Source organism: Choloepus didactylus, chromosome 1 (genome assembly GCF_015220235.1).
Source record: "Choloepus didactylus isolate mChoDid1 chromosome 1, mChoDid1.pri, whole genome shotgun sequence".
In the NCBI taxonomy this organism is placed as follows: domain Eukaryota; kingdom Metazoa; phylum Chordata; class Mammalia; order Pilosa; family Megalonychidae; genus Choloepus; species Choloepus didactylus.
The window spans coordinates 110,167,329-110,295,731 of record NC_051307.1 but is presented as its reverse complement, the minus strand read 5'-3'; the positions used below and the strand labels follow the sequence as shown (position 1 = coordinate 110,295,731).

At 38.6% G+C, this 128,403-nt stretch overlaps 2 pseudogenes; both read left to right on the top strand.

Annotated features, from left to right (window-relative positions):
* The first annotated feature begins 60,140 nt into the window (after positions 1–60,140).
* Positions 60,141–63,470, top strand: LOC119520765 (annotated as a pseudogene).
* A 3,167-nt stretch (positions 63,471–66,637) lies between these two features.
* On the top strand, positions 66,638–125,586 carry LOC119520658 (annotated as a pseudogene).
* The last annotated feature ends 2,817 nt before the right edge of the window (positions 125,587–128,403 follow it).

Here is a 128,403-nt window from a genome sequence, read left to right as displayed (position 1 = left end):
CTCCACAGTGATTGTGAGCATTCACTAAAATGAGGGATAAAAAAGCGAGTGGAAAATTATAAAATACTAGACAATAAAATGGCATTTCTTTTAGTTTAAAAAATGTACAACATTATTGAACAATTCTGTAATTGGGAGTTTTTCTAAAAGTTGACTGGTATGTGCAACTGCTCACTTACCTACCAATTTCAATGTCTCCCCAAACACACTTGTGAGGAGACAGGAGACAAAGATAGTTGTTCAGCTCCAACATTGCTCCCCATCACAACCTGACCTGGGTATCCAAGGAGAAAGCTCACTTCTTGTGAGGTTTTTAATCCAAGGGTGTAGTTTGAAGGAGTGGGAGTGGAGACGTACTCTCCCACATCTTCTCTGGTTCATCCATCAACAACAACAATGCCATCTGGTTACCGGAGACCAGTGAAGCATAAAATGCCTAGAAAAGCAGCTGTCTTCCCCTTTACCTGTGTCAGAATTACTAATTAAGTGATAAATTTGCCTTTAGCTATACATGAAATTTCATGCTGCTGAAACTCATACAGCTCTTATTCTTTTATAACTATACCTTTTTTGTAAGCAGAATTTTTTCCCTTTAAAGAATCTTATACTTTCATGGCAGAAATATAAAATTCCCATTTGACTATCTATTGTTTTTAAGCCCAATGTATGCAGTAATTTGTATAAACCTTTAAATGTAGTCTCACTTCTCTCATTCTACTAGAAGGTGAAACCAAGTTGCCTGTTCAGTTTCCTTTCCCCAGTATGGGGAAATTGTGGTAATTATTATTTCCACTTTTTCAGCTAACAACTCAAATTGCCAACATATTACCAAACCTGAATGTGAGCGTGATGTAACTGAGACCCGAGTCATGTTACCCCTAACAAACTTTGTAAAATTTTTGATAAATATAAATAGGCTATTCATCCTCCCAGAATGTCAGCACTTCATCTGTACTATCTATTATCTATTACCTGTTGGGGAAACTAGGAATCATAAAATCTGATTTGGATTAGATTTTTGAAGTTTTGTACAACCAACAATTCTACTGAAAGATCTACATCAGTTTTGGGAACTGACATGCAAAGAAGAGCAATACATTCTTTAATGCCCAGCACATATTAAATGCTTTCCCAAATGTCAATCTTCTCCATGTATAGTAAACCCTTTCCTCTCATACTCCTACATTTCAACTCTGGTTTTTAACCCTTTAACAGAAGGATGAACAGATTTCATGAAACCATTAGGATAATATATCCTCCTCTTTTAGCAGTTCTTCCTTCTTAAGGACCATTTTGAGTGAGCATCTGGCCCTTGGATGGCAACAAGCTGTTATCAAAATCAAAGGATGCTCCAAGATTATAATACCTTTCAAAATTGCCTGAAGACCTAGTCTATTTGGTAGCTTCACTCCAGGCAGGATTAATTTGGACCAGACTGTGTAACATTACAGTATATATCAAATGCCTAGAGTTGCTAAGTCACATTTTGTCCTCAGAGTTTTGTGTTAGGTCTTTACCAAGTTCCTTCTCACCTTCTCTAGAAAGAGCAATTCCATGACCTTTTTAAACATACTGCATCTATTAGCTTGTGCTACTAATTCAATTCAACCAGCATTTATTGAGCTCCTACTTTGATTAAAAAAAATAAAAACACTGTGCTAGACAATTAAAAAATTGGCAAAGGAATCAGATAGACATTTATTTAAAGAAGATATACAAATAGCCAATAAAATGAAAAGATACTCAACATCATTGGTCATCGAGGAAATGCAAGCCAAGCATCAATGATATAACACTTCAGACCCACTACAATGGCTATGATTTAAAAAACAGAAAATTATAGTATGAAGAAGGATGTGCAGCATCCACTTGTCCATCAATGGATGAATGGATAAACAAAATGTGGTTTATCCGTACAATGGAATATTATTTGGGCATAAAAAGAAATGAAATGCTGATACATGTTGCAAGGTGGATGAAACTTGAAGACCTTATGTTGAGTGAAATAAGCCATACACAAAAAAGACAAATATTGTATGTTAGCTAGGTATTTCTATGAAATACCTAGACAAAGTAAAATTCACAGAGACAGATTGTGTTGTATAGATTACCAGGGTCAGGAAGGCAGGGTCAGAAGAGGGAGTTATAGATTAGTGGGTAAACAGTTTCTAATTGAGGTGATGCAAAAGGAGGGGTAATGGATGTCAGTGACGGTAGCACAATATTAAGCATATAATTAATACTACTAAATTATACACTTCAATGTGGTTAAAATGGGACATTTTGTGCTATATATCATTTACCACAATAAAAAGTTTTTTAAAAAAACAAAACATGGGCTAGGGATACAGAAAGAATAAATATGAGTACTTTGCCTGCTTCAAGAAGTTCCTTATCTAACATATGAAACATAAAGCATTTAACAGATAAAAATATCTATAATATAAGACAAAATATAGAATTTTCTCCAAGATGGGTATCCAGAATAGAGAAAATCGTGCAATAGTCTACTGGATCACGTGGAACCACTGGCCTGCCCTGTCTATGAACACCAGTTAATGCTTGGAAAGTCTCTCCCTTTTTCTCAAGTTGCTTTGCTGCTCCCATGACTTAGCCTCTACGTTCACCTCAGTACTGTTGGGAGTGAGGGACGCGTCCTGGTATTACACAGGAAGCATCAATAGGGAGATCCATTTTCAGCAAGCATTGACAACAAGAAGAGAATCATTAAACCAAAAAGATTTACAGTGCTCCTCAAACTTCAATGTATATACGAAACATCCAGAGCTTGCTAAATTGCAGATTCTAATTCAGTAGGTCAGGGATGGATCCTAAGTGTTTATATTTATAGCAAGTTCTCAGGTGATGTCGGTGCTGCTGTTCCTCAGAGCCCACTTTGAGTAGCAAGGATTTAGAGCATTGCTTTCACATCTGCAGCAGATGCTAACCCTGTCATGGTAGAGAGAAAGTTGTCAAAGAGAGTCAGCCTAAAGAGAAACAGAAGAAGGCAGCACCACTCAGCCACTTTAATTAACAAATAGACAGCCAGCATTTCATAGAGCATAATGGAGGAAGCAAAGCCTTTCACAGGAATCTACTGAGAAGGACTCAGTGTTGAAAGACTACACTTGGAACAAGTACATGGGCAAATGTTCAGAACAATTCCATCATCAGCAATACAGGATATGAAACCAAAAGTTGGCATCCCAGCCACCAAGCAAACAGGACACACAGAAAAGAATCCAAACTGGATCACAACACTTTTCCTTACCACAAGTTACTGATTGTCACCAGTTCATTAGTGAACAAGACCTGAAGCCAGACATGAAAACACATTCTATATTCTCAATGCATATATTGTACATATGTATAACAAACTTTATAAAATTCTTATTGCAGAGAAAGGAATTGGTCACACTCATCAAATCCCTTTGCTGTCTTCATGAAGTACTGAGCTAAAGCACTTCCTTTATAATCAACATAGAAATATAAACTCGATAGTCCCTATCTGAGTATTAAAAATCAAGATCCTGGTTCCTGGATTGTTAGCTTGATATACTCGAGCCTCCACATGTGGCTATTTACTACAGAAAAAAATCGAAATAAGTTGTGTTTGGATTCTATCTTTTAGTTCTAAAGTACATGGCAAAGCAAAAGGATCTTGCTGTAAAATTCGTACTCCTCTAAGGAAAGAGACCCATAGCAAGGACCTTCAGGTGGATATTATTACCAATTTCCAGACTAGCATGTTTTCTTAATAGTAATGAGTATTATGCCTGGCTGCTAATTCTGAGTAGAAATCAAAGCCAGACAAAGCAGATCTTCTCCTCTTGTGAAGGAGGATTTTTACCAATAGTATTTTCAGGGAAGATGGACTTCGGGTTTCTTATACTACTCAAAGGTCCTCACCACACTTTATCTAATGTGGACAGATAAAAGGATAGTTATATCAATCTCAGATTGCTTTGTTTAAAACAACTGCTTTAAAAATTTAATTTAAATAATTTCAATGAGAACTGACCCATCATCAAATTTGGTTGAATCCTTCTGACCTATTCACAATGGACGTTATGGTTTATTCTGACATTATGGTTTATTCTTTAACGTACATTAATTTGGTTCAAGCAGGATCCAGACTGCACATCTCAGCATCCTACTTGAATATAGAAGAAGGCATTCAATTCCCCTCCATAGCAAATCCAGCCTTCCACAAGTCAGTTCTGCCGGTCAGTGATGGCTGCATTGCAAAAAAACTGCTTTGCGAATGTTTTGCTGGGTTTTGTTGCTAGGTGATGACTGGGAAAACTTTGCAATTCCTGCTGAGAGATTTAAAAAAAATGTGCCTGTAACCAGTTTGATATTAAAGAGGAGAAGAAAAATAGAACAGGGCAGCCTGCTTCTTAATTTCTCAAGGTTTACTCCTTGCCCTATACTCTCCCTTAGCTATTGCATACAGAAATTGTGATCATTAAGAAATATGTATATGTACATAACACTTGAAGAAAAAAAAGCAAACATAAAGCACAATAGTCAATGTTTCATCAACCAAACCAGTGTAGTGTTAAAACAGCAGATCTAGTCAAATGTCTTCCTTTTAGTTTGAACTAGAACTTAAACACCTTTGGGATGGGGGAGGGAAGGGGGCAATGGAAGGGGGTAAATGGGACAACACCAACCCTTTCTGTTCCTCATATTAGCAAAGACCCTTGCTTAAGAAATTGGCCTGAAGCTAGAGTCAGCTTGTACCTGAGCTATGTTGCAGAAACCCTTGGTCTGGACCCGACTCTCCAGCCAAACAGCAGGGATTCCTGGGAAAGCCCGGAGGCCTGTCTGAGGCCTGGCCCCGTGTCAGTGATTGATGAGGACGAGTGCAAGAGGTGATGCACTGTGAAATCAGACTGAGGCACAAAGAGTTAATCCTTGGGCTTTTTCCAGACTGGGTCCTTTGAGGGAAAAATAATATTTATTCCTTCCTTTGTCGATTTTGCAACTAAAAAAGCACTCTTGATATCTTATTCACTAGGCGAGGTGCCAGCTCTGCGACCTTCCATAAAACTTCAGGAGACAAATACCACATGAGTGGTAGTAATTATTTGTCCTTCCTACCTTATCAGCATCAAATGAAATTGCTGATTTAACAAGTACTGCATTATAACCAATAGGGAGAGAAGAGGCGTTGCTCTACATACAAATTTCTTTTTACGAATTAAAGGACCCACCTATAAATCACAGGGGAGAAGACAACTTAGAAATTACAACTCTAGCACCTTGGGCTTCTCTGCTCTCAGGATGCAACAAGAAACATCTTGGTGTAATGGTCCCCCTTCTCTCGTTCACTCACTCATTCGCTCTTGCTCGCTCCCCGCTGGGACCTCTCCTGGGAGGACTGGGAAGGCCATGTGTGTTTGTGACTCGGTTACACAGGCGAGCTTCTTGTACTCTCGCACCCTCCACAGCAGATGCTCAAACTTTAGCAGAGTCTTTTTAACACTTCATTAATTATTGAGCTGTGCCAAGAGTAATTATTGGGCTATGCCAGGAGTCCTTTTCTCCCACATCAGTAAACAGTAATTTAGAGAAGGGGGGTCATAACCCTAGGGTGAGCCACGCTCTCCCCCCACAGCTGTGTGGTGAACGCAACAATACTGCATATGCTGCAACAAATGTGGAGCTCCATGGCCTGGTCCTCTGTTGTATGCAAGAAATATTACGGGCCAGCAAAAAGAAACCCACCACACTAATTGTGTGACACAAAATTTGGCAATCACATTTGCTAACAAATCCAAGATATCTGTTCTGACTTTGTATTATTGCTCTAATTTAATAAGAATAATAACAAAATAACAATAATAATAAATCCAATAATGGCAAGGGACTTCCAGGATATTCCTCATATGTTGTAAGGGAAACATTCTAATATTGACAAAACATTTCCTAGTAGATTTCCTTTCTTTTGCCATTATTCAGTAAACTGTTTATTCTCTCCCTTTCCTTCAATTAATAGATGTTGTTTCATAGTTCCTTGACACTCATAACCTGGGGACTCATCAAAACAGAAATGTCTTTCCCTACGTTTTCAAAGTCAAATCAGACACAAGAAAGGGTAGTTGGAGCTAGTGTTTCTCTGGCTATTTGGAGCAGTGGTGAGTATTTGTTGCTTGCATTTCAATGGAGTTATCAGGGTTAGAAGGTTACTTAGTGCAATGCTCTTCCCATCCCGTACAATGTCTAAATTCCCTCCAAATCATCCCCCAAAAAGTAGTTACACAGAATAGTTTCTGCTTCAATGGAAGAGAATTCGTTGCTGTCAGAAACAACTCATTCTACTTTCAGATGGCCGCTACTTAAGTATTTAATCTTGTACATAGTCAGAATCAACCCATTTTTAGCCTTTTAAATATTTCAAGTCAGCTAGCAATCCCCAGATTAGCAGTGAATAAGAATGCAGTTTCCAGGGCTCCATGTCTCTAAAGAGTCCATTTCAGGAGGTCTTCAGGTGGTCCACAATTTGAGAAACACGGCTCTAAGACTTCTGCCTGAGGCTGTCTTTAGCCTGTTTCAGTCAATTCTGATGAGGGATTACAGGGCCACCAATGACATCCACATTACCAAATCCAGTGGCCAGTGCTCTGTTCTCCTCTTCCTCATCTTGCCCACTCTACTATTCTGAAAATTACTTGGCCTCTGGGGCAACCCAGAATCCTGCTTTCCCTCCTGCCTCATTGTCTGCTTACAGATCACACTGGCTTCCTTGGGGTTCCCAAAACATACGAAGTGAACTCCTACCTCAGAGTTTTGCACTTACTTTTTCTTCTACCTGGAATTTTCTTCTATGTATCTGCATGATTCCCTCCCTTATTTAGCTCAGGTCTTTGATCAAATGACCACTCTTCAGAGAGGTCTTCCTTGACCTACTTATCTGAAATAGCCCCCAGCCCATTCTCTACCCCCTTACTCTACTTTGTGTTCTAGTATTTATTACTCCCAGGCATTATAATATGCAATTTGTCTATTTGTCTGTTTTTTGCCTCTGCATTAAGAGTGTAATCTACAAGAGGGTTGTTTTGGAAACTGCCATTTCCTCAGTGCCTAACACAATGCCTGGCACACAGTAAGTACTCAAAAGAATGTGGGAAAAATGAAAGAAACATGTATTGGATCCTTTCATGAATCCAGTTGAGCCTATGTCCTTCCAAAGGTGTGCTTCCCAGAATTTCTCACAGACTCTAGATATGGCCTGGCCAGAATAAAACAGAATAATCTACCCCCTTGTTCAGAAGATTCAATTTCTACAAATGTGGCATCCGTTTTCATTCACTTTTAGGGCAGCTGTGTCACATGATTGAATCACACTGAGCTTATGCAGCTGCTAAGCCACATTGCCCTACGCAGCTGGCTGTGGGCAACCAATCTCAGGATCTCATGTGCATCCCTTTTAAATGTGCTCTGATTAAATTTGCTCCAGCCTATTCAAATTCTTTTGGATACTAATTCTGTCATTAAGCACATTCCATGTTCAGTAGCTCTTCCACATTCATTTTATATGCCTATTGATCATTTTCCTTGTCTAATCATTAAAAAAAATGCAAGTGAAGAGGAGTCAGCAGACCAAGGTTTGTAACTGGGCATTGCTACTTAGTAGCCATCTGACCAACCTTAGTCAAGCAAATTAAGTAAATTCTCTGACTTTCTGTTATGTCATCTATAACATGGAGGTAATGATACCTATCTGATAAGTTTATTGTGAGAATTACATAAGATTATACATGCAAAAATGCTTAGTACAGTGCCTGGCATTTGTAAACCAATATTATTCTAGCTCTCAGTACAGTGCCTGACACGTGGCGGGCATTAACTGAATCTTTGTTGCTTATTTATTAGGACAAGGGCACAGATACTCTATGTGATAAGACTCTAGAATTACATACCAGGCTTATCAATAATCTATTAATTGGCCCTCTTTGGAGTGCAGTTAATTCTTTGGCCAGTTATGAATACATCTCTTGGTACTGACATCCTAGTCGCCGTTCTCATTTTGTCAAAAACAAGCTTAAGAGAGACAGCCAAATGCAATACTGAAATACGAATTATGCTATGTTTAGTGCAGCCTCTCTAGCTATGAAGCTAGTATCCTGGTCAAAAAATCCCACCACTTTGTTTTCTATGTGTTCAAAAATCATACTTTCATTTGGGATTGATGCCTGGGTTGCCAGTTTGTCTCTATGTCATATGTGAAGCCTCTTCTAGGGCTTCTTCTGTTTCCCAGTTCCATAGTGATTAAGCTCATCCACAATTTTTCTCAGGACACTAGGAGAGTAGCCCAAAATTGGAAGCCAGTACTCATCAGTTGCTACTAACATGCTCACTTACAAATTCCTCATATATCTGAGGTTTCAAGAATCTCTCACCAACACTGTTCCTGCATTTTACAGATTTTATTTCTACCCATTTCCAAGGCTGACCTAGGCAGCTAATGTTTAACCTATCATCTTTGTAAACCAGTAAAGAGAAAAAGGGTAAATTGTAGCTTTAAACAGGTAGTAAGCAGGAGGTGAGAAACTCTTGGTTTCACCAAAGAGCAAGAATGTCAATCTAGTCTACCTGCTTCCTGGCCCCCAAGTGTTATCACTCTTGTGGTTATTTACAAAGCCCCATCCTATAATTCTTTCCTTCCTGCACCACCCCATGTCACAGGATGCCCTCCCACCCTTAGGAATGTCTTTGTCTTAAACTCTTACAACTGCCGTCCTTTTCAATTGCGTAGCCAACTTCCCTATGAAAGCGGTTCCCGCCTGGCGAGAAAAAAGCCATTTGATTTCAGCTGATTTCTGCCTCCCTGCAAGTAAGCCCCAAATAAAGTTCATATTTCAGAAAATGCTCAGCGTCTTATTTGGTCTTTTGACTGGCAAATCCCCCTAGAGCTGTGACACTTTATTAATGGGTTTTAACTTAGAAAATAGTCTGAACATTTACTTGTGTAGCCCACCAGAGCAATTCAAAGCTAGATTACAAGAAATGTTCCTATTATTAGCTATCAACAGCCATGTTACTGCTCAGAACACCAGAAAGGACTGCATTTCAGGGCAAGACAAACTGCACAAGTGTGAGCAGCCAGGTTTACCTCCAAGAGCAGATGCCTGGGTCCACTGCTCTTCAGCAAGGGCCTCTCTCTTCCTGTGGTCTGGGGTGCAGCAGCCCAGATGCTATTAGTGTGTTAGGACAGGAGATATGAGTGCTTGCCCCACAGGAAGCCTTGCTCTCCTCTGTATTTTAATCAATCACTATATATAATAATACATATGTCTTTCTGAGACCTCACAGATTATATAAGGGGTAGTACCCATTTTAATAACTACAATTTATTGAGCACGTACTGTGTGTAGCACTAGTTAGGTGCTACTATTTTCTCTTTTCTGAGGAGGATACTGAAGTTCAATGGTTTATATAGCCTACTCATGCTCACAGGATTTTTTTAATGTCACTTTTAAACAGATTTATCGAGATATAATTTATGTACAATTCACCCGCTTAAAGGATACAATTCAATGGTTTCTAGTATATTTGTACAGCTGTACGACTATCACCACAGTAAGTTTTAGAACAGTTTTTATCACCTTACAAAGAAACACTGTACCCCTTGACAGTCCATTCCCAGTTTTCCCTGACCCCACCAAGCCCTGGCAACCACTAACCTACTTTCTGTCCCTACAGATGTGCCCCTTGTGGACATTTAATATACATGGAACCATACAATATGTGATGTTTTATCTCACAGGGATTTAAATCCTGCTCTGATTGAAGCCAAAGCCTATACTCTTCCACCATCATCACATTTAGTCCTCACAAAACCTCTTTACTCCTAAGGTTAAGTTAACCCACCACAAGTACTGTATTGAATAGGATCTGTGAAATAATGACATTTTAGGGCCTGGGTCCACCAAAAAAAAATTCCACTTCACAATGAGACTAGCTCTTTGGTCACCAAACTGTTCCTTAGATTAGTTGAAGACTCTGGTCCTTAAATATGAGCCAGCTAATACAAATCAATTACAAAGCAGGAGTTAGAATTTAGGTACACAGGCTTGTTTAATAAATAAAGGTGTGATTGGCTTTTAATGATATTTTTTCAGAGCTGATCAGCCCAAGACCTGAGCAACCAGCCACACTCAAACTATTTCAATGCAACTGTTGTACCACATACAGGAAATCTAATGGCCATCAGCCCAGGGCACCCTGAGGCACAGAGTACATTTCTAGTCTGCTGCACTTGCTTGGGGCTTGGCAGAATTACTCTTCTCTCCCAGCCAGACCAAGCAAGACTGAGTTTCCTGAGGGATCTAGTACTGCCAGAACAGCACCAACTCTTTCTCTGCTGTTTCATGCTCTGCATCCTGCTTGGACATGTGAAAGAGGTTGACACTTCTATCTCTCCTTTTGGGCAGAGACTCTCCCCTCTCTTGCCCCTTGGGTCTAGGGAGGTCAGGAGGATGCATACCTTGTAAGTCTCTGTCTCTCTTCATTAGAAGAGCAACACAGTAATGGTTGTTCTACTTTTAAAAGTGAAAAACGTAGTCATTGATCAAGCTAATGCAACTCCTGAATGGTAATTTCTGTGAATGTTTATTGGTTTGAACCTTGGTTAATTTGACTCCCAACCCAGGGACCTTCCACGACACTACACTAGCACTCTCAAAGCATATAACATCTAAATAATAGCATCCATCTAAAATAATATCAAGGAAATCTGTTGAAACGTGCCTTGTTTCTAATGACACTTACTTGATTTTGTGAGAAAAAACAAACCAACAATTTGATCAATTAAACCCAAACTTCAATATCTGTAAGAGTGGTGGTTGTCATTTTAGATCTTTACAGTAGTGAAAAGAAATGTGTCTTCACCTGCTTTTCTTACAGTCTTAAATATGATTTAAATTTTGCATGATTTGACATGGATAAAAAAACTTTATGAAACTCTTACTGGATATAACTTTGGAATAATGGCCAAATGAATCAAGATAATGAAATTTCCTTCTCTCAATACGTAATAGCCTGAATGAAAAAAAAAAATGTTTAAAAGAAAGTTAAAAGAAAAATCACCAATGGCTACCAATCATACAAAGGGTTTCATCCTTATGAACTAAACATAGAAATATGGTGACCAGGGAAAGAAAGAAGAGATTCTAGTTTAGCAGAGCCCAACTTCTTACCTTGTACCCACCTTTTTTTAAAAATCAGAGCTGAGGGAACAAAGTATGCCAACAAAATCATGAGAATTTTCAACTGCATTCTTGGAACAAAGGAGACTTGAGGTGAGTAGACAACTTTAGGAAATTCCAAGGAAGAACTCCTGAGAGTAAAAACTTCTTTATAAGCCCCAGAACCTGTACTAAGCTTAAGGAACTGTCTGAGCTTGCCATCTTATAGGGTTCTGTGCTAAATGGGGGGAAAAAGCTGAAACTCATGGGATTAAGGATACACTCTTTGAAAGATGGAGTAGATCCTGGTACAGAATATCCCATGGGCTCTCAGAAAACAGAGAAGATCCCAGGGTCCCTCAGGGAGTACCTATGCTGGGCACCAAGAGAGCTTAACTCTCTGCCCACACTGTTTCAGGGCTCAGGAAATTGCATAGAAAGCAACACTCAGTCCCCAGGCTGAACAGAGAGCTCAAAAAGTGAAGGGAAATAGTATCAAGGAAAGATCATAGTAAATGCAAGATTATAATGAGCTTCCCACACAAGCTTGAGTAATTTAAAAAGAAACAGTATGGCAACTATGACACTGTGGGGGAAAAAAAATTTTAATGCATCAAATATCCTAGGAGACAAAAGCCTGGTGAATAACTCAGAAAACATTATCCAAAGAACATTAGCAGATGTCCAAGTGTGGTATAAAAGAACTTAAAATAATATCTATTCAAAGATAGAATGGTAAAACAACATAATTAAATACAAAGAAGGTAGATATCAACAAGCAGAGAACAAAACAACAGTATTGCAAGTCTAATAAATAAATAAGAAACAGCAAAAAATCAAATCAATGACAAGAGGAAGGGGCTGAGATGATTACATTTAAAGGAAATATATATATTTTAATATATAAAAGGAGGAAAAATGCAAACTATTAAAACAATTAGAAACAGGCTGTTTGACATAAAGGAGTAACAAACAAATGAAATTACCTTGTATCAGAGAATCCAACAAACAGAATGAAAAAAAAACGTTCTGAGAGATAATTAAGGAACATTACATGAAGAACTAAACCCTGAATATCAAAAGGGCATATACCAGGGAAAACTGATGCAAAATAATATACATAAAAATATAATGATTAAAGATAAAGAATGAATTCTTACAGCATCCAGTCAGAAAAAAAATCAGCTTGGCCTCTAACATTTATGCAAAAAAAAAAAAAAAAAAATCCTTTCTTTAAAAGACATATGACTGTTTTAAAGCAAAATTGTTGTTGTGGGTTTTATTTCACTTACAGATGTAATATAAATGACAGCAAGAGAAACAGAGAAACAAATGGTTTGAATAGAAAACAAAGCACAAAATGGTAAACACAAATACAGTCATCAATAATTACACTAAATGTAAATAGATTAAATATCACATTGAAAGGAGAGATTATCAAATTGAAAAAACAAAGCAAGGATGAGGCAAGATGGCAAAGTGGTGAGGTGGGGATTTTAGTTACTCCTCTGGGGCAGCTGGCAGATAGCCAGAAACTTTTTGGAATGGACACACATCATACAACACTCACAAGTGCATGAAGCAGCTGAGATCAGCAAAATCCATAAGTTCTCATGGCCAGGGGGCCCACATCCCTCCCTGCCAGGCACAATCCCAAGAGAGGAGGGGCTGTCAGCACCAGGAACCAGGAGGGAGAGCTGCAGTTGCAGAACTGATTAATTAATTCAGACCACTGAACAAAAACTCCAACCATAGATAAACTGACACCAGACACTGGAAAATCTGGGAGCAGTCAGCCCTTGGAGGGGAGACAGGGCTAGCAAAAACAGCAAAAAAAAAACAAACAAACAAAAAATAAAAACAGAGACTTTTGGAGTTGGGGGTGAACATAACATGGAGAAGGACTGGGCTCAAATAGAATCAGGCACAAATGTAAACCCACAGAGCCAGGGCCCTTGTCCGAAAAGCCAGTTTTTCTATTTTCTTGATTGTTCCTCAATTGCTCTCCAAAAACTTGTCTTTTTGCAATTCAGTAGCCAATAGAACTGCAAGGACTGAATTAAAGGGCTTTTCTTTAAATAGTCTATACTGGGAACTTCTCTTTCTTTTTTTTTTTTTCTTTTTTTAATCTGTTTCTTTTTTTAAAAAAAATAACTATTCTAAGTAGCCCATTACAGAAAGCCTCGAAGACCTGCAATTTGGGTCCAGGCAAGAGCAGAGATAAGATAGCTCTGAAAGACAAAGCAGTAAGTCTAATGGGAGAGAAAATTCACTAAAGAACATAACTTACCCAAGAAAAGGGGGGCAAGGTCCAGCTCCAGTGGCAGCCCTCCTTTGGGGAACTCAGATACCAGGGGCTGGAATTCAGAAATCAGCTTCAGTCAGCCATGCCCCCGACAGGGTCAGGGTCACTGGGAGAACTCCATACCTCCTCACACTGGTGGAGGAGCTGTGGGCTGGAAAGTGCCACCTGCTGGACAGCATAGGAAAAGCACAGGGTCTAAAGGCCTTACAGGAGGGTTTCATTCTCAAGGAAACTCCATAACCTCCTCCTGAGACCTGGGTCTCTATGGACTGGGAAAACCTGACTGGGGTTGACATGTCTGAGGAGATCCTCACACAAAAAGGCAATACAGAGGTAGGGCAAGAAACAGAAAAACAAGAGGTGAAAAATTCCAATCAACTAAATAGAACCTAAGTTAAAGGCCTAGAATAAGGTTAGAGAACAAGCCAACCAATAAGAAAGCCCTAGGTAAAAGAGTGAAAACAAGCTCCAGAATAAACTAATCAAGATAGTCAGATGCCTAGACAGCTCAAGATAATGAGCCATACTAGGAAACATGAAAATACAGACTAGCCAAAGGAACAAACTAATAGTTCAACCTAGATACAGGAGTTGAGGCAACTAATGCTAAATCAATTCAATGAACTGAAGGAAGAACTAATTAAAGATGTTCAAACAAAACTCCTAAATCAATTCAAAATCAAGTTAATGAACTGAAGGAAGACATATCAAAAAAGATGAAGGATATAAGGAAACACTGGATAACCATAAAGAAAAATTCATAAACTTGAAAAAGCAAATGGCAGACTTATGGGAAAGGAGGGCATAATGGAAGAGATGAAAAAGGCAATTGTGCTGGTTTGAATGTATTATGTCCCCCAAAATGCCATTATCTTTGATGTAATCTTGTGTGGGCAGATGTTTGAGTGTTGATTAGACTGTAATTCTTTGAGTGTTTCCATGGAGATGTGACCCACCCAACTGTGGATGATGACTCTGATTGGATAGTTTCCATGGAAGTGTGGCCCTGCCCATTCAGCACGGGCCTTGATTAGTTTACTAGAGCACTATACAAGCTAGACAGAAGGAGCAAGCTTGCTACAGCCAAGAGGGACACTTTAAATAAAGCACAGGAGCTGCAGAAGAGAGACAGTTTGAAGACAGCTGTTGAAAGCAGACTTTTGCTCCAGAGAAGCTAAGAGAGGACAAACACCCCAAGAGCAACTAACAGTGACATTTTTGAGGAACTGCAGCCTAGAGAGGAATGTCCTGGGAGAAAGTGATTTTGAAACCAGAACTTTTGAGCAGATGCCAGCCACATGCCTTTCCAGCTAACAAAGGTTTTCCAGACACCATTGGCCATCCTCCAGTGAAGGTACCCAGTTGTTGATGATTTACCTTGGACACTTTATGGCCTTAAGACTGTAACTTTGTAACCAAATAAACCCCCTTTATAAAAGCCAATCCATTTCTAGTGTTTTGTATTCCAGCAGCATTAGCAACTAGAACAGGAATGGAAGGTTACAACATTAGATTTGAACAGTCAGAAGAAAGGATCAGTGAATTGGAAGACCATACATTTGAATTCATACACACAAAAGAACGGATGGTGAAAAGAATGGAAAAATATGAGCAGGGTCTTAGGGACTTGAGTGACAACATGAAGTGCATGAATATACGTGTTATGGGTGTCCCAGAGGGAGAAGAGAGGGGAAAGGGGGCAGAAAGAAAATACAAGAAATATTCACTGAAAATTTCCAAACTCTTATGAAAGACAGAAAATTACAGATTCAAGAAGTACAGCATACCCCAAACAAAATAGATTCTAATAGACCAACTCCAAGACACTTACTGATCAGATTGCTCAATGTCAAAGACAAAGAGAGAATTCTGAAAGCAGCAAGAGAAAAGCAATCCATCACATACAAGGGAAGCTCAATAAGATTATGTACAGATTTCTCTGCAGAAACCATGGAGGCGAGAAGACAGTCGTATGATATATTTAAGATACTGAAAGAGAATTGCCAACCAATGAATTCTACATCCAGCAAAACTGTCCTTCAAAAATGAGGGAGAGGTTAAAATATTTTCAGACAAACAGACACTGAGAGAGTTTGTGAATAAGAGACCAGTGCTACAAGAAATAATAAATGAAGAGCTACAGGCTGATAGTAAAAGACAGGAGAGAGAGGTTTGGAGAAGAGTGTAGAAATGAAGATTATCAGGAAGGGTAAAATGAGAAAGAGGAAAAAAATAAGACATGACATATAAAATCTGAAAGACAAAATGGTAGAAGAAAGTACTGCCCTTACAGTAATAACACTAAATGTTAATGGATTAAACTCCTCAATAAAAAGACACAGACTGGCAGAATGGATTAAAAAACAGGACCCATCTATTTACTGTCTACAAGAAACTCACTTTAGACACAAGAACAAAAATAGCTGAAAGTGCAAGGATGGAAAAAGATATTTCATGCAAATAACAACCAGAAAAAAAGCAGGAGTAGCTATATTAATATCAGACAAATTAGCCTGCAAAAGTAAAACAATTAAAAAGACAAAGGACACTGTATATTAATAAAAGGGTCACTTCATCAAGAAAACATAACAATCATAAATATTTATGCACCAAGCCAGAGTGCCCCAAAATTTATGATGTAACACTGAGAACACTGAAAGGAGAAGTAGATCCTTCTACAATAATAGTTGGAGACTTCAATACACTGCTCACATCAATGGATAGAACATCTAGACAGAGGATCAATAAGGGAATGGAGATGTTGAATTGTATGATAAATGAACTAGACTTGACAGACAGTTATAGAACACTACACCACACAACAGCAGAATATACATTTTTCTCAAGTACTCATAGAACATTCTCTAGGATAGACCTTATGTTGGGTCACAAAGCAAGTCTCAACAAATTTTAAAATATTGGTATTATAAAAACACTTTCTCAGATCATAGAATAAAGTTGAAAATAAATAACAGGCAGAAGATTGTAAAATTTACAAATACATGGAGAATAAACAACACACACTTGGAAAACCAGTGGGTAAAGGAAGAAATTACAAGAGAAATTAGTAAATACCTCAAGGCAAATGACAATGAAAACACAACATATCAACACTTATGGGATGCAGCAAAGTTGGTGCTGAAAGGGAAATTTATTGCCCTGAACACCTATATTGAAAGAGAGGAGAGAGCAAAAATTGAAGAATTAACTGTTCATCTGGAGGAACTAGAGAAAGAACAGCAAACTAACCCCAAAGCAAGCAGAAGGAAAGGAATAAAGATTAGAGCAGAAATAAGTGAAACTGAGAATAGGAAAACAACAGAGAGAATCAACAAACCAGAAGTTGGTTCTTTGAGAAAATCAACAGAATTGATGGGCCCCTAGCTAGGCTAACAAAAAATAAAAAAAGAGTGGATGCAAATAAATGCAATCAGAAACAGGAAAGGAAACATAACTACTGACCCTGCAGAAATAAAGGAGATAATGAGAAGATACGATGAGCAAACACATGCTAATAAACTAGACAACTTACACAAAGCGAACAACTTCCTAGAAAAGCATAAATGACCGTCATTGACCGGAGAAGAAATAGACGACTTCAACAAACCGATCACAAGTAAAGAGTCATCAAAAAGCTCCCAAAAAAGAAAAGCCCAGGACAAGATGGCTTCACATGTGAATTCTACCAAGCATTCAAGAAAGAATTAATACCAATTCTGCTCAAACTCTTCAAAAAAATTGAACAGAAGGGAATGCTATCCAACTCGTTCTATGAAGCCATCATCAACCTAATACCAAAATCAGACAAAGATACCACAAAAAAAGAAAATTATAAACCAATCTCTTTAATGAATATAGATGCAAAAATCCTTGACTAAATACTCGCAAATCAAAACCAGCAACACATTAAAAGAATTATACACCACGACCAGGTGTGGATTATTCCAGGTATGCAAGGCTGGTTCAACTAAAGAAAATCAATTAATGTAATGCACAACATCAATAAATCAAACAGAAGAACCACATGGCCATCTCCATTGATGCAGAAAAGCATTTGACAAAATTCAACATACTTTCTTGATGAAAACACTTAAAGGGTAGGAATAGAAGGGAATTTTCTCAATATGATAGAGGCAATATATGAAAAATCCACAGCTAACATTGTACTCAATAGGGAGAGACTGAAAGCTTCCCCTCTAAGATCAGGAACAAGACAGGGATGCCCACTGTCACCATTGTTATTCAACATTGTGCTGGAAGTTCTAGCTAGAGCAATTAGGCAAAAAAAAGAAATAAAAGGCATCCAAATTGGAAAAGAAGAAGTAAAACTTTCACTCTTTGCAGATGACATGATTCTATATGTAGAAAATCCAGAAAAATGTAAAGCAAAGCTATTAGAACTAAACAATGAATACAGCAAAGTGGCAGGATACAAGATCAACACATAAAAATCTGTAGTGTTCTTATACACAAGTAATGTGCAACAAGAGGAAGAAATTAAAAAAAAAATTCCATTGATAACAGCAATCAAAAGAATCAAGTATGTAGGAATAAACTTAACCAAGGCCACAAAAGACCTATACACAGAAAACTACAAGAAACTGCTAAAAGAAATCGAACAGGACCTTAAAAAATGGAAGAACAGACTGTGATCATGGATTGGAAAACTAAATATAATTAAGATGTCAATTCTACCTAAACTGATTTATAGATTCAATGCAATACCAATTAAAATCCCAACAACTTACTTTGCAGAAATAGAAAAACCAATAACCAAATTTATTTGGAAGGGCAAGGTGCCCTGAATAGCCAAGAATATCTTGAGAAAGAGGAACCAAGTGGGAGGTCTCACACTACCTGATTTTGAAACATATTACAAAGCTACAGTGGTCAAAACAGCATGATACTGGTATAAGGATAGATATACTGACCAATGGAATCTAATTGAGTGTTCAGAAATAGACCACTGCATCTATGGACCACTGATCTTTGATAATGCAGTCAAGCCAAAGCAACTGGGACAGAGCAGCCTCTTTAATAAATGGTGTTTGGAGAACTGGATATCCATTTCCAAAAGAATGAAAGAGGACTCCTATTTCATACCTTATACAAAAAATAAATCGAAATGGATCAAAGACCTAAACATTAGCGCTAAGAGCATAAGACTCTTAGTAGAAAACGTAGGACAATATCTTCAAGAACTCGTGAAAGGAGGTGGTTTCCTAGACCTTACACCCAAAGCACAAGCAACCAAAGAACAAATACACAAATGGGAGCTCCTCAAATTGAACACTTTTGTATATCAAAGGACTTTGTCAGAAAAGCAAAAAGGCAGCCTACACAGTGGGAGACAATTTTGGAAACCACATATCAGATAAGGGTTTAATATCCTGAATATATAAAGCAATCCTACAACTCAACAACAGAAAGACAAACAACCCAATCAAAACATGGGCAGAAGACATGGACAGACACTTTTCTGAAGTGGAAATGCAAATGGCTCAAAAACATATGAAAAAAATTTCAACTCCGCTGGCTATTAGGGAAATGCAAATGAAAACCACAATATCATCTCACACCTACCAGAATGGCCATTATCCACAAAACAGAAAATTAGAAGTGCTGGAGAGGATGTGGAGAAAGAGGCACACTTATTCACTGTTGGTGGGAATGTAGAATGTTGCAACCACTCTGAAAGACAGTGTGGCAGTTCCTCAGGAAGCTAAGTATAGATTTGCCATAGGACCCAGCTATTCCATTACTGGGTATATACTCAGAGGAACTGAAAGTTAAGATATGAACAGACATTTGTAATCCAATATTTATCATGGCATTATTCACAATAGTGAAGAGATGGAAACAGTCCAAATGTCCATCAACAGATGAGTGGATAAACAAACTGTGGTACATACACATAATGGAAATTACGCAGCTGTAAGACAGAACAAAGACATGGAACATATAATAACATTGATGAACCTTGAGGTCATTACGTTGAACGAAGTTAGCCTGAAACAAAAGGACAAGTACTGTATGGTCTCACTAATATGAACTAAAATTAATGAGCAAATTTTGAGAGTTAAAAGCTTATAACACAGGCTACCAAGAGATAGAAAGAGAGTAGAGATAAGGCATTTGATCCTGAAGGACTACAGAATGTGTAGCCGGCTTGATTGTACAGACCCAGAAACTGATAGCATAATACTTTGTGAAGGTAGCACAATATTGTAACTACACTGAACACAAATGTCCATGAGTAAAGCTGAAAAAGGTGGGCTAGAAGTATGTATGACACCTGAGGTAAAGACAGAAGATAAAGACTGAGGCTATTTAAGCAAAAACTGGAGTGGTCAATGATTGTGACTAAAGGTACAAATATAAAACTGTTCTTGCATGTGGGAGAACAAATGAATGTCAACCATGCAGAGTGTTGGAAAGCGGATGGTAGTGGGGAAAAAATATAATCAAAGCAAACTGGAGTCTACGGTCAACAGTAACATTGTAATATGCTTCCATTAAATGTAACAAAAGCAATATACCAAAGCTAAATGAGTATGAGAGTGGGATATAAGGGAGGAGCATGGGATTCTTGGTAGTTTTGTTGTTCTCTGACCCTATTATATTGTATTGTATGGTTTTTTCTTTTTACTATCTTTTTTATTATTCATTTAAGTAAAAGAAAACAAAAAACCTTTCTTTTCTGTAGTAATAAATATGTTCAAGTGCTGATTGTGATGATAAATGTATAACTGTATGATGGTACCATGAACAACTGATTGTACACTGTGGATAATTATATAGTATGTGAATATAGCTCTATAAAATTGTATGGAAAAATATAAGCAGGGATAAAAGTGCTGGAGAAAACATGGAGAGAGGGATGTACATATTTACTGTTGGTTAGGAGGCAGAATCGTATAGCCTTTCTGGAGGACAGTGGGGTGGTTCCACATGAAGCTAGGTATGTGGGAGCCATAAGGTCCTTCAACCTCATTAGGGGGCATTTACTTGGAAGATCTGAGAGCGGAGACATGAATGGACATTTGCACACTGGTGTTAATGGAGAGAGTATATATGATTTGCAATGGGTGGAGGTGGCCTAAGGGTATATCGACTGAGGAACAGAACAGTGAACTGTTGTGTGTGCATTCAAGGAAATATCGAGCTACTGCGAGAGAAGGAGTGAAGCTGTGAGACACCCAACGAGATGAATGGAACCTGTAGACAGTATTTTGAGTGAACTACACCAGGAACAAAGGCAAACACTATAATGCCTCACCAATATGGAATAACTAGAATGTATAAACTCAGAATCAAACCTTAGAGCACAGCTTAACAGAATGCTTATTGTAACGGTCCCTAGATTGTAAGCTCTTACAGCAGTCACATCTGTCCCTGAATTGTAATGGCTATCTCCAGATTCCAAGATGCAGATCCCTTTATGTATAACCTGATCGATCCCTGGAACTTTGAGTATCTTTGTGACACCTGAAACTTAGAGCTAGAACTCGGCACATACGAATGTCAGTATTAGCACATACAGCAACTGTTTAAAAAGCTGGAAAATAATCCAGACTTCAAATAGAGATATGAATGAAGCAGATGTGGTTAGGACCAGGGCAAATCAGGCCAAATGGTAAAGGACAATACTGACTGCATTTTAAAACTTCCAAATTCCATGTGAGACCAAAGGAAGAGATGCTTACTTGGTGCAAGTTCTGTATTTCCTAAAAATTTAACGTGCACAGTTCATTCAAATACCATAATTACATGAAACTTTTAATAGGAAGTGAGACCTGGTAGGTTTGCATAGGTTAGTGTGAAATAGCAACACATTCCAAAGTAATTTGGACAGAGAATAAAAATATTTATGCAGGGACTCCCTGAGGAGCTGGTGGAAAATGCAGAGGTGTTGGGCTTCCTCACCTGGATTGTTGCTAATGTTCTCACAAACATTGAAGACTGGCGGTTTGATGTGCTGAGCCCTCTATCACAGGACTTGCCCTTATGAAGCTCATCACTGCAAAGGAGAGGTTAAACTTGCTCATAATTGTGCCTAAGATTCTCCCCCTGAGTACCTCTTTTTTGCTTAGATGTGGCCCTCTCTCTCTAGCTAAACCAACTCAGTGGGTGAACACACTGCCCTCCCCTATGTGGGATCTGTCTACCAAGGGTGTAAATCTCACTGGCAACATGGGATGAATCTTGACTAGACATCATGGGATTGAGAACATCTTCTTGACCAAAAGGGGGGATGTGAAATGAAACAAAATTAAGTTTCAGTGGCTGAGAGATTCCAAATGGAGTCCAGAGGTCACTCTGGTGGGCATTCTTATGCACAATATAGATAACCCTTTTTAGGTTTTAATGCACTGGAATAGCTAGAAGTAAATACCTGAAACTATCAAACTGCAACCCAGTAGCCTTGACTCTTGAAGATGATTGTATAGCAATTCAGCTTACAAGAGGTGATAATGTTATTGTGAAAGCCTTATGGATCACAATCCCTTTATCCAGTGTACGGATGGATGAGTAGAGAAATGGGGACAAAAAATAAATGAAAAATAGGGTGGGGAGGTGTTTGGGAAGTTCTTCTTTACTTTTATTTTTTATTCCTATTTTCACTTTTTCTGGTATAAGGAAAATGTTCAAAAAATAGATTGCAGTGATGAATGCATAACTATATGATGGCACTGTGAACAATTGATTGTACACTTTGGATGATTGTATGGTATGTGAATATATCTCGATAAAATTGAATAAAAAAAGCAAGACCAAATTATTTGCTGCCTGTAAGAGATGACCTTTAAAGATAGGTTAAAAGTAAATGGATAAAGAGACATATAATTCAAACAGTAAACATTAGAAAAAATAGACAAAATTGACAAAAAAAAAAAAAAGAAAGAAAGAAAGAAACAGGACCATTCCCAGAGGTAAGGATGATATTTCATAATGCTAAAAAAGCTATTCATCAGGAAGATATAACAATCATATATGTGTGTGCTCCTAATTAACAGATATGCAAAATACATGAAGTGAACACAGAGACAATTAAAGTAAGAAATGTGCAAATTTACAATCATAGGTGGAGATTTTAACATCCCACCCTCAGTTATTGTTAGAAAAACTGCTTAAAAAAAAAGTCAGTAAGAATATAAAATATCTGAACAACACTATCAATCACTATTCCAGTTTGCTAAAGCTGCCGGAATGCAGTATACCAGGAATGTGTTGGCTTTTAACAATGGGGTTTATTAAGTTACAAGTTACAATTCTAAGGCTATGAAAATGTCCAAATTAAGGCATCAACAAGAGGATACCTTCTCTGAGGAAAGGCTGCTGGCACATGGGAAGGCACATGGTAATGTCTGCTGGTCCTTCTCTCCTAGTTCTGGTTTCAATGGCTGTCTCCAAATGTCTCTGGGTGTTTCTCTTTTAACTTCTCTGAGCTCTTTGTGTTTTGTCTACCTTTTATCCTTTCATAAAGGACTCCAGCAAGGGGACTAAGACCCACCTTGAATGGGAACAACCTAATCAAAAGGTCTTCCCCCACAAGAATGGATTAAAAGAACATGGCTTTTTGGGGGTACAAAATAGCTCCAAACCAGCACAATCACCTTGACCTAAGTGGCATTTATTGAACACCCAACAATTGAAGAATATGCATTCTTTCCAAGTGCATATAGAATATATATGCAGAGCCATAAGATGTCTCAATTAATTTCAAAAGACTAGAATCTGACAGGTTATATTCTCTAACCATCAATGAATGAAATTAGAAATCAACTGCAATAAGATAAGAAGAAAAGCCCCAAATGCTTTGAAACTTAGAAACACACTTCCAAATTACCCATGGATTAAAAAAACACAAGGAAATTTTAAAATAGTTTAATAGAATAACAATTAAATTATGACACACCAAATTTGTGGGATGCAGTTAAAACTGCTTAAATAGAAATTTATAGTGTTAATATATTTATAATAAATAAGAAAAGTTTTAAATTGACGATCAAGTTTCAATCTTAAGCTGGTTTAAAAAAAGGCAAATCATTCCCCAATTAAGAACAAGGAAGGAAAAAACTAAAGAGCAGAGATCAATGAAATGGAAAACAAATAAATGAGAAATTTAACAAAGGCAAAATTGATTCTTCAACATCAATGAAATTGACAAACTCTTAGCTAGAAAGTGGAAGAAAAACAAAAATGACTAATATCAGAAATGAGAGATTATAATTACAAATATATACAGACACTAAAATAATTTTGTGTCAATTTTACAACATAGATGAAATGAATACATTTCTTCTAAAATATGCAATTTCAAAAAATTAGACAAGATAATATAGAAATCTGAATCCAGAAATGGAATTAATTATCAAAAATTTCCCACAAAGAGAACTCTAGCTTTAGATGATTATACCAATGAATCCTGCCATAGGTTTAAGGAAGAAATAACAGCAACCTTACACAAACTCTTTCAAGATATCAAGACAAAGGGAAGAGCTCTCATCTCATTTTATCAGAACAAGATAACCGTGATACCAAAACCTGACAAAAATATTTTAAAATGAAATCTAATGAACATAGATATAAAAATGGTGAAAAAATTGTTCAATCAAATCCAGCAACATGTAAAAAAGATAATGCAGCATGACAAAATGAACTTTTTATCCTAGGAATGCAAGGTCAGTTCAACATATGATAATCAAGTATGTAATAGGCCGTAACAGCAAAATAAAGAAAAATCATTTAACAATTTCAAAGAATATGGAAAAACATTTCACAAAACTTAACACCAATTCATGGTAAAAGATCTCAGCAAACTATGAATAGAAAGTCACTTCATAAATCTGATAAAGGGCACCTACAAAACCATACAGATAACATCATACCTGATGAAATAGTAAATGCTTCATCCCTAAGATCAGAAACAAGATGAGGATTTTACCACTTTTAAAGAATATTATAGTAAGGTGTGCAACTAGGTGAATGAAATTTGAGGACAATTTTCAAAGTATGTTGAGTGAAATAAGCCAGAAATGAAAAAAACAAACATTATACTGCCTCACTAATATGGACTAACTATAATGCACAAACACTGAGACTTGAATCTGAGTGCACAGGTTATCAGGGGATGGCTTATTGTAAAGGTTCCTAGATTGTAAGCTCTTACAGCAGTTACATCTATTCCTGAGTTGTAATGGTTATTTATAAATTCTGAGATGCTGAGCTCTTTGAGTGTAACCTTGTCAGTCCCCATAACTTTGGGTATCTGTATGACACCTGAGACTCGGAGCCAGAGTTCTGCAGTTATGATTGTCAGCATTACCCCAAACAGCAACCAATAAAGAATCTGAAAAAGAGATCAGCCTTCAATCAGAGATATGAATGAAATGGACTTGGTTGGGACTAAGGTAAATCAGACTAAAGGGTAAAGTTGTGTTTTAAAACTTCAACTTCTGTGTAAGACTGAAAGAAGAGATGTTTATTTGGTGCAAAATCTATATTTTCTGTATCACACTACATAATTTAACTTGTATGATCAGTTTATTCAAACACCATAATTACGTGGAACCTTGAACAGGGAGTGAGATCTGGTTGGTTTGTACAGGTTAATGTGAAGCCCCAGTACATCCCAGAGTAATCTGGGCAGAGAATAAAAATGTATTTGCAAAGCCCCCTTGAAGGACTGGGGGAAAATGTGGAAACATTAAACCTCCCTACCTGGGGAATTTCTGAAATTCTCACAAGCATTGGGGACTACCAGTTCAGTAGGCCAAGCCCTCAATCTTGGGGCTTGCCCTTATGAAGTTTGTTACTGCAGAGGAGAGGCTAAGCCTACATATGATTGTGCCTAAGAGTCACCCCCAAAGAACCTCTTTTGTTGCTCAGATGTGGCTTCTCTCTCTAAGCCGACTTGGCAGATGGACCCATTGCCCTCCCCCCTACATGGGACATGACTCCCAGGGGTGTAAATCTCCCTGGCAATGTGGGACATGACTCCCAGGAATAAGCCTGGACCCAGCATCATGGAGTTGAGAAAGCCTTCTAGACCAAAAGGGGGAAGAGAAATGAAGCAAAGTAAAGTTTTAGGGGCTGAGAGATTTCAAATGGAATTGAGAGGTCATTTTAGAGGTTATTCTTATGCATTAAACAGATATCCATTTTTAATTTTTAGTGTATTAGGATAGCTAGAAGGAAATACCTGAAACTGTTGAACTGCAACCCATTAGCCTTGATTCTTGAAGATGATCATATAACTATAAAGCTTATATGGTGTTACCGTGCGACTGTGAAAATCTTGTGGCTCATGCTCCCTTTATCCAGTGTACGGACAGATGAGTAGAAAAATGGAGACAAAAAGTAAATGAATAGAGGATCTATGATGGTAGCACAGAGAGGAGTGGAAGCTAGTTCGTCCCCCTGGAACAACTAATAAAAAACCAGGAACAACTAGTAAATAATCCAGAATAACTGCAGGGGGACAAACATGACCATCCACTCATCATACACCAACCTGAATTAGGAGGAATGCCCAAGATCACAGCATAAAATCTGTTAAGTAAAAACTGCAGATCCAAACCAGGAGACCCCTACCCCCACAGCCCGAGCTGCAAAGCCTTGTGGTGCTAGGGAGAAGCTCTCTCCCAGCAAGCAAGTATAGCTCAGCTGAGCTCCAACTGGGGTTTTAATTAGTGAGTGTCTACTGCTCACTGTGAGCTATGAATCCCCAACAAACAGACAGAGCCTTTGGGTGATGACTAACCTTGGAAAGCCGGAGGGTTGCTGCAGACTAGCCCTGAAGGGGACTTTCAGTCCCTGTTTCAGCTAAGTGGAGAAAGCCTCAGATATTTTCAGTTCCCAGTGCTCTAATCCAGACAATGGTGGAGATAGCACAGGCAGAGAGAGACCACTGAAATGCTAATGACCTCTCCCTAGGGGGTCTATCTTCTCTAAGAGGAGAGGGGTGGGGCCCAGCTCTACTACCCACCTTCCATTCAGAACCAGACCCCAGAGCCTGGGGGAAAAAAGCCATGGGCCACACCTCCTTACACCAGTCTGGAGTTACAGGCTGATAGGTACCACCTGCTGGGAAGAAAAGCACAGTGAACTGAGGCATCACAGGGTGTACCAATTTTCTAAGACACTCCCTGATCCTGAATATTTCTTCCTTCTGGGACCTGAGCCCATTCTGGTCTGGGAAAACCTGATTGGGGTAACCTAGGAAACCATGCCTAGACAACAGAAAACTACAACCTACACTAAGAAAAATGAAGTTATGGCCCAGTCAAAGGAACAAACTTTGACTTAGATACAGGAATTGAAACAACTAATAATAATTCAATTCAAAAAGTTTAGGGAAGATATGGTAAAAGAGCTGAACCATACAATGGAAACACTGGACATACATAAGGTAGAAATTGAAAGTTCAAAAAACCAACTAGAATCTATGGAAATGAAAGGCACAACACAAGAGATGAAAGACACAATGGAAACATACAACAGCAGATCTCAAGAGGCAGAAGAAAACACTCAGGAGCTGGAGAACAAGGGACCTGAAAGCCTACACACAGAAGAACATATAGAGAAAAGAATGGAAAAATAGGAGCAACGTCTCCAGGAACTTAAGGACAAAACAAAAAGCAAGAATTTGCATATCATTGGTGTACGAGAAGGAGAAGAGAAGGGAAAAGGAGCAGAAGCAATAATAGAGGAAATAATCAATGAAAATTTCCCATCTTTTATGAAAGACATAAAACTACAGATCCAAGAAGCACAGCGTACCCCAAACAGAATAGATCTGAATAGGCCTACACCAAGACACTTAATAATCAGATTATCAAACGTCAAAGATAAAGATAGAATCCTAAAAGCAGCAAGAGAAAAGCGACCCATCACATACAAAGAAAGCTTGATAAAACCATGTGCAGATTCCTCAATAGAAACCATGGAGGCAAGAAAGAAGTGGGGTGATATATTTAAGATACTGAAAGAGAAAAACCACCAATCAAGAATCCTATATCTGGCAAAACTATCCTTCAAATATGTGGGAGAGCTTAAAATATTCTCTGACAAACAGACAATGACAGAGTTTGTGAACAAGATATCTGCTCTACAGGAAATGCTAAAGGAAGCACTGCAGACAGAAAGGAAAAGACAGGAGTGAAAGGTTTGGAAAACAACTTTGGGAGATAGCAGCACAGCAATGTAAGTACACTGAACAAAGATGGTGGTGAATATGGTTGAAAGAGGAAGGCTGGGACCATGTGGGACACCAGAACAAAAGACGAACGATAAAGACGGACTGTGTAACTCAGGGAAACCTAGGATACTCAACGATTATAATAAAAGGTACAAATATGTTTCTACATGAGGTAGAACAAATGAATGTCAACATTGCAAGGTGCTAAAAATAGAGTGGGATTGGGGGAAAAATACAATCAATGCAAATTAGAGACTATAATTTACAGAAACATTGTATTATGCTTCCTTTAATATAACAAAGGCAATATACCAAAGCTAAATGCATATCAGTGGGTGGGGAATAGGGGAAGGATATGGCACTCCTGGCATTGGTAATGTTGTTTGACTCTTTATTCTACTTTAGGTTAACGCTATCTTTCCTTTTGTTGCCTTCTAGCTATCAGGGTTTTTTGTTTGTTTGTTTTTTCTTTCTCCTTTCTTTTTCTTTTGCCTCTCTGCCTTCTTTGACTCTTCCTCCATCATTGTGGAAGAAATGGAGATATCCTTATATAGATAGTGGTGATAGTGCTGAATACGTAAATACATGACTATACAGGGAACCAATGATTGTTTACTTAAGACAGAGTGTATAGTGTGTGAACAAAACCATCTTTAAAAAAAATGGGTTGATGAAGAAAGCTTGAGGGCACTATATTGAGTGAAATCAGACAGACACATAAAGGCAAATATAGCAGGGTCTCACTGATATGAACTAGTTATATATAAACTTATAGACATGAAATATAAGTTACCAGGATATAGAATGAGGCTAAAGAATAGGGAGCAGTTGCTTATTATGAGCAGAATGTTCAACTAGGGTGAATGTAAATTTTTGGAAACGGACAGGGGTGATGGTAGCATGTTGTGAGAATGACTAACAGTGCTGAAAGATGTGTGAAGGTGGTGGAAAGGGTAAGCTCAGAGTCACTCATGTCACCAAAAGGAAAGTTGGAGGTTAAAAGATTGTAATGTATAAAACAGTGAATCTTGTGGTGGACAATGCCCCTGATTAACTATACAAATATTAGAAATCCCTCTTACGAACTAGAACAAACGTATGACACTGTAACTAGAAGTAATAATAGGCATATAGGAAAAATATATATACCTATTGCAAACTATATACTACAGTTAGTAGTATTTTAACTTTCTTTCATCAACAGTAACAAATGTACTATACCAAAACCATGAATCAATAATGGAGGGGGGCGTGGTTAGGGGTATGGGAGGATCTGAGTTTCCTTTTTTTGTCTTTATTTCTTTTCTGGAGTAAAGAAACTGTTCTAAAAATTGAAAAAAAAATTGTGTTGATGGATGCACAGCTGTACGATAGTACCATGGGCAACTGATTGTACACTTTGGATACATGTAACAACATGCATGCATTTCTCAGACGGTATTCACATGATGTAAAAGAAGCCATTTCAAAAAATTTTATGTGATGTATGATCCCATTTATATTCTAGAATAGGCTAGAAGATACACTTATGAAAAAACACTGGAAAAATATAGCCTTGGAGGAGGGAATCAATTTGTAATGGGCATGAGGAAATTTCCTGGTATGATGGAAATGTTTTGTCTTGATAGAGGTGTGAAATATATAGGTGTATGCATTTGTAAAAATTTATTGAATTGTATACTTAAGATTTGTGCATTTTACCATCTTTTAATTTTATCTAAAAAAAGAAAAGAACTGCAATTAAATATGGAACTGTTAGATTTGCTTTTCTCAGTTGTACGGATTAGCAATTCTAAAATTAATTTTTGTGTGCTTAGGCAAATGAGTAAATGCAAATGAGTGAATATATCGATAATAATGGGAACCAGATTTCTCCCTGTAATTAAAGGGAGTTACAAATATGAAAATGAGGAAGACTAGAATGTACCCCAAGGTGTTGGGTTGGAACTGAGAGTATCAGTATGACCTCATGGAGACAGATAGATAAATGATAGATATATCACTTATGATGACACATGATAGATAGATAGATAGATAGGTAGATAGATAGATAGATAGATACAGATAGATAGATGAGAGAGGAGAGAGAGATATGATAGACACAGAGCGACAGAGCTCTTCTAGCTGTAAAACTGGGGTCTGGGAGACCGAAAGTAAAAGTTGAACTGGAACATGTGTGAGAAATTAAGTCCTCAAGGAATGATGGGGTCATATCAAGAGGACACAGGAACCAGCTTGAAAGGGCTCCCACTGGCCAAATTTGGGACAGTTAGTATATCAAAATAAATAGTGACAGTAATTTATTATTACTTTGAATAAAATAAAATCCATGAATGCATATGTTACAAATAAATAAATGAAAAAAGAAGTAAATGAGAGATAAGATAAAGTGATTCTCTGTAGTAGAAAGCCAACTAATAAATGCAGAAGGAATAACAGAAATAGAAAATTATCAATGGATGCTAAAACTAGCAGGCGAAATTTCAGTGGGGAAGAGGATATTAAGTTGTCTCAGAATATCTCTGCTCAATAGAGAGGAGACAATGTTACCTTTACCTTCCTCTTCTGGTAAAATGTTGCCAGAAAAGAAATCTGGTAGACACCACCTGAATTAAACGATCAAAATTAATATCATGAATGTTGGGACAAACAGTTGTCTTGTACCTCCTAATATGATGCACTTCTCCTCAACAGTATTCTTGCCCAAAATGCATAATCTGAATCCAATCATGAGGTTAGCATTAGACAAAACTAAATTGTAGGACATTTCACAAAATAATTGGCCTATACTCCTCAAAATATGTCAAAATCAAGAAAAACGAAAGGCTGAGGAATTGTTTCAGATTGAAGGAAACTAGAGACACAATAACTAAGCAACAAATGATCTTAGATTGGATCCTGTATTAGGAAAAAGGTATCCATAAAGAGTACTATTGGGACAACTGAAAAAATTTGAATATGAACTACAAGCTAGATAATACTATTTTATCAATGCTTTCTGTTTTTGAAAATTACACTGAGATTATTTAAGAGAATGTCCTTGTTCTTCAGAAATACATATTAAGTGTATATTAAGCATAGTTCTGAAAAAATAATATGCATTTATATAAGATTTATGGAGAGAGAATAATAAAAAATAGATCAAAATGTAAAAAGTTTGTGAATCTGAGTGAAGGATATACAGGAATGCCTTGTACTATTCCTCAGTGCAAGTTTGAAAGTATATTAAAAGCAAATAAAGTCAGAACCAAAAACAGGAGAGATGGAAAGAGGGGTAGAAGGAAGTGCCAGAGAATTAAAGGCTTCATCTTTCATAGCAGGAAGTCAGTCAACACTGTCAAAAATGGAAACATTTCTGTTTTAAAATGTAATGCTGTTAGTGTCCTACTGGTTTTCAAAATCTTTCTTTAAAGAAGTAATATCTCTTGAAGAGAAAAATATCTATCAAAAATTCAAAGATCCTGCATTTTGAAATTGAGTAAATTAGAATCAAATTAAATATATATTTTAGTAGCTGGCAAAGTATGGCCCTATTCTTATAAAATTATTTCTGTTGTATGTATATCTATTTTTCTGTCTCTCAATTCATCTGTCAATCATAAAATGTATATATATAGAAAGAGAGAGAGACAGAGAGAGAGATGCATATAGGGTTGACTGATGTCATGTTTACCAAATGGTATACTAAGATGTACATAAATAATTCTTTTTTTCTTTTACTCTTTGCACTGCTTGAATTTTTGATAAGCCAGTATTATTTTTATAAAAAATAAGGTGTGTGCTCTAACATATGTAATGGCACTAACATTCATTTACATTTGATTTTCAAGACATAATGGTATTAATTTTAATATGATAAAATGTTAACATGTTAAAGTCATTTCCAGTACTATAAACAAACTAAAAAAACAAAACAAAGTATCTGCTCCACATTTCAAGAGTAATGAGTTCAGTCATCCTAAGGTTATAATTTTGTTAGTCTGTTAATTTTTTTTCCTCTCACTGCAACTAGAAATTGATTCTTTGTCAGTCTTAACAATTAGCGTTCTTATCTTTTTTCTGAAATAAAGATGACATTAGATCAAAATCTTTTCATTTTTCTTCTTTTATAAAATTCACAGTAATAGCCTAGTCGTGACAAGCATATGATAATATTATCTGCAAAGAAAAATAAAATTTAGTGATTTCACAACCATTCCTACCAACTACCCATTGGTAGATGGCTAAATTAAAAATCCCCCCTAACATTTTTCCTGAACCTTCCTTTATTTGAATGCTCCCCCCCCACTGTCCCAGCTTCTCTCAGAATATCCTCTTTATTCCTATACCCTATTCCTTGTTTTCCAGAAACATCTTAAGTCCCAAGGCTCTCCTCTGAGACATGGATTGAGAAAATAAACTGCAGGGGAGTGAGGTGGTAGACTACATTGCTGTTCATCGATATTCACAGCCTCTCCTTGTGGGATGATTACACTAGCCTGTTGAACCCGGGCATGCAATGTGACCTGCTTTGGCTAGTGATATTCATGAAGTGATGGATGTCATTTCCAGGCAAAAATTTAAGAGCCAGTGCATACCTCTGCCACAATGACCAGCAATGTTCCAGGTAGAAAAGATAATCTGTCACCCTGGGTCATCAGTGAAAACAACATGGAGCAGAGTTGTAGCCAGCCCACAACAGACACATGGCATGAGCAAAAAACTGCCTTTGGGAACCACTGAGATGTGGGGGATGCTTGCTGCCACAGCACAACTAGTCCAGCCTGAATAATACAAATGGGTAGCCTGGTAGCAAAACGTCTCACCCTTTTTAAGTTGTTGCTTCTTTCTTCATCCATCTAGTGCATCAGACGAACACTCACTGGACTCTAAACTCTCTATGAGGATGCACCTTTTCATTATCATGTGTATATCCCAGCAAATTAACTCTTTTTCTGGTTGTCCAAGAGTAGTCTGCTTACAAAACCAACAGCCAGAGTGGATCTATGTAACTCCAATTTGGGACTGAATTTATGTATTTGCCTTCTGTAAAATGAATATCACATGTATTCAGGGACTCAGTCCCACTAGACAAATCAAAGATGTTTGAGTGCCAGTTATTGTTTGTGTTCTCTCTTTCTAGTGACCAGCTATTGCTTTTAAGTTCAATTCAAGAAACAACAGCTGAGTTTTTACTGCATAAAACACTAGGAATGTAGAGATAACTAAGAATCCTTTCCCACAAGGAGCTTATAGGTGGGCGAGTGAGATGAATATGGAAAATATCAGTCGAATGGCCATCTTACTGCTTATGTCTGAGGTTGCAGCCACCCTTTAATAAATAGCTGTATCTGCCCTCTGTAGTTTGAGAAATCCTAGGAACTAGGTAAAGCCTGATAAAGCCACTCCTGCAAACAAGTCACCTGTCGCCATTAGTGACTCCAATAGATTCCTGGCAGTTTTCTTACTGTCATTACATTCAATCAACAATGGCCAGGTCCCTTCCATTATCTCTCTTCACCATTTGACACTCAGTCCCTCCTTCTTTCCTACTGACACTATTTTGCTTTCCATAACCTTTCATCTTCATCACATCAGTTCTTTCATGGCAATTTAAGGTCCATGTTTTCATTCTCCTCCCAGATCAAGTTTTTGAGAGAAGGCTCCATGCCTGCTCTTTCTCTGTATCTCTAACAGAAACTATTCTAGAAACGTTGTGTGCTGGAGGCATTGAATGAACTCTTAACAAATGAAATCTAAATCACCACATGATCCATTCATCTTTGGCAATCAATCTTAATTATGATGGTGACCGAAAGGAATGGTTTTGTCCTTTTCATCACTTTACAATGACCCCAAATATGAGAATTGCCACATGTACTTCTGGGCCATAAAATCCAGCAAGCAAAAATCACCCAAGCTGCCTCAAGCCTTATCCCCATCTTATAGGAAGATTGTATCTTTTTCTTCTCTATTTTCTGACTCAGTTTCATCCCTGGATATCAAATGACTGGTTCCCTTCTGAAATAAGTTCTAGTGTTATCTCACTTGAGGACTCATTAATGACCCCCTGAGCTGCTCACTATGACATTACCTTCTGAATCTTGTCCAAAGCCTGATGTTGAAGACAGTACTCCTGCTCCTAATTCACCAAGCCCCTGGTTTTATTTCTGCCATATTCCAAGCCCGGTTTTTTTAATTGTTTAAATACTGATTTAAGTGTCTTTTAAAAATCTTCTGGGAAAATATAATGCTTGATAACATAGGACAAAGAGTCATCAAATCAAATTTAAACATCCTTGATCAAAATCGAGACAATAATGATGTTCTTTACTGCCATATTTTTATTCATAAAATAAGACATAAATATATACACATACAATTTTCAGAAATATGTGGAGTAATAATAAATGGCTATTTTCACTTCCCCTCTATCAATCCTGTTCCTTTCTCAGAGCTAACCACTGATAAAGGTTCAGTATATATTCTCCCATACATTGTTCAGTGCGTTTAAATCCATACCTAGATATACCTAGATATGCATAACTATACATGCAACCTTCTCCACATAAATTGTACCTATATATTTATTTTATATATATTTATATGTATTTATTTTATATATATTTATATTTATATTTATTTTATATATAATATAATATATATATATAGATTATTAATCCATTCATTCGACAAGTTATATTGACCTCCGACTGTATGCTATGCATTATTCTAGGCTCTGACTTACAATAATGAACAACAACAAAATGCTCCTAACATCAAGGAGCTTACATTCTAGTGGAGGAAATTACATTTTGTTCAGTATACCTACATACACAGACTATACATAAATAGTTTTCTACCAAAAAGATATCATACTACAGTGGATTGAATTCTGTATCCCAGTTTGGACACATAGAGAAAAAATGAAGGTTGAAAAGAATTAACAGAGCATAAATGAGCTATGTTTCAGTGGCCTAATGTACATGTACCTGGACTTCCCACCAGAGAAAAAGGACAGGGGTGGACAGAAAAAATATTTGAAGAAATAGTGGTGGAAAGCTTTCAAATTTGATGAAAACCGTAAGTCCATTGATAAAAGAATTTCAACAACAAAAAAAAGAAATATGAAGAAAACTACAGAAGTCACATCATAACTAAATTACTTAAAATATGCAAGGAAAAGGAAATATTAAAAGTGCCAGAGGAAAGAAGACACACTGTTTAAAGAGGGACAAAGATAAGAATGCAAGCAAATTTCTTTTCAGAGTCATTACAAGCCAGAAGAGAGTGGAACAAGTACTGAGAGGAAAAAATCAACAAATCTAGACTTCTACACCCAATGAAAACATTCTTCAAAAGAAAATATTTTAAAGAAAATGTTCCTCAAACATAAAAATGAAATAAAGACTTTCTTAGTTGTACAGAAACTGAAAGAATTTAGGACTAGTAAACCAGTATTATAAGAAGTGTTAAAGGGAAGTCCTTCAGGGAGAAGAAAAATTATGCAGATGCTAATCTGAATCTATGTAAAGGGATGAAGAGCACAGGAAATAGTAAATATGTGGGAAAATATAAAATATTTTTTCCTATTTTTAAATCTCTTTAAAAGACAATTGACTGAAGCAAAAAGTAAAAGCAATGCATTATGAAAGTTATAACATATGTAGAAGTAAAATGTATTAAAACAATAGCACAGATTGGAAGGGGAGAAATGGAACTATATTTTTGGAAGGTTCTTATGCTATTCATGGAACAATTTAATACTATTTGAAAGAAAACTTTGGTAAGCTTAAGGTGTATACTATAAATGCTAAAGTAAACACTAAAAGAACAAAACAGAATTATAGCTAATAAACCAACACAGGAGATAAAATACAGTATTTTTTAATATTCAATTAGTCCAAAAGAAGACAGAAAAAGAGAACAAACAAAAGATGGGACAAATGGAAAATGAATAGTGAGATGGTAGACTTAAAACCACCCAAATCAATAATTATGTTAAGTGTAAATGATCTAAACACTCCAATTAAAAGTGGTAGATTATCAGATTGGATAAAAAGCAAAATCCAACTATATGCTGCACACAGTAAGCCCACCTTAAATAAAAAAGCACAGATAGATTAAAAGTAAAGCAATAGAAAAAATGACATGCCATGCTAACACTAATTGAAATAAATCTGGAGTTACTATATTAATATAGAGGGGTCTATACACTAAAAGACAACAATCCTAAATGTTTATGCACTTAAGAGAGCTTAAAAATACATGAAGCAAACAATAGATAGATCCAAAAAATAAATTTATTTTTAACAATAAGTAAAATATAAGCAAATCCACAATTATAGTTGAAGTTTAAACATCTCACTCTATAATTGATTTTAAAAAGTAGACAGAAGATCTGTAAGAACATAGAAGATTGAGCAACATCATCAACTAACTTGACCTAAATAACATTTATAGAGCCCGCCAATTGATGAAGCAGAATACATATTCTTTTCAAGTGCATGAATAGACCATTTTCTGAGATATAAAACAAGTCACAATAAATTCAAAAAGATTCAAATCATATGAATTACATTCTCTGACTAAAATATAATTAAATTAAAAATCAACAATAGAAAGATAACTCATGGGTCAAAGATGAAATTAAAGGAGAAATCAGAATATATTTAAACAGAATGAAAGAAAAAACACACCATATTAAAATTTGTGGTACACAACTAAAGCTGTACTTAGATGGAATTCACAGCACTAAACATCGTCTCAGAAAAGAAGAAAGGTTCAAAGCACTGACCTCAGCTTCCATGTTAAAAAAAAAAAAAAAAACTAAAGAAAGAAGAAAAAGTTAAATCTAAAGCAGACAGAATAAAGGAATAAACAGTAGAAACAGTAAAACAGTAGGAAAAAAAATCAATGAAACCAAAAGCTGGTTATTTTAAAAGACTGATAAAATTGATAACCCTGTATACAGTCTGATCATTAAACAAAGAAAGAAGACAAAAATTGCCAACAACTAGAGCCATGAAATATTACAAATTCTTCAGATACTGAAAGTATAAAAATGGTTTGTTATAAACAACTTTTTGCCAATAAATTTGATACCTGAGATGAAATGGGCAAATTCCTTGAAAAACACAAATTACCAAAGCTTACTCAAGAAGAAGTAGATAACCAGAATAGCTCTGTATCTATTAAATAAATTCAATTTGTAGTTTAAAACTTTCTCAGAAAAAAACAAAAGAAAATTCCAGGCCCTGATGGCTTTTCTGCTGAATTCTACTGTATTTGTTTTCTATTTGTCCTGTAATAAATTACCACAAACTCAGTGGCTTAAAACAGCACAGATTTATTATCTTACAGTTCTGTGTTAGAGGTCTGACATGGGATTCAATAGAATAAAATCAATGTGTAAGAAGGGCTGCAATACCTTCTGGAGGTGCTAGGGGTGAATCCATTTCCTTTCCTTTTCTAGCATCTAAAGGCTGTCTACATTCCTTGGTCTATAGCCTCTTTCTTCACCTTCAAAGTCAAGTGACCTTGAATTTGGCAACAATTTCTTAAATACAACATGGTAGCACAAACCATAAAAGAAAAAAATCAATAAAGTACATTTCATCAAAATTAAAAACTTTTCTATTCAATATGCACTATTAAAAAATAAAAAAGACAAGCCTGAAACAAAAAGAAATTACTGCAAAACATATATTTTACACAAGATTTGTAACTAGGCTATATAAAGAAATCCTGTGATTCAAGAAGACAAACAACTGAATAAAAAAAATGACAGGTGTTGGGTTGATGGTGGGAAGATGGTAGAATAGAAAGCTCCAGGAATCAGTCCCTCCTCATGACAACTATTGAACAGACATAAACTGTCTGAATCCAATATTTCCAAACCCCAGAGTCCACCAAAACACTGTGCACCATCCACTGAAGAGTGGGAGGAGGAGGCTGGTAAATTACAGTAAATTGCTCTCTCTCCTGTGCCATGTTTACCATTGCCCATCCCTCACTTTCAAGGCAGGCAGCAATGGGGACTGGATCCTGGCATTGCTTGCTGGTGACAGAGAGGGGCATAAAAAACCTAATTCCCCAAGATCGGGGGTGGAGCACAGCCAGATCACTAATCACTGCATTTAATTAGCTACTTTGGATCACCTGGGGCCCAGTATGAGGGCAGCCATTGCTCCAACCCACCCTGGACAAAAGCAGCAGATAGTACGTTTCCTCAGAGCTGTGAAGGACAGTTGAAGGGCTGCATTTGCTGTGCAGATGCCAAGTTAAGAAAGCACAGCTTTGGGGAGCCATGGAAGAAGCTCTTGGTGCCCTTCCTGGCCAATCCCTCATTCTCTTTCCAGGACAGTTCAGAGTTGGTCAGCACTCCTTTGGTGAGTCCCTAGCCTTGTTTCAGCTGAGAAAGACTTACTTGGGAAATTCCTCTCCAGCATACCCCTTCCCAGAATTTGCCTTCCAGGCAAAATCAGCTTGAGACAAGGAGATCAGTTAGAGAAACTATTGGAGAATATGAAGTGGGGCAAAAAGTCCTGCAGGTCTGTTTCCTGGGAGGTCCAGGAGACACTAAAATTCCTGTAAACAGGAGAACTCCTAAAGCTCCTAGCAAGCAGGAGCCCAGGACAAGAGACACAGGCACAAAAAAGAGAGGACCCTGCACTTTGCATTCACCTTGGACTGACCTTCCTGATAGAAGGGCTGAACTCTGACAGAGAGCACCAACAAATGCAAAACAAATTTCCAAAGACAGTGGAAGGTGTTTTCTGCTTAGGTTTGCTTGGTTTTGTTAGTTCATGACACTCAAGAAAATCTGTCATATCACAAACTGGATGCAAATTCAAGACACATGTCTGATGGAATAAATCCAAGAGTTATCACTTTAAAATATCAAACCATACAGTGTTTAGCAAAAGTTCAGAAGACAAAGAAGAAAGAAATGATGGCCCATTCAAATGAATGAGATACAAATCCAGAAAACATTGAAAAAGAAAATCACACTGTACACATACTGGGCAAAAAAACTAAAAACAAACAAGCAAACAAAAAATGATCTTTAATATGCTCAAGGAGATGAAGGGAAATACAGAGAAAGAACTAAAGGATATCAGGAAAACAATGAGTTTACAATAGGAGCATCTTGATAAAGAGATAGAAATTTTTTAAAGGAACCCAAAAAGAACTACTGTAGTTGAAGACGAGAATAACTGTACTGAGAAACTCCTAGGGGTGGGGGTGGGGGTGGGTGGTTGAACAGCAGATTGGAGCTGGCAGAAGAATCAGTGAACTCAACAAAGACAAGACAATTGAAATGAGTCAGGCTGGGGAACTGAAAGAAAAAAGAATTATAAAAAGCAAAAATAGCCTAAGAGATGTTTGGGACACTAAAGAGTGTACAATACATAGGAATTACGGGAGACCCAGGAGAAGAAAGAAAGAAAAGGGCAGAAGGAATATTCAAAACATAATGACAGAAAACTTCCCAAACTTAGGAAAATACATGAATATGCACATCTAAGAAGCCCAGAGAACATCAGACAGGATAGATGTGAAGAAAAATACACTCCATCATATACTGATTGACTTTCAAATGCAAAGGACAAGGAGAGAGATTTGAAAGCTGCAAGAGAAAAGTAATGTGTTATGTACAAGGGAGTCTCAATTAGGTTGAGTGCCAATTTCTCATCAGAAACCATGAAGGCAAGAAGACAGTGGTTTGAAATACTTAAGGTGCTGAAAGAAAACAACTACCAGCCGGGAATTTTATATGCAGCAAGATTTCCTTTCAAAAATGAGACAGATTAAGACTTCCAAATAAAAGCATCAACACTAAACCTGCCCTTCAAGCAATGCTAAAGGGAATTCCTCAGACTGAAAGGAAAGACACAAAATAATGGTTCAAAGCAGTATAAAGAAACAAAGACGTGGTAAAGGTAACCATTTGAGTTGTTATAAATGTTAGTATTACTGTAGTGCATTGTTCACTATGTAAATCAACTTATTTCCTACAGGTGCTAAAATGCAAATGGATAAAAAGTAATGATAAGCTACATTTTTGGACATATAATGTTCAAAGTTATAGGTATAACAAGTAAAAACAAATGTGGGGACAGAGGAGATAGGAAAAGGCTATGTGTATGCTATTGAAGTCAAGTTGGTATCAAACCAAATATTATTGTTATATATTTAGGTTGTTAAATTTTAATCCCATAGTAACCACAAAGAAAATAGTAGGAAAATATATCCAGATAAAAATGAGAAGGCACTAGAAATGGTACAACACAAAAAATCAAATAAATATAAAAGTAGGCAATAACAGAACTGAGGACAAAAAAAAGTATAAAATTTAGAAAGACTAAATAGAAAAATGGCAGAATAAAGTCCTGTATTATGAGTAGTGACTTTAAATGTAAATGGATTAAACTCTCCTGTCAAAAGGCAGAGATTGGCAAAACGTATTTAAACTGGATAAAAAAGCATGACCCAACCATATGCTATCTGCAAGAGACTCATTTTAAATTCAAAAATACAAGTAGGTTGAGGGTGAAAGGATGGAAAAATATACAATGAAAGTGAAACCAAAAGAGACCTGGGGTCGCTACACTGATAGGGGACAAAATAGACCTTAAGTCAAAAACTGTCACAAGGGACAAAGACAGTCACTATATACTGATAAAGACATAACAATTATAAATATAAATGCACCTAACAGCAGAGAATCAAAATATACAATGCAGGCTAGCCCCTCTTCAGGAGCTGGAGGAGAAAGCCCAGGCTTTGTGGGAGGCTGGAGAATTTGGAGCATGCGTTCAAGGCTCAGACCCTCCCCGGTGGAAGAGGCACTTCAAGGCCTTCAGAAAATTCCAGATGTGAATGTGGATGAAAACTATACAAGCACGCCATCATGGAATCAGAATGGTGTTCAAGAGGGGGACTGTCCATGTGATATGGTGGCCACACCCCACTGATTACCCCTGGAACTTTGGAAAGGCAGTGTTGAATTCATAGATATAACGGACAGTTGATGGAAGGTAGGAAGCATTAGGAACATTAATGATGGTTTCAGAAGACAACTGATGATCGAGGCGGGGCAAGATGGTGGACTGGTGAGCTGTATGTTTTAGTTACTCCTCCAGGAAAGTAGGTAGAAAGCCAGGAACTGCGTGGACTGGACACCACAGAGCAATCTGACTTTGGGCATACTTCATACAACACTCATGAAAACGCGGAACTGCTGAGATCAGCAAAATCTGTAAGTTTTTGCGGCCAGGGGACCCGCGCCCCTCCCTGCCAGGCTCAGTCCCGTGAGAGGAGGGGCTGTCAGCTCCGGGAAGGAGAAGGGAGAACTGCAGTGGCAGCCCTTATCGGAAACTCATTCTACTGATCCAAACTCCAACCATAGATAGACTGAGACCAGACACCAGAGAATCTGAGAGCAGCCAGCCCAGCAGAGAGGAGACAGGCATAGAAAACAACAACACGAAAAACTCCAAAATAAAGGTGGAGGATTTTTGGAGTTCTGGTGAACAAAGAAAGCGGAAGGGCAGAGCTCAGGCCCTGAGGTGCATATGCAAATCCCGAAGAAAAGCTGATCTCTCTGCCCTGTGGACCTTTCCTTAATGGCCCTGGTTGCTTTGTCTCTTAGCATTTCAATAACCCATTAGATCTCTGAGGAGGGCCCTTTTTTTTTTTAATCCTTTTTTCTTTTTCTAAAACAATTACTCCAAGAAGCCCAATACAGAAAGCTTCAAAGACTTGCAGTTTGGGCAGGTCAAGTCAAGAGCAGAACTAAGAGAGCTCAGAGACAAAAGGCAATAATCCAGTGGCTGAGAAAATTCACTAAACACCACAACTTCCCAAGAAAAGGGGGGTGTCCACTCACAGCCATCATCCTGGTGGACAGGAAACACTCCTGCCCATCGCCAGCCCCATAGCCCAGAGCTGCCCCAGACAACCCAGTGTGACGGAAGTGCTTCAAATAACAGGCACACACCACAAAACTGGGCGTGGACATTAGCCTTCCCTGCAACCTCAGCTGATTGTCCCAGAGTTGGGAAGGTGGAGCAGTGTGAATTAACAAAGCCCCATTCAGCCATCATTTCAGCAGACTGGGAGCCTCCCTACACAGCCCAGCAGCCCAGAACTGCCCTGGGGAACGGCACTCACCTGTGACATAGCACAGTCATCCCTCAACAGAGGACCTGGGGTGCACAGCCTGGAAGAGGGGCCCACTTGCAAGTCTCAGGAGCCATACGCCAATACCAAGGACTTGTGGGTCATTGGCAGAGACAAACTGTGGCAGGACTGAACTGAAGGATTAGACTATTGCAGCAGCCTTAAAACTCTAGGATCACCAGGGAGATTTGATTGTTAGAGCCACCCACCCCCCTCCCTGATTGTTAGAGCCACCCCCCCCTCCCTGACTGCCCAGAAACATGCCCCATATACAGGGCAGGCAACACCAACTACACACGCAAGCTTGGTACACCAATTGGACCCCACAAGATTCACTCCCCCACTCACCAAAAAGGCTAAGCAGAGGAGAACTGGCTTGTGGAGAACAGGTGGCTCATGGACGCCACCTGCTGGTTAGTTAGAGAAAGTGTACTCCACGAAGCTGTAGATCTGATAAATTAGAGATAAGGACTTCAATTGGTCTACAAATCCTAAAAGAACCCTATCAAGTTCAGCAAATGCCACGAGGCCAAAAACAACAGAAAATTATAAAGCATATGAAAAAACCAGACGATATGGATAACCCAATCCCAAGCACCCAAATCAAAAGACCAGAAGAGACACAGCACCTAGAGCAGCTACTCAAAGAACTAAAGATGAACAATGAGACCATAGTATGGGATAACAAGGAAATCAAGAAGACCCTAGAAGAGCATAAAGAAGACATTGCAAGACTAAATAAAAAAATGGATGATCTTATGGAAATTAAAGAAACTGTTGACCAAATTAAAAAGATTCTGGACACTCATAGTACAAGACTAGAGGAAGTTGAACAACGAATCAGTGACCTGGAAGATGACAGAATGGAAAATGAAAGCATAAAAGAAAGAATGGGGAAAAAAATTGAAAAAATCGAAATGGACCTCAGGGATATGATACATAATATGAAACGTCCGAATATAAGACTCATTGGTGTCCCAGAAGGGGAAGAAAAGGGTAAAGGTCTAGGAAGAGTATTCAGAGAAATTGTTGGGGAAAACTTCCCAAATCTTCTAAACAACATAAATACACAAATCATAAATGCTCAGCAAACTCCAAATAGAATAAATACAAATAAACCCACTCTGAGACATATACTGATCACACTGTCAAACACAGAAGAGAAGGAGCAAGTTCTGAAAGCAGCAAGAGAAAAGCAATTCACCACATACAAAGGAAACAGCATAAGACTAAGTAGTGACTACTCAGCAGCCACCATGGAGGCAAGAAGGCAGTGGCACGATCTATTTAAAATTCTGAGTGAGAAAAATTTCCAGCCAAGAATACTTTATCCAGCAAAGCTCTCCTTCAAATTTGAGGGAGAGCTTAAATTTTTCACAGACAAAGAAATGCTGAGAGAATTTGCTAACAAGAGACCTGCCCTACTGGAGATACTAAAGGGAGCCCTACAGACAGAGAAACAAAGAAAGGACAGAGAGACTTGGAGAAAGGTTCAGTACTAAAGACATCCGATATGGGTACAATAAAGGATATTAATAGACATAGGGGAAAAATATGACAAACATAAACCAAAGGATAAGATGGCTGATTCAAGAAATGCCTTCACGGCTATAACATTGAATGTAAATGGATTAAACTCCCCAATTAAAAGATATAGATTCGCAGAATGGATCAAAAAAAATGAACCATCAATATGTTGCATACAAGAGACTCATCTTAGACACAGGGACACAAAAAAACTCAAAGTGAAAGGATGGAAAAAAATATTTCATGCCAGCTACAGCCAAAAGAAAGCAGGTGTAGCAATATTAATCTCAGATAAAATAGACTTCAAATGCAGGGATGTTTTGAGAGACAAAGAAGGCCACTACATACTAATAAAAGGGGAAATTCAGCAAGAAGAAATAACAATCGTAAATGTCTATGCACCCAGTCAAGGTGCCACAAAATACATGAGAGAAACACTGGCAAAGCTAAAGGAAGCAATTGATGTTTCCACAATAATTGTGGGAGACTTCAGCACATCACTCTCTCCTATAGATAGATTAACCAGACAGAAGACCAATAAGGAAATGGAAAACCTAAACAATCTGATAAATGAATTAGATTTAACAGACATATACAGGACATTACATCCCAAATCACCAGGATACACATACTTTTCTAGTGCTCACAGTACTTTCTCCAGAATAGATCATATGCTGGGACATAAAACAAGCCTCAATAAATTTAAAAAGATTGAAATTATTCAAAGCACATTCTCTGACCACAATGGAATACAATTAGAAGTCAATAACCATCAGAGACTTAGAAAATTCACAAATACCTGGAAGTTAAACAACACACTCCTAAACAATCAGTGGGTTAAAGAAGAAATAGCAAGAGAAATTGCTAAATATATAGAGACGAATGAAAATGAGAACACAACATACCAAAACCTATGGGATGCAGCAAAAGCAGTGCTAAGGGGGAAATTTATAGCACTAAACTCATATATTAAAAAGGAAGAAAGAGCCAAAATCAAAGAACTAATGGATCAACTGAAGAAGCTAGAAAATGAACAGCAAACCAATCCTAAACCAAGTAGAAGAAAAGAAATAACAAGGATTAAAGCAGAAATAAATGACATAGAGAACAAAAAAACAATACAGGATAAGTATCACCAAAAGTTGGTTCTTTGAGAAGATCAACAAGATTGACAAGCCACTAGCTAGACTGACAAAATCAAAACGAGAGAAGACCCATATAAACAAAATAATGAATGAAAAAGGTGACATAACTGCAGATCCTGAAGAAATTAAAAAAATTATAAGAGGATATTATGAACAACTGTATGGCAACAAACTGGATAATGTAGAAGAAATGGACAATTTCCTGGAAACATATGAACAACCTAGACTGACCAGAGAAGAAATAGAAGACCTCAACCAACCCATCACAAGCAAAGAGATCCAATCAGTCACCAAAAATCTTCCCACAAATAAATGCCCAGGGCCAGATGGCTTCACAGGGGAATTCTACCAAACTTTCCAGAAAGAACTGACACCAATCTTACTCAAACTCTTTCAAAACATTGAAGAAAATGGAACACTACCTAACTCATTTTATGAAGCTAACATCAATCTAATACCAAAACCAGGCAAAGATGTTACAAAAAAGGAAAACTACCGGCCAATCTCCCTAATGAATATAGATGCAAAAATCCTCAACAAAATACTTGCAAATCGAATCCAAAGACACATTAAAAAAATCATACACCATGACCAAGTGGGGTTCATTCCAGGCATGCAAGGATGGTTCAACATAAGAAAAACAATCAATGTATTACAACACATTAAAAACTCGAAAGGGAAAAATCAATTGATCATCTCAATAGATGCTGAAAAAGCATTTGACAAAATCCAACATCCCTTTTTGATAAAAACACTTCAAAAGGTAGGAATTGAAGGAAACTTCCTCAACATGATAAAGAGCATATATGAAAAACCCACAGCCAGCATAGTACTCAATGGAGAGAGACTGAAAGCCTTCCCTCTAAGATCAGGAACAAGACAAGGATGCCCGCTGTCACCACTGTTATTCAACATTGTGCTGGAAGTGCTAGCCAGGGCAATCCGGCAAGACAAAGAAATAAAAGGCATCCAAATTGGAAAAGAAGAAGTAAAACTGTCATTGTTTGCAGATGATATGATCTTATATCTAGAAAACCCGGAGAAATCAACGATACACCTACTAGAGCTAATAAACAAATTTAGCAAAGTAGCGGGATACAAGATTAATGCACATAAGTCAGTAATGTTTCTATATGCTAGAAATGAACAAACTGAAGAGACACTCAAGAAAAAGATACCATTTTCAATAGCAACTAAAAAAATAAAGTACCTAGGAATCAACTTAACCAAAGATGTAAAAGACCTATACAAAGAAAACTACATAACTCTACTAAAAGAAATAGAAGGGGGCCTAAAAGATGGAAAAATATTTCATGTTCATGGATAGGAAGACTAAATGTCATTAAGATGTCAATTCTACCCAAACTCATCTACAGATTCAATGCAATCCCAATCAAAATTCCAACAACCTACTTTGCAGACTTGGAAAAGCTAGTTATCAAATTTATTTGGAAAGGGAAGATGCCTCGAATTGCTAAAGACACTCTAAAAAAGAAAAACGAAGTGGGAGGACTTACACTTCCTGACTTTGAAGCTTATTATAAAGCCACAGTGGCCAAAACAGCATGGTACTGGCACAAAGATAGACATATAGATCAATGGAATCGAATTGAGAATTCAGAGATAGACCCTCAGATCTATGGCCGACTGATCTTTGATAAGGCCCCCAAAGTCACTGAACTGAGTCATAATGGTCTTTTCAACAAATGGGGCTGGGAGAGTTGGATATCCATATCCAAAAGAATGAAAGAGGACCCCTACCTCACCCCCTACACAAAAATTAACTCAAAATGGACCAAAGATCTCAATATAAAAGAAAGTACCATAAAACTCCTAGAGGATAATGTAGGAAAACATCTTCAAGACCTTGTCTTAGGCGGCCACTTCCTAGACTTTACACCCAAAGCACAAGCAACAAAAGAGAAAATAGATAAATGGGAACTCCTCAAGCTTAGAAGTTTCTGCACCTCAAAGGAATTTCTCAAAAAGGTAAAGAGGCAGCCAACTCAATGGGAAAAAATTTTTGGAAACCATGTATCTGACAAAAGACTGATATCTTGCATATATAAAGAAATCCTACAACTCAATGACAATAGTACAGACAGCCCAATTATAAAATGGGCAAAAGATATGAAAAGACAGTTCTCTGAAGAGGAAATACAAATGGCCAAGAAACACATGAAAAAATGTTCAGCTTCACTAGCTATTAGAGAGATGCAAATTAAGACCACAATGAGATACCATCTAACACCCGTTAGAATGGCTGCCATTAAACAAACAGGAAACTACAAATGCTGGAGGGGATGTGGAGAAATTGGAACTCTTATTCATTGTTGGTGGGACTGTATAATGGTTCAGCCACTCTGGAAGTCAGTCTGGCAGTTCCTTAGAAAACTAGATATAGAGTTACCATTCGATCCAGCGATTGCACTTCTCAGTATATACCCGGAAGGTCGGAAAGCTGTGACACGAACAGATATCTGCACGCCAATGTTCATAGCAGCATTATTCACAATTGCCAAGAGATGGAAACAACCCAAATGTCCTTCAACAGATGAGTGGATAAATAAAATGTGGTATATACACACGATGGAATACTACGCGGCAGTAAGAAGGAACGATCTCGTGAAACATATGACAACATGGATGAACCTTGAAGACATAATGCTGAGCGAAATAAGCCAGGCACAAAAAGAGAAATATTATATGCTACCACTAATGTGAACTTTGAAAAATGTAAAACAAATGGTTTATAATGTAGAATGTAGGGGAACTAGCTATAGAGAGCAATTAAGGTAGGGGGAACAATAATCCAAGAAGAACAGATAAGCTATTTAACGTTCTGGGGACGCCCAGGAATGACTATTGTCTGTTAATTTCTGATGGATATAGTAGGAACAAGTTCACAGAAATGTTGCTATATTATATAACTTTCTTGGGGTAAAGTAGGAACATGTTGGAAGTTAAGCAGTTATCTTAGGTTAGTTGTCTTTTTCTTACTCCCTTGTTATGGTCTCTTTGAAATGTTCTTTTATTGTATGTTTGTTTTCTTTTTAACTTTTTTTTTCATACAGTTGATTTAAAAAAGAAGGGAAAGTTAAAAAAAAAAAAAAAGAAAAAAGACAAACAAGGGAAAAAAAAAAAAAGATGTAGTGCCCCCTTGAGGAGCCTGTGGAGAATGCAGGGGTATTCGCCTACCCCACCTCCATGGTTGCTAACATGACCACAGACATAGGGGACTGGTGGTTTGATGGGTTGGGCCCTCTACCACAGGTTTTACCCTTGGGAAGACGGTTGCTGCAAAGGAGAGGCTAGGCCTCCCTATGGTTGTGCCTAAGAGCCTCCTCCCGAATGCCTCTTTGTTGCTCAGATGTGGCCCTCTCTCTCTAGCTAAGCTAACTTGAAAGGTGAAATCACTGCCCTCCCCTCTATGTGGGATCAGACACCCAGGGGAGTGAATCTACCTGGCAACGTGGAATATGACTCCCGGGGAGGTATGTAGACCTGCATCGTGGGACGGAGAACATCTTCTTGACCAAAAGGGGGATGTGAAAGGAAATGAAATAAGCTTGAGTGGCAGAGAGATTCCAAAAGGAGCCGAGAGGTCACTCTGGTGGGCACTCTTACACACACTTTAGACAACCCTTTTTAGGTTCTAAAGAATTGGGGTAGCTGGTGGTGGATACCTGAAACTATCAAACTACAACCCAGAACCCATGAATCTCAAAGACAATTGTATAAAAATGTAGCTTATGAGGGGTGACAATGGGATTGGGAAAGCCATAAGGACCACACTCCACTTTGTCTAGTTTATGGATGGATGAGTAGAAAAATAGGGGAAGGAAACAAACAGACAAAGGTACCCAGTGTTCTTTTTTACTTCAATTGCTCTTTTTCACTCTAATTATTATTCTTGTTATTTTTGTGTGTGTGCTAATGAAGGTGTCAGGGATTGATTTAGGTGATGAATGTACAACTATGTAATGGTACTGTAAACAATCGAAAGTACGATTTGTTTTGTATGACTGCGTGGTATGTGAATATATCTCAATAAAATGAAGATTAAAAAAAAAAAAAAAAAAAGAAGACAACTGATAATCCCTCAAGTTTGCTTTAAGGTGCTCTTTCCAGATCTGTAGGTTGCATTTATCCTATCAAGAGCTTTATAAAGCAGATCAACATGTCTCTCTTACTTAAGTGACCCATGTTAAAGAGAATATATGGTGAAAATTATATCCAGTTTGGCTTTCTATTTATTGGGAGTAAATACCATCTAATTTTGTAACATGTTGTTTGTAGAGAAATGCTTGTAAATGGCAGCCTAAAACTTTCTGTCTAATCTTTTTATTTTAGAAATAAATCATGAAGGTTAAAATATATATATATATATATACAATGCAAACACTGAGACATTTGAAGGGAGAAACTGATGATTCTACATTAATAGTAGGAGACTTTAGTAGACTACTCTCAAGAATGGATAGAACATCTAGTCAGAAGATGAATAAGGAAGTACAGACTTGAATGATATTCTAAACTAACTAGACCAAGCAGAAGCAAAATTAGGAAATATCTTAAAGCAAATGAAAATAAAAATACAACATTCCAAAACTTATGGGATGGAGCAAAGGCAGTGCAGAGAGGAAAATTCATTGCTCTAAATGCTTACATTTAAAAAAAAGAGAAAGACTTCAAATCAAAGACCTAACCTCACTACTGAAAGAACTAGGAAAAGAAGAGCAAACTAAATGCAAAGTGAGCAGAAGGAAGGAAATAACAAAGATTACATCAAAGATAAATGAAACAGAAAACAAACAAACAAAACAAAACGAAAAAACAATAGACAGAAGCACAAAACCAAAAGTTGGCACTTTGAAAAGATTGATAAAATTGCCAAACACCACATTAATTGAATGGGAAAAAAAAAAAAAAAAAAAAAAACATGATCATCGCCATTGATATGGAAAAGGCATTTGACAAAACCTGTACCCTTCATCATAAAAACACTTAAAACAGTAGGAATAGAAGGAAAAATCCTCAACAAGATAAAGGACATATATGAAAAGCCCAAGTTTAATACCCTGCTTAGTGGAGAAAGATGAAAAGCCTTCCTTCCATGATAAGAAAAAAGACAAGGAAGCCCACTGTCACCACTGTTATTCAACATTGTATTGGAAGCTCTTGCCAGAGAAATTAGGCAAGAAAAATAAATAAAAGCCATCTAAGTTGGAAAGGAAGAAGTAAAACATTCCCTATTTGCAGATGATATGATTCTATATAAAGAAAATCCTGGAAAATACACAAGAAAGCTCCTAGAGCTGATAAATGAATTCAGCAAAGTGGCAGGGTACAAGGTCAACACCCCAAAATCAATAGTGTTTCTATCCACAAGCAATGAACAATTGGAAGAAGAAATCAAGAAAAACACTCCATTCGCAATAGCCACTAAAAGAGTCAAATATCTAGGAATAAATCTAATCAAGGGTGTGAAGGACTTGTACACAAAAAACTAAAAAACATTGCTAAAAGAAAACAAAGAATACCTAAATCAATAGAAGGACAATCCATATTCATGGGTTGGGAGACTAAATAGTGTTAAGATGTCAATACTACCCAAAGCAATATATAAATTCAATGCAGTCCCAATCAAACTTCTTTGCAGAACTGGAAAAGTCAATCACCAAATTTATATGGAAGAGTAAGGGGCCCTGAAAAGCAAAGCTGTCTTGAAAAAAAATAAGTTGGAATATTCATACTTCCCGAACTTAAAACTTATAACAAACCACGGTAATCAAAACCGCATGGTACTGGCACAAGGACAGACATATAGACCAACGGAAAAAAATGAAAGCTCAGAAATTAACCCTCACATTTATGGCCAATTGATTTTGGCAATGGGGCAGAGAATAGTCGAAATTTTCAACTAATGATTCTGGGAGATCTGGATATGCATATGGAAAAGAATGAAGGTGTACCCCTACCTCACTCCATAAACAAAAATTAACTCAAAATGGATTAAAGACCTAAATATAAGAGCCCGAACAGTAAAACTCCTAGAAGAAAATGTAGGTAAGAATTTTCAGGGCCTTGCATTAGGCAATGGTTTCTTAGACTTTATACCCAAAGCACAAGCAATAAAAGAAAACAGATAAATTGGACCTCACCAAAATTAAAACCTTCTGAGCATCTAAGAACTTTATTATGAAAGTAAAATGACAACCTACACAATGGGAGAAAATATTTGGAAACCACATATCCAATAAGGATTTAATTTCCAGAATACTTAAAGAAATCCTTCATTTCAACAACAAAAAGATGAAGAACCTTATTAAAGAACGATCAAACACTTGAACAGCCATTTCTCTGAAGAAGATATACAAATGGCCAAAAAAGCATATGAAAAGGTGCTCAACTTCATTAATTATTAGGGAAATGCAAATCAAAACCACAAAGAGATACTATTTCACACCCACTAGAATGACTAATGTCAAAAAAAAAAAGGGGAAATTCCAAGTGTTGGAGAGAATGTGGAAAAATAGGAACACTCATTCATTGCTGATGGGAATGTAAAAAGGTGCAGCCTCTGTGAAAGACAGTTCAGCAGTTTCTCAGAAACTTAAGTACAGAATTACCATATGCCCCAGCAATCCCACTGTGCTGATTTGGATGTATTATGTCCCCCAAAACACCATGTTCTTTGATGCAGTCTTGTGGGGGCAGACATATTAGTGTTGACTAGGTTGGAATCTTTGGATTAGGTTGTTTCCATGGAGATGTGATCCACCCAACTGTGCATAATACCTTTGATCAGATTCTTTCCATGGAGATGTGGCCCTGCCCATTCAACATGGGTCTTGATTAGTTACTGGAGCCTTATAAGAGCTTAGACAGAAGGAGCTCGCTGCTGCAGCTTAGACAGACATTTTGGAGACAATTGTTGAAAGTAGACTTGTGCTGATGCTTTGGAGCTACTAGCGCAGAGTTTTCCCCAAGAAGCTAAGCCTAGAGACATTTTGGAGAACGCCATTTTGAAACACAACATAGGAGCAAACAGACCCCAGCCGCATGCCTTCTGAGCTAACAGAGATTTTCTAGACACCAATGGCCTTTCTCCAGGGAAGGTATACTCATGTTTTGCCTTGGTTTGGGTACTTTTATGGCTGTAGAAGTCTGACTTTGTAACCAAATAAACCCCCGTTATAAAAGCCAGTCTATTTCTGGTATTTTGCATAATGGCAGCATTAGCAGACTGGAACACCTACTTTTAGGTCTATACTCACAAGAATTGAAAGCAGGAACTCAAAAAGATATTTGCACACCTGCATTCATAGCAGCATTATTCACAACTGCCAAAAGATGGAAACAACCCAACTTTCCATCAAATAATGAATGGATAAACAAAATGTGGTATATACACACAATGGAATATTATTCAGCCATAAAAAGGAATGAAGTTCTGATACATGCAACAACATGGATAAACTTTGAAGACTTCATGTTGAGTAAAATAAGCCAGAGACAAAAGGACAAATATTACATGATCTCACTAATATGAAGTAATTAGAATAAGGAAACTCATAGTGTTAGAAGCTAGAATATACGTTACCAGGGAATGGGGTGGGTTAGGGAATAGGGAATAAGGCTTAAAAATATACAGAGTTTCTATTAAGAATGATGGAAATGTTTTGGTAATGAATGGTGGTGATGGTAGAACAACATGAATGTAATGAACAGCAATGAAATATATATCTGAATTTGATTAAAGGGGGAAATGTTAGATTGTATATATATTTTTTAAATCCATGGAAATATACTACACAAACATTGAACTCTAAGTTAAACCATGAAATATAGTTAATAGCACAATTGTTAAAATGGATTATCACTAATTATAACAAATGTTCCACACCATTGCAAGGTGTTAATAATAGGGTGGTATATGAGAATCTTTTATATTATGCATGATTGTTCTGTAAATCCACAACTTTTTAAAAAATAAAAACAAATCATTATTTATTAGTGAAATGCAAATACAAGTTACAAAGAGATACAAGAACACATCTGCCAGAATGGCTAAAATTAAAAGACTGACGATACTAAGTGTTAGACAGGATGTGGATCAATTGGAATTTTCATGGACTGTCAGAATGTAAAATGTAACAAACATTTCAGGAAATAGCTAAGTGTTTCTTAAAAAGTTCAACATAAACCTACTCTTAGGTATTTACCCAAGAGAAATGGAAGCATATGAACACACAATTCTAATAGCCAAGACATTTGAAAACATCCCAAATGTCTATCAACAGGTGAATGAATAACAAATTGTGGTATATTCATGCAATGTTGCACTGCTCAGTGATAAAAAGAATGGCTATTGATACACATGACAACGTGGATGACTCTCACAATAATTATGCTGAATGGAAGAAGCCAGACTAAAAGCATACTGGTATGATCCCATTTACATAAAAGACTAGAAAACTGAATAGTGGCAGAAAGCATATCAGTGGTTCCCCAGGGACAGTATGGGGAGGGTTTGGGGACAAGTAGTGAGGAATTACAAAAGAACAAAAGGAAACTTCTAGAGGTAATGTAATGTTTATTAACTTGATTTTGGTATGATTTCACCACACAAATATTTGTTAAGTTAATTTTATGTCAATTATTCTTAAATAAAGCTGTAAAAAGAATGGAAACCTGGTTCACTTATCAAATGAGCAAAAATAAGAATCTAGTATTGGAGAGAGTATAAAGGTATGACCATTCTCATACAGTGTTGGATAGAGCTTAAATCCACAGTATCCATCAACAATTAAAATGCACGTTTCATTTAAAACAACAATTTCACTTTAAGAATTGAGTCTTATAGAAATACTTCTATATGGGTACAAATATAAATATTGTTTCCAATAGTATAATAGATAAATCTTAAATGTCCCTCAATAGCAGAATGGTGAAATAAATCATGAATTATTCATATTATGGAATACAATTCTTCATTTAAGTAAGTTTTGCTTTACCATGTAAACACCTATTTTAATTTTTTTTGTTTTTACAATCATTGCATAACTGAATTATTTTTGTCCCCAAGTTGGTTTTAACAGGCTATATATATCTATCTATATCTATCTATCTATCTATGTGGGATCAAATTTTATTTCTTTGACAGATGTAAGTCACTCAGAAAAGCCATTCTGATTTATTGGGTACATAATAATATGCCTTTCAAAAGAAGAACATAAGCATATGTATTTGTTTGACAGATTGAAATGCTTCAGAGAGGTATTGTTATGTGTATCAACAAGTTACTTTCTAAATGTGCTCCAAGAAAATCCTGAGGCATTATTCCAGGATCTTGAATAAATATTAGTCATTTCATAACTTTTCATTAAAGTAAAATATAAATATCACCTACATTTTATATACATAATCCATAAACCTGTAATTGCAATATGGATATATGCAAATTATTTACACCTACCATCAAAAAGTCAAACAAGGGTTAGAACATAAGAGTAGAATTTTCTTTTTAGTTCTCTGACTTCTTTTCTACTTCTTTCTTCATATCAATTCTTCTACACCGGCTTAGCAGGGAACTTGTAAATTCTGCCTTCCTTGGTTTGCATCACCACCAGATTTTGCACTTTAAGCGGCCTTAATATATTTAGCCATGTGATTGCTCTTTACCACTAAGGATCAAGGGGAATCAAAACACTTCCTGATACACTAAAGCCTTGGAGAAGTGGTTATACACATCCATGGAATACAGCTGCAATGGAAACTTCACTTGAGATGAAAAGTCAGTCTGCCTTTTCCCAGGGTCTGTTGGAGTTTAGCTTCACACTGCTTCCTCCTGATGCCTTTTTTCTCCAGAATGTGGGGCACAGCTAGTTCTGGGGAGTTTGAAGTAAGATTTAGTGGCTTAGGCCAGCATCAGAGACAGAGCAAGGCCCTGGCAAACCAAATTCAAGTCATATTTGAGAAGCAATGATTGAAGCAGGTGTCCAGAGCTTGGAGCACAGATGAAAACCGAGAGAGATCCAAGTGAGAAACTAGAGGGCAAACTATTGCAACTTAGCTTTGTAGACTCATTGTCTCTTACCTGCACAGAACAAGGCAGAGCAGAATGAAAAGGCCTGAGAGATTCAACTACTAAAGTAATGATGGATAAAGAACTGGAAGCCAGGCAGGAGTTAAGGGCAGAGTTCCTAACTGTACAAGGCAGGATCTCAGCCTGAAGACAAAAGCAGGGAAATGGGTTAACAGGTGCAAGGTGGGACCCTTCTCCAGTCTAGACAAAGATGCTGGATTTATTAATTCAACAGGTATTTACTGAACACCTATTATGTGTCAGGAACTGTTGTAAACACAGAACATACAGTTGTGAACAAAACCAAGTCTCTGCCCTCCTGGAGCTTACTTACTCATAGAGAAAGTTGGATAATAAAGACACCAATGATCAAACTTTTTTTTTTTTAATTTCAAGCAGAGTTTCATGCTACAGAGGGAGTAAAACAGGGTAATCTGATTGAGACTGACTTCAGGTGGAGTTCAGGAAAGGCCTTTCTTAAAAGATGATATTTGAGCTGCAACCCAAAGGATGAGGCAGAGGCAGGAATGCAAAATTATGGGGGAAAAGCATTCTAGGTAGAGAACAAGAGAAAAAAAGTGTGAAATTATATCAGAAAGTGAGAGAGGTTAGATCAGGTGGAGTCAGTAGGCCATGTGAAGGGGTTTAGATGTTATTCTAACTACAGTAAAATGCCATAAGGAGTTTTTAACTGGAAAATGACATGATTCTGAATTTTATTTTTAAAAGAGCACTCTGTCTGCTCTGTGGAGAATAGATAAGGGGGCAAGAGCAGAAACAGGGAGGATTAGTTAGGAGGCTATTAGTGTTGTGGGGAGATGACAGGGGCTTGGAGCTGGAGTTAACACATTTGAAATAATGTTTTGAATATAGAACCACCAGGACTCACTGATGGATTGGATGGGACAGTAACAGAAAGAAAATAATCAAGGAAGATCCTTAGGATTTTAGCCTCAGCAACTGGATGCAGCTATTTACTTAGGAGCAGAAGAAAATAGCAAAACAGGTACAGGAAAGAAAATGCAAGTTCCTTTTAAGCTTGATTAAGTTTAAGATGCCTATTTTTCCCCAAAATGTTGATTAGCATTTGGCTAGATGAGTCTGGAGCTCTGGAGAAAGATCAAGACCAGAGATACTACATGGGGAGACATCAGTGTGTGCAGATGGGATTTGAAAACATGAGGCCAAATGAGAACACCTTAAGAGAGTGCCTAGATTCAGAAGTAAAGGAAATAAAGAGAAAAAAGAAAAGAAAAGAGATGAGCATAAGACTAAACCTTGGGCTCTCCAACCCTTAAAGGCTGGGAAGAGGAAATGAAACAGTGAGAAAGAAGAAAAATAAGGGGATTTGACATCAAGGAAACTAAGAAGGGACTACAGCAATGGTAGGCAGTCAGAAATCCAAAAGGGCCATCTAGGCAGAATCTTAATCTGTGACCTGGACCAATGCAAGAGTGCTAAAGGCAGTCTGTGATTGAGGGGGCAGGTATAGGAGTCCAGGATTGGCCTTTAGAGAAGTAATTCATGGGTCTCTTAGGCAGCTTAGAAGAGTTAGCGAAAAAAGCCCAGAAACCCAGAAGTTGCAGCAAAACACCCAGATAATCATTTCTGACAGCCAAACAAATCCCTGCATGAGCAAGTTGAGGAGGACTATTTACATACATCTTGCCTTTACCAGCATCGGGTTGGAAAATTGGGCTATGCTTGAGCCCACATTGTTAGATTCTGGAACCAGAGTTGAAGGTATACTCAGAGGAAGAGAGCCCTGAGATTTGAAGAAAGCATAGACATATTACAGTTATATCCTCAGTATGCAAAACCCAGCAGAAATTGCAAACTTCTATTTTATAAGGATTTTATTTTCCTGTAAAGAAAGTGATTTGGGGAGTCAAAATCCTGGTCAGGCTATTCTTTCATAGGCTTTGAATTTAGAAAGCAGTCAGTGTGAAGAACTGTGATTCCCCTGTATATAAAGGGACCTGTATTCTTGAGCACTATCCACATTAGTGGTGGGGGTTGGGGGTGGGTATTGGCAATAGCTAATCTGATTGCCAATTAAGGAAAATGGCAACAGGAGAAATGAGATGAGGATAACAAAAGGGAGCCCAAAGGTCCACACACTGGTGAAGATAAACCAGGGCATTTGCAGGATGTTAAGAGCATATCCAGGTGCCAAGTAGTGCTCAGGAATAAAACGCAGTCTTCTATACTGCCTTAACCTGGAAAACTGGGATTCACCCAAGAAGGGAAAGGAAGCCTACAATTAGAGTTGGGAGGCATGTGTAAAACACACAGCAGAGTGCCAGGCGTGCATGGAAGGACTTCAGTTCATGGCAGTCACATTCATTATCATTACTGTCTCCAACAGAACAAGGGTCCCCCTTATATATAGGGGAATCATAGTTCTGCCGACTGACTGCTATCTAAATTCAAAGCTTGTGAAAGAATGGCCTGCCCAGGATTTTGAACCACCACCCCCCCTCCCAAATCATTTTCTTTACAGAAAGAAAAATCTTTAAAATGGAACTTTGTAATTTCTGCTGGGTTTTTGCATATTGAGGATACAAGTGTAATATGTCTAAGCTCTCTTCAAATCCTGGAATTCTCTTCCTCTGAGTATACCTTCAACTCTGAATTCAATCTAACAATGTTGCTAGGGAAGAAGTTTAAATTAAAAGGCCAAGATGAGCCTTGGGGATTGTGCCAGTTTCAATGGATTATGTCTCCCAAAATGCCATGTTCTTTGTTCCAATCTCATAGGGGCAGATATATTAATGTTGGTTAGGTTGGTATCCTTTGATGCAGTGTTTCCACGGAGATGTGGCTATATCAACTGTGGGCAAGACCTTTGATCGGATACTTTCCATGGAAGTATTACCCCATCCATTGAGGATGGGTCTTAATTAAATCACTAGAGCCATATAAAAGAGTTGACAAACAGAAGGAACTTAGTGCTGCAGTTTACAGAGACATTTTGAAGAAGGCCTTGAAAGCTGATACTTTGGAGAATGCCATTTTGAAACGCAACCTGGGAGCAAGCAGACGCCAGCCACGTGCCTTCCCAGCTAACAGAGGTTTTCCGGACACCATTGGCCATCCTCCATTGAAGGTACTCGATTGCTGATGTGTTACCTTGGACACTTTATGGCCTTAAGACTGTAACTTTGTAACCAAATAAACCCCCCTTTATAAAAGTCAATCCATTTCTGGTGTTATGCAAAATGACAGCATTAGCAAACGGGAACAAGGATTACATATGGATTCATTCATGTGGGCTCCATTCTTCCCACTAATATTGGTAAATGATAGATGCTTGTTCAATATGCTGTTTGTATGTTATAGGAGCCTGCTAATGTTCTATGGGCCAAGGAAAGAAACCCAGAACTTGGTTGTAGTGGAATTCAATACAGTCTTTAGTCCCACTAGTGTGCACCTCACCTACACACATGTATTTTGAAAGACTGCCTAACCAGGGTGAGCCACTGAACTTTTCTCTTCCCAACTTCAAAAGGCCTCCCCTCTCCTCACAATAACTCACCTTCTCCATTTAATACCTTTCCTCTACAAGCAGAGGATGAAAATGTTTAATTTTAAACAGCAGATTTCTAAGTTCCTCCAAGGATTAGCCAAACCTAATTAACGTTAAGAACTTTTGGGAAAATAAACTTCTTTGTGACAGAACTCTCAGCCTGTCCTGCTGCCCAGATTTATATTTCATAATGTGCCCAAAATTTGAACGTTCTGTAGAAATGGTTTCTCACCTCTCTTGGTGACTGTCAAAACTCCAAGGTGTGCAAGCAGAGCTAAGCAAGCCAATAGAAAAATCTGGGTGAGCTGTGAAGTAGGTGGTAGATGCCAATAGTATCATAGACCCCACATCTAAATGCCTACGTTGAGCCAGAAAAACTATGGGGATGCCTCACTCTCTATGAAGGAGAAAGCACAGAGGACATGGAAGCAGCCTGAGCAGGGGTGTGTGTGGGGGGGGGGGTAGGGTGGAGTTTTTCTATGGATAGCTGTGCTGTACCAACCTAGAAAACTCACAGTATCTTTATAAGGTACCAAGTTCAGAAAGTTTTAAAATCCGCATTTAGCCTTTTTTCCTAAACCCTACCGTTGGCATTAACAGGCAGCATGAAGGGTTTAAGAAATCTAAGTTGGAAAATTTCCACTTTGAATAGCAAAGGATAAGGTGTCTATTCCAATTTCTCTCCCCTCCTCCCTTTCTGAAGGGGAGTACACTGTCAAGTTGAAAAGCATAAAGCCTCAAAAGCATTTCCAGGTACAAAGCCACCAGGTATGTTCTGGCCTTTTGGTAGAGTCTCATAGGTTTCTAACCACAGCCGGTTTTATGTTCTATGCACCAATCCACACTCATGATTGTGACTGTACACCTGTGTGTCATTCGAAGGTGCACCCAGCTCAAGTAAATTGTATTTTAGAACTACACTAATAAAAAAAAAAAAAAAAAGTTCAGGGGAAGGGATTTCCTAGCTCTCAAATAAAAATGTGCAGTGGAGCGCTTACTAAGTAAACAGAAAACATGGGCAGCTGAGAAATCAATTTAGCTGAACAAACAATGTTCCATGTAATGAACTACTAATTATCCTTTTATGCCATGTCAGTCTGAGTGATTACAGAGCTGTGCAGTTTAATTTGACGTTTGAGCATTGCTTTGCTCCATTAGCTTCATATAAAGCTACAACACATTCAAAAAAGGGGGTGGGGGGGGCTCCGTATTTATCTGGAACTAAGTAAGCACCTGTATTAATAAGAGGAGCATCTCAAAATCTTTTAAAAATATATTGTTTCAATATAATGATAAAGAAAGCTTTGGAAACCTAAGCGAGTTTGGGAATCAAATTTGGTCAGTGGATGAAACTCCCTGAAGGGGTGGCATGCACTGGGCTCATCCCAGGAACTGCAGCTCCTAAAATGGCACGGCCTCCTCCCTGAAGCTCTGGCCTGTCCCCATTCCCAGGCTCCAATCAGCTGCAGGACTGGGGAGACCAACGGGCAAGAAGATGCAGAGCAGCGCTGGAGAGAGGAGGGAGCTTCTTTTTCAAACTAGATTCATTAATTGTACAAATTCTAAAAAAGATACCCTGTGTTGCAATGAGAATATGGAGACGGGGAAAATGTGGGTTTGAGCCCTTGATTATGAACTTGCTTTTCACATATCTTCACACAGTGAGTGAAATAGCTGAGGGAGGAAATGACAATCTGGGCATTTTTTTAAAAACCCAATCCAATTCCACAAATATATGTTGAGCTTCTGTCACACGCTTGGCCTAAGTGTGATGGATGGAAAAAGAAATGAAGATATAATTCACATCCTTCAAGGACTGGGCAGCCTTTAATACTCGGACCACCTTCTGTCTCTTCTTGCTAAGCAATAGGCAATGTTTCCCATTTTCGTCAGCACATTGGAATCACTTGGGGAGCTTTAAAAATCACTGAGGCCCGGACCCCAGCCCCAGAGATTCTAATTTGATTGGTCTGAGATGCCATGTGGGAGTCTATTTTTAAAACTTCTCGGTCGCTGGTGAGCCCCGCTGGTGAGGCCGGGTGTGTGTCCCACCAGATGCATAGGGGAGTGAAGCTCGCAAACTTCCGGGGTGCGCGGGCGGCGGCGGGAGCGCGTGGGGGTGGGGGTATCTCCCGCGCTCTGGGCAGGACGACTGCGGAAGGGCGCCCGCGGAAGAAGTTGGGTTGTGGTTGGTGGAACCGGGAAGCCCGCTTTTCGGTAATTATACTTCTTCCTAGACTCGGGCCCGTGGGCCGGGGAGAGGGTTACCTGGACCTGGGAAAGACTTGGTCCCACCCAACGGCACCTCGAGTTGTTCACCCCGATTTGAGTGTTGGGGGGTTGGGGGCACAGGAAAAGATTTGGGGCGCGTGTTGGGGCAGCTCCCACGAGTTGGTGTGTAGATGTGTGCAGCGAGCGGGCCGAGCAGAGAGGAGGCAAGAGCCCCCGAGTTTGCAAAAGCTGCTTTGTGTTTGGTGTTTTGAGAAAATGGGCTAATGCTTATTTTAGTCAGGAAGGCCGCCAACGAGGCAGGCGCTGGCGGCAGCAGCTCATGGGAATGCGTGCAAGACGTTGGGCTTTCGGGCTCTGCTTGGACGGCCTTCGGGACAAAAATGTTAAAATTACTGTAGTGGGGGTGATAATAGAGATCTGGGGGAATTAGGAAAGTAGATGGTTGAGTAAATACCAAGTAGCCTGGGCTCCTAAGTTCTGGGAAAGCTTTTGTGGTCAGTTTGTTTTCTGAGTTGGCATTTTGATTCCAACTTTTCTTGGTACATGTTACCAAATCGGCTTGTGTTTATAAACTTGGGTGAAACGGATTACTTTTTGTATTTTGGGTTTAACTTTGTTTTTTACTGTTACCTGTCACTTTGCATTTTCTAACTTGTAAGAGAACACTTAGTTTGAGAATAGTACCTTTTAAATTTGAAAGTAATGTAGTAAAGACCATTTAAAAGTCGGACATGTTTTCAAGAGGTGATCTTGTAATGGCTTCCACTAGGCAAGTAGGCCAAGTTGAGTATAATGCAAACAAAGTTGCTGGTGGTCCAGAACACAGACTTGACCCAGGTAGTGGGATAGTCTTCTGTAGGGGGAGCACTGTTCACGGGGAGCACTGTTCACTGGCAGCACCAACATTGGCATGGCCTTGCCAAACAACATGTATGGCTAGCATGACCTCTCCAAAGCTGAGCTGCCACCCCTCAGCTTATCATGTTGGCAAATGTTGCCTTGACTGGAGAAGTAAATGGCTGTTGTGTGATTACGTAGTTGGTGAAGAAAGAGGGCAAAATTGATACCTGTTGGAGATAACAACTTTCAGATAGTGATGAAGAAGGACTTGAAGAATCTCCTGAAATAAAAGGTGAAGCTAATGGAATGGAAAACTTGAAACTGGGAAGTCTGGAACTCAGTGTTGTAGAACCACAGCCTGTATTTGAGGTTATCTGCTGCCCCAGAAATTTAAAGCTCAAATAAATATCTTCCTACTGAAACACCTGGAGCAGAGGACAAGTGCAAGAACTTGAAGACAAAAACCTTTTGCTGTAAACCATACCAGAATGGGAAGAATAATTTGTGTCATATTAGAAGTCACAGTGCCAAGAAATTTTTTGTGGAAGAAAGAACGGAGAAGCAAGCAAAAGTTAGGGAATCTGGTTCTTCCACTGCAAAAGAGGGAGATTTCTCTAAAGGCCGTATTTGCTGCGACCGCTGTGGCTATAATACCAACAGATATGATCGCTAAACTGCACGTCTGAAACACCACATCAGAGGTGGGGATAATGAATAAGTCTATGGGTGCATTATTTGCATGTACACCATAGCATGCAAGTATCCCTGGAGGAAACACTTGAGAAACCATTTTCCTAGGAAAATGCAACAGCAGATAGAAGTAGCTTCAAAAAACACATAGAGCTGCATGTTAGCCCACGGCAGTTCAATTGCCACATTTGTGACTGCAGCTTCCAAGAAGTGTAATCTGCAGTATCATTTCAAATCTAAGCATCCTACTTGTCCTTATAAAACAATGGATGTTTCAAAAGTGAACTTAAGAAGCTGAAGCCTGACTTGCCCAATAACAATATTACCAATGATAAAACAGAAATACAGCAGACAAAAAATAAGGGAGATGTGGCTGGAAAGAGAAATGAGAAACTGTAAAAGTGGAGAAAAAAAGATAATGTTTCAAAAGAGAAAAAGCCTTGTAGCAATGCCTCAGTAGTAGTTCAAGTGACTACTAGAACTCGCAAATCTGAAACTGAACCTAAAGAGATGGATGTGCATCCAGAAAATAAATCCTGTAAAACCAAGAAAAGCAAAACGAAGAGGGAAGCTGAAGCCCATTCCTAATGATACTGTGCATGATGAAGAACCTGTGACAAAAAAGAAAAAGAAGGTAGAAAGCAGATCCAGAAACTGTCAAGAAGTACCAAAGGGTGACAGCAGTGTGGAGGAGAATAAAAAGCAAAATATCTGCATGAGAAAAAGTACAAAGAAGAAAACTCTGAAAAATAAATCAAGTAAAAAAAAAAAAGAAGAAGAAAAGAAAAAAAGCAAGCTTCCTGAGATATCTCCTGGCCATGAGGGCCCTGTTCACCTCCTCCTACAAAGTCTGCTCAGCTGCGGTGGCTCAGTTGGAGCCTCTTCTCATGGAGTCAGCTCAGATGGAATCTTCTCCCATGGAGCTTCCTCCTCAGATAGAGCTGATCCCCAGAAGGCCTCCTCATCCAAAAGATAATAAAATGGGAATGACTGGCAGGCAGAGTGAAACGGCACCGAACGAGCAAGTACTTATTGAAGTTGGTTTACTGCCTATTTACAAAGGTTCTAAAAGAAAGTACGTGTGCACAGGATCTCCTACCACTATCACCACCACTGCCAAAGGAAAACTTAAAAATGAAGAGGAATCAAAAGATAAAAAATTATGCTCTGAAGAAGAAGGAATTAAAAAGCCCCTCTTCAGAAAATGGAAGAGGCAGGTAAAGGTATAACTGGTCTTGATGCTAGTACTGAGGAATCGAACAGTATTTCATTCTCTGAACAGAACTTGAAGAATATGCCAGAGCATAAAATTTTAGATGGTAAGTGTCAGGCTGACACTATGCTTTGTGAAATGGATCAGAACACAACAGATAATCTTGCTGGTAAAGACTCAGCAGTTGCAGAAGCAATTCCCCACTGTTTCTTCCCCCACCAACAGAAAAAGGAGAAGCAATGTCTAAAACTGCTCTGGCATCACCTTCTGTTACCACAGCAGTGAATGAGTCTCAGGAAATTGAGAAAGATGAAGGCATCCACAGTCACGATTGAAGCCACCTAAGTGACAACATGTTATAGGGTGGTGATGATTCTGGATTGAATGGGACTTGGCCAGGGCCACAAGAAACTAGTAGAAAAAAATGCAGAAGCAGCCTTGGCTTTCCAAGTGGCTTAGGGAGATGTTCCTTGTACTTTTTGTGAGCATTCTTTTAGAAAGGAAAAAGATTACAGCAAACACCTCAGTCGCCATGTGGTTAATGCCTATTTCCTTGAAAAAGCGGCTAAAGGGCAGGAGTAATTAAGCTTTGGACAAGAGCACAGTTCTTACTTTTTAAGATCTATTACATTTTATAGTCATTTACAGTAGTAGACAACCTTTTATTTTAAAGATTGCTTTAATTAGTGACATGTTAATTTTTCAATGGCACTGTTTTCCTTATAATGTTTTATGTATCATTTGATTGTGGTAGAAGTTAGCAAATCTAAGAGAGTTAATGTACTAACCCAGCAGAAACCTAAAATTTGTGAGTTTTTACATTTAATTGAAATAAGAAAGGCAAGATGGTATAATAGCAGTCTGTCCAACTATAACTTGTCAGTTTTTTCACTATTCTATTTTTGTGTTTTAGTTTATTCTTAGTTCTTTTTATAGCTCAATAAAAATTAGCATACTTAATAGCAAATTACTTGAAAACTTTGCCTGCTTTATATAAGGTTAGCACTTTAAATTTTTTAGAGGTAGGAAGATATGTGAAAATCAAACCTATGGATCAAACCTGCACGTTTCATTTGCTTACAAACTTGCACACACTAATATTCTGCAGAAAAGAAAATTGCAGCAAAGAAAACTGACCTTTTGCAAACAAACCTGAAAGCATCCCTCCAAGGAGGCCAAAATAAACATCCATATATATGAATAAAGTGTTACTGTTAAACACAAATGCTATTTCTAAAAAGTTTTAACTGCATAGTTTTTAAAAAATGTGCAATATCTGTAGCCATTAAAGCATGCACAGACACACACACACACAAAATCCTACCAAAATCAGTTTTTATGATGACTAACATATACAAATAAATATTGACCAAAACTCCAGAAGTGAATACCTGAACTAATACACTGTCCATTGTTGGGAGAATTTTTCTTCAATTTAAATGTGTCTCTCTTTTTTTTAAATAAGTAAATCTGGGTATTCTTTTTGTTATTTTTTCTATTTTTTTTACATTTTTATTGTGAAATATATATACAGAAAAGTGATAACTTTCAAAGTATGATTTAACAAGTAGTTAGAGGGCAAATTTCAAAGAATGTTACGGGTTACAGTTCCACAATTTCAGTTTGTTCTAGTTTGTTAATGCTGCCGGAATGCAAAACACCAGAAATGGATTGGCTTTTATAAAGAGGGGTTTATTTGGTTACACAGTTACAGTCTTAAGGCCATAAAGTGTCCAAGGTAACACATCAGCAATCGGGTACCTTCACTGGAGGATGGCCAATGGTATCTGGAAAACCTCTGTTAGCTGGGAAGGCACATGGGTGGTGTCTGCTCCAAAGTTCTGGTTTCAAAATTGCTTTCTCCCAGGACATTCCTCTCTAGGCTGCAGTTCTTCAAAAATGTCACTCTCAGTTGCTCTTGGGGCATTTGCCCTCTCTTAGCTTCTCTGGAGCAAAAGTCTGCTTTCAACAGCCATATTCAAACTGTCTCTCATCTGCAGCTACTCTCTCATCTTCTGTGCATTCTTCAAAGTGTCCCTCTTGGCTGTAGCTCCTATTCAAAATGTCACTCTCAGCTGCACTGAATTCCTTCTGTTTGTCAGCTCATTTATGTGTCTCCAGTGATTTAATTTAGACCCACCCTGAATGGGTGGGGTAACACCTCCATGGAAATTATCCAATCAGAGTCATCACCCATTGTTGGGTGGGGCACATCTCCACGGAAACACTCAAAGAATTACAATCTAATCAACACTAAAACATCTGCCCACATAAGATTGCATCAAAGATAATGGCATTTTGGGAGACACAATACATTCAAACCAGCACATGGTTATTTCCTTACTGTGAAATATAACATATATACAGAAAGGTGATAACTTTCAAAGTACAATTTAACAAGTAGCTATAGAGCAAATTCCAAAGAATGTTATGGGTTGCAGTTCCACCATTTAAGTTATGGTAAGGCTACTTCGTAACTGTGAAATGCTAAATCATATCTTTGAGGTTAACTTTTTTTCGTAGATGGTTAGTGTCCTGGCTACTCAAGTGAAAAAGGAACTGCAAACCTGGAATTAGGAAACATTATTATTCCTTCAAGTTATATGGAATATCACTTGTGAAATTCCAAAGCCATAGCTATTACATGGCAAGCCTAGGGTGAGAGAGAGGTAGTGTGAGTGCTGGCAGACCAGCTGCACTGAATCCTACAAACTCAGTGAAAACGGCTGGTGAAAAAAAAAAATCACATTTTCTCAGAGTTTCTCAGAGTTCTCCACAAATTAGTGGGTTTCCTGGCTGTCCCTATGACAGTCTTTTTCTACAGGTGAGGCCTCAAATGAATTGCAACTATTCTGGTGTTCTAAGGGACACCTTGTATGAAAAAGGGTATGTACTCCTCAACTTTTTTTAAGTTCTTTGGTCAGTCGTCAAAGTATATGAAAGATTCTATCATAAGATTTTTGGCAATGATGTAAAATAAAGTATGATTTCAATAGGGAATCTTGACTAATTCTAACCCCCCATGTCTTATTCTGGAATAACCTCCTTAATATTTCATTTATTTTCTTTTTATTTGGTGATATCTTTGAAGCTGGTTCCAGATTTTGGCAGTATAGCTTGAAAGATCAGGAAAAGCATTGATGAAGGAAGGGTTAAAAAAAACTTCTGTTAAACACCTGGAAGTGAAGTTTTAGTTAAAAGATGTTTGAAAGTAATTGATTGGGAGGCCAAAGATTTGTGGGAACAGAAGATTCCCAATACATGAGGAGTAAGTTGTATTATATGGTGTGTGTTTTGTGTGTGTGAATGGAAATTAAGTGATGCTGAGTACTAGGCTCGGATGGTCGTTGTCAATAGAAGATCAAGCTGCAAATATTTGTGTTTTAAGTTGTCAATGATAAAGCTAGATAAATCTAACAACAAGTTTTAATATTCATGTGTACATTTTACTTAAGTTATCTTTTATAGTATTTATAAAAAGATTGCTCTTGAAGAAACTAAGATGGCGGCTAGGTGAGACAGGGCAAAAAAACACCTCCATGAAAAACACTAGATAAAAACCAGAAAGAGACCCAGAATACCGGTTACAGCGATGCGCCAGCTGGACAAGGTCTGCTAGTTCCCAGGGGCCATATACTTGGTGAAACCAAGAGTCTGCATTCTGAAACAAGTGAGTAAGCTGGCTGGAAGACCCACAGCCATGCGGCGGTCTGGGGAAGCCAGGGTTTGGCATTTGGAGACCGACAGGCTCTTTAAAAAAAAAAAAAAAAAGGGAAAATCCCAGGAGAAGCTGCAGCTGTGATAGTGGGAACCACGCAGTAAAACACAGCAAGAGGGGGCTGGGCCGGCCTCTCAGTGTCTGGCCTGGAAGATAGCCCGCTACAGATACACTTGGGGCCGGGGGAACGGAGGGGAGAACCGGAAGCAGAAAGAAACCCCGCGGCTAGCAGCTGGCTCCCCGGAGAGCTGGATAAACTCCTGCCCGGGGCCATGCCCGCAGCCCAGAGCCCCGCCAGTTGTCCTAGAGCTGGGAAGGAGGAACTGTGCAAGGAGGGGGGTGTTGAGACGCCCCGTTCGGCCATATTTGCATCAGGCTGAAAGCACCCCAGCATGGCCTGGTGGCCTGGGGCTTCCCTTGAGGGACAGTGTGCCCTCTGACGTAGCACGGCATTCCCTCAGCAGAGGTCCTGGAGGATCACAGCTGGGCGGGGGGACCCACTCGGAGAACCCAGGGACACTACGCCAAGTCTGGTGGTTTGTGGGACAGCGAGAAAGAGGGTCTGGGGCTGAAATGAAATAAAGGCTTAGACTCTTGCCGCGGCCTTGAATCTCCAGGTACCTGGGGGATTTGAATATTAAAGCTGTCCTCCCTCCCTGGCCACCCGTACACACACCCCACATTCAGGGCGGACAGCTCCAGCAACACACCCAAACTGAGTTCTCCAACTGAACCCCACAAGAAACATTTCCCCACACACCACAGGGACAAGGTGGAGAACTGACTTGAGGGGTATAGGTGACTCACAAACGCCATCTGCTGGTTAGTTAGAGAAAATGTACGCTACCAAACTGTGTTTCTGAAAAATTAGACAGGTATTTTTTTTTACAACTTGAAAGAACCCTATCAAGCAAAGCAAATGCCAAGAGGCCAAAAACAACAGAAACTCTCAATGCATATGATAAAACCAGATGATATGGAAAATCTAACTCCAAACACACATATCAAGTTATCAGAAGAGACACAGTACCTCGCACAATTAATCAAAGAACTACAATCGAGGAACGAAAACATGGCAAAGGATTTAAAGGACATCAAGAAGACCATGGTCCAGGATATAAGAGACATAAAGAAGACCCTAGAAGAGCATAAAGAAGACATTGCAAGAGTAAATAAAAAAATAGAAGATCTTATGGAAATAAAAGAAACTGTTGGCCAAATTAAAAAGACTCTGGATATTCACAATACAAGAATAGAGGAAGCTGAACAACATCTCAGTGTCCTAGAAGTCCACAGAACAGAAAATGAAAGAACAAAAGAAAGAATGGAGAAAAAAATTGAAAAAATCAAAATGGATCTCAGGGATACGATAGATTAAATAAAACGTCCAAACTTAAGACTCATTGGTGTCCCAGAAGGGGAAGAGAAGGGTAAAGGTCTAGAAAGAGTATTCAAAGAAATTGTTGGGGAAAACTTCCCCAACCTTATACACAATATAAATACACAAAACATAAATGCCCAGCCAATTCCAAATAGAATAAATCCAAATAAACCCACTCCGAGACATATTCTGATCAGACTCTCAAATACTGAAGAGAAGGAGCAAGTTCTGAAAGCAGCAAGAGAAAAGCAATTCACCACATACAAAGGAAACAACGTAAGACTAAGTTGTGACCACTCAGCGGCCACCATGGAGGCGAGAAGGCAGTGGCGTGACATATTTAAAATTCTGAGAGAGAAAAATTTCCAACCAAGAATAGTTTATCCAGCAAAACTCTCCTTCAGATTTGAGGGAGAGCTTAAATTTTTCACAGACAAACAAATGCTGAGAGACTTTGCCAGTAAAAGACCTGCCCTACTTCAGATTCTAACAGGAGCCCTACCAACAGAGAAACAAAGAAAGGAGAAAGTGATATAGAGAATTTTAACAGACATATATAGTACCTTACTTCTCAAATCACCAGTACACTCATTTTTCTCTAGTGATCACAGATCTTTCTCCAGAAGGGACCATAAGCTGGGACATAAAACAAGCCTCAAGAAATTTAAGAAAAAAATGAATATACTCAAAGCACATTCTCCAACCACAATGGAATACAAATAGAAGTCAATAATTTTTGAACTGTAACTCCACTATTTACATCCTACATGATATAAAATACACAAACTCTAATGACAAATCAGTGGTTTTGAACTCAATGTAAAATATGTAATTTTAGACGACTATATAAAGGTGGGGGAATGAAGGAGTATGGAAACATAGTTTATGTGTCCTATTGAAGTGAAGGTAGTATCAAAGAAAAACAAGATTGATATGGATTTAAGAGGTTAATTTTAAGCCCCACAGTAAACACAAAGAAATTACCAGAGAATATAACTACAGAGATGAATTGTAGAGTTTGGGTTAAGAGAAATGGGGGAAGGGGCAATGGGGAGTTAAGAAATGAGGGTGGAGTTGCTGTTTGAGGTGAAGGGAAATTTCTAGTAATGGATGGTGGGAAAGAGCATTACAACATTCTAAATGTGATTAATCCCACTAATGGAAGGCTAGGGAGGGGGTGGAATGGGAAGATTTAGGCTGTATATATGTTTCCACAACTGGAAAAAAAAAAAAAAGAAAGAGAGAAAGACAGTCTCAATAGATGACGATTGAATGCCAAGGATGAACTTGGATGGGATTGGAGGATAGAGGACAGGTGTCTCAAAGGGACACAGTTGAGACATAAGGTAAAGGAAATATAGAATGTAAGCTTTGTATCATTGTTGAATCTCTTGTACTTCTTAGCTGTGCTTAATGGGATTGCATAAAAGAATGTTCTTGTTCATGGGAAGTATATACGTGAATTATAGTGTATGTTCAAGGATGTGTGCAGCTAGCTCTCATGTGTTCAGAAGACAGAGCAATAGATGATGGATGATAGATAGGGAGGGAGTGAGGGAGGGAGGGAAAGAAATAGCGATGTGACAGCATGTTAAAGTGGGTGGATTGAGCTATTGGGGGAGGGGGGTCAGGGTATGATGGAATTCTGTGTATGGGGTTAGTATTGTTTTTGCAACTGTTCCTATAACTTTGAATTTATTTCAAAATAAAAAAAAAAAGATTGCTCTTATGCATAGATTGGAGATTGGTAATCACAGTTTGGGAAAGAGGGTTTTGTGGATTGTTTTCAGCAAACTTTCAAAAATTGGCTCCTGGGGAATGCCAAACAATTTTACGAATTTCTAATCCAGTTTTTTTTACTACAGTGTTAAATGCAAAAACATGCAGGAAACTAAACCCTTATTATTGTTCTCTGAAAACATTGTTACTGGAAATTGAGTGGGACTTGAGGCCTTTGTTCTGGAACATAAGGACTTGTTTGTCAGGCCTATATTAGGTTCTGAATCTTAATGCCATGTATTTGAAAGTACTGAAAATTGTATCAGTGAAGACTGTATTGGTTAATAGAAACTTTCTGGTACAGTTGGGAGTTCTGCCATTTGAAAAGTATGTTATTTGGATGGCAGTTTTAATTTTCTCAATCCCTCTGCCACCGCCATAGAATTGAAGCTAGAATTTTCTGTTTGGTAAAGGAGCAAAAAATAAGCATGTTGCTTGTAAATTGATTTTTAGTAACTAGTAAGAACTGGAAATACTAGAATTCATTATTTTTTTTAATCATCATTTTATTGAGATATATTCACATACCACACAGTCATACAAAACAAATTGTACTTTCGATTGTTTACAGTACCATTACATAGTTGTACATTCATCACCTAAATCAATCCCTGACACCTTCATTAGCACACACACAAAAATAACAAGAATAATAATTAGAGTGAAAAAGAGCAATTGAAGTAAAAAAGAACACTGGGTACCTTTGTCTGTTTGTTTCCTTCCCCTACTTTTCTACACATCCATCCATAAACTAGACAAAGTGGAGTTTGGTCCTTATGGCATTCCCAATCCCATTGTCACCCCTCATAAGCTACATTTTTATACAACTGTCTTCGAGCTTCATGGGTTCTGGGTTGTAGTTTGATTAGAATTCATTATTAATCTAATCCTAGGCAGTCTTATGAAAATATATATCTTTTAGTCATTTTTTAAACATATATTCAGAAAATGTATCTTTTTTAGTCATCTTTTAAACATACATTCACATTGCTTTTCAAGGTATTTTGAGTTATATTTTTTCATTTTTTTCAGGGCTGCGTCTTCCTTTGGGTTACTTTTTTTTTTTTCTTTTGAGGTGAAATTCACAAGGGGATAGGTTTTTTTGATAAGACTTCTTGTAACTGGGTGGATATCCTGCTGTAGTCTTCCAAGCAAGTTCCTTTTATTTTGTGTCACTTCTAAAGTCTCGTGGTCTTTGAACTTTGGGGACTGTTTTGCATATGAGTGCTAATACAGATTTAAACTTAAGTAGATCCATGGTATGTCACTCATGGATGTTGACTCTGGAGGGAATACCTTTTTTGTAGTAATACTTTCAGTTCTGGACTGAAAGGCTGGGAATGAAACATAATTTTGTTCTTTTTTGTATAACTCAGTAAACCTTGCAGCCAGTGTGCTGAGTTTCCTTGTTGACCTCAACAGATGATCTGAGCTGATAGTGTTAATTTAGAGTCAAAGAATTATCTGACTCTTGATATGTGTAGATTTGCAGTCTATGAGCAATAGTAATAAAATCAGATAGCTTTTACAGTTTTCCCATGTGTACATAGGCTACCCGCTTGCCTTCCCCTGTACACATCCATTAGTTATTGAACTTTGTAAGCTGGCATTGAAACATTACAGCAATGTTTTTGCACCAATTTTTAAAACTTGTACAGTGCAATACATGTTATTTTTCTGAAGCAAATCAAAGGTAAATTTCTCATGGTTTTTGCCGTCTGCTATTGCAGCATTTGAGGGAGAATAGAATCTTTTGCACATTTGTAACATAAAAAACAAACCTGATTGCAAATCCTTTCTTTCTTTTAAATCTTAAACCATGTACTAAGTTTTTGGTTCAAATTGAGTAGCCTAAGTTAAAATTAAATTGCATTCTGTTAACCAGTATGAGTGTATTTCTGTAAGCATAGTTATGTTGAAATAAATTTTTAAAAATAAAAAAATAAAAACTCCTCTGGTGAATCTAATGGGTAACCACTACTGCAACCCACTGCTATGTCAACTGCAGTTTTATCTTCAAGTTATGCCACTTAATCCACAAATAATTATTGAATACTTACTGTATATGAGGGACTTACTTGGTGTGGGAAAATACAGACAGTAGTGATACAATGATACAGAATCTTACAATGGGCATTTACAATTGGTTTTCTAATCTGATCGGATTCAAAGGCACTAATGACTCTATTTCCAGTAATCAAGATGGCACTGACAGTCCATGGCATGAGTTGACAATGGACATATGCAAAATATCACCATTTGATTCTCCTAATCATACTCTTGTATGAGGCAAGGCTCTGGGTGATAGTGTTTTCGACACCTTAACAGAGTTTTATGGAGTTAAGAGATATGATGTTGGCTGGTTGTTCTTAGATACACTGGATGCAGTTATAAGAGAAAGGCACAAGCTGGAGGCTTCAAATTGGCAACTTGAACACCGTATGAAATATGTAAAGGTTTCTGTGTGTTCTCTGAAAGAAAATCTTATTTCCTGTGGCCGCAAACTTGAGATCTCTGAAAACCAGACCCAGAATCTCATTGTGCGAGTAGCAGATTTACAACATAAACTGAAATCTCAGCCTTGAAGGGTGTCTGCTGTTAAAGTAAAGGCATTGATTGGAAAAGAATAGTATCCTGAAACTTCAGATGGAGGCATATGAGTTGATAATGATGGCAGTGGGGACACTGGAACTCTGGATTCTGCTGAGTCTTTGTTAGATATATCTGTAATTGTCTGCCCTGAGGGAATGGCACCCCCACCTCCAGCCTGCCCTGAGGTAAAAGCCACCCAATCTCCAGCCTGCCCTGAGGAAACAGCTTCCCGACCTCCAGTCTGCCCTGAGGAGCCTGCCATCCAACCTCCACCCAAAGCGATTAACCCTCCAGTGCCTACTAAACCTGTAATCACCTCTCCTGAGGAAGCAGCCCTCACTCACCTGTCTGGAGAGATTAAGTCTGTTTCACCAGATGAAACTGCAGTGAAATGCCCTGAGGTAATTGGCTTAAAGGATACTTCTGATTCTTTTCATGACCCACCCCCACCACCACACTTTTCTTCCAAGCCCATCACTAGACTAAAATCCCAACAGGCACAAAAGGTGAGGTACAAAGTGTGACCCATGAGGAAGTACACTATGCTACAAAAGAACTGTATGAGTTTTCCAATTTATATAGACAGAAATCAGGGGAATATGTGTGGGAACGGATATTAAGGGTGGTGTGGGGTAATGGTGGAAGGAATATAAAGTTGGATCAGGCTGAATTTATTGACATGGGCCCACTAAGCCGAGATTCTGCATTCAGTGCTGTAGCTTGAGGGGTTAGAAAGGGCTTAAAACAGTTTGTTTGGGTAGTTGGCTGAAACGTGGATCAAAAGATGGCCAACATTACCTGAGGTTGAAATGCCAGAACTGCCCTGGTATAATGTAGAGGAGGAGATCTAAAAGTTTAGAGAGATTGGAATGTTAGAGTGTATTTATCATGGAAGACCTGCTCACACACCCTAGGAATGTGCAGATGACACACCTTTTATGGGCTGTGAGAAATAAATTTGTGAGACTAGCTCCATCATCTCTGAAGAGCTCTGTAGTCACCCTTCTCTGTAGGTCAGATATTACTGTGGGAACTGCTGTCACTGAGCTGGAATCCTTAAATGCAATGGGGATAATTGGATACCAAGTTGGTAGAAATCACATGGCAGCAGTTAATCACCAAAGACAAGGTGGGTGTGGCTACCATAATGGACAGCAGGCTCAAATCAGCAGTCAAAAGAATCTGACTCGCTGAGACTTATGGCATTGGCTAGTAGATCATAGAGTACCTAGAAGTAAAATAGATGGGCAGCCTACTAAATTCTTGTTTGATCTGTATGAGTAGAAGGATTCTGGGTCAAGTAAACAAAAGTCTAACTTGAATTACAAAAACAGAGTCTCCACCTCTTAATCAATTCCCAGACTTGAAATAGCTTGCAGACCCAGAGGCTCTTGAATAAACGGAAGGCCGGGTACCTCTAGGGAAGGATCCTGTTACGTTGCCAAAAATTTATACTGTTAATCTTCCTCCCAGCCTTCCCTTAAGGGACTTAAGGTCTTTTATCAGGTTAACTATGCTTTGGGGAAAAGGAAGTGGTCAGATATTAGATATTAGGAGCTGTTAGACACTGGCTCAGAAGTGGCATTAATCCCAGGAGACCCAAAACATCACTCTGGTCCACCAGTCAGAGTAGGGGCTTATAGGGGTCAGGTGATTGATGGAGTTTTAGCTCAAGTCCATCTCACAGTGGGTCCAGTGGGTCCCTGGACCCATTCTGTGGTTATTTCCCCAGTTCTGGAGGGCATAATTGGAACAGACATACTCAGCAATTGGCAGTGTCCCCACATTGATTCCCTGACTCATGGAGTGAGGGCTATTATGGTAGGAAAGGTCAAGTGGAAACCACTAGAACTGCCCCTGTCTAGCAAAATAGTAAATAAGAAGCAATACAGGATTTCTGGAGGATTGCAGAAATTAATGCCACTCTTAAGGACTTGAAGGATGCAGGGCTAGTAATTCCCACTGCATCCCCATTCAACTCTCATATTTGGCCTGTGCAGAAAGCAGATGGATATTGGAGGATGACAGTGGACTATCGTAAACTTAAGCAGGTGGTGACTCCAATTGCTACTGTTCCAGATGTGGTATAATTGATTAAGCAATTCACCACATTCCCTCTTACCTGGTATGCAGCTATTGATCTGGCAAATGCTTTTTTCTCAATAGCTATTAGTAAGGACCACCACAAACAATTTGCTTTCAGCTGGCAAGGCCAGCAGTATACCTTTACTATCCTACCTTGGGGCTATATCAACTCTCCAGCTCTGTGTCATAATACTGTCCGCAGGGACCTTGATTGTTCCTCTCTCCCACAAGACATCACACTGGTCCATTATATTGATGACATCATGTTGATTGGACCTAGTGAGCAAGAAGTAGCAACTACTCTAGATTTGTTGGTAAGGTATTTGCATGTCAGAGGATGGGAGATAAATCCAACAAAAATACAGGGCCTTCCACCTCAGTAAAATTTCTAGGTGTCCAGTGGTGTGGGGCCTGTCGAGATATCCCTTCTAAGGTGAAGGATAAGCTGTTGCATCTGGCCCCTCCTATGACCAAAAAAAGAGGCACAATGCTTAGTAGGCCTCTTTGGATTTCAGAGATGACATATGCCTCATTTGGGTGTGCTACTCCAGCCCATTTATTGAGTGACCAGTTTTGAGTGGGGACTGGAACAAGATGAGGCTATGCGACTGGTCCAGGCTACTGTGCAAGCTGCTCTGCCACTTGGATCATATGATTCAGCTGATCCAATGGTGCTGGAAGCGTCAGTAGCAAATAGAGATGCTCTTTGGAGCCTTTGGCAGGTTCCTATAGGAGAATCACAATGCAGGCTCTTGGGATTTGGGAGTAAAGCCTTACCATCCTCTGCAGATAACTACTCTCCTTTTGAGAAACAGCTTTTGACCTGCTTTTGGGCCTTAGTAGAGACAGAGCGCTTAACCATGGGCCACCAAGTTACCATGAGACCTGAATTGCCTATCATGAGCTGGGTGTTGTCTGACCTGCCAAGTCAAAGTTGGGTGTGCGCAGAGCACTCCATCATAAAATGGAAATGGTATATATGAGATAAGGCTCGAGCAGGTCCTGAAGGTACAAGTAAGTTTACATGACGAAGTGGCCCAATTGCCCATGGCCCCCACTCCTGCCACATTATCTTCTCTTTCCCAGCCCAGAGCTGTGGCCTCTTGGGGAGTTCCTTATAGTCAGTTGACTGGGGAGGAGAAAGCTCAGGCCTGGTTTACAGATGGTTCTGCATAATATGTAGGTACCACCCAAAAGTGGACAGCTGCAGCACTGCAGCTTCTTTCTGGGATGTTCCTGAAGCACAGTGGTGAGGGGAAGTCCTCCCAGTGGGTGGAACTTTGAGCAGTGCACCTGGTTGTTCATTTTGCTTGGAAGGAAAACTGGCCAGAGGTGCGTCTGTATACTGATTCATGGGCTGTTGCTAGTGGTTTGGCTGGGTGGTCAGGGACTTGAAAGGAACTTGATTGGAAAATTGGTGATGAAGTCTGAGGAAGAGATATGTGGATAGACCTTTCTGAGTGGGCAAAAAAATATGAAGATGTTTGTGTCTCATGTGAATGTTCACCAGAGGGTGACTCCAGTGGAGGAAGATTTTAATAATCAAGTGGATAAGATGACTTGTTCTGTGGATAACATTCAGCCTCTTTCCCCAGCCACTCTTGTCATTGCCCAGTGGGCTCATGAACAAATTGGTCATGGTGAGAGGGATAGAGATTATGCATGGGCTCAGCAACATGGACTTCCACTCATCAAAGCTGACCTGGCCACAGCCCCTGCTGAGTGCCTAAACTGCCAGCAGCAGAGACCCACACTCATTCCCCAATATGGCACCTTTCCACGAGGTGATCAGCCTGCTATCTGGTAGCAAGTTGATTACATTGGACCACTTCCATGATTCTTTGGCAAGGAAGGAGATTACTGTACTGGCTGGGGTGATTGATCCTGACTGTCAGGGGAAATAGGACTGCAACTATACAATGGAGGTAAAGAAAACTTCTGGAATACAGAAGATTCCCTAGGGCATCTCTTAGTACTACCATGCCCTGTGATTAAAGTCAATGGAAAACTGCAACAATTAATTCAGGAAGGACTACCAATGGCCCAGAAACTTCAGGAATAAGTTTTGGATCATCTCACCAGGCAAAGAACCATGGCCAGCTGAAGTGCTGTAATGCCACCAGTTACAGAAATGAGGACTCTGATGGCATGAATATTTCCTCCTTGTCTTGTTATAAGTATGTCTGTATTTGTACATAAAGCAAATATCTTTGTTTACTTCTGTATCTTACCCCTTATCATATGACATAAGTTGTATTGTTCATTTTATACTATTTAAGTTATACAATATCAAGTTTAAGAGTGAATTTTACCCAAGGACTTGCACACTATTCTGGAGAGATTTAGTATGTTTCCGGTTGTATGCAGGACAGCTGAGTATTGTTAGATGAAACATATGTCTGTTATTGTGGTCTATTTAGAGATTAAGTATGGTTTTAGGTGATGTGTATAACTGCCAAGTTGACAAGGGGTAAACTGTGATGGTTAGGTTCATGTGTCACCTTGGCCAGGTAATTATGCCCGGTTGTCTCATCAAACAAACACTAGCATAACCATTACTGCAAGGACATTTCATGGCTGGTTAATAAACCAGAAGACTGGTTTATTAAATCATCAGCCAGTTGATTGCATCTGTGGCTGATTACAACTACGATCAATTAAGGGAATGTCTTCTGCAATTAGAGAATACAATCAGTTGGATTTAATCCAATCAGTTGAAGACTTTTAAGGGAGAAGAGAGAACTTTCACTTCTTCTTCAGCTAGCCAGCCTCTCCTAGGGAGTTCATCAAAGACCTTCATCACAGTTGCCAGTTTGCTGCCTGCCCTACAGAATTTGAACTCATGTATCCCCACTATTGCATGAGACACTTTTATAAAATCTCATATTTACAGATATCTCCTGTTGTTTCTGTTTCCCTGGAGAACTCTGACTAATACAGCCCCCAAATCAGATTGTTGATTAAATAACCAAATTCACTGCTTGGCATTCAGGTTTCAAACTAGTCATGAAAAGTATGTAGATAGAATAATATTGTAAGTTAAATCTATGATAAAGAGACTTTTCCAAGATCCCATACCCTTGACCAATTCCTTAGCCTGTGGCCTGCTCCTCCTCCTTGTCCCTGGAGCCTATATCTTGGACAGTTAGACAAACATATTCTTTTATTATTATTATTTCCAAAGGGTATAGGTTTTCTTTGACCTTTTCTTTTGTAATATAATTGGAAGATGATCAGAGAGTATGGTGCATAACATCCAGAATCTTTTGTTTCTTGCTTCATGGCCTTATATGGGTTTGTATGTACAAGAAAGGAAGGAGCATTCATCAATTGATGAATGTATTTTCTCAAAAATGTCCAATAGCTCAAGCTTGTTACTAGAGCTCTTCAAATATTTTATAACATATCCATTGTTATGTATAATCTCTAACTATGAGGATCTATTTTTCCTTTGTTCCTAATTTTATAATCATTTTTCATTTTATATATTTAAAACTATATAATTAAGTACATAGAATTTATAATTTTTGTATCCTTTACATATCATAAGCCTCTCTCATTATATTGTGAATTCATATTTTCCAGTACAAATTTTTTCTTAAAATCAATTTTGTCTATTTACATAGCTGATAGAGGTTTGCTGTGATTTTGGTTTTTTTTAAATGAAATTTTATTGAGATATATTCACACACCATATAATCCATCCAAAGCATATAATCAGTGGTTCACAGTGTCATCATATAGTTGTGCATTCATCACCACAATCAATTTTAGGGCATTTTCATTACTCCCCCTCCAAAATAATAAAAATAAAAATAAAAAACAGTACCCAAAACATCCCATACCCCTTATCCCCTCCTATGATTTATATATATTTTTGTCTTTTTATATATATTTTTGTCTTTATTCTCTTACTCATCTGTCCATACGCTGGATCCAGGGAGTGTCAGTCACAGGGTTTTTACAATCACATGGTCCCACGATGAAAGCTATATAGTTATACAATCATCAAGAATTGAGGCTACTGCATTACAATTAAACAGTTTCAGGTATTGCCTTCTAGCTATTCTAATACACTAGAAACTAAAAATGAATATCTATATAATGCATAAGAATAACCTCCAGAATGACCTCTAGACTATTTGAAATCTCTTAGCCACTAAAACTTTATTTTGTTTCCTTTCTTTTCCTCCTTTTGGTCAAGATGGCATTCTCAATCCCACAATGCTAGGGCCAAGCTCCTCCCTGGGGGTCATGTCCCACATTGCCAGAAAGACTTACACCCCTGGGAGTCTAGTCCCATGTAGGGGTGAGGGTAGTGAGTTAATTTGCAGAGTTAGAGTTATAGGCCACATCTGAGCAGCAAAAGAGGTTTTCTGGGGGTGACTCTTAGGCATAGTTATAAGTAGGCTCAGCTTTGCCATTGGAGAGAGAAGTTTCATAAGGGCAAGCCTCTAGATCAAGGGCTTGGTTTATTAAATTGGGAGCCCTGATTGCTTAAGAGAATAGCAGGAATTCCCCTCATGGGGAAGTTTAATAGTTATACATTCTTCTCCAGTCCCTCAAGGGGACTTTGCAAATACTTTTTTATTTTCTGCCCAAAATATTCTGGAATGTATTGTACATTAGCCTGTACAGAATTACAAGAACTCATTCCCTAGTCTAGGTTCCATGTAATTACAATGTTCAAATAAACTGACCAGACAGATTAAATTAGATAGTGAGCCACAGAAAATACAAATTTTGTACCAAATAAATCTCTTTTCCTTTGGTCTCACACAGAAAAGTTTTAAAATATAGTCAATATCATCCTTTACCCTGTATTCTGATTTACCTTAGTCCTAACCAAGTCTGTTTCATTCATTTCTCTAATTGTAGTCTGATCTCTTTTTCAGCTTCTTTACCAGTTGCTGTATAGAGTTATACTGACTCACAGAGCTGCTGAACGCTAACTCTTCATCTCAGGTGTCACACAGATACCCAAATTTCCAGGGAACTACCAGGTTATACATAAAGAGCACAGCAACTCAGAATTTGGAAATAACAGTTATACCTCTGGAATACATGTCACTGCTGTAAGAGCTTACAATCTAGGAACCTTTACAATAAGCCTTATTGTGCATTCTGTACTCCTTCATCATTGATTGGTTTTGTTTTGATGTTATGCAATTTTTTAAAATAGCTTATTGAGGTGAAATTCAATTAACATAAAATTAGTCATTTTTAAAGTGAAAATTTAAGAATATGTCCTCTTTTATTGCTAAGTCTTTGGTTCTCAACCCTAGCTGCAGATCAGAACCACCTGGTTGAAACATACCTATGCCTGGGCCACATTCCAAAAAATTCTGATTAGACTGTTCTAGGGTGAGGCCAGGCATCAGTATTTTTTTTTCTGGAGTGATAATTTTGATGTTTATCGTATTTTTTTAATTCAATTTTATTGAGCTATATTCACATACCATACAGTCATCCATGGTGTACAATCAGCTGTTCACAATACCATCACATATTTGTGCATTCATCACCCCAATCTACTTTGGACATTTTCCTTGTACCAGAAAGAATCAGAATCAGAATTAAAAATAAAAATAAAAAAAGAACACCCAAATCACACCCCCCATCCCACCCTATTTTTCATTTATGTTTTGTCCCTATTTTTCTACTCATCCATCCATACACTGGATAAAGGGATTGTGATCCACAAGGTTTTCACAATCACACGGTCACCCCTTGTAAGCTACATTGTTATACAATCATCTTCAAGAGTCAAGGCTACTGGGTTGGAGTTTGATAGTTTCAGGTATTTACTTCTAGCTATTCCAATATATTAAAACCTATGAAGTGTTATTTATATAGTGCATAAGAATGTCCACCAGAGTGACCTCTGGACTCCATTTGAAATCTCTCAGCCACTGAAGCCTTATTTCATTTCATGCCACATCCCCCTTTTGGTCAAGATGTTCTCAATCCCACGATGCCAGGTCCAGATTCATCCCTGGGAGTCATATCCTGCATTGCCAGGGAGATTTACACCCCTGGGAGTCAGGTTCCACATGGGGGGGGGGGGCAGTGAGATCACCCGCCAAGGTGGCTTAGTTAGAGAGAGAGGGCCACATCTGAGCAACAAAGAGGCACTCAGGGGGAGACTCTTAGGCACAATTATAAGCAGGTTAAGCCTCTCCTTGCAGCAACAAGCTTCATAGGGGCCAGCCCCAAGACAGAGGGCTCAGCACATCAAGCCATCAGTCCCCAGTGTTTGTGAGAACATCAGCAACAATCCAGGTGAGGAAGTCCAACACCTCCCAGGCATCAGTAGTTTTAAAAGCTCTACAGATGATTCTAATGTGCAATGGGTTAGACTACTGACTCCAGGAGTTGCCTCAACTATAGTAGGCCCCCTGTGATCCTCAGACACATTCCTTTTACCCCTTAGCAAATCAGGATGAGAGGAGGCTGAAGCACTCTGCTCCATGCCATCTCTCCCTCTACCTTGATTCCCTTCTGGCCTTCCAAGACTGGAAGCAGATTCCTCCCAGAGAAGCGATATTCAGACCTCATTTTAAAAGCAGATTTTTTTTCTAACATACTACAAAATAACTGGCCAGTACTCCTCAAAACCATCAAGGTCATGAAAAACAAGGAAAGACTGAGAAACTGTCACAGTCCAGAGGCGATAAATAAATAAATGCAATATGGTATATCCTGGATTATATACTGGATCAGAAAAAGGACATTACTAGAAAAGCTGGTGAAATCAAAATGAAGTCTAGAATTTAGTTCATAATAGTGTATGAATATTAGCCTCTTAATTTTGACAAATACACCATGGTAATGTAAGGGGGAAACTGAAACTGATTGAGAAATACACAGGAACTCTCTGTACTATCTTTGCAACATCTTTGTGAATCTAAAACTATTTCCCAAAAAAAGGTTTATTAAAAAGAGAGAGTGAGTTTTTAGGTGCACATATGAGAGGTTAAGAGATTGCTGACCTCAGCCTAGTTTTAGTCTTAAGGCCTTTTCCCCTCACTCTGAAAGCTTTACACCTTGGTAGTACAGCCTAACTGTGTGTATCTGAGGACTCTATTTTGTTCTTAATCTATCCCATAGTCCCAGAAAGAAGCCTTCAGTTCTCCTCAGAGGTTAGCAAATAACCACTAACAATTTTATTAGTATTATTACTAATCTTGTATAAAAAATAGTGGCTTGTAGCATTAGAACACATCAAATCCTAACTGTGAAGAGTGTGTCCTGGCTGCCATATTCTGAGACATGAAGTCACAGGGTTTAGCCAGCAAAACAAAGTGTTTCTATTGTGTTGGCAGCACCATTTTTACTGTCATGTTCTTACCACACTCACGTGCATATTTTATGATCTTACTGAATGCAATGTGTTCTCTACATATTACATATGTAGTCTCTAAGCACATTAAAAACAGCTGTTGTCCGGATCCCTGTCTGTTTTCCCAGCCTATAAGCCTGGTTCCCAGGCCTTTCTTCCAAGACTGTTCCACTTAAGAAAACAATAAATGAACTATTAGCAGGTGGTGTTTTTTTAATTTTTTTTTTTATTTATTAAATTCAGTTTTATTGAAATACATTCACACACCATACAATCATCCATGATATACAATCCACTGTCCACAGTATGATAACATAGTTATGCGTTCATCATAGCAGGTGGTATTTTGCTACCAGATCTCCAAGATGATCTCCATGAGAGCTCATTGATGCAGAAAGAAGTCTAACTTTTACAAAGAAGAAAGGAGAGCTGGCTACCTTCTCTTCTGTTCAATCTAAAGAGAAATCATCTCAGGCCCAAGTGTAGCAGTTTCGCTGCTAAAGATATAAACCCACTGATATCTGATCTGAGGCCCACAAGAATCATAGTGTCTACACCCCACAGGCCATGGATGTTCTGGAGGCGGCCTAGACAGTGTTTCTAGGAGGTAAAATAAGAACAAGAAGTTAGTAAGAAAAGATGCTGAAGTGGGACTTTAAAAGGAGGTTCTTTTATCTGACTGGGTCTGTTCTTCTGTCCCTAGACTAGAATGGGTGCTTCAGCTTTGACCATCCTGATAGGATAATGTTTTAAATAAGTCCCTCCAATAGGCCTGCTTCTGGCTTTCCATAATGAACCTCTTGCTACCATATCTCCTTTATGTCGTTAAGTTAGGTATCTGATTCCTTCTATACCTTAAATCCTGCCACTTTCTTGTTTACAAGAACTGTCTTTATATTTCTTGTGTATATATCTATTTTCCTTGTTAAACCAAATAGAAGATACTTTGAGGGAGGGACCATGCTCCTAATATTTACCCTAGACTTAGCATATGCTGGGCCCCACAATGAAGGGGTGGGGAAGGGAAGAAAAAACACCTGAGTCATTCTGTGCCTTTAGTCTGAGTCCTTAAGTATATAGATTTCTTATAAAACCTATATAAGATACCTGTAAAATAATCTTGATCATTTTTTTGGCAACCAAAATCCAGCACAGTGTTGGAGTCATTTTACTCATTGTTTTCAAGTTAAAATTCTTGTCCGTCCGGACCCCGCATCGTGGGATTGAGAACATCTTCTTGACCAAAAGGGGGGTGCAAAATGAAACGAAATAAAGTTTCAGTGGCTGAGAGATTTCAGACGGAGTTGAGAGGTCACTCTGGTGGACATTCTTATGCACTACATAGATAACACCTCCTAGGTTTTAATGTATTGGAATAACTAGAAGTAAATACCTGAAACTATCAAACCCCAACCCAGTAGCCTTGACTCTTGAAGACAATTGTATAACAATGTAGCTTACAGGGGGTGACAGTGTGATTGTGAAAACCTTGTGGATCGCACTCCCTTTATCTAGTGTATCGATGGATGAGTAGAAAAATGGGGGCAGAAACTAAATGAAAAATAGGGTGGAATGGGGGCGATAATTTGGGTGTTCTTTTTTACTTTTATTTTTTATTCTTATTCTGATTCTTTCTGATGTAAGGAAAATGTTCAAAAATGGATTGGGTTGATGAATGCATAACTATATGATGATACTGTGAACAGTTGATTGTACATTGTGGATGATTGTATGGTATGTGAATATATCTCAATAAAACTGAGTTTAATTTTTTAAAAAAAGGGAAAAAAAATATGGCCCATCCTTTGAGTCATAGTTCAAATGTCACCTACCCTGTCAAACTCTTGCTGGTATCACTGGGCAGCTGTAATATTTCCTTCTTCCAAACACCAATATTTCTATAGCTCCAGTAACGTTTATTACATGTAGTCTTGCATTGCAATCATTTGGATATATAGTATTATAGGATACCTCCTATAAAATACTGAGCACCTTTAAACGGATGGTGAGCAATTCATTTTATTACTACCAACATCATCCATCACCTTTAAAATGGTACTCAGCAAATGTTGTATAAAGTAATGAATACATGTGTGTGTACATATGACTCTTTATGTGTGTATCTGCATAAGAGAAAAAAGTATAGCATAATGATTACGGTCTCAGGCTCTGGCATCAGACAGACCAAGGTTCAAATCCTGTCTTCTCAGTTGTATGACACCTAGGAAGGTACTTGACCTGTCTGTGCCTCAGTTTCCTCAGCTGTCAAATGGAGATTACAATAATCCATGTAAAGGGTTGAGTCCAGAGTAAGCGCTCAATAGGTGCTGCTATTTGTTTATTATTATATACTACGATAAACTTTATATCTCTTTTTACATATAATATGAAAATATTTTTAAAGTACATAATGACAGGGACTAAAAGGAGCATATGTTTAGGGTACAAGGATTGTAAGTAAAACATCCTCTTTTTTATTTTCTTTGTGGATGTGTTTTTGTTTATCCAATTAAAAATTAGACTTTTATTTTCCTTGGTGTTCTGCCAACTCCGCAGTGGTGACATCCATATGGACCTACCCTGCTCCACAGAAATGACATTTTAAACAGATGCTATGTGCCAGCCCCATTATAAATCCTTTTTTTCCCCTAATTCGTGTAACAGTCCTACAAGGTAAGTAATATGATGTCCATTTTATAGATAAGAAAGTCATGGCACTGAGAGGTTAAATGATTTGTCCAGAACTGTGCAGATAATAACTGGAAAAGATGGGAAACAGAGATCAGGCCTAACTCTGAAGTTCAGACTTAGTTCTCCACCCTACATTGCTGTTCAGTTACTGTTTCACTTGTAATTTACAGTGTGAAAAACAAGGGGCACCTAGAACTTGGTTTTTAATACTATTTTCAAAAAAAAAAAAGACACCAGGGCTTATTGAAGAAATGGCTGATTCTAGGACTGGGGCAGGAAATATACAACTAAGCCTGGGGCATCTTGTCATGCCAGAAAGTAAGAAACAGCTAAAGAAAATGCTGGGGGCATGTCAAAAGAACACAGGAGCCAACTGAAAGGGCTCCCACTGGCCAAATCTGGAACAATTTGAGCAAAAAAATAAAGTAGTATTGAATTATAACCCAATTATAATTAGAACACAAAATAAATATCCATGAGTTCAAACTGATACAAATAAATAATTGAATAAAGAAATAAATAAGGGGGAATAGACAAATCTGTTATGCAGAAGTCCAAATAATTTCTTCCACCCTTGAGGAGGTAGAGCATGCCCCCCTATTCCTTAAGTGTGGGCTTTGCACAGTGACTTCCTTCCAAAGAGTACAATGTGGAAAGGGGATTTTAAAAAAAAAAGAGTAACTTTATAGTGAAGAAATCTGACCAACACTGACTACCGCAAGGTGATCAAGGTCCACATCTACAGTGATAAGTCATGTTGATAGTATATAACCTTGATATGATGTGATCAGAATGGCACTTTACTTCTGTAGTCTTCCTCCTAATAACCCATAACCCCATATAAACATGATAAAAGAATCAGACAAATCTCAATTGAGGGACATTCTACAAAATGCCTGACCATTACTTCTCAAAAGTGTCAAAACACTTTTAAAACAAGAAAAGCCTGAGAGACTGTCATGGCCAAGATGAGCCTAAGTAGACATGATGAATAAATTTAATGTGGTATCCAGGGGTGGAAGAGGTTTGGACACTAAGTGAAAAATAAGAAAATCTGAATGAAGTATGAACTTTAATACTAATATATCAATATTGGTTCATTAATTGTGACAAATGTACTATACGAATATAAGGTGTTGATAATAGGGGAAACTTGGGGGTGGGGTATATGGGAACTCTCTACTGTCTTCATAACTTTTCTGTAAATCTAAAACTATTCTAAAATTAAAAATTTATTTTAAAAAAAAGAACAAGGACTGGGTATATGGGTATAGAGACAATTCCAACTCTGAGGTGACCCTGGTAGAATGGTTTTCTTGTTTTCTTGTTGGTGCGGAAAAGGAAACTTGCCAAAAATGTACACCCCATCACAGTGAAAGCTGACTCACCCAACCAAGTAGCTGTCAAGTGATCCCAAATGAGAGGCTGAATTGCCAAATCATTAAACAATGGTCATCTAACAACACCATCACATTTTCTCATAACGAGGTTCTTTTCCCGTGTAGCACTTACCCCTTGAAAATAATTATTTGAGTAATTACCAGCTCAATATCTGTCTTCATACATACAGTGGGCATACCATGAAGGCAGGGACCTTTTTTACCACTATATTCTCAGCACAGCATCTACTGTCTGTTCAGTAATTTTTTACTGAACTCAAGAACGTCAGAGGAGTCTAGAGGAACCAACGATCAACACTTCTGACGTGACCTCCGCTTTCTGCAGATTGAGAGGCATTGGGACAAATGTGGCTTCCCTTCCAATCTTCCCAATCTCTTGTTTCCCCTTCCAAGTCCCCAAATGCTATTATTTGCAAACCTTTCAAACAAGGTATAAGAGACAGGAATTTTATCTATTGTAATCAAATCTATTTCTAGAAAACAAGAAGGTTTCCTAAAATCCAAGGAAATGGTAAGATTCGCGCATTTTCTTTTGTGTGGCCCATCTGTTTGCCTAAGTCCAGGCTCCCTCACCCACTGGCTTCACAAGGAAAACCTAGATGTCTAAAAACCACAGGAAACATGTGGCCAAAAGCACTGCAGGGAGAAACAGAAAGCATAGTTCTCTCTGGTACATCAATCTTCATTATTGTTATTTTATTCTATCAGTGCATTCCAGGTCACAGCAAGTTAGTAATTTTGCCATATCTTTCGCTGCCTAGCTTTATGTAAGTGCTGCTAAGAATAAAATTAAGCAGTGGGAGAAAAACATCAGTTTGGTGCCTAAATTTAGAAAACTTGATGAATAAATCTCTTAAATTCAGTGTGGGAAGAGAGAAGAGCAAACCATTCCTTATTGGAAAGATGAGACAAATAGAAAATAAAAGATGATTGTCTTTATAGTTTAGAGAAAACTGCCCTGCACCTTCTTTTATTTACAAATGAGTGTATTGGTTGAGTGTGTATTTTCATTCACATAACCCTCAACTTGAATTTTAAAGAAGATGTAATCTGAGGCAAGAAATCATGCAAAAAAACTCATTATTAGAGCCGTGGATTCAGTATGTCTTGGGGTGGGGCTCTTTATGAGTACCTACTGATTTGATATGAATCATCTTCTAAAGTTCATCGAAAGCAGGTGCCCCAGCGTTCTTCACTGCAGACATCTGCCAGGCTTTTATTCTCATGCTCCACCCTCCCGCTCAACATCTGGCAGCCCCTTCATCCCTGTACCCACCCCCAATCCCCAACTGCCTCCCAACATCTGCCACACACTTCTCTTAAACTCAGAAGCAAATCCAGTCAAAGGCTCAAAAACACAATGTACCAAAGGGTGGTGACCTGGAGTCAGATGCTGGGTGGGAGTGGAGCAGGATTTGTTTTTATTTTTTTTTTTTCCTTAAACTTTAAATGAATACACAATGCACTTAGAAGTATGCTTTCATGTCTAACTGGTTCTCACTAAGAAGCTTGTTTAAAATTGAAATCCGTAGTTAATATTAACCTTTTATAAAGTTTTCAATCACCCTGGGAATTGGAGGGTATAATAAAATTGAAAAAGTAATAATAATTAAGGAATAAAAACAATTTTATGCTGATGACATGCATCTTATGATTGGGAAAAAAAAAATGGACAAAATACATATGTTTGCCTGTGAAGTGCAAACCCACTTAAAGGAAGTATCTTAAGCATAATGTACAAAATAATTTTGAAACCTATTTAGGGAAATGAGTGCTATTTGAATTCCGCATCAGTTTAGAAAGTCTCTCTTATAGTCTGCATTGCCTCCTGGCACTGTCTGATTTATAGATCCATTCACTCACCTAAGGGTAATGTGGAGTCCCCTGGCTTTGAACAGGAAAGAAAATAACTAATCAGTTATTTTCAGGGAGGTTATTCTTCTCCCTGAAATACCTCACCTACCTCACTTAAGTCACCTGACTTAGGTTTCCCACTAACAAACTCGTACTCCAGGCCATAGCACTCTGACAGTTTGTTGTTAACTAGTTCACCACACTTACATAGAACTACACTTAAATAACTTAACTCCTTAGCTACTCCCTCCCCAGCCCTCCCATACATAAACACAGACACTTCTCCATCACCTCCCTTCTTTAGACCAACCCCTGTTCCTTTTCTCCAAAAGAAGAGGTGCCTGCTCTTTTCCAAGAGGAGTGTGGATAAAACCGTGTAACCCCAAGTGTCCTGGGCACAGGTGAATTCCTGAGGTGATCCCTGCTTCTGAAATAGACGTTCCAAACTTGAAACCACTCTGGGCTTTGGAAGGCTGCCAGCCTGCTGGATGTATCACAGAGACTCAGCAGGCCAGAGCCCTATCAAAGCATTTTATCATTTCATTACACACTTAAATTAGTAATTACTTCTGGGATATTGTTTAGATTCTGTTGCAGTGTGCAATTTCTTGTTTAAAAGTTTAAACTTGTGTAGTCACTCTTCATCAATTGAAATACTTTGCACATGTTTGTCTGTTTTATTCTCTGCCCATACTTTATTTTAGTCACTAAGACTGCTACAAACAAACAAAGGGTTATATCAACATTGTTTTCTCTTTTGATAGTTACCTGGAGTGGGGAAATTTTTGTGCTTATTAAAATCACAGGGGAAAGCAAACTCAAATAGGTTGGAAATAGACTAGACTTATAAATGGTCTTTATCTGTTGAAGTTATCATTGGCAAGGTGATGGACATGAAGAGGGATGGATATGAATGTGGAAAGAGCACAAGCTGAAGTGATGCATGGTATATTATTGGAAGAGCATCTGAGTGGGAGGTAGAAGGCTTGCAATCTAGTCCAGTTCTGCCATTAACTTGCTTTGTGATGTTAGGCATGCCCCCTCACCTCACTTGGTTTCTCTCACTGAAAATGAGAGCTTGTCTAGACACTCTTTTTCCAACTTTGCATTATAAAAATCAAACATTCACAAAAGTAGATAAAATAGTATAATAACCCACCTATAATAATTACCAATATGTCTTGTTTTATCTATTCCTCCCTAATTTTCCCCACCCTTTCCTGCTATTTTTTAAAGCAAACCCTAGACTTCATGTTTCATCAGTAAATACTGTACTTGTGTGTTTCTAAGAGATAAAGATAATACCATGATCACATCAAAGCAAATTGACAAAATCAGAAGAAAAGGAGTAAAAATGCAACAATTCCTTCATTCCCTTTCAATTCTAACATTTCAAGGCCCAAAGCCTCCCATAAGCTAGACCTGAGTCTAGCAACACACTCCTAAAAATTGAAGCTTTTACTGGATTCTATAAGTGAGGAAGAATTTTAGCACTTTTACCTGATAGACTTCACTAGTCTCAAATTTTGGACTTCATACGAAAGAGAAACATGATAACTTTAGGACTGAGTAACAAGCCAATAAAAAGATTCAGGTGTTTAAAAAGAAGGCAGAAAAAGAAAAAAAAAAAAAAAATTAGGCAGAGTCCTCATAAAACATTAAAGAACTAAAATTATTCTAAATAAAAAGGATACACACCACTGGAGTAAATTCGAACAAATCATTCATTTGTTCATGTACTTTTTCAATCATTCATTCAACAAACTGGTATTGAATCCTTACCTGATGGTAAGTGATAGGAATGCAAAATGAATACGACACAAAATATCATCCACAGTGTATTAGTCAGGGTTCTCTAGGGAAACAAAACCAACAGAAGATATCTGTAAATATTATGAGATTTTATAAAAGTGTCTCACAGAACTGTGGGGATGCACGAGCCCAAATTCCATAGGGCAGGCTGCAAGCTGGCAACTCCAATGAAGGTTTCGATGAATTCCCCAGGAGAAGCTGGCTGGCAGAAGTATAGATGAAAATTCTCTCCTCTGGCTGCTGAAGTTATCACTTTTCCTTTTAAAGCCTTCAACTGATTGGATTAAATGTCTCTTATTGCAGAAGAAACACTACTTAGTAGATTGTAGATGTAATCAGCCTTAGATGTAATCAGCTTACTGATGATTTAAGTCCACAAAATGTCCTCACAGTAACAGTTAGGCCAGTGCTTGCTTGATCAGACAACTGGGCACCATCACCTGGCCAAGCTGACATATGACTATCACAGTGAGGGTGGAAATAAGCTAGTCTCCTGCTTCAACCAAGGAAAAACTCACAGCAGTGAGTTAAATATGCAGTAGGAATACTAGCAAACCATTGAAATGGATTTTCATAGGGACATTGAGCAGAGAATTTTTAGAGGCAGGAGACTTTCATTTTTGTTTTAGCTCTTTTTTATTTATTTTGTAAAATATCTTTAGAGAATAGAAAATATTTTAAGATAACTTTCAAACCTAAGATTTTATAAACCCTGATTTGATCCTTTAAAAAGAAAGTTATAAAGTGCAGATATTATAATAATTACAGTTACCTGATGTTTTTATCTGTCTGATACTGGTAGTTATCCTACGTGTAATGCAAAAACACCCTACTAATTCAGGTTTGCTTCTTGGAAATTGAAAATGTAAAATATAGCCCAACCTCACCTCTCCAGACAGAAGCCATGGGTGTATGAAATACAATTGGAAGATCAAGAGGTCCAGCAAGAGTCATTTCAATCTTCCTTCCCCCCAGTGTCCCTCCTGGTGGGATACCAAACTCTATTATCTGCTAACTCCAAGATTATTAGTTGCTGGATCACCACAGTAATTTTGATATCAGCAACTTGAGAACCCAGTGACTGAGAAAGACCACCTAAGGTGACTCAGACATCTGCAAAAGGGCAGCCTTGGGCCAGTCAGTGAAGTGAGAAACGTTTGCCTGATTGACCCATCCTCACTCTTCCCGTACACCCCCAACTTCACATTTTTTGGAAGTTCAGACCCTCTCTTAGACTAATCCCTGGCTCCTGATTTTTTGTTCTTCCCCTGCCTCCCACTCATCCCAACCTAAGGAATACCCTAGCTAGGTCCCATTCACCCAGGGGCATCCTTTATGCTGATCTTTTTAGAAAAACATAATGTGACTAAATGTGTCTGTTCTGCTGGAATGTGTGTTTTCATTTTAATGTGAATCTCCTAAATGCATCAACTTGTCATTAACAAATAATGGGTGTTTGCATAGCCCAAAATTTACTAAGAACTTTCAGATACATTGTCCAACTTAATTGACTTGCCACAGCAGCTCCTGAGATTTGTATCATTTTACGTATGAAGAAACTGAGGTCCAAACACGCTAAGTAAATTTTCATAATCATCTGACACTAAAAGGCAGAGTTTTTGCTGATTTCAAATCCCATCTCATCATCTAGAACCTGGAGTGCTTTATAATTTCCCTAGTGGTGCAAAAGCCACTTAATTGGGAAGGAAGCTGCACTCCCCATCAAGTCTTGATGGTTTGCTGCCCAGTCACCTGGGTTTCTGATTCCAAATGCTTTGTTTTGTGGTGGTGGTTGCTGCTGTCCATTTGTTTTGTTTTGCCTTAACCCTAAGATACCTTTCATTGTGGATATTTCAGATGACTGTGGCCGCCAAGTGGCACCACACAAACAACCACACACTCTACCTAAACCCAGTCCAGCTTTTCACAGCCTGGTCATAGCGTAACAGGATGAAATCAGCCACAGAAGGGGGATTTATCTCCGTCCCAGGGTGTGGATAGCCAACTTCAGCATCCTTGGTTGGCTTGGTCCTAGGGCCAGAAAGATGAAAGCACATATGTCCTTTAGATGCCAGGTTGAGATGAGTACTATTGGATTAACCAGTGAGTGAAAGAGAGGCTGTCAGACCCCTTTATAAAGCAGACAACACTAAGTCATCCTAGGATCTGCTGGATTTCACTGCACATACAGCTTATGTTTAAGGGAACCTGGGTAGATGCATGTGCACCCAAATCTGTGTAATAACACACTCTCTTCTAACAGAGGCATCCTAGACTGGGAGTTGGTATACCTGTGGCCCAATCCCAGATATCATTAGCTCTGGGATCTTGGCAAGACAACTACCCTCTCTAGGCCTCAGTGCCTTCATCTGAAAAATGGGACACTGAGCAGAGAAGGTTTGTGGTAAATAAGCAATTTTATTTCACACTGTCCAGGGGATTTAACTTGTCTTTACTTTTACTATCTGTAAGTGGAAATAATAATAATAATTATTCGGAGACCAAATGAAGTAATATATGTAAACTGATGAACACAGTGCCTGGCATACCATAAGTGCTCAATAATTGTTAGTTCATATTACATTTAAACATGTTTTGCATCCTTTTCCATGTGCATCAAGAATGGAAATGATTTGTTCTGCCTTTTAAGCTTTCCAGTTTCTGTATAAACCTTGAAAAATTGTTTTCCAGTTCGTAAATTCAAAAAACTTTGATTAAAAATCTCTTTGCCTTGTTGTGGAACCTCATTTGCTGTGATAGTGCATTCAACTGTCTTTGCCTGAGCACCCACTATGTGTAGGCACATAAGAAAAATCTAATTTTTTTAAAAAGACCATTGAAGCAAAACCTACATAAAGAAACATACTCCTTATTACTTTATTTTTTTTGACAGTCATTGTGTATTGTCAGCCCGAAAATACAGCTATTGAAATTAGTACAGTAAGAAAGTTTATATACTTTAAGTCATTCATATACTCAAAAAAAAAAATATGACTACGTACTCTGCACGGTATGCTGTGCAAATCACTGAGGCTGAAATACAGGTTATCTAATCTGTAATGCCTGGGAGCTCTTGGTCCTCTAGGAAAGATGCTACATACACAAGTACCTATCAACCAAAGCAGTATTCAAGTGCCATAAAAGAGAAACAGAGTTCAGAAAAATGAAAAATAACTTCTGGCTGGAGGCAGAGGGAAATCAGGAAGAACTTCTCAGAAGAAGGTGGTATTTAAACTGGTCCTTTTAGGGGTGAGCAGGATTCTGATGATAAGAAATCGGTTTTAGGATGGAGATTCACTGAGGGCCTCCTAAGAAGAGTGACAGGGCTTTGACAACAACCAGAGAACCAAGTACATGTCCAGGACACGTGGCAGGTTTCTAATCTGGTCAGAGTGTGCGATGTAGAGGGGCAGTGAGAAAAAATGACTAGCACACACCCCAGGTCAGGGAAGGCTTTTGACTCCAGACTAAGTTGAGGCATTCTTTAGTAAACAGCGGTGAACCACTGAAGATTTTATGAGCAAGGAGATAACACCCTTAGTGCTTTAGGAAGATCAATCTGACAACAAAAAGAAAAACATATTTTTTTGTCCTTTTAAAAACTAAAACAGGATCATTGATGGCCTTAATACTCAAATGTAACAGGTAATGTCAAATCTTCTCTTGAAGCAGTGCTGTCATATTTTCACCAATAGGTAGCACACAGATGCATGGTTAGAGTTGGGTAAAAATCTATAGGTGTTTTTGACAAGAGCAATACCATCCATGCACCAGGATCTATTTTTTTTATTTTCCCTGTGAACAGTCCTAACAACCAGGGTTCTCAAAACAATTCATTTATCCTCATGTTCCTATATCCATCCTTGAGAGCGTGTTGACCATTCAGATAAATGCATTATATCAAAACCGTCAGCCTTGATGTCAAGATAGCTTTGAAGGTGCTAGGCACATGTCATAAATTAGATAAACTCTCAGTAGCTTATTACCTCTGTAATCCTGGCTTTAAATTCAAATTGCGTCATAAATAAAATAGGTTTGGTGGTGTCTGCCTATCTCTTGGGAACATTTGTTTGATTTACAAAAACAGTACACAATTTGACACACACGGTGTAATTTGTATTCACTTCTTGGGAGACTCTGCCCCAGAGAGAATTTGAATGTACAGAAACCAGCCCTGAATTTCTCTCATTTCCCTCTCTCCCCTTCTCTCTCCCTCTTCCCTCCTCTCCTTTTTCTGCTCTTTCATTTCTTTCTCATAGGACCAAACTAGCTGAAAATGCAAGTGAGCAAGTCCCAGATGTCATGGATGTTGTCGAGCAAATCAAGGAACAAAATGTGTGTGTTTCAGCCATGCCCATTCAGCATGGCAAGCAGACATTTGTAAAACTGTTATCTGGTCTACTCCGTGAGCCTCTTCATGGAGCTGTTGATTACACTGTGTTTTCACAAAAGTTTTTTTTTGTTGTTTTTTTTTTTTTGGAAGAGAGGGGTGCTGAGTATTTAACAGTGTGTCTGCCAACTATCATTAAAGTTATTACTTTTACTTAAATGGGCATAATTGTGTAGGACACTTTGTGGTAACTAATGCTCAAAACATGTGAAAACGTTGTCTTCCCAAGAGGTAAAGAGTTTGCCTGTTCATTTTATATCTGCTTAATTCCTGTTTTAGGGGGCCTTGTGACAGTCTTCCGAAAGTTAGCTGCCAAAACTGTAACTATACTTAGATGTTTATTACACAGCAAGGTGGTGCATGCTAGTAGACCCACAGAAAAGCAAAGAAAACTGGAGCTCATTAGCAAGGGAAGCCAGGAAAGCTTTAGGAAACTTCTGAACTGGGAGATATTTCTTCAAGAAATTTCATTGTGTTATTTCTGAGGACAAAAGAAAAAAATCTAAGCTATTAAACAGAAGCAGCATAAACAAGTTAATTTAAAGTTACAATGACCAATGAAGAGGTGATGATAAAATAGAAAAGACAGACTCCAAACTTCAAGACAAAAGGATGAAATCATTGATTTCTTGATCCTTTGATTTCTTATGACTGACATGCTGCCGCTGCTTCACAGCCTGGAAATGCAGGGGGAGAAATTAGTTTTGAATTCTTTTTCTCTCCAAAAGTTACATTTGCTCTTCTAGAATCATCACAAGTTTCAACTAGGTGGTATCCAAATAAATGACAGCTTCCTGTAAGTATGAGACAACACATCAGTGCAGAAATGGGATCATAACTGACCTGGAAAACAAGGAGGGTCTCTCCAAACTTCACTTGTAACTGAACACACAGCATTTGGTGTCTTCTTAGAAGTGACTAAATTTGATTAGATTTGAAGGCCCAACCTGAGCTTAGCCTAGAATCTGCTTGAACTGCTTGTAAACTGTTTGTGCTCCCATTAACTATCGTTGAAGACTGAAGGTGAAAACAGAGTGATTTAAAAGCATACTCCACATTTAAAGCTACATTTTTCTTGTTTTTTGGTTTGGTAAAGGCTTGGGGGTGGGGTTCATCCATGTTCTCCTTCATTTCTTAGAATTAAAGTGGAAACTAATTGCATGCCACTTTTAAATTAGTTTTAAAAATAGTTTAAAAGAAGCCATTAAGTAGCATAACTATAGGTGACAATTGGCCCCTAATTGTAATTCAAAGGTTGGTCACTGTCAGTTCATTTTCATTCTCTTTGCCAACACCCACCAACCTTCTCCCCGAACAAAATATGCTACTTCTGGATTAAGGTTTGTGGAAAGTCCTAAATGGAGAAGCATAGATGAGTAAACAGTGTCACCTAGTGGTCAGGAAAAAATTAAGTAGTGAATCTGCACTAATGGAAATATGGGGCCAGCTGTGCATTTCCCCCTCACTCTGGCCACTACAATCAACCATGGGCAAAAAAGAAGGTCCCCTCAAGGAGACACCAAAAACCATCCACAAACAAAAAATCCCAAAACCCCAAAGCTTTCACTGTGTAGTTCCCCTCTCCAGGGAAGTTTCTACACAAATGAAAATAACAATTGGCATTCATTGACCATTTACCATGATATTGCAGTGTGCTCTGCCTGGGTCATCTCACATAGTCATCCATATAAACCAACTACGTAGGTATCATTTGTATCAAACCCTTTTGTTAGGGAGTCTTTGGTTATTTGCCCAAGGTCATAGAGCCAGACTCTGAGGGCCCACCCAGGAACACCCGCTATGCAGTGCCCTCCACACCCACACCCCGAGGGCATACAAAGAGATCTTGGAGAGATAAATATATATAATAACAATATAATTAGATACATATTGAGCACTTACTGTGCTCCAGACTATTTAGGAGATACAAAAATGGATTGACATGAATGCTGCCCTCCAAGAACTTATACTTTAGAAGATAAGTTAAATTTATAGATCACTTTAGAGTTTACATCATTCCAACCTATCTTCACAGCCCTTTATAGGTAACTACAGTCCTGATTTTAGAAATGAGGTTTAACAATTCATCCAAGGTCACACAGATAAAAAGTGGCAGCCCTTCCCATTTAACCACAAGTTCATTCCTCCATCTCAGGCTGCCTCTTTCCTGAATGCAGCTGCTAGAGATCACTGGTTTTATGACAAGGATGGAGGGCAGAGAGCTGACTCAGGAACAGGTCACCAGAGAACTCAAGAGTAGAACGTTCCTCCTTTCCATCCTTCACTTCTGAACCACCCAGAGAGGAATGGCCATAAATCAAATCTTTTAGTAGAACAGGTTGAAACAAAACATTTACATTCTGTGGCTCTCAAAAAACTAGAAATAGAAGGAAATTTCTTTAACCTAAAAGAGTGTATATATGAAAAAATCTGTAGCTAACATCATACTTAATGATATTCTAGATTATCTCCCCCTAAGATCAGTAACAAAGCTCTGATTTCCTCCCTCACCACTCCTGTTCAACATCATACTGGAAGTCCTAGGTAATGCAATAAGACAAGAAAAAGAAACAGAAGGTAGACAAATTAGAAAGGAAGAAATAACACTGTCTTTATTCACAGACCACACAATTGACAATGTAGAAAACTCCAAAGAATCTACAAAAAGTTCCTGGAAATATTAAGCCAGTTCTGCAAGGTCAAAGGATTTAAGGCCAATATATAGAAGTCAATAGCTTTCCTGTATACCAGCAATGAACAACTAGAATTTGAAATTTTAAAACAATGCCATTCGCAATATCCCCACACCATATATATATGAAAAAGAAAGAAATACTTAAGTATAAATTTAACAAATACTTATTAGGAACTGTATGCAAAACAAATTACTGTCAGTAGGGGGGAAAAAATCTTGTCATATATAAAAATAGGTTACAAGAAACAGGAATAAAGTGTATCCTCTATCTTCGTAGAGCCTGGAAAACTCTGTCAGAGGTGATACTGTACATTTCAGAATCCAGGATTAGTAGCTCACCAGAGGCTCTCTGGCCCTCTTCTTCTGTCTGTGGGCTTCCTTTAGAATAAGGGAACAAGGGTGAGGTGTACTCAGAATGCCCTAAGAAACGAAGAAAGAGGACAAAAAGTAAGATTTTTCATAAAAAGCCTAATATTGTCAGGATGGCAAAAAAAAACAAGTACTTCTTTTCTCCCCTCTTCCAAGGATATGCTGTTCTGCCTTTCTTCTAGCAGTTAAGATCCCACATTTAAATTCCTTTAAGGATCTTTTTAATTATAGATCATTTTAGATTATTAAATAGAGCTACAAGATACAGCTAAAGTTTCCTACCTAACTTCCACATTTTCAGGTCCCCAAATAAAATTCACCTGCATAAACAACCTATCCCAAATATAACTCCAAATATTGCATGGTACATAGTTATACACACACACACAAAAAAAAATCACTATTTATCAAAAATTCAAATTTAACTGGGCAGTGATATTTTTATTTGCTAAATCTGGCAACCCTCCCTCAAGCATGCATTTGCTTGAAATGGTTTAAAAGGGAAACTGAAATTTCAAATAGATCCAAGATTTAAATATAAAAAAAGAAATTAAAGAAAATTTTGAAAGCATTCTTTTATCATCTTGAGCATTGAAAGCTTTTCTAAGTGACACAAAATCTGGAAACCATGAAAAAAAAGATTGATAAGATCCACCATAAAAGAATCAAAAACCTTTTGCTGGAGAAAAATAAAGAAACAAATGACAAGTAGACAGAAGTATTTGCAACTCAAAAATTATACAAAGAACTAATCTTCCACATATATAAAGAGCATCTACAAATCCATAAGAGTAAAAGACCATTTATTCAATTTAAATGTTCCCAAGGATATGATCAGAGCATTCACAGAAGAGAAAATCGATATGGTTCTTGCGAGACCTGCTCCAGGGACTTCCAGAACCCTTTGAGAGGAAGCCAAGAACCTACTGGTTTCTGGTTATTTGTGTAAAGTATTCTTAGCCCCTGGCTGACTTTCCCTAGAATAATTAAGGAACAATAAAAACAATGGGAATCTCACTCTTTTTTACATAGCTTCCAAGTTCCAAAATAGTCTCCTCCCTCAACTGCAACAAGATAATGAAAAAGAAAATGTAAGGAATAGTATGAGGTGTCACAAGATGCACATCCTAGATTGTCTACATACAGTGAATCTATGCTTATAAAGGCAAAAAATAGATATAGTTCTTAAATAAGTGGAGAAAAAACAGATGCCTGATTTCACTCATGGAAATAGATATACAGATTAAAACTACTTATTTGTGGGTTTTTTCCCACCTAACAGATTGGCAAAATTCCAGAATTTTGATGATAAACTATTTTGGCAAGTTTGTGTGAAAATAAGCACTTTTATGTGTTGCTGGTGGGTATATAAATTGGTGGAATCCTTATCAAGGGTCATCTGGCAGCATCTTCAAAATTTCAAATACATATCCTATTGACCCAGCAATTCTACTTCTAGGAATTTATATTACAGATATACAAATGCAAAATGAATTAAGTTCAAGGATATTATCTGCAGCATTGTTGTAATAGAAAACATTTGGCAACAATCTAAATGCTCTTCAATAGGGGACTGGTTAAATAAATTATGGTACATCAACACAATGGAATATGTGCAACTTTTAAAAAGACTTTAAAACTATTAGTGTATTGACATGGAAAGTTCTCTAAATCTTACAGATTAATGATAAAGTGTGTGTAGCATTTTACCATTTTTGAAAAAAAAATGAGGCAGAAAAGGAATGTATATTTTTATTGACCTCTATTTTCATTTAAAAATATCTCTGATAAGATTGTAAGAAATCAATAACAGTGATTACCTATTAGAGAGATAAGGATGGTTGAATGAAGGGCAGAAGAGAAAAAGGGACTTTGAATGAATAGCTTTTATGCATTTTCTATTTGAAATGTGAACGTAATACCCATTCAAAACCAAATAGAAAAGTGTAAAACTAAAAAACAAAAATAATGTATTGTGACTAGCCTGGTAGTGATGTCATCCAAAAATAGAAGGGCTTAATAGAAGGCTAAGATAATTTTTTAAGCTCTCTCACCTTTCTCCTTATTCCACTGTGATGAATTAATGTTCTCAGTGTTGTTTTTACCATGCAAAAGAGATACAGAGGGAGAAAGTGTAGTTCCATGACTTGGCTCACCTGTACCCAGGCAGGAACTATCTGTGCAACCCTTGAAACTCCTTGTCAAACCTTTGCCTAGATCATCAACAACAAAAATAATTATCAAGCACTGACTGTAGGTCAGGTATTGTGCTAGCTTCTTTGGTTCCAAAAGACCTATCAACCCTTGCACTGACAGACTCTAAAAGGAGGGCATTGTATATCAATTAAAAAAGGTAAAATCACCATGAACAATATGGACAAGAACACTGGAATCTGGAAGAAAAAGTCATCACCTTACCTTGTGGAAGAGGAAAGCTCCAATCTGAGCCTTGAAGGATGAAAACTCAGAGCGGAAAGAGGAGGCATTTCAAGTAAGGGACCGTTTTGATGAACAAGTGCACAGAAGTGGAAAAATTCGTACCATGTTCAGATCAATGAACAAACTGTCTGTTGCCACACAAGATGTATGAAGAGGAGGGATGGTAGGAAAAAAAAATTGAACAAGTGGGCTAAAGCCTACAGCAGAAACTGCTAGTTGTCTGCACCAAAATATGTTCTCCTCCTCTTATTTTAGGAGAATACTGATTTGGGTTTGGGTACATTAACACATGGAATAAAAGACCATGTTTTCTCAGCCTCCTTGCAGCTAGATATAGCCAAATGATTAGGTTCTGGCCTACTGTGAGAGAGGAAGTGTTTTGTGGGACTTGTGGATTGTCTCCTTAAAGTGAGGAGGAATGCCCCAAAATAAACACACGAACAGCAGCAGCCAGAGGTCTGTAAGGAAGAGTTTTGGTATAGACACCTAGGTCAACATATGAAAAGATAAAGAACAGGTTATTTTCCTCCACCCAAACCAAAGTACTATCTGTGAATCTTGTGGAAGACTTGAATCAGACGACGAGAGAGTTATTCTTGTGAGGATTTTGTGAAACATTAGCACACAGATAGTGCTTTTTCCTGTTGATCTGGCAACAAAGGGTATCATACTAGGAAAGAGAGGCTTTCTCCTGATTGCTATGTGAGGCAGTGTGGTTCTATTGGAGTGAAAGCTAAATGAGGTGCCATTTTGGTGTCTCACAGGCTTATAACCTTGGAATGCAGGAGGAAGGAATCATTCTCATGAAGATTGGAAAAGAATGAGGAGACACTCTCAATTGAGTCTAAAAAAAGTATATCTAGATGATTGTATAACAATATAGCTTACAAGGAGTGACAGTGTGATTGTGAAAACTTTGTGGATCACACTCACTTTAGCCAGTGTATGATGGATGAGTAGAAAAATGGAGCCAAAGTCTAAATGAAAAATAGGGTCGAATGGGGGAATGATTTGCGTGCCCGTTTTTACTTTTATTTTTTATTCTTATTTTTATTCTTTCTGGTATAAGGAAAATGTCCAAAAATAGATTGGGGTGATGAATGCACAACCATATGATAGTACTGTGAACAGTTGGTTGTACACCATGGATGATTGTATGGTATGTGAATGTAAGTCAATGAAACTGAAAAAAAAAAAACCTTAAAAAAAACTATTCCATGTAGGCAATGATATTGTACTAAAGTAAACCATAGTGGTTTAAAAAAAAAAAAAATAAGTGTATCTAGAGCAGTAGAACTGAGAAGAACTGACATGAGCTCATGGATGCATTCACCACTAATACCAGATGTGACTAGGCAAAAAGAGGGTCTGTGATATACAGGAAGGGTGAAATCAGCCACCAAAATGTGGGTTATTGCTATTAATGTCAAGTTATTTTCTCAAAGGCTAGTAGAATACAGGGACAGCCATGCCATATAAGTGTCAGTGTTCCCAAAATGAAGGCCCCCACCAAACCCTCAAAGAAAAAACATAGCCAAGGAGAAGAATAAGCCGTGACCTACCCCATAGTGTTGAGATTCCCTTCCTGGGCATTGGAATGACAAGGTGCCTAGGAAGAGTGATTGGTTAGTAATGGTGACCTGGAAGGCTGAAGGCTAGTAATGGCAACCCAAAACAGAGGGCAGCTATGTTGTAAGGATAAAGCGTTAAGACTTTTTCAGAATATCTGGGGAAAGTCTGGGAAAGAGCTGTCAGGTGCCTTATAGGGGTTTTTGGCAACCCAGAGAAAACAAGAATGGACCTCAAATTTGGGAAGAAAGGGTAACCTTTCCACCCAAACTGACTTAACACCCTCCATGGTCTCTAGAACAGGAACAACTTGAGATCTCCAGAGCTGGGCCCAGACCACCTACAGGTCTGAGTCGCGCTTCCCCACAATGGGAAGAGCACAGGGTTCACCTGCTTCTTCTGGTTTGTCGCAGCATCTGACGTAGTCGTAAGGTCTCCTGGCGAACTTCCCAGAGGGTCAGCTCAGGGAGATGCTACCACTGGTCTCAGAGGACTTAGGGTTGCTTCTGATTAGCTGTTAATTTTTATTGTTGGGTCTGTCGATTGTGGCAGTCATGTTAAGTCATGGTTTTTGCTTGTTAGAAATGAAAGGTACCATCAAGAATTACTAGGCCATTCCGAAGTTAATTTTTAATGTTTCTGGTTTTGGAAGTCACTTTTCAAGATTATCTGACACTCAAGAGAAGGAGGAATGGGAAAAGGAAAAGAAATGGTGGTAGTGGTGAAGAGGGGAGACAAAAAAAAAGGGGTCAGTGAGAAGACCATGTGTAATTGTTACTGGAAGCTGTCAGGAATGTTATCTCAAAGTACCAAAGACTGAGTTATATACCACCTGCAAGTTATGACATTTTGCATACAAAGATAAATGTGCTGCCAAAATATAATATTTATTCTTATATTTTACATGGACTTTTTGTCAAACGAAAGCTATTTTATATTTCAAAAAGACCTTTCTAGCACTCTGTTCAATTTAGTTAAAATACTCAGTTGACCATTTCAGACTTCCTCAAAAGGAATTCAATATGCCACACCCGGATATTTGATTTTCACCGTGAGCACTGACTTTGTCTGTACCTCTAGGCTACAGGAACAAGAAGAAGGGTTTCTGTAGACACCCTTTATAAGGTCCTGGTGACACAGGCCAGATTAAAAAGAAAATCTTCTTTGATTGTTTTCACCTTAACATTTTCAAAGCAGAGCCTTTGGCTAACCAAAATAAAAATCTACATATTGTTTGTGCTTTCATGGAATCCGGGTATATATAAACAATCATTTATTAGTAATTCTAAGGAAATCTCTTAGTTCATATCTAGGTATCTAAATAACTGGAGTTGCTTTTAATAATTCACACGGATAAACTCACTACATCCTGGTAGTTGGCATAGCCTGGAGGTAGCACACCTCATTTACTATCTGTTCTGACCTATTAGATGGTAATTTGGATCATTCATCCCTTCACTTATTCATTAACCATTTATTGAGCACCTGCTAAGTACTCAGCCTTGTTTTGGGAGCTTAGGGTATGGAGATAAAGTCTGGTTAAGAAAAGATGCTAATAGCTAATCTTTATGGAGTGTTTATTATATGTCAGTCACTGTGTTAATGGATTTATACATTTTATCTCCTTTAATTTTCACAACTCCAAGAGGTAAGAACCATTACTTCAATTTGAGCTTGAGGAACCAGAAGGTTTTCCACAGGCAAAGAATAAAGAAAACCAGCCTTGCAGGTTGAAGAAACAGCAAAAGCAAGGACAAGAAGGTATAAAAAATAGCTGGCAGATTTGATGTGACTGTTACATAAGATTCATATAGAGATGAAAGCTAAAAAGTTCATTTGGGTCCTTAAACCTCAGAGAAAGGACACTGAAAATTATTCCAATAAAATAGGCACAAATTGTATTTGATACATTTTCCTGCTTTTGTTTGGACTACTCAAGATTGTGGGTCACAGCTTTAGTGTAAGAACAAGACAGAGGTCAAAGAGTAGAATTCCACTTGAGAAAAACTGGGCTGGCTGTCGAAAGCCCCCAGAGGTCTTGGTGATGGATACAAGCTACATTTGCCATTCCATTCACCAAGCACCTACTACGTCACACACTGAACCAAGCACTGGAGATAAATAAATAAATACGTGAAGCACAGTCCTTGCACTTGAAGGCTTGTAGTCTAGGAGGAAAGACAGACTGTTAAAGGAGCAATTACAGTTTAGTGATATATGTATCTTTTTTTTCTTTAAACTTTTTATTTTGAAACAATTTCAAGTGTACAGAACAGTTGCAAAAATAATACACATCCCATACAGAGAACTTCAACACCCCCCCCCCCCATCCCTCAGATACCCAGATATGCTGATCTTGACTTTGCCAAATTCTAAGTGTTGTGGGTATTCTGGTCCGGGAAGCATGGAGTAATGTGTATGCATGAGCAGGAGAATCTGACATAGCATGCTGGAGTCCATGCCCTGGCTCCCCACAGGAAATGACCCTGAGAGTGAAAGCACCAGTAGAATTTAGCCAAGTAAAGTAGGGGAAAGTATTGCAATGGTGCAAAGGCATGGAGGTAAGACAAAGCACAGCTTGGAGAAGTAGGAGAAATTCAGTGTGGCTAGAGTGTGAAGGTGGGGGGGGGGGATGTTTTTGTTCCCTTTCTGCACTTTGTGCTTCTTCCTTTTCCTCTGTGAACCACATCTCTCTCTCCCAATAGTCTCAGGCAATAAATGGAGGAATAGAAGGTGGGAAGGTATGGGATTAGAAAAAGGCAAAAACCAAGTAGAAACAGAAGAAAGAAGAGAAGAAGGCAAGACAGAAGGATTGTGGAGAAAAGAATGGAGGGGAAAGAAGGGGACAGTGGAAGGGGTGACATAACTGCAGTTATTCCTAAATCACAGGGTTCTGGTGAAGATTAAAATGCTCTGACAACAGCAAAACCCAAACACATTTTTGAGAGCATCCTTAAAATAAGGATCAGAAGGAAGGAAACAATCATTGAGCATCTACAGTGTGTGCTGCGTTTGGCATTTTCATATGCAATAACTCATTCAATCCTCACAAACACCCTGCTGTTTGGGTATTACTGTGTAACTAGGAGAAAACTAAGGCTTTGGAAGGCATAGTGAGTGGCCCAAGTTTCCATGGTTGGTAACTGATGAAGCTGGGATTCATATCTGGTCTACTTGAAAATTGCTGCCATTTCAAGATGAGGGAGCAAGGCACTAACAGAGGAGACACCTAACAGCCTTCATCTTTCTTACCATTTTGCTCAAGGCTTTCCCTGAACCCGAGAAAGGAGCCAACTGCATTTTGACATCAACAAAACCCTTGGAAATTATACATTACTCACATACAAAAATATCTTTACTTCTGTTCCTGGCTGTATATATTATCTACAATCAGTGACCATGGAAAACAAGACAAAATAGATGAACTCTGACACTAATTCACAAACTCAGATCCACCAATAGCTTCCCAGTAGTTTCAGTTCACACACACACACACACACACACACACACACACACACACACTCAGCTTCTTGGGGAGAAAAGAAGGCATAGGCACAAATGCTAAAAAATACAGAACCAAGTTAACCAGTGTCTCAGTTCATCTTCCTATGGAGATACGTGGTAAAAAATGGCAGAAGAAAAGAGAAGGTGTCAGAGTTGTGGATGATTGTCCTGCTTCATTTCCTCCCTCCATGGATATCCACTCTTACTATTTGGTGTGTATTCTTACAGACCTTTCTCTATGCACATATACACAAATAGAAATACATGTATAAGACATATATATATAAGTGCAAACACACATATGTAATGTATGTATGTACATATATAGGTTGTTTTAAACAAAATGATTGTGCTATGCAAATTTTTCTGTACCCTGCATATTAAATATAAAAATATATCCTGGACATCTTGGTATTTTTTACTTGATGAATAATATTCTATTGTATGGCCACATCATCATTTATCCATTTCCCTGTTAATAGACTTAAAATGACTCCAGAGTTTTACAAATGATGTGGCATTAAGCATCTTTGCACAGTTGCATATTTCTGCAAGTTAGATTTCTAGAACTGAAATTATTGGGTTAAAGTAAATAAGGTTTTTGTTTGTTTATTTATTTATTTTGAAAGTGCAAAATTGCCTCCAAAATATCTTTAACTTTTTACTTCTTTAGCTGGGATTTAGGAGACCCACAGTTTTGATGCAACTACCACTGTTACATACTGAGTCTCATGTTGTTACAAAAATCATGTCGTTTCAAAAAGGGCCTATATTTTTTTCCAGAGCAATTGTGGTTTTAGAATAACTAAACAGATAGTTTAGAAATTTTGAAACAGGCTACCTGGCCCAGAGTGAATCAGAACTTCAGTTTGGCAGCAGAAAGAGAATACCAGCCCTGAGGGCCCAAAGTCAGGCTAATTCTGGGGGTACACAAGAGGGAGCAAAATCAGAGATGGAAATTCTAGGCCATGTCTGGAGTTTAAAACTGGGAGCCTGATCCATAAGGGAAAAGGGCATGCAGGGTTAGTAAAGATCCACGCCAGTTTATATCATTCCCTCAACAAATTTTTATTGAACAACTACTCTGTGCCAGGCATTACACTGAGTTTGAGGAATATAAAAATATATAGAATGTGTTTCCTGACCTTAGAGTTGCTCACAATCTAGTGAGAAGCTCTCTGCCTTGTTTTCTAGAACTTCTAAATACTCTCTGGTTCCAGCTTTTGTTCTGAGCTCCTTCTCCACCCTCAGCTTCCCAGCTTCTCTCCACAGTACACAACAGCTAACAGTCCTAGTGCCATGCCAGGGGATGTGTGGTGAAATATAGATTGCATTCTAGCCAGGCATTGGAAACTCATCCACCTTTGCCTCTTTCACAACCATGAGTCAGCCTCACTCACATACATTTTTGGTTCATTTAACATGTTGGGCATTTTAGTGCTTCCTGCTGCCCCAAAGTGGATTAACACAGCCAATTTGGGATTGCCATTCACACTCAAGTTCAGAGAACTGAAGACAGCAAGGTCTGTGTTTGTGTCCATGGAGATGTCTCTGCAGCTGGTGGGGTGAAGTGAGGGGGGTGGTTCACCCATTGTTTGTAACAGGTAGCCTAAATCGGTGGAGGACCTCACAAGGTGACACCTCTAACCTGTCAGAACACCTCCCTGCACCATCACATGGCTAATTAACAAAAGGGGGAAGTCTTATTTTCTTAAATCATTACAATGAACTTGCAGAAAAACTAATCCATCCGTTCAAAGCCATCTCTTGTATTCTGAGGGTATCCTCAATCTGTGCTCATGATAAGAGTTCAAGGCAGGTAGGATCTCAGCCTAGAGTTAAAGGGCTTGGTGTACCACTCATAGAACCCTCTCTGCGGTGCTTCAGGAAGAGTGCCGAGCTCAGAACAAGAAAGTCTAGATTCCCCTTTTTGCTTTGATGCTACAATTGTAGCATTCAGAGACTCAGCTTCTTCGTATTTAAAATGGCAAGGCTATCCACACTCTGCCTGGACTTCATAGGACTACCCAAATAAAATAATACATGTGAAAATGCTTATAATTGCAAAAGTGTTACAGAAATATAAGAGATGATGATGACGATGATGATTGTAGACAGGACTAATGTCCACCAACTGGATAATGTTGGTCAACAAATTATTCAATTTTGCCAGTGTAAGCGCAGTAATTCTCAACCTGATTATTTATTTTGTTAACTGTTCTAAATGCTAGTTTTAGCCTTGGAAACCAAAGAGCAACCCAGACACACTGTATTACTTTCTTGGGTTCCCAGAGCAACGTTCTGAGGCTCCAACAGTTACTAATGAGGTCACTGGGCCTAGTATATATACCCATAGATTTGCGAAAATAAAATTATGAAAGCTTCAAGTGGGAGAATCCTGAAGCCACACAGGTTGCTTAATTGCTGTGCTAAATAGCTTCAAACCCCAGGGAGTGGCAAGAAGGAAAAAACAACTTCACACTCCTGCCAGTGACCCAGCTGTCCAAGTGTGTATCAGTTCATGTGAATGCCCATGTTATTGGGAAGTAGAATGGGTTGACAGGGAGAAATCCTGAAAAATGATCTTCATCCATGGAGCTTACAGCGTAGGCCTCTGCAGTCTTTTTGTCTTTTTAATTTAAAACTCTGAACTCTCCCTGCCTCAACCCCATGATCTCTACAGTAGACCCTAAAAAAAAATTAAAAATAAAGCTGTGAGGCCTCCTTGAGCTAAGATTTTTTAAACTGGCTTGCTTTCCAAAACCAATCGGGAAACAGAAAGAAAGAGTGTGAAGGAGTGTAGGATGTGAGTGAATGGGACCACACATACAATTCCCTTGTATAAAATTATTACATAAAGGGACCTTCTGCAAGAGCAGAGACTGTATAGGACATAAACGAAGTGATTCCAAATCAAAGCTCTTTACGTGTCAAAGTAACAAAAATGGTTGTTTAAAGTACACACACACGCGCGAGCACACATACTGTTTTCTAAAGTGTGGTATTTTCTGCCTGAGCCTTTTCTTCTCACGTGGCAGCCCTGTTGCGTACAGACCTCTACAGGAATGCAGAAAAACCACCTGAGGGAGAAAATTACTAATCACTAAAAATTACTAATCACTCTCTCACACTAAACAAATCCCACTGGGAGGTTTTTAGTTACACGCCGGGATATGGGCTCTCTTTTTTTCCCCCTCCCAGGTTAATGATACAAAAGCATACAAAAAACAAAAAAATAAGAAAGGAAGCATGTCACATCTTAATATGCATTAGCAGGGATATTTTTACATGATAGCATCTAGGTCTCAGTCCAAAATAAAGGCAAAGTAGACTGAAAGTCTCTAATGCCTACCACTGGGTCTCTCAGAAAGAAAAGAGGTTGGAAAAAGAATCACACTTCCCACAGCATCAAATATAGGGCCTATCGTCCCCCCGCCGTCGCCCCTATCATTTACTCTAACATTCAACTACCTTATTTTCTCATGATATTCAGTTCACAAGCCCATCAGGGGCTTGTCATATATTATTTCATTAAATAGAGTAGTGTGTTATTTAGGCAGTCCCCACTAATTTATATCTTCAGACCATTTATCTCAGACTTGTTTATCTTTTACTGTTTCTTTAGTCCTCTGTAAATAGCCTAGGCTCGTGTACCTACTAAGCTGATCAGAAGTTGAGTGTATCCAATTCACTGGTCATATTACAAATGAAAGAAATTAGTAGAGGTGGTAGAATTGAGAGTTTAATTTGATTGCCCCTTGGATTTTTTTTCTTCCTTATTGTTGTTTTGGCTAATTATAAAAAAATAACACTATTTGCTATTTAAAAAATTGAAGGAATTCTTAAGTGTATGAAGTGCAAAGTGAAAGTGTTCTCCCAATAACTGGCACCTCCAGGGAACACTGTATACTGATTCATTCTTTATGTGCATAAATATAAATACAAATATAAATATAGACATATTCATGTAACTGGAATAATATTATACATACAGTTCTTTAATTTTCTTTTCCCTTAAAACATACCATAGATGTCTTTCCATATCACTAAGTATAGAGCTACATCATCCTTTTGAACAGCCACTGGGTACCTCCATTTGGGGTATACCATAATTAAATAGCTCCCTATTAGTGAATGTGTATCTTGTTCCCATTTTTCACTCTTAATAGTGAGGCTGGGATGAACAAGCATGAAGATACATCTATGAACACCTTTCTCATTTTCTCTTGAGAATGAATTTCCAGAAATGGCATCATTTGGTCAAAAGATATGAGCACCTTAAATTTTGAAACATATTGACAATATGTCCTGCAGAAAAGTTGATCCAACACAGCCACAAACACTGCATATGAGCAATATTTTTTATGTTTACCCATCTGATAATGATGAAATATGTCGTCATTCTTCCATTTGGATTTATTGATTGTTAGTGAAACAATATTTTCAGTTGACTATTTAGGTGTTAACATTGTAATGAAATCTAATTTTTTAAGGTTAAAATTCTTCACATGTTATTTTACAGACTGAAGCTACTTTTGCTTTTATTGGCTACTTATTCATTTATTACAACATTAAGGAATTGTTCTCAATTTATAGATGAAAAAGCTGAGATAAAAAGTAGATGTCCAAAAGAGAGTCAATAGTTGAAAAATTTCCTAATGCTGCTCTACAGGAAAAAAAAAAAAAAATGGATGGGGCATACTCTGTGCCCTGGGAAGAAAGTGGAATGCAAAAATACTAAATGACTCACATTTTTCCTCATTCTAATTCAAGCCATAGAGAGTCCAGTTGCAAATATTAACAAAAAACTTCATTTAACTGATAAAGCATTTGAGTTTGTGTTCCAAAACCCAAAATCAAATTCCTTTGTTTTGTTGCTGTAGGAGCATCTAAAATGCCAATAATAACTGTATACTACATTCAGTTCTTCTTTAGGATGTGTGGTGTAAAAACCGGGACAGATCATATTGGGTATTGAGAACAAAACGAAGATATTCAACCCCTAGGGAAAATTAGCTCCATCTAGGGGTGATCTACCTCTGACCCACGGCTCTAACAGTGCCTGGGATACCCAGAATGGAATCTCTCAATCTTTACTTTTCTATATAATGTCAAGGAAGAGCAACTACCTGGAAAGAACACATAGACAAGTGTGCATCTCAGAGAGAAGAAAGAGTATGTGTATGTGTGTGTAAATGTTAAAGCTCCACTTCACTGTGACATTTGGCTTTCTAATTACATTTTGGCATTCGGAGTAAAGTAACATCCGCTAACTATCCTGTCAAAGGTGTCTCCAGCTCCCATCCCAGCCCCCACCCCCGGCTTTGTTTTTTTAAATATTTCCCTCTTTCTTTGGTGCGTTTGGGAGCCTGTTGAGGCCTCCCAGTCACCACCTGTGTGGTAAAACCAGCCTTCCCTCAAGATCAGCTGCTCTGCAACAGTTCACAGGTGTGTCCTGGAGAAATCTCGGCATTCTTGTTTTCACTTAGGCAGAAAGAAAACAAAAAGGAGATTAAGTTCTACACAGGTACAAACAGATGAGAGGCAGAACACACGAGAAGCCGTGGAAGTTATAACCATATTTAGATAAATGGTACTGAAAGGTTCACTGTGATGTAATTGAGATGAAAAGCAACCAAAAATAAACAACTACAGAGTCACAGAAATCTGACTTTTATATGACAGCACCAATTAATTTTAGTTGCTGTGGAAATGGCAATTCTATGGTAAATATGATTGTATTAGTAGATAGAATTGAGGTGTATCAGGTACACCTACTCTGTGCCACATAGAAATGATGCCAGGAATTTTATGAGTTTTTCTTGAAAGGTTTGTGTTTTGTCTCCAAGACACAAAGAACGTGAATCTGTAAAAGTGAAGTTCTCCGGTTTCTTTTCAGGCCCCTCACAGATTTGCGAGCCACCTCTGGTGTCTCAGATCTGCCATCTTTCAGTGTGAAAATATTCCCCTAATCCTGAATCACACACACACACACACACACACACACACACACACACACATTGTGATAATAAATATGAAAATGCTCCACTTTTATGAATGCACTACACAAACCCAAGGATCATTGCACCCTGTCGATATAATGTGTAAATCCAAGGACATAATAATTACAGTATTGTACCTGTTGTTGAAAGAAGACAAATTAAAATCCTTAAAGAGGGAAGTATTCTTTCAGGAAAGGGCAACAAGCTGCTTTATTTACTTACTTGTTCAGGGCTGACTCCCAGGCTACAATAAGATTTCCACAACCTTGGATGATTGAAATACCAGTCCTTAGTTACAGAGTATTACTCATTCTGTGGGTTAAATTTTCTCAGGCATTGGCATGCCAGGACATCAGAAAAATCACAGAGGAAAAGCCAGAGCAATTAATTTTTCTTATGTCTACAAGAAGAAAAAATATTTTAAGTAAACAACCCCTGTCAACATGAATAAATAATAGCAATGTTTTAGAGAGGCATCCTACCCAAAGGAAACTCATGCTTGGTTTTGTTTCTGGTTTTCTATCCCTGAATGTAGTGAGAGTGATAGCAACACTGGCATAAAACTATTTATAAGATAAATTTTCTCTTGCTGCCTGGACATTTGTAAGCTGCTTCAAACCAGGTAGCAGTGTGTAGGCAGCCTTAGCTCAGAAGTGGGAAAATGAAAAGTGGAAACTCGGGTCTCTAGGTTGCTGCTGCGACGTGATGAGAAATGGCCTGAAATGGTCCTCCCCATCCCTTAGAGCTTTGCCGAACCATAGCAAACCATGGACTAGGAATACTGTGTGGAATTTGGGGGTAGGGGAGGCATAGCATTGCAGTTGGGAGCACAGGCTTTCAGACCACTTGGTTCAAATCCCACCTCAGCTACTTACTAACACTGTGACCTTGAACAAATTATTTAACCTAAGTTTCTATTTCTTCATCTGTAAAATGAACAAACTAAGAGAACCTTCTTCATGAGTTTGCTGATATAATTGAATGGGACAATACCTGAAAGCTCTTGGCAGCACATGGTCTGAGTCAGTGCCTGACAGGTGGCAGTAGTTAGCATCACTATCCAGTGTCATTCTCTCAGAGAGGACACATGACTTGCCCAGGGTCTCCCACCAGTTAGCCAGGATTAAGTCTTGGTTAAGTCCTCTTTGTCCAGTGCCTTTGGTAGGTAGCAGCTCTGCCATCACCAGGCCCAACCAGCTTGGAGAAGCAAGTTGGTTTCCTGAGCAGCTCAGCCCAGCCCGGGTTTCCTCGCCCCACCTTTACTCTATCCCAGCCTGCCTTGCCCTGCCCTCCCCAGCCACCCTGGGGAAGCCTGATCACAAGTCTAACAGGATAGTGAGGCCAAGGTCCAAAACTAAAACCCTGACCCACAAACCCAGGTTGAAGCCTGCTGCCATTGCAAGCAACAGGCAATGGCTTTCAAACTAGAAGAAAGGGAATTAGAAGCAAAGACAAGACCTCCCCAACCAGCTCCTGCAGAGCAACTAAGTAAGAAGTTTGCCAGGGTTCAGTCACCACTACTAAAAAACACAACAATCACAACACAACAAAACATAAACAAACAAGCAAACCTCCGCACTAGGGTGGAGTGGAGTGGAGAAAAGGCAGGGTACCCAGGCCACCACCCTAGGGTTACTGAGAAACAGAGCATGTGGTTGAGAAAGTGAAGAAAAACAAAGAGAAACCAAGGGAATGCAGAGACAAGGGACTTGAACATGTCATATTCTCACCAGTTCTATTTCTGTTTGTTCTGCCCCCGTCAGGTCTACACGGAATTCTGTCTTCAATGTTGGGCACCCACTGAGATGTGTCCAGGATACGGCCAACCGTGTTGTAGGGAGTCTCAAAGCCATGTGGAAGAAGGTACAGGGAAATGATTTTGAGGTATTTGTCCTGGAAAAGAGATGTCTCAGGTGTGATATGGCAGCTTTTTCTGAATTGTTGAAGTTCTCTCAGGTAGATGACTCTCTTTTTGGCTCCAAATGAAGCTAGACTTGGTGTATGGAATTTACAGGGAGGCAAATTCCAGTATAATATAAGAAAAATATGTCCAGCTGACATCCTGTGATGGGCTCCAGTGAGAGAGTTGAGTTATTCTTGCAATTATCCATCAAATGGTACAAATAGTGTTGGCAGGATTCCTGCATTTGGATAAAGTGTTCAAGGAGGTGACCTCCGACCTCCCAATGCTAACATTTGGGATGAGTCGGTGAGCACACCTAGAGCCAGTTTCTTCAGAATTAATACAATTTATGTCTCCTCCCCTCACCCACCACTCTGAGGTTTGTTTTGTTTTTTTTTTCTCACTTAAATGGGACATAATTGTTTCCTAGCCCTCAGATTCAATAACATTTAGAAGCTGGTTATTAGCTCATTGAAAAAGCTGGATTCAGCTACAAATCTCTCTTCTCTCCCCTACTTCCTTCTCCTCCTCCCTTTCCTTGTCCTCCTCCTCCTTCTTACAGGAAAGAATAAGAAGTAATAAAGAGACATTTTTTTAAAAGTCAAGATTGAAAGGTTTGACTACATAAATTATTTTTATTTTTCTTATGTGAAATAAACATAAGAAATGGCTATAAAAGGCAAATAAACTGGAAAATGATAATGTTTGAAACATTTAGGACAAAAGGATAGTGTCTTAACATATGAAAAGTTTATATAAATCAATATGAAATATTCATAACAATAGAAAAATATTTGTGCCGGTTAGGATATATTATGTCCCCCAGTAAAGCGATATTCTTTAATACAATCTTGTGGGGGCAGACTGATTAGTCTGTTGATTAGGGTAGAACCTTTGATTGGGTTATTTCCATGGAGGTGTGGACCCCACCCATTCAGAGTGGGTCTTGATTGGTTCACTGGAGTCCTTTAAGAGAGCTCAGAGTGCTAAGAGACACATTTTGGAGGGAAGCTAAGAGCCAACAGAGAGAGACACTTGGAGACTGTTGGAGACGCAGACAGAAGGACATTTGGAGATGCTAAGCTAAGAGATGAAGCCCAGAGTTTGCCCTGGGAAAGCTAAGAGAGGGCTTCCAGATGCTTAGAGAGAAACTCCCCAGGAAAACCAAGCAGAGAGTTGAGTGAAACTAAGAGAGACAGAAGCTCAGAGACATTTTGGAGGAAGCCATTTTGAAACACAACCCCAGAGAAAAGGACCATCAGATGCCAACCACGTGTCTTCCCAGATCAAAGAGGTGTTCCAGACACCATTGGCCATTCCTCTGTGAAGGAATTCCTCTTGTTGATACCTTAGTTTGGACACTTATGATATTGGAACTTTAAATTTGTAACCTAATAAATCCCCTTTATAAAAGCCTACCATTTCTGCTATTTTGCATAACAGCAGCATTAGCAAACCAGAACAGTATTCAAAAGACATGAATAGAAAATATTCAAAATGAGAAATATAAATGACAAATAATATAGAAAAATATTCAGATTCACAGGAAATCAAAGAAATGCCAATTAAAACAATAATGAGATATCATGTCACATCTATTATACTGGTTTTGACTTTTTTTAAAAATCAAATATCCAAACAGATCTGGATCTCCTTTTTTTGTGTGGTGCGCACACAGTGGATTTATACACAAGGCTGTTTGTTTGGGGGATGGGGGCAGGAGAGGCATTCTGACCCCTTTTTTGACCTCACTTTAAACAGAAACAATTGGCAATGACGAAATTCCATCATAGCCCTATAACCCATTTGAAGCAGGTTCATTGGACAGACCCTCTTCTAGACTTCAGTTGTAGCATTAAAAAGAGGCTGGCTGTATGGGCAGATGAGGAATAAAATAAAGAATAAAAACAAAAAGTATAGAAATAATAGGAGGGATAAGGGATATGGGATGTTTTGGGTGTTCCTTTTAATTTTTTTTCTTTTTTTTTCTTTATTTTGGAGTAATGAAAATGTTCTAAAATTGATTGTGGTGATGAATGCACAGCTGTATGATGATACTGTGAGCCATTGATTGTATACTTTGGATGGATTATATGGTGTATGAATGTATCTCAATGAAAATAAATAAATAAATAAATAAATAAATAAATAAATAAATTCCCAATGACAGCAAAAAAAAATAAAATAAAAAATAAAAAAGAGGCCGGCACAATTTTAGCACTGAGATTTCCTACAAGGGCTTCATTAGCATTACATGTTTTATTTGCTGACATATAAAATTTATCTTTCTGTGAAAGGTGCACATGGATCTTGGTGAGATGTACTAAAAAACGGTAGATAAGAGTCACAATTTGTTATCTCTTTGCAAGAGAAAGGTAAATATCATTAAATGTATGGTAAGTAGCTGAACCCTTTAGGTCTATAACAGGAAATTTGACCAAGGGTATCTGGAAACACAAGTTCAAATAACTAATTTCTCTTCAGCATTGCTTTGAAGATAGGCAGAATTTAAAAAAAAAAAAAAAAAAAAAAAAAAAAAAAAAAAAAAAAAAAAACTAAAACTCTGTTTTGATGGGTTTAAAGTTTATATAACAAGTTTTGTTTAGGGGAAGTTTCTAAGGACTAACTAAAATGAGATTCCTGGATATCTTTAAATTTCGATTTTATGTGCTTTCTTTGTTCCCCATTAGTGTGAAAAAGGCAGCCTTGTGTGTTGCCTGGTGACTGAGCAGGAAATGAGAACAAAGTGATGAGGAAGATATGGACAAGAAGGGTGGGAAATCTCTGAAGGAGGTATAACTGGAATAGAATAATTGAGATAATGGTCAGGAGGGGAGGTAAGGAGAGGGAGACAGAGAGAAGAAAGAAACAAGAAAGCAAAGGAAGGAAGAAGAAAGAAAGGGGGAATGGAAGAAGAGAGGAAGGAAGAAAAAGAGTAAAGAGGGGAACTAGAAATAGGGGCTAGGAGAGTTGGAAGGAATATGAAAATGAAAAACTATTCAGCATAGTCAGGCAAAGGAATATCTTCTTGGGGCTTTGTGCAAGTTTGGCTACATTATGTCCCACCCCCCAAATCCATATGCTTTAATGCAGTCTTGTGGCAGCAGACATATTAGTGTTGTTTAAGTTGGAATCGTTCGATTGAGTGTTTCCATGGAGATGTGACTCAGTCAACTGTGGGTAAAACGTTTGATTAAATTATTTCCATGGAGTATGGCCCCTGCTCATTCAGGGTAGGTCTTGATTTAATCACTAGGAGTCCTATGAAAGAGCTCACAAACAGAAGGACCTCAGAGCAGCTGAGAGGGACATTTTGGAGAGAAGCTAAGAGCTGACATTGACGCTGACACTTGGAGATGCTTGGAGATGTTTGGAGATGCTAGCCCAGAGTTTGCTCCAGAGAAGCTAAGAGAAGACCCCGGTGCTTAGATGCACAGGAGCTAAAGAAGCTAAGAGAGACCCAGAGACATTTTGGAAAACGTCATTTTGAAATGCAACCTGGGAGCAAAAGAACAGCAAATGCCAGCCACATGCCTTCCCAGCTGACAGAGGTGTTCCGGATGCCATCAGCCATTCTTCAGTGAAGGTGTCATCTTGTTGACACCTTCGTTTGGAAAATTTTATGGCCTCAGAACTGTAAATTTGTAACCAAATAAGCCCCCTCTATAAAAGCTGATCTATTTCTGGTATTTTGCATAACAGAAGCATTAGCAAACCAGAACAGGGCACTTCTCTAATCAATTAGTCTTTAGGATGTTTAGCCTCCTGAAAGGCAGGGAAAGGCCTGCTACTTTTGAATCTTCCTCCTTTCCAACCCTCGTTTATTGAATCTTGTTGATTGGAGTTGAATTTAGAGAACTATGAACTCGTTCTCTTTTTTTTTATATTTGAATAACTTTTTATTACTATAAAGTATGCTCATTGTAGAAAATTTAGAGAATACCAAAAAAGCAAAAGAGTAAAATATAATTTACCTTTACTTACCTCTCAAAGATAACACTACAACATTTAGGGATAAATCTTCCTGTCTTTTATTGTTTTTATTTATAAAATGGGAGCTAAAACCAATGATCAATATATGAATGTTGTGCAATACTCTTTCCAATAAATTAAAAAGAAGAGTGGAAACCATTTGACATTTCTAGATCTTTCAGTGGTATGAAGCTTCAACTCATTGTTTCTAAAACTTAAAAAAGTCAATTCTGATTTTGTCCAGAGCTGACATAAGAGATGTAGATAGCCAAAGAGAGAAAGATAAGAAAAAAGGAAATTTGTATAATTCAGAAATGAGTAAACTACTTTGAAGAAGCAAAGAATACCATATATAAGTTACTTTCTGTTAATATTTTTTTTAAATAGCATTTCGCTTATTGTAAAAAAAAAAAAAATGTACAATTGGCTAAGCAAATGTCATCACTCTATAGAGTTTGCAGATTAACAATTTCCATTTCAACCACTGTTAGATAAGTCCATGCTTCATCCTAATACTTTTTTCCAAACCAATCTAATGGCATCCAGAAAAACCTCTCCGATAAATGAAACCTGAGGGATGCATAGACATGAGCAAGACAGATGGGCTGGAGATATGGTAGAAAAGAAAGAACATCAAATAAAAGGAGTTGTGCATTCAAAAGAGAAGAGAGTATGGTGCATTCAAGGACCTAAAAGAATTCATGACATGGGGTGAGGCTGGAGAGGTGACCCGAATCAGGCAGAGTCTTACTTAGCCCCTCACCAGACCTAACACCAGCACTTGTTCAAGATTGAAAATTTTAGTCATAGAAGTCATTTCTTTATGAGCCATAAATAATGCTGTTTGTAGGAAAAACCACTGATCTGGAGCCTTGCACATTGTATTCTGGTACTCTACCACGGAACTTATCATTGCCACCAATGTGTGGCTCTACAGATTTTCTCAAGGCTGGTGAAAATCAACTAACAAGTATGAGAACCAGCATTTCTGTAGCATTTACTATGTCCTAGGCATAGTGCTAAGAACTGTGTATGAATTGACTCATTTAAACTTCACAATAATCTTGTGAAATACATACTATTAGTTTTCCCATTTTTCTGATTAGAAAACTAAGACATAGCAAGGTTAAGTAACTTCCCCAAAGTCCCAAGCTGACAAGTGGCAGGGGTAGGCAATTTGGCTCCAGCAGCTTTCTCTCAAGGGCTACCCCATCCAACCTCTTCATGGGTGCTAAGTGCCTACAATATGGCCTGCACTTAGCATCAGTGTGAAACAAATGCCATACTATGGGGAGCGTGCACAGGTGACAAGAGGCCATGGGCAGTATTCTGCAGTGGAAGACAAAGCTACATGGCAAGTCTCGTAGGTAAATATTTCAGTAATTCATCCACAGATGTGCCTCACTCATTGACAATGAAATAAAAATGATCCCTCTGGTATTCATATAATGTGTTGTCATTTACAAAGCACTTCCCAGTTGTCTCATCGTCATGGTTGTCACAACAACCCTGTGAAGCCAGAAAGACAGGATTATCCTGAGACTCAGACTCTGAGGAATGAAGGATTGCCAAGGGCACTAGCAGGGAAGACCAGACTCAAACACTGGAGTCCTAACTTATGGCCAAGGCCCTAACGAGGCTCTCAGTACCTGACCTAGCCTTGGGTTAGAATCTTGGCTCAGCCTATCAGAAGCTACTTAACTTGCTAATTACGTGACCTCTCTGCCTCAATTTCCTCCCTCAAAATGGGAATGATTGTATCTACAACAAACAGTTGTTGTGAGAACTTGATAGTCACTCAACAAATAATTTGTTTTCCTTCCTCTTATCAACTATATGTATCTATCCCTGGAGAAGGTGTATGCCACATTCCTTTTTAAATTAAAACCACAGTTTAGATGCTCTTATATAGAGGAACTCATGTTGTAACATGGAAAATCAACATCCCCCTCCCTTCTCTCTCCATCATCATTTTCACCAATTCCAATTTTCTACGTGAGGTTTTCTTAAAGTAGGTCACTCAGAGTCTAGCCTCCAAAAAATGTGCACAAATTCCCCACATTTCTGAAGGCGGCTGAGTGGTTGTGGCTGGTGTAGGTTCAGTCTCAGGGCCAGAAACAGCCAGAAGTGGGAAGGGATTTGCCCCAGAAGCAACACCAGAGCCTAGGCTTCCTGAAGCCCAACCAGCATGCAGACCATCCTAGTTCTCCAGGGCTGTTGCGACAAAGGACCACAGACCAGTCGGCTTAACAGAAATGTGCTGTCTCACAGTTCTGGAGGCTCAAAGTCCAAAATCAAAGTGTCAGCAGAGTCATGCTCCCTCTTAAAGGGGAGAATCCCTTCCATGCCTTGGCTTTGGTGGGTGGCCAGCCAGCAATCCATGGCATTCTTTGACTTGTGGCAACATAACTCAATCTCTGCCACCGTCACATGGCACACTCTCTCTCTCCTCTCTCTCTCTCTCCCCTCTCTCTCCTCTCTCTCTCTCCTCTCTCTCTCTCTCCCCTCTCTCTCCTCTCTCTCTCTCCTCTCTCTCTCTCTCTCTCTCTCTCTCTCTCTCTCTCTCTCTCTCTCTCTCTCTCTCTCTCTCTCTGTTTCTGTGTCCAAATAACTTTTCCTTATAAGGACACTATTCTTGTTGGATTAAGACCCACTCTAATCAAGTTTGGCCTCATCTTAACATTTTCAAAGATCTTATTTACAAATAAATTTACATTCACAGGACTGGGGATAAGACACTTGAACATGTCTTTTGGGGAACACAATACAGTCCATAGCACTGGTTGCTAGATCACACTCTGTTTTTCTCCATTGCCCCTAGAAGTATAAAAGCCTGAACATTGGGGTAAGATGTTCCACCAACACATGTAAACCCCTGGGAAAAAAGTATCACAGTCCATCTGCCACTGTCTTTGGCTTTGCTCTGGCAGCCGAGGCTGATAAACGTATGTTCTGTGTTCCCCTGCAAAAGTAAACAGAAAATGCTGAGAATTTGAGAAATTCACCATCACCTCAAAAATATATATAAGAAAGAAAACATATGTCATACATTTTTTGAAAAGTAAATTCAAAAGCTGAAATGTCTGAGGGAGAAAATGAGTCTTTGAATAGAAGCCTGCAAAAGTGAGAGAACAGTAAAAGGGAGGGAAAAGGTTGAATTTTGAAAATAACTACATTTCTTTTGTTTTTTAAACACTGCCTGTTCAAGCAAGAATAAGCAGTCTCCAACAAGGGACTTCAATTGCCCTGGTGATGTTTACTTCACAAATGCCTCCTAGTAAGGACCAGTGGGGAGGCAAAGGCAAAGAAAAGAACTCCATGGGCTAGAAGGTGAGCAGGCTGAACATTGAACAGTGGAAGCCTTTTCAGAGGCTAATCAATAAGAGGTAGTAGCTTGGCTGCAGAGGATGCAGTTCTCATTGGCGAATGGTTAGAGCAGGTGCATGGTGTGGCCAGCCTTTGGTTACAAACAGCAACTCTGTTATCTTAGAAGGTGGCCCTCAAAATAAATGGCCTCTTCCTGTCACTGCCTCAATTGGAGTTCAGTTCACCCTGATTTGAAGAAGTAGGAAGAGAATAACACTTACATAAAAATCTGGAAGTTCTGTAATGGACTATCACACTCCATCCACCACCACCCCACATCCCAGAGCTCTGGTATATCTCTGTACTTTAAACCCCATCCCCTCCAGGAAGCCTTTCTGATCCCACAGTGTGGAGTTAGGGGCTCCTTCTGGGTTTCTCAAAGCAAGCTGATTCACTTCATCAGTGGAACTTCTCTACACTGTATTTTAAATATATTTTGACTTGTCTGCCTTCTCTCCCTGACTCTCATTTCCTTAAGGGCAAGGACAGACTGGCTTGTTCACCACTGTGTCCCTGTACTAAAGAATGGACAGTCAATAATTACATGTTGAACGTTAAAATTTGAAAACAGAAACGGAGATGTTAGACACCTAATGATCAAGGAGGTGTCCTCAGTAGTTCTTAAGCCACACTCATGCCTGTTTGTGGAATGGAATGCTTTGGGTCATTCACATGGAAGGAAACTGCTAGTGTATGAGTTGGATTATGTGCTCCGCTGGGCAAAACACAGGCTTTGATGTGAAAACAGATCTGGTTTTGATTCCTGCTTCCACCAACATGTACTGTCTGTACAAACTTGGACAATTTTTTTTTAACTTCTGAACTTTCTCATTGATGAAATGAAAATAAAAAGATAAAACCCACAGAACCAATATAAAGAGCAAAAGAAATAATCATGCAATTGGTAATGTATGAAGAGTTAGCCTGTGTGTTTATTGCAAGTCTACTTTCCACTCTTTCACTCTTCTACCTGACTCTTCAGATGAGACCCTGGCAACATGCTATATCCTGGCCTCTATTGTAGCCTCCCATTTCTAACTGCCTAACACAGTGAGAAGCAAAATAAGTAAATCCTTGATGTTTTTTGTTTCCAAAGGCCAACATCCTAATACAAACAATAGGTTTGGGAAGAGCATGGGCTGAGTGGGCCCCCTTTGAGCTCCCGGACTTCTACCTCCAAGCCCTTCAAAGATAAGTGCCTTCCTCAAGCTCTTAAAAGTAAGGAGAATTAATTAGGTAATGGTTTGAAGGCCAAGCTCCTGCCCCCTTGGGCCGAGTCCCAGAAAAGAGAGGCAATGCTGGGGGAAGGAGATGATAGAGCACTTGTAGGTTTGAGGATCCCTGAAGAGCAAGAGAGCTGGTAGACCTGTAAGGGGTCTCAAGGGCAGAATGAGGGGACACTGCAGGAAGGATACATCATATGCAACCTCTCAGAGGTGGTAACGGGAAGTCAGTTACTTTTTGGGAGATTGCCAGTATGGAGAGAAACACCCAGGGCCAAACCAACCAGTTCCATCTCAAAGGAAATAGAACAGGATCTCATGAGATCAGGATCAAGAAGGATATGCCACCCTCCCTTCCAAACCCACAGCAGCATATTTACAAATCTTGGCAGTGTCAAGGATCAACATCAGGAAGAAGTGGGAGAAGAGGGAAAGTCCAGATTTGCATAAGGTTAAATACAAAATGATGGATATAATCACTGAAAGAACTGAATTGACAGAACTGGACTAAAATCTTTGCATCAGAAAAAAATAAAGGTTTAAGATAAAATTTAAATTTACTTACATAAATATAAAGGTATGCACAGTTTTGCACACCTGAGTTGAAAACTCATACCCACAACAAAATACAAAGCACCTAAATGGGCCTATTACATAGGAGGTTCTAAATGAATTAGCTTTGCTAGGCTTTATCACCTTAAATTTCTATTCTAATACTTCTTTCTGGGATAGATATTTGTAGCTTGGCTCAAGGAACCAGTTAGGTTTACTTTGAGAAGGCAAACATTTCAAAAATGGAAGGTCTCAATGGGGTGGGATGGGGGGGATGATTTGGGTGTTCTTTTTTCACTTCTATTTTTTATTCTTGTTCTGGTTCTTTCTGATGTAAGGAAAATGTTCAGAGATAGATTGTGGTGATGAACGCATAACTATGTTATCATACTGTGGACAGTGGATTGCATATCATGGATGATTGTATGGTGTGTGAATGTATTTCAATAAAGCTGAATTTAATAATAAAAAAAAATGGAAGGTCTCCTCAGGTAGGGAGCATCCCACAAACACCAAGATCTTCTGAATCTCCCTCTTGGGGTTCTCCTTCATGTTCTCCTAGCAAATGTAGAGAATAAAGTGGGTGCATATACATGAGTGTCTCCCAGCACGCATGTATATGCTGGTACCAGGGCCCAGAGGACACTTCCCCAGCCATGAAGTTCTCCAGGAAGCTATCCCAGGAGCCAGGAACAACAATCTTTATAACTAAAGAAGGAAAGCACTGTCCTTCCAGGGAGTGATGTTGTCATGAGGAAAACAAGATAATGTCCGTCAGTAGCATTGGCTTCAAGACAGTAAAGGCAGAAGGCTATGTAAAACCTGTAGACTATGTCTCCTAAATGTACCAGGTTCCAGCCACTTATCATTTCCACAACTTGCACCCTAGTCCAGGCCACCTCTCTCACCTGGATTCTGCCCATCTTCCTGCTTCTGTTTTTGCCCCCTTCCGTCTACTCTCCATATCAAGTGATGCTTTTAAAGCACACCAAGGAATTTTAAGCCCCAGCCCCCCTTTCCCTGAGGGTGTGCTAGATTCCCAAGAATAGAGTAGGAAAAGGGAAATGATAACTTTACAGTGGAGAGACCTGGCAAACACTACCTTAGCCAAGTGATAAAGATTAACACACAGGGATGGCATGAGGATATCAAGCATCTCCTGGTATGATGTAGTGAGAAGGGTACTCCACCTCTGTGGTATTCTTTCTAAAAACCCGTAACCCTAGTCTAATCAAGAAAAACAGCAGACTAACTGGATTAGGGGCATTCTACAGGACAAGTGAGCAGTACTCCTCAGCTCAGTCAGGGGTCATGAAAAACAAGAAAGAACAGAGAAGACCAGGGAGACATGACAGCTAAATGCAACGTGGTGCCCTAGGTCAGATCCTGGAACAGAAAGACTTCAACAATGGAAAAATTAGTGAAATCTGGAGTTTGAATATACCAATGTCAATTTCCTAGGTTTGATAAAAGGGCCACAGTAATGTAAGATGTTAAAAGTAGGGGGAAATGGATAAAAAGTTTATAGGAATTCTCCTGAACTATTTTTGCAACTTTTCTCTAAATCTAAAATTATTCCAAAGTAAAAAATTTATTTTAAAAAATATCAAAAATGCAATTTTGTTTATATTTCTGTAATCATCTTTAGTTTTTGAAACCTCTTTTCCATAAATGAAGACTTAAAATTTTGTAATTTCAAGGTAACCAGTATATTTCCAGAATATAATTTATTCATTGTTGGTTTTTAAAAAAAAGACTCCACATAATTCCCACAAACCCAATTCCAGAGTCCTCACCATGGCCTAGAACCTCCTGTATGATCTGATGATCTGGCCCCTGTCTTGCTCCAGCATCTTTACCTCTTCCTCAGCCACTCCTGTCACCTTGCTACTCTTAAGTATGTTCTTGTCTCAGGGCCTTTTGTATTTGTTGTTTTTAGAGACCTTCACGTTGTCTCTCCTTCACTGGGCTCAGCTCTCTCCTCAGGTGTCATCTTGTCATAGAGGCCTTCCATGACTCCCACACTCCTCTGCAACACTCCCATGCCCCTCACCTCACTCCATTTTTCTTCACACTCCCCATTACCGGACATCATATAATGGACCCATTGGATGTTTTTCTCCGTGAGGAGAAGGATTTTGTCTGTTTTGTTCACTGCTTGATCCTGGGTATCTAGCAGTGCCTGGCACATAGTAAGAGCTTAGTTTGTTGAATTAATAAATGAAAATAAAATCTGTGCAGTTCTTGCTTCAGTCCATGGCTCTTCAGGTGGCACTGATCCGTTTCAACAGGAAATTGAGATTGCCTTCTAGGCCCAAAACATACTTGATGATGGACATATTTGATGTAAACCAAACGAAACCTTCTGCTTTGGGTGAATTATAGGAATGTATTTATAACAAGCTCATTGTTAAATTAATCAGCAAGCTGTTTGCTACCTCAGGAGTAAAGTTTAACTTCCCAAATGATTTTGGCACTGCTGATAAACCCATGGGCAATGGGCAATATTTAATGGCCAGTAAATGTTAAAGAAAGTGACTTGTTTGGTTGAGATGCCAGTAAAATTATTAATGAAACCTATCTTTTTTTAAAGTATTTGCATGAATAAGCCAGATTTCTGACTGCGGTTATTTTTATAATCAAATACAGTCTACGTGCTTAAAATTTTGCCCATTACACAAGGGAATGTTCTAGGTGATGGATCTATTCTATATTTGGATTGTAGTAGTGGTTACATGTGTGAATATATTTAATAAAGTTCATTGAATATTACCCTTAGGACCTGTGCATTTAACTGTATGTGAATTTTACCCCAATTTTTAAAAGTAGCCGCTAAATTGGTAATAATACCATTAAAAACCATGTTGAGACAACCAATGTTGTAGGAGAAATGTGTGTGCTTATAGATAACTTGACCAGTTATGGAGGGTATGTGTATATCAAAGGCACCAAACATTGAACTGTCATTTTTGTTTGGAAGTCTCTAACTTAAAGGTACTACACCAGGAAGCTGGTGGCCTGCGGGCTGGCCAGGTGCTCGGTGGCCGTGCTCTTCTAGGCTGTGGCTGTGGAGAAGCCCTGGGTGGGGGCGGAGACGCGGGTCCCGGTGTGCTGAGCCAGCTTCTGGGACCTCAACTGGGATAGGCGAGAACCACTGTCTCTCATCAACCTGCAGAAAAGGAACCTGGAATCTGGAGAAGAACTGGTGTCAGACTGGACCACTGCAAAGCTGAGGCCAGGTGACACATCTTCCTCATCCGGCACTCCCAGGACCATGTGGATGGCTCCCTGGAGAAGGACTGGACTCTGACCCTGCTGGGCCATGAAGAAGCTGAACTAACTGGTCTCAACTCACAAGCTTGGGGCTGAAGTTCGTAAAATTGTACATTCCTCCATGACCCAAGCAATAGAAACAGCAGACATAATCAGCAAACACCTGCCAGGAGTCTGTAGAGTCAGCACAGACCTGCTTAGGGAAGGTGCCCCCATCAAACCAGACCTACCGTGTCCCACTGGAAGACGGAAGCTGTGTATTTTGAAGATGGAGCCCGAACTGAGGCCGCATTCCAGAACTACATCCACTGGGCAGATGCCAAGCTGGAGGAGGACAGTTACGAGATGATCTGCTATGCCAACATCATCCATTAAATCATGTGGAGGGCCCTGCAGCTCCCCCCCTCCCAGGGCTGGCTCTGCCTCTCTCTCAACAACAGCAGCATCACACACCTGGTCATCCTGCTGAGCGGCACCATGGCCTTGAGGACCCTCGGAGACACAGGGTTCATGCCCCCCAACAAGATCACTTCGTCCTGAGGATACAGTTCTGGGCATCGAGTCACCAGACTCCTCTTTTCAGCTCTGAAGTGTGGCTCTGTTCCACACGTCACCAAGGCCCATGGATCTCCTTCCCTCTGTGTGTGGCACAGACCACATTTCTGATTAGGGTAACTAGGTAAGTAAATATAAATGCCAGTACTATTGTCTTTTTGGTTTACAAATCAAATTCCTATAGGGCTAAAAGCAAATGCATAAAATATGAGAAATCAGTGGTTATGTACTCAAGAACTACATAAAGGTGTGGGGACGGAGCTGTATAGAAACATAGTTTGTTTATTCTATTAAAGTTCAGTTGGTATCAAAGCAAATGAGTTGGTTGGATTTAGGAGACCAAATTTAAGCCTCATGATAACTACAGAGTAAATATCAGAGAGTTCAGGCTGCCAGGGCAGGGGGAGTTGGGAGTTGATTCCTAACAGGTGTAGGGTTTCTATTGGGGGAGATAGGAAAGTTTTAGTAATGGAAGGTGGTAGGGGCATGGCAACATTGTGAATGTGATTAATCCATTGAATGGTGTGCTGCAGTGGGGTTGAGATGGGAAACTTTATCTTCTATATGTATTCCTAGAATTTCAAAAAAAAAAAGAGAGAAACTCAAATAGACAATGACATGATCCCTGATGGGATCTAACAAGGGAAGAGAGAAGGCTAAAAGGACATTTGGGAATGTATGAAGAAATTGGAATATAGACTGAAAGCTTTCTATCAATGTTAAATTTCTTTAACTGTATAATTTCACTTAAGGTGGTTGCACATGTGAATGTCATTGTTCTTAGGAAACATACATGGCAGTATTAAGTGTTCAAGGAGTGTGATGTATACAACCTTCACTCAACTGTTCAGAAAGTGAATAGAGAATGAGACAACAAAGGTGGCAGTGATCTGGGCATGAGTCCTTTGTATAGGGTTTGTGTTATTTTTGTAACTATCCTGTAAACTTGAAAATATCTCAAAATAAGAAGTTTAAAATTTTAAAAAAAAAGTACTACACCAGTATTTCCCATTATCATCACCACCATCATCCTCCTATTGCTATTCTTAATATTATTATTATTAATCTTTATTTTTAGTTTAAACACAAATCATCCTGAAACTATGTTTGTTCCCTTCATGCAGTAGAATCCAAAGCAATAAGTAACACTATTCCCCAAATCTAAATATTAACTTAGCAGCCTAATCTTAAATGGAGACAAAATTTACTTGAATACTTCCAGTTGCAGAGAAAATTTGCATAGAGAAAAGGTAAATACATTAACTAGAATTAAGTCAGGTGAAACTCCTGTTCCTCAAAGGGGGAAATAAAGACACCTTCAATTAATTAGCAAGCTCATTAACACAAAGGGGAACACAGAGCAATGAGCTATGACCACAAGCACTCAGCTGGACTCTGGGAGCCATATTGTGAATCCAGAATTCCAACAGTAAATTTGTGTTTTATATTATTACTGAATCATAACTTTATAATATGTATTTCTCTATCTAGGTTGCCAGATCCTAACCTGTGACATCAAATTTTCCTGAGGCCTTGCTTACATAAAAATAGAACAAATATGTGCAACATTTCTACCTACAATTCCACCAAGATGACCTAATATACTATCAATTGTAATATTAAAATGTTTTTTGTTCTGTTTTTATTTAAAGACCTCTTGAACTGGAAATTGGGGGTGTGAGGCTGACATCCCTTCCCTTATAAGTATTGGCTTTGGCATCAACTTTTCTGTCATTATTTATGTATGTCACAGCACTATCACCACCTAAAATTATAGTATTTATGTGTGTTTATTGACTTGTTTACAGGCAGTCTCTTACATTGCCATGTGAGCTTCGTCAGGGTGTGACTTAGTTTCTTTTGTCTTTGTCGTGTTCCCAGCACCAAGGACAGCAGCTGGTACATAGTAGGTGCTGAAACTCCAAGATCCGGACACCTCAATGTTATAGGAGTGCCCTGGTGAGAAAGGCAGCCATGGGTAACCCTAAAAGAGCTGTACTCTCTGGAGACCCAAGCAGCTGTGTCTGGGAATACTCCAAGAGGCTCACACAGGAGAGTGGTGCAATGGCCAGATGAGCATATTGCAGAGCAGGCCAGTGTGGTGGCAAGGACGGGGCCCACGGGCAGTGGGGAGAGTGCCACACGGAGCAGTGGCTCTGGTCTGCTGAGGCCTAGAGGATGTCGTGCATAGCAGTTCTGGAGCAGGTGGCCTGGGTAGAGCACACGGAAGCATGTCTTGGAGGCAAATGTCAGCAGCACAGAGGGGTCATGAAGCAGGAGCCCAGAGTGGAGTGGAGCAATGACCCAGGAGGCAGTGTGAGAAGCAGTGAACTGATTAACAGGCAAGGCCTGAGGACATACAGGTTACACATGAAAAACTGTAGAAAGCAAGAAAAAAATTACCTGCAATCCCATCTGTACAGCACAATCAAGGGAGCCCTTTTTTCTAGTCCACACAGTGTACCACCACAGTGTACCTTAAGGAGGCAGTATGGTTTCTTCCCCTGGGTCCGTGCATGCACTCACACACATGTTCCCCAGATATGCTCTCCATTTTTCCCACCTCAGTGTCGGTTTCACTCTGTTTCTTCTGCCTGAAATGTCCTTTCCTTTTCCAATTTCTACATGACTGACTGCATTCTACCTATTTGTCAAAGTCTAGCTCAAATGTTGTACCAGCATAAGTTAAACTATTTTCTATGTCCTTTTAAATGATGGGACTCTTTGAGGGGAAGTATCAGCTGCATCCTTGAAAACAGGCAATACGGAGTGATAGAGAGCTCTAGTCTTTGGAGTGAGCCA